Source organism: Takifugu flavidus, chromosome 3 (genome assembly GCF_003711565.1).
Source record: "Takifugu flavidus isolate HTHZ2018 chromosome 3, ASM371156v2, whole genome shotgun sequence".
Classification (NCBI taxonomy): Eukaryota; Metazoa; Chordata; class Actinopteri; order Tetraodontiformes; family Tetraodontidae; genus Takifugu; species Takifugu flavidus.
Window position 1 is genome coordinate 17,807,626 of NC_079522.1, and position 144,179 is coordinate 17,951,804.

At 40.3% G+C, this 144,179-nt stretch overlaps 1 protein-coding gene and 2 long non-coding RNA genes across 5 annotated transcripts; 2 read left to right on the forward strand and 1 right to left on the reverse strand.

The window, feature by feature from the left end:
* Nucleotides 1-53,751: 53,751 nt before the first annotated feature.
* On the reverse strand, nucleotides 53,752-116,796 carry nlgn4xa (neuroligin 4 X-linked a). Of its 3 annotated transcripts, XM_057026127.1 has the most exons (7): nucleotides 116,429-116,796; nucleotides 106,874-107,541; nucleotides 98,981-99,043; nucleotides 91,343-91,495; nucleotides 64,683-64,868; nucleotides 61,552-62,341; nucleotides 53,752-58,566 (listed from the first exon to the last, which is right to left on the reverse strand). In XM_057026127.1, the coding sequence occupies exons 2-7, from the start codon at nucleotides 107,322-107,324 to the stop codon at nucleotides 57,672-57,674; spliced, it is 2,538 nt and encodes an 845-aa protein (XP_056882107.1). In that variant the 5' UTR covers nucleotides 107,325-107,541; nucleotides 116,429-116,796; the 3' UTR covers nucleotides 53,752-57,671. The 3 variants fall into 3 exon arrangements, with proteins under 3 accessions (XP_056882107.1, XP_056882108.1, XP_056882109.1); XM_057026128.1 differs by lacking the exon at nucleotides 98,981-99,043 and having other exon boundaries at nucleotides 116,429-116,794; XM_057026129.1 differs by lacking the exons at nucleotides 98,981-99,043; nucleotides 106,874-107,541 and having other exon boundaries at nucleotides 116,429-116,794.
* LOC130522109 (uncharacterized) lies at nucleotides 54,556-64,261 on the forward strand. The gene is made up of 3 exons (XR_008949555.1): nucleotides 54,556-54,678; nucleotides 63,966-64,057; nucleotides 64,156-64,261. It is a non-coding gene; the product is annotated as an uncharacterized LOC130522109 (long non-coding RNA).
* An 18,736-nt stretch (nucleotides 116,797-135,532) lies between the features above and the next one.
* Nucleotides 135,533-141,574, forward strand: LOC130522108 (uncharacterized). The gene is made up of 3 exons (XR_008949554.1): nucleotides 135,533-135,829; nucleotides 135,944-136,123; nucleotides 140,410-141,574. It is a non-coding gene; the product is annotated as an uncharacterized LOC130522108 (long non-coding RNA).
* Nucleotides 141,575-144,179: the final 2,605 nt, after the last annotated feature.

The window sequence follows — 144,179 nt, forward strand, 5'->3', positions numbered from 1 at the left end:
TGAAGGATGTTTTTCCAGTGATAGGCAGTTCTATCCTGGACCAGATCAATGGTTCTTTAGTGTCAGGTTATGTACCCCGGTCCTACAAGGTGGCAGTGATTAGGCCGTTGCTTAAAAAACCATCACTGGATCCTGACGTATTAGCAAATTATAGGCGAATATCCAACCTTCCTTTTATCTCTAAAGTTTTAGAGAAGGTGGTGGTGACTCAGTTACTGTAGCACCTGCAGAGGAAGAGCCTGTTTGAGATGTTTCAGTCAGGCTTTAGAGCTCATCACAGTACAGTTGATCCAAAATGCTGCAGCCAGAGTTCTGACAGGTATTGACAAAAGAGATCACATAACTCCTGTAATGGCTTCGCTTCATTGGCTGCCCGTTAAATTTAGAATAATTTTTAAAACCCTTCTTTTGACCTACAAGGTCCTCAGAGGCCTAGCTCCATCCTACCTGGAGGAGCTATTGATACCTTATCAGCCCAATAGACCGCTCCGCTCTCAGAATGCTGGTCTACTTGTGGTTCCCAGAGTTTCTAGAAGTACAATGGGGGGCCGAGCATTTAGCTACCAGGCCCCCTGCTATGGAACCAGCTCCTCTCCTCTCCTCTCCTCTCCTCTCCTCTCCTCTCCTCTCCTCTCCTCTCCTCTCCTCTCCTCTTCCCCCTCCTTCTCCTCTCCTCTCCTCTCCTCTCCTCTCTCTCTCTACCCGGCCGGCCATCAGCAGGAGGGTCCCCCTACATGACCCTGGTCCTGCTCAAGGTTTCTTCCTGTTAAAGGGGAAATTTTCCTTGCGATTGTTGCTTGTCTGGGGTTATGCCCTGGGATTCTGGAAAGCACCTTGAAACAATTTTGATTGTATAAGACGCTATATAAATAAAGATTGATTTGATTTGATCAGGACCAGGCAGCAATCAGCAGACCTTGCTTTCGGTCCCTATGGAACTGGTTTAACACCTGCCGCTCTTTTCAAGCATTTAAGAAGAGGGTGTCACAGAGTGCACGAACCAGCCATGCAGGCACAGTTCTTTTTAAAGCACATCTTGGTAACAACAAGAATGCTCTTGGCAACAAAAATGGACCACTCATCTCACCAGATAAATAGCAGCTGTAAGGTTAGTCTTTAATAAAGCTGTTGGCCATTAGAAACAGATAAAAGTGCAAAATACTTGTCCCTTTTTGGGTATTTGGAGAAGGTTTTCCTATTGTATATCAAGGACCATTACCACTTAAGAACTTACATATTCCAAAAGACTCTTCTAATGAGTTTTTTTTATTATGATGCTGAATTTTTAGATATTTTTTCTTAACTGCACAATACGGCCAACAATGGATATAGCCATCGAATTGGATCTATTAGCATTATTGGTTTCAGTGGTATAATATACGTAACCTAATGCTGTGATGGTTTAATATTTTTAGTCTAGTACCACTCCCACACTCAAGGGAATTGCAAGCGACTGCAGAACAGAGACTTTTGAAATAAAAATCACATGTTGCGTATTTACTACAATATTGACAAGATGTGAACTGTTTTAAATATTGTTAATAAATTGTAAATAAAGACAATGAAACAATAAACTAGGTTTCAAGTCATTTTGTCTTTCATCTTTGATTTTCGCACAGCGCCCTAAAACCTTGTTTTGGGTGTTTTGTCTCACATGCCACAAATTATTTGTTCAGTTGCTTTGGATGATTAGATCAATGATCTTAAATTTTTGTTTGTTCCCTTGTGCCTTGACCCTTGTGACTTTTCCAAAGTACCCACAGAAAAGGTAATTGTGGAATTTTGGTGAATGATCTGTATAGTGTTCCCAAGTTCTGTATTTAGTATAACTGCAGCTAAGACACGCCTTCTTTAAAGAAAATAATGAGCCACAAATGTGAATATGCCTGGAGTCATAAATCCTTTAAATCTGATCAGCCTTCCAAAGGTCATTGCTAACCTCTGCAGAGAAGCGGCAAATACAACAGAAGGGACAGAGACGTCTTTGGCATTTCCGACGAGACACCCCTGTCAATAGAGGAGGTACGTAAAGTCCACAAAAGCTCTGCTCGGGATGAAGATGGGTACAGTTATGGTTGGACAGCTCCATCTATCAAGCAGTAAAGAGAAGCAGATATGCATTGGGTCATCCCTCTCCTTGTCACACTATAAGAGAAAGCAGACATGTGCATAAATCTTCACCGTTTGCCACAGAGGATTAGTGTGATGCTTCGCAAATATCTTACAGCAACAGATGCTTCTCTTGATATTTATGAAGCAATAATTACATCCTCCATCAAATGATTATGTACATTTAGTGTTTTCTTTTGTTGTTGCTCTTGTTGTCACAACTGAATGAATCTAGTCCCGTGCATTTCAAGTCAATGTAATTACCATTGCAAAACACAATAAAGTAGTAACAGAAACATATGAGATAATGAAATTGTTTAAGAGTAAGATCATGTTCTGTTTGGGTAAATGTGAAACCCTTTCAATCTGTTATAGTTTATTCTGAAAAAAAACAACTTTATATCTCTTCCTCGCCCCTCCTGGGCGGTGCCTCCTTCAGACTCGGGTCCTCTACCAGAGGCCTGGGAGTCTGAGGGTTCTGCGCAGGATCTTAGCTGTTACTAGGACTGTGCTCTTCTGGACAGAGATCTCTGATGTGGTTCCTGGTATCTGTTGGAGCCATCTACTCAGCTTGGGTGTTACTGCCCCTAGTGTCCCAATCACTACCGGGACCACTGTTGCCTTGATACCCCACATTCTCTCCATCTCCTCTTTCAGCCCTTGGTACTTCTCCAGCTTCTCACGTTCTTTCTTCCTGATGTTGCTATCACTCGGGATTAGTGATAGGTAAGCTCCTGCTGCATCAGAAGGACAAATATAGCGAATTTATAGATTCAGATCTATGAATTTAGGCAATGACATGCTCATTTTATATGATTTTCCTTTAAATAATTATGAAATCTTTGTTGCTACAGCCCCAACATATGGCAAGTACTTAGTATTATTTAAATATGAAATGGTTTGATTTAGAGATTTTAGTCAGTAAAAAATATGAATATATGTGCGTATAAACACAATCTCTTCAGGGATATAAAGCACCCTGTTTTCTGGGTCCAGCTGGCTCATGTTAACAACATTAAATAATGTCATTATTGTTAGAAAATATAATTTTTTAAAAAAAAGTGGCAGGGACAACTGATGGGATTTACTTTTAGTGCATACTGTAAACACAATATCTGACCTTTGAGTGCTCTGCCCCTGGCATGATGATTGACCTTGTTTCCATCCCTTATCTTAGACTATACAGTTCAGCATTTATCTCTCTAGACAGATTCCATTCATAGCTCCTCAAGTTGACAAAAAAGGGTTGGATCCTTTTTTTCTACTCTTAATAAGCCTTTCAAACGTACATGGTTTATTTTCATCAGTGGGGAAATTGTGAGGAAAAAGCCTTCATCCTAATAACAAAGCCTGAGGTGTGAATTTGTTAATTTGCAGTAATTAAGTCCGACAATTTTAACCATGTCCAGTACTTCACAAGCTAATTTTCAAACTGCAGACTGTTATAATCTTTTAAGGGCCATAAGCTTGTGTGCAGAGATTAAACTTGTACAAAGAGCTGTTAAGTACCCTGGGTGGACACATTTTCACGCTTACTTTTTCTTGTTTTTGTAGCAGAGGACTTGCTTGATTTCTAAATAATGTCTTTGAGCGTTGTTGGGACTGAATTATTCATGAAATGTTATTTAGGTGGCCGCAGACGCTGAGAGCACTTGAGCTGCATCTCTGCAATACAGGCTGCGCTGTATGTGAGACAACAGCAGAGGTCAAGGCGAGCGTCGCAGAAATGATTAATGTGCATAGATAGAAGGTGCAACGGGGAGTGAATGATAACGTGATAGAGAGGTGACGGCCCAAACATGCAATTTTGGTGATAGGCTGCGTGAAACAGAACAAAATCTGGCAAGAAATCCCAATGACACAGACTATCTTGCTGGTTTTTCATGTTAATACACTGAGGAAACTTTGATTCTTTTTGGTAGTCCAGGCAAAGTTGTACGCTGCTGGAAACATTTACCCTCCACATGTAAAAGGTATGCTTTAGAATCTAATGGAGAAATGAAAAAAAAACTCCAATATTTCCCACTGAATTACCTTGGCAGGTATCAAACGAAGTCCTTCACTTCAGCTGAATGATAATTGTACGCGTCTGTCAGCACCAATATACTGGGGGTCATGAGAAACACAGAGGGAGGATGCTTTCTTTTTTGATTTCACCAGCCTTTGCTCTTAAAGCTTGCAGTCCGAGAAGCCGACTCAAATGCTATCACACCTCTCACTGGTTAAGAGATAATGACTCCCAGTTGTGGTGCGAAGGCGGTCAGTGAACTCATATTCATCAAACATCAGCAGGAAATGAATTTTGATTGACTTTATTTGAAAAAATAAGTATATGAATTATATATACTGCAGTAGTGAGCAGTTGGAGATGTGTGAAAAATCTGCTTCTAAGATCTAGCCACATCTAGACTTTAAATGCAGCATGTGGCAAAGCAGACATAGGGTTCTGTGCCAATTCAAATATAGATTGTCTTCTCAACAACATCCCATAAAGATTTATGGTAATTTCATTCTTAAATGGTCACAAGTGGATCCCTAAGTAGCTGGAAATAAAACAGAAATGAGACTGAATGATGCAAGAGGAAATGCACAGTGAAGCCATGAGCCATTTAGAGCAATTTTAATCTCTGTTGCCATGAAACAGTATCATTTTTGGCATAATGGTTACAAACAGTACCAACCCACCCAGAAACCACCCTTTACCGTGGTAACCTACATCATTGACCCTCAAAACAAACAGTTGTTTGCTACTATATGAAATTATTCCCACTTTTTTTCACATAAACTGTGGCACCATCAAACAATTTTGTTTGTAAATGTAAAATGAAGCATAATCAACATAACTTCATTACATTCCTAAAACAAAGCGCTCTAAGCAAAATTCTCCCCGAGTATTAAATATCTGTGCTTATATTTGTGCCTGGATTCTTCTGAGTGTTACTGGACATTAGAGATGGCACCCACTCTGCATCTATCATATCTGTTGACAGGCTGCCAGGGAGGCATCTTGCAGTGGGGTGCAGTTGGTTAAGTATGGCTGTGGAGTAAACAAGAAGGCTCTAAATGCAGCATTGTCTTTGTAGAATAATACAGTAGGAAATCATTTTGAATCTTAAAAACATTTTAAAATATTGCACTAGAGCATCAAGTGGAAACTGATTATGTCCTATATGATACCGACTTTTTGCAAAGACTCTCCACTTCATTTATGTGGGAATCTACACTTTCAGTGAGTTAAAGTACCAGTCTGTTTCTCAGGTTCTCAGACAGTCCAACAGAACCAGTGTTTGGCCAACCATCACTGAACCCATGCTCTAAAGGAGGTGTGGCTTTCTTCTTGGACCCGCCTACTTCACATTAACCACTGTAGATTTAATATTGTCAAGCTTATTCATCCATCTGGTGCCACATTCTTTTAAGACCAGCTCAACTGGCTACATTTCTAATTTTGAAATGTGTTTTTTTTAAATGATTTTTGATAACAGACAGCGATTACCAATAATTCCCTGTGAAATGGAAGGGTAAGCCTCAAGAGGAATGCTCCCAGAGCCAAGAGGGTTTCATCTCAGAAATTTGCCGTTATTTCCAAACATTGCTTAAAGCAAACCCTGGGCTCCATCACAGGGACAGTATGCAATGTTCTGTAAAATATGCTCCAAGAAATTGAAACAGGAGGGTCACAAAGTAGACACAAGTTGGGAGTGCAGTAACTGCAGCTGTGTTAGATGAATATGTGTAACTAATTTTGAAAAGAAAAAAGAAAAAACCTTTATCCTCCATTTAAGCGTTAGTCATTTTCCGCATTACATACATTAGATACACATTAGTATGAGTAGGAAGATTGTGGCCTCTGGAAGATTATCTAACACTCCTTAAACTATGATAATATTAACAAGTTGTTTGCTGGTAAATGACAGAATCTAAATGATTTCTGATTTCACTATAAATCAAGATTATGAAGGTTAAAGAAAATAGACTAGAGCAAACTCTACATCACATTACGCAATAATATTAATAAGCAATTATCTAACTATAGTATTTATAAGGATAGGATAAGGATAAAGGATAAAAAACTTTATTGATCCCACATCGGGGAAATTACACGTTACAGCGGTAGCCCGTGGTGTACAATACAGAATAGTACTAAAAGAAAAAAGAAAAAGACTCTTATATTATGTACATACTATGTACATTATACAGTATATATAGAAATTAAAAATTATGTACAGAAGAAATGTCAGACAGTGTGAAGAAAAATGAAGGTGCAAATAAGATGTGCAAACAAGACATTCCAGAGGTAGGATGATTAGTTAGTGCAAATATGCCAACCCTGGGTTATTGGTGCTGCATTAAGTGTTGTGCATGTTGTACAATCTGACGGCAGTTGGGATGAATGACCTGCAGTAACGTTCCCTTTTACACCGTGGGTGTAACAGTCTGCTGCTGGAGGAGCTGCTTAAGGCCCCCACAGTCTCGTGTAGGGGGTGAGAGGGGGTGTCCATAATTGATGTCAGCTAGGCTAACATCCTCCTCTCACCCACCTCGTCAATGGAGTCCAGAGAACATATAGACATTATAGACAGAATCCATAGCCTTAGCCTCCAACTCCCACTTTGGAAGTTAGTTTATAACAGAAAGATTATAGGAGGCAAAAGGATTTTGCATTTTTTGTTTAGGATTTTTGCATTTATAATTCAAATACATTGAGCTGCTTTTGCTTCCACTACGGAACCTTAAACTGCAGAAATTGAGTATGAAATGGAGATAAAACAGATCCATATTTCACCTTTTTCTCATAGTAAAGAGCTGTGAAACCACCCTGAGCAGTCTTCCCTACATTGAACTAGACTACCCTTCTGTCAGGGACAACAAGGGTGTCCCACATTGCCCCTTGCTCTTCCAGCACATTATCATATGACTACAAATATTATTAATAATTCACAGGCAAGGGTTTGGCCAAATGTGCAACATTACAAGAATCAGAATATGATAGTTTCATTACCACCGCGTGTGCGTGTGGTGTCGAAAAAGCAGAATTTCCCGGGTGCTTGAGTCAAGGAGCAGCATTAATAATAGAAGCCGAAATACATTTTTATAAGCTGGTCAACTGCTGATGTATTATCTTAGACCTCACAGGTAAATGTTTTCGGTCACTATGGTGGGACAACAAATCCATTTTAACCACATCTGCTGATCCAGAGGCATAGATTATAGCAGCGACAAAAGTTTCTGCATGCAAAAAAAAAAAACAATATTAAAAAGTGAAGCAACTTGCTGAGATGCTTGTCGTAGCTCAGCTTTTGTTTTTGGGTCAAGTTTGAGAGATTGAATCTCTAGCCCACTCAGACTCCGTCCCCAAGGAGACCAAAGGCAATAATCAGTGTTGTGTGTACTTCACGTACAGCACAGACACAGGCCAGCGCCAACAAATTGCATCTCTGGTACCGGCGTCCACCTCAGTAATTAGAGCTGTCCCCTTTGCTCCAACCGCTAAAAAAGTTGGAGAAGGAGTTCCGAGTGCCTGAATGTCGCCTGCCCCCTGAGTCAAATGTAATTTATAACCTGTGTGAAATTCTGTGAATTCACAAAGCATATGGACATTTTAGCCTGAAGCGGTGGATGTTTCCTTCTTCTTTACCGTTTTCAGTGCCTCAGACATTCATGTTCTTTGACAAATGAGTTTTGTTTCAGATTTGAAGTTTGTGAATACTATCACAGGCTGAGCAGCTATGGTGGAAACCAGTGCCATTGCTCATGTAATACTAACGTTTATACTAAAGTTTTTTACACTGCGCTGGAGGAAACAGTATCTCTGACGCGGATGGATGACGCACAAATAAATTTCATGCAATTGAGGGGTTTCGTCATCTTACTGAACACAAACATCAAACTTAGCTTCAAATTCAAATTTATTACATCTGTCTGCAATAAGCTGGGTCTGTAGAGGGCTTTAGTCTGTTTTCCAACCTCTTCATTTTTGCTTTCTTATGTTACCCAAAGTTTCACCATTACAGCCTTACAGCCAGTCTCCTTCTCCTTCTCCCTCCTTCTCCTTCTCTCTCTTCTCTCCTCTCCCTCTCCTCTCTCTCTACCCCCCCTACCCCCTACATGAGCCTGGTCCTGCTCAAGGTTTCTTCCTTTTAAAGGGGAGTTTTTCCTTGCCACTGTTGCTTGTCTGGGGTCAGGCCCTGGGATTCTGGAAAGTGCCTTGAAACAATTTTGATTGTAAAAGACGCTATATAAATAAAGATTGATTTGATTTGACAGCATCCCTTGTGGAAAGATGCCAAATGTTGAATTTTTATTTTTTGCAATAGCTGTCACACAACGGCAATGTTATTTTCAACTAGAAGGCCATCATTTTTCTGTTTTAAATGATGACTTAATGACTGGCGTGCTCGAAGTGTGATCAGTAGGATTCAAAAGTAGCTAAAGAAGGCTTATTTTTATCTCCTGGTAGCATTCTTTGAGTGTGGACAAAGTGGACACAACCCGACTCAGTTGTCATAGACAGTCAGTCTGAGAATTAAAGACTAGTGATGACTTTTACTATTTCAGAGCGTTAAATGACCCCAGAAGCGTTAGCCTGCCAAACAGAAACACAAAAGAAATTAAAGACTGCTTTGTCCTTGTAATGCTGTTTTGGAGTTTGTTTGTTTTTTAAATGCCACTCATGCATGTACTTTTGAATTCACTTTCTTCCATATTTAGCCAACTTTGAGCTGAGCTGACAAAATGAAAAGGGACTCTCATTCCAGCCAGATAATAGAATGAGACCTTTTCTAAATGGCAGAAATGAATCTGCACCACACAGCTCCACATTAATGCTCACAGGCTTCTCTGAGTCGGTGACCAACTGTCCATACCTGTTACAGATGCAATTTATACACATCAGTCGCTGGCTACGGCCAGTCGATAAAAGCTAAGGATCACCTTGTGACATGTAAATGAGGGTCCTTTAGTGTCATCAGACAGGCAGCACTAAATGAGCTTCATGATTTTCCGTCAGTGCCTACCTGATGCTGACGGCCCCAACAGAAACCTAATGGCCACCATTGCTGAAAACTCATTACACCTCAGCCGAGACCAAAGGACTACTGATGCCATCTCCGCTGTGATCTTTATTTTTCACTGACTGGTTAAACATCCAGCAACATCGACACACCAGGAACACATACCTCGGGGCAAAATTTCCCACACATACATTCACAGGTGTTTCCAACCCAGGGATTTTGTTTTATAGCTACCTATATTATGAAGTATTATGAGTATTATTTAAAAGCAACGTACAAAATGATGCTATTTAAGGGCTTGTCCAACATCACCCATCATCTACTAAATTCTAAGAGAGAGGTGGGTGGTGTTGTGGAAATTTTGCTAATTGTGGAACTGACACACAGGATGACTTGTGTTGAAATGAAGTTTACAGATCAGGAGAAGTGAAACCAACACAGCAACAGTTCACGCATGCAGCGCCAGCATTAATTCTGATAAGACATTCTTACCGAGAGGTTTATAAAGCAAATGGAAGGTCACCGGCTAGCATCAATGATACATGGTGCCAGCCGGTCTGTCGTTCACTATCCCAAACAGAAGATGCTAACCTTGGAGTAAAGGTCAACTCTACAGTACAACTTACATCTTAAAGGGAAGTAGTAATTTTCCTTCAGAGATGGCATCATAAATGTTTCAGAGATTTTTTTTTTTTAAAAAGCCTTGCAGCAAAATGCTACATTACTAAAGAAATCAGAACTCACATATGGCTAAAGATGAAAAAAGAGAAAATGAAAATAATAATTAAAAAAAACACCAAAAACAACAGCAATCAACCAAATATAAAACACAAATCACCTCTGAAGACTGTTTCGATTACTTTTATCAACAAATAACAGGACAAAGAAGCAGCTCAGAGTGATTTTTTTTCTTGCAAAATTATATTTTTACAACTTCTCTGACAACATGACAGAAAAGATCTCTGGGCACAATAACAACACAGCAATGCTGTAATAAGTAATATACCTGCAAAAATTATATTTCGGAGCAACTGGGGACTAGAAGTGATTTAAAAACTGTTTCACTAAACACTGATCAATATTGATATATATTTATATATCAAGATTGATATATATTTATATATCAATATTGACACAAACTGGAAAAAAAGAAGTAAAATTGGAAGAAGCAACAACAATGTAAGCTATTATTTACAGAAGCTGAGAGTGACCACACATTTATATATATTACTGTCATTTTTTTCATTGTAGCAACTTGGTATTTTTTTATCCTTTTAAAAACAGAGTCAGTTTTCCTGTGATAACAGTTTTTTTCTTTTCAAAATACCAAAGTCCCTACACACGTTTAACTGATCAAATGGTAATAGACAAGTTATCTAAACCACATTGAACAGTTTTATTTTCAATAATTGTGCACCTGTTCATTATAAACCCTCCATTCACTACATCAGCTGTGGCTGTACCGTCGCCTTCATGCAGACATACTGTATATATAGATGCTGCTGCTGCACATTGGAGCCATTTGCCTACAGGATGGCCCTCTTGGCCATCAGTACTACTCGCTCTTTAGTGTATTATGTATGTAGAGGACAGAGGAGTCTACACAAAGCTATCATAAATCGCTCATTTGCCAAACTAGTTTTAGGGGGGTTGTACATCACAAAGAGACAGATAGACCGAAGACACACATAGAATAAAAGGAATGTTCCATTTTTTGGGGGGTGGCTCTCGTGAGGAAGCAGACATTGTTGCAGGGTGCTGGGCACAAAAGGACATTGTTCTCCTTAGCTGTCCACCTCCTGAACTCCCATCCAGGTGGCACAAACTTTCAATATCTTTTCACACACAAATTATCTTATATGCACAACTTAAACAGCCTCACACACAGAAGCAAAGTGCTATGCAACTGTACAGCCTCTTGGAACTCATGAATGTGGATGTAACTGATAAAACCAAGTCAAGAAATAAGAAATGAAAAAATCACACTGGAGTAAGATTCCATAACACATACAGATTGTGCGTATTTGCGCTCTAAATGAACTCAACAACAGAATTTAGAAACCAAGTTGATCCCAAACATTTAAATAAGTAACATCGAAAAGTGGTCAGGTCTTAAAAAACTTACAAAAAAACGTACTACCTCTAAACCATAATAAGCATAATAGTGATAGAATTACTCTAACATGTAAAATATCCCACAGTATGCCCCAAAACAAAACAAAACATAAATGCTGATTTAACTGATTACATACATAATAAGCCTATGCTAGGCTGAATTTATATAAGCTTTTAGCTACCAGTACACTGTCAAACTCAGTGTGTAGGAGTGATAAGAAGCATATGTCCACGATGATTCCAAAACTGGACAAAAGGTAGGTGCAACAGTACATCATGCCACTCCATGTACTGATCATGTACTGATCTCTATCTTTATATCTCTAACTCACATTACATCTAACCCTGTAACAAATCTTAGCATACTTTTGAGAACCTCCGTCCATCTCCATTCATGTCTCTTATGAGGCATTAAGTGGTATTAGGTAACTTAAGTTTTTTTTCTCCTCATACATGCTCAAAACATAGGGGCTCGCTTCTTTTAAGGAGGAACTAGCAATCATGGACATCTTTTCTGATGCACATTGTGGCTTTTGGATCAATTGTGTGCAACCTTTAAAGTGATGCCTTTTAAATTCCACTGTGTTTGAAGGTCTGTTAAATCCTAATGGTCTAAAAACCAGGTCAGTCAGTTTATTCCTGTCCTTGGTTGAAAGATCTTTTGTTAAGGCAGATCAGCTTCCTGTCTGGCTGACTTACACACAGAAGACTTTCAAAAAAACACCTGAAAAATCATCTGATTCCTGTCTCGCTGTAAGTGCCACTGCAAAAGCAGGGGAAAGCTGCCAGGAAAAATAGCCATGGTCTTGAAATCCTTTTGTCATGGCATGTGTGTTGGTGCCTTTTGTGTGTGTTTTGTGTTCCTGGTTCTCTCTCTAGGGAACGTGATGGATTCACCTGGGTACCTTTCGCTGGTGACCATCACACCTGCAGCTGGTTACCAATCAACACTCTTCAAAAGCTGCTGCCTCCAGATCACCAGCGTCTGATTGTTTTGTAGGCTTTATAGTCACCACGCACTCCTCATTTGGAGGAATGATTTTCACTACCGGAGTTAATTGAAATCTTGCGTTCACACCATCAGCTCTTGTTTGTCTGCTTACAGGTCCTGCCTGAATCGCACCCTAACATACTTTACTAGGAGCCAGGCATGTCCAAAGTCCGGCCCGGGGGCCAATCACGGCCCGCGGTAAGATTTCATACGGCCCGCAACTTCAGTCTTACAATGTATTATTTATGGCCCGCTGGCACTAACAGAATAAATAAATCACTAAAATGTAATTCCTCCTTTCTTGTAGATCTTGTAAAAGACAAGAGCAAAATTTACTTGTTTTAAACTTGAATGATAACAGACAACTTTGCATTACATTTATCAAACTCATGGAAACTTAAGGTATTCCATACAGTTCAGTGTTCAATGTTATCTGACTCTCCAGATATGAATTAAAGGCAGAATTGTGTTTTTAGAGTTGTTCACGTCTGCCTGAGTGGCTTATATTTGGTTACACTGCCATTTGAAAAATAAAGAGAATTGTGACAATGAAAATTGCTTTATAATAGTGTACATTTGCATGTAACTTTTCTGGTTAAAAAAACATCAGAAGGATCTACTGGCCCCCGGGCATCTTCACGTTATCAAATCTGGCCCTCTTTGCAAAAAGTTTGGACACCGCTGGATTAAGCCAATGGTTTTCCACTCTACCTTTTACCTTTTACCTTACGTCCTCCCCTTCAGCTGTTTGGTCCAGTTGATCTGTCCACTTTGAGACACTATATACGCCAGCTTCGTTTTCATCTATACAGGTGTATCGCAGGTGGTGTTTGAGAAGAGCTGAATCCTTGAACTGCTCTTTCATCCCATGAAGTTTTATGGTGATATGCACAATATTACATGACAGAACTGAAGAAGCCTTCTGGATAGAATGCGAAACGTCTTCAAAAGAGAAGAAAAACTGTCCAGTTGACACAGAAAACTACCTTGGATAACTATGACCTGAATGATTGAGAATCTCCACAGACAATATTACATGATTCTGTAGAACTATTTGTCACATCATCTATATATGCTGACTCTGAAGTAATGTTTGCCATGCTTGTTGGGAGAGGTGTGCTGTCGCCTATTGATGCCGTGCCTGGAATAATGAGTACTGAACATGTGATGTGACAATAACGTCCTCATCACCCTGCAGGCTAGGTCGATACATTAAAGTGTCTTCCATTGGATCCATAGGTTCTCATAAATAGGGGCTAAGGATTCCTCCGGATCTGTCTAGAAATGCCTGTTATCAGAAGTTTCAATACACTGCTCTTGCATTCAATTTAGTTGTACATCTGTTAACATTTGATTTTTCCCCTATCACATTCTTCATTATCCTCATCTGTGGGGGAAAAGACAAAATTTAACACCCACGTTATTAGTATGCTGTACAGTTGTCCAGTTGTAACCCTTCATCCAAAATAGCTTCAAGATAGTCTAATATGACTACCGTATTTCAGCGAACAAGGCACACTTAAAAGTCTTAAATTTTCTCCAAAATGGACGCGGCACCTTATAATGCGGTGCGCCTTATGTGTGCACCGAGTTTCCAAATCTGTAAATGCCTTTCAGCTTGCCGGCTTTCACAAAAGCCATTTCGGATTCATTTTGTTCAGTTCAGATACAGAAGATGAGGACTTTGATGGATTTGTGGATGAGGATTGATCAAAAAATTACATGATAAACACACACTAGCCATCATATTTTAAGCTAGCATACCGGTATGTTTTACCAAGCCCGCGCCATATAATATGGTGCACCTTATGGTTGTGAAAATGCGGTAAATGTTTCAAATGTTCCTATTTTATTTCACCTATATGGGAAGTAAATGTTTTTGCATACTGTAATAGGTCTGTTTTTTTCATCCTTTACTGGCATTATCAGTTTTAGCCCGCCTTCCTCTGGGTTTTCAAACTTTATTTTCATAGATCCACCTCAACTCAAATTTTTCAGCTCATTTGTTGTGCTTCACAAGACTCCTCTTCCATTGTGCTATATAGGTATCCTGGTTATTAGTGTCATCATTGTGAAGGAAAATTACTGCTTCTCTCTAAGTTGTACTGTAGAGTTGACCTTTACTCTCATTTTGTGTCCTGAAGGAGTTTCTGAGCTCTCAGCAACCATCTTTTGTTTCCTTTCTTCCGAGCGATGAAGCAATGCTGGAGAGACAAACGGGCTGGATGATTCTGTTGTGTCCAAGATTAGCATCTTCTGTTTGGGACAATGAACAACAGACTGGCTGGCACCATGTATGGTTAACGCTTGAACTTGATTTCAACACAAGTCATCCTGTGTATCAGTGCCACAATCGGCAGAATTTCCACAACAATCATCACTTACACAAATTCCCATCTTTCTTTTCATTTTTTTCAGCATTTAATTTTGTCTAGGTTCTTTTGTATCCATATCATCATATTCCAAACATAAACATCTAGATGCATCCTATCTTCATAAGTTCAGATGCAGCCAGCCAGAGTGTTGCCATTAAAAAATCGTACTTGAAATAACGTGATAGTTCCTCATTATAACGTGAAAACACCTTGAAATAATATGTTACCTTGTCGCTATGACATGATACTAAAAGAGGTTTTTTGTAACGTATGTGGCAGAAATACTCTTCCATATCTGAAACACGAGAAAGCCTCAAGAATGTTTCTTTGGTTTGTCTTTTATTTGTTATATTGAAACAATATAGCACTCACAGGAAATGCAAAAAATTGGTGTGGAACTATGAGAATTTAAAAAACACTTTTAACACAATTAGACAACTTAAAACATAACCACATTTATTTATGTTTGGAACAGAAACAAAATGCTTATATTTCATTGCAGAATGTGAAATATTACTTTTTTTTAAAAAACTGTTATGGCTATAATTTAACCCACACCGACAGGTTCATTATATGTGTTAATGCAATATATAACTATTATTGCTGCTTTCCCAATGAAACTGCAAAGTAATTCATCATTCAGATCGGAGCTACTTGATGCAGCAAAGGTGGATCATCATCCTTCCCACCTTCTCCTTCCCATTTTAGCCACATGCTATTGAAAACCTAAACCCACACCATAAACATCAAATAATCAGTAGTAATAATCTCATAAGACTGGGTATCTCTTAAAATCAAATACCATAAACATTACATATTGTGATTTTAAAACATTTCACTAGTCTTTCACAAAGTTCATAAAGAGAGAAGAGGACAATTCTGTGCAACAGTCTGTACAGATGTAATGGGTGACCCAGTTTGTGAAAAAGGGGAAAACCTCTGATTTGTAATGTATTGCCTGTATTAAATGTCATTTCAGATTTAATAACATTTCAGAAAACAAATTGGATTGGGGTCATCCAATACATGTGTTATTTAAAAAAACTAAACAAACAAAAAATCTATATCTGAACTTGGTGGTTGAAAGCGTCTCAAACGGTCCCTCATTGAACCAAACTGCTCCATCCCCAGAGGCCTAATCCCTAAAATAAACTCCACTTAAACAAACAGTCCTGAACAATAGCTCCTTCACAATTTGAAATTAAAAGGCGAAGTGGATTATGATAGTGTGTGGAAGAGGGAAAAACTGATCAAATAAGCCATCAGACACTGTGTCCGTTCAGATTACCTCCAGCCTAGGAAGCACATCTGCTCTTGATCCAATCAATTTGGTTTCTAATTAAGTTTGAAGGTGAGGATCTGGAAGACTACGGGCTAATAAATCCCCCATCACCTGACCAATATCAAGTGACTCCAACCTAAGACATAGCCAAACAAGGAACGAGGAAATGCTTTATAACATCTCTTTCTGTTAGCAGCCTTGCAGTTCTGTGTCAGCTTCATCGGGTTGCTTTGAGAAGATCATCGATAATACGTGGATGCAATGTTCTCCTGCAGGAACAAATTAAGGAACAGGCCCACCGAAGCCTAAATCAATGTTCCGTTCTTTGTGATTTTAAAGACACTCGGAGACATTTCCAAGGAGCACACCTCCCTGACTACTGCAGCACCTACTGATTCTCCTCTAAGTCACAGTTTGCTTTTATTTACAATCCTTTCCCAGCCATAAAATATTGATCGTTAAAGATGGAGTTTTGTCCTGCAAAGATCTGATCGTCCTTCCCTCTCTGTGTGAAATATTCATCTTTGGCTTAATAAATAGTGATGGCGTCTTTGTTAAGAAGCCTTTGCCAGATTTTGGCAGTGACCGCAGCCCGGCTGCATGAACATCTTTTACAAATTTAATCGGCAAGTACAAAACGCAACAAGCATTTTAATTGGTTCCATGGCTGAGAGGCTGACTGGGGCTGCGAGAGAGGTTAGCAGAATAGCCTGTTGTTGCCCGTGTATGTGTGTAAAATAAACAGTTAGATGAACATGATATCATGCTTGTGGTTGGAGATGAAAGGCCTTTGCTGGCTTTTAACCAGCAGGTCCTCACCTCTTCACTGATTCACTATTTGCTCCGACAGCTAGTTTACACACGGCAATCACAGCCTTTAGCTCTGTGTGGCAAAGGTCATGGCAGGAGCAAACAGCTGTAAAGGACCCACGGGGATATGGGTGTCTGTTCAGTTCCACATGTACCAGACTGGAACAACACTGTTTTGGGTGAATTATGAAATGGTCTCTCTGGGAATAGGGAAAGCATTAACAAAATACAGTTGGAATTTACATAAGCATCTAATCAAACCATCTCATTTTCACTGGGGCTGTCTGGAACAGACTGGCTCCATCATTCTGGCAGCGTCTGTTTAAACTAACATCCTGTCAGCTGTGAAGTGACTGCACAGTTCCGCTTGTATTTAATTGAGAAGTTTGTATAAATTACATGGTTGTTTCTGTTTATTTTCCAGTGTTTTTACCGTCTTTGAAAACCATAGTCGCCGTGAAATCCTTAATTTGCAAATTTGCTGGGATTCACTCGGCGACGTGTGCGGGTAGTTTCCATGAGGTTCTTTCCATTGAGATGTGCGAATGAGACAATTTCAATACGCAGACCCGACCAACTTGGAAAATATTTTGAATATCACTTTTGTCATCTGGCCTGTTCCACAGACTTAGCAAATACTTGGCCTTGCACAGCACTTTTCCCATTCGATGGCTTAAAACTGAAAATCTTCAAATCAGGGCTGTCGAAGTTAATGCATTATTTTAAAACAATTAATCTGATTTTTTTTCTTCTTTGATAAACTTTTCAGTGTTTAATCGAGGCTAGATCACACAGGCATCTGCCTAGGCCAATTACAAGGTTGCAGGAGGGCTAGTTTGGGGATTTTCCACACAAAAGCCTCAAGCGTTTATACTCCTGCACCTCAAGTGTTCCTGTCTTTACTTCTGGCAAACACTAAAACTTTGCCCAAAAAATCAGCTCAGTGTGTCTTACATGCATAAAATATGCATCGTTTTGTAGGTATAAGCCCTTAATACGTCACAAACGTCAGTTTTTGAAACTTTATATTAAATCATTTAATGTATAAATGAATGAGTTTTCAATTCAATTAAGTTTGTGTTCCATGGGCTGCCTGGTTAACCTTCTCATGTATGGAGATGATCTGGTTGTTTTATTCCCTACTTCTTCGGCTGCTGCAGTCAGGTCTTCAAGCCATCTACTAACATTAAGACGATCAGTATGAAATGTGCAATTTACATTTGCAAAAAGCACACTGTGTGTTTGCAGATGCATGTACTTTGTTCATTTTTAGCTATTACTTTTTGTACATTTGTTTACCAAGGACTAAAGACTCATACATATGTCCCATGGTCATATTGTTAAGCTCTGGTTTGGTTGCTACGTTGTACGTCAAAACATGACGTCTTCAGCATACCGCATGTAATGTGGATAGCATAACGGATACTGATATTTGCATTTCTGCTGACTGATTAGTAGATGTAGATCATAGCAGCTATCACAGTGTGTGTCAGAATTTTAGCTGAGGTGATCAAGAACAAGACATAGTGCATCCTTGTACCTATCTCACACTGTCATTTAAGCCTTCTGTTTTAGAGCTACGATTAAATATATCTCCACCATAGTCATAATGGAGAAAAAAAATTGCAATTTTTTAAAATGGAAAACCTATTTGCTTTTAAAATATAAAAATCGAAAGGTAAAAACCAAGGTACCTATATGTTTTCTTTTTTAAATCATTTTCTTGACCTTGACACCCTGTTAACTACAGTTTTTGAGGAGAACCTACTCACAGCTGCTTTTGCTCATTGGCTGCTGACTCAGCTTTCCTTAGTAAAGCATCAGTGGAGCCCTCGGTCCACTTTGCAGCTAAGCACATACCTGTGAGTCCATTTACCCAAATAAAATCATGCCGTTCTTCACAATTTGGTACATTTTACAATACGCGCTAACAACATACACACATGTGCAAACACACACCATGCTACGTTCAAGCTACGTTCTCTCTTTTCTCCAAAGGCACATGAGGGTTATTTAGGCAACATGACCAATAGATTTTCTTGGGGAAAAAACACACACATACCCATTAGCCATGATATCTTGTCAGATTTAGCTAAATTTGGTAAGTCTGCTGACACACACATACACACACGTATGTGTACAAACGCACATTTTTTATCCACCATTGGCTGTGAGTAGGGGCAAGTGGGACGTAGGGGAATCAGAGGGCAGGAGAAAAGAGGGGGTTATAACTCAACCAGTTACCAGACATCAGTCTTAGGTAGACATTTGAAATGCTTGGGAGGGCACAATTATTATTAGCGTACATTTACGTCTATATTTCTGATAATCCTATATTCTATTCATGCATCACATATTGTCCCTTTTCTCCAATTGAGTGAAGTGTTACCAAAAATATTTCATGCCAGCAAAAACAACAACAACCGATAACACTGATGTGAATATACAGGGTTCAGCACTATTTGTTCTGTGGCTAAACACAGAAGAGCTTGGTGTGTCACAGAGCCACGGCTGTTTTCAGTACGAGGACCTAGAAGAGTTTTGATCTTGACTTGCTTTTGTTAAGGTCGTGAGGTGTTAAAGTGAAATATAACCTCTGCACTAACTCCTGTCATTCCATACCCTACATGCATATTGCTTCTTATTTATAGCCCCTCTAAGAGTCACTCAAGTGTGAACAAGAAATATATTCCATTACAGGTGCCTCTTCTTTATTATGTGTCCTGATGTGTGCCTACACGCATCACTTATACTTGGAAAAAGCAGCTAATGGATATGTGACTCGACAGCCCGGCCATTGTGAATATGTTGGTCTGTGGTCACCCTCAGCTCCCTGAAGGGCACAATCAAAGCAACCCAGTCAGGCTTACTGGATATCATGGAGAGTAGACTGTTCTGGGATAATGACCCTGTGATTAGTCAGATAATAATCTGAATTGCGAAGCTTTCCGTTGGGAAAAAAATTAAAGGTCTGTGAGGCAATAAAAATATCATTAAAACGTGCTTCATAAATGTGCTTAAAATGAGAAGCTTTGGTACATTAACTAGGTCGCACAGATATCTTATTGACCTGATATTCATCTAAATATGAAGCAGATTAAAAAGTGATAATAAAAATAGCTTGTTAAAACAAAATCACAGATGTCTTCCCAGTTGAGAAGCAACACTAGACCGTCTGAAGGTGGCAAAACAGGAAGTTGGAAGCTGTGAGGAGCAAAGAACACGAGCTGCTAACACATCTTCAAAAGGAAAAAGAAGATAAACCGTCACAGCTTTCAGTGGAAAGAGCAGAAGGCCAATTTTGCATCAAACCTCTTTTCACATGTCAAGAAACTCAATTAAGTATGCATTGTATGTCATTTTATTATTATTATTGATTACAATTTTTATATTTGTTTCCATTGCATTTTTTAAAATTTCAGTCCTTGAGCAAAACAAAGCTAATGGACACTCAGCCACTGACTTTAGCTTCAGACTTCAGTATCTTGTTAAAGATGCGTAACTCAAATTACTGCTTTAGATTTACAAGCTTTACGACATCAGATGGCTGAGCATAAGGTTGGCCCACAGCAACAAATTACTGCTCAGTGCTGGTTGGACATGGATGCTGTTAGCTGTGTGCCTCAATTGATAAGGAAATATTTTACCTTTCTTATAGGGAAAAAAGCTTGGAAAATGCCCAGTTTAGTTCCTCCATAACTGTCAGATAAATATTCATGTTTATTTTTTTTTGGCAGGGGGGGTGTTCTACCAAGATACAGTTATTTCCTGGGGTATAACACCAATGTTTACTGACCAGCACAACTTTCTATAGTATAGGTATTACTTATACCTTTTATGATAACACATTAGAAATCCTATTTCTGACTGTTCCTGAATAACATGTATCCATCCAGCCATGAAGTGAAATGGAGTTCCTGCTAGGTTCTAGCAGTTCACCATCATGTTACTTTAACAAAATTGCAAACATTTAAACCAAGATCTTGATAGGTGGCGTTAGGACTCGTCATCACACCTTCAGGATTTTGTACTTTAGAGTTGTGATACACGTGTAGAATGACAGCGTTCTAGAAACTACACCGAAATGAGTTTGGAGCAGACACGTTCTGAAGCAATGAGCACCAATGAGCTTACAGCAGTAGCTTGGCGCTAGTTTAGATTGTTACCAGTGGAACCACATTCTTCAATAACTTTGTTGCTTTCTAATTAATTCTTGAGTAAACTTTTGCAGCTTGTTTACAACACAGTCAAATGATGATTATTAAGATAGACACTTAAGATAGGACAATAAATGCACAAAACGGGCATTTATTTCTCACTAGCCTGGTTACTCAAGCATCATTTCCCTTTATTCCACTCCCTTTCCTCCTTTATGTCTCAGCATCAAGACATCTCTTCAGGAATATCTCTATATTCTAGCAGGTTCCTGTAGTAGTTCCTGTTCAAGAACTATTTAGGGTTATATTAAAGGGTCTCATTTTGTTCTGAGTGAGTTTACTCCTCCACCAACAGTCTCAAAGGGGCTACGCTGCAGACACTATTACCTAGTGATAATGTGTTGGGGTGTGAGGTTGGGCAGCAGAGGACTGCGCCACTTGTCTTGTATTCCTCTGTAAAGGGATGAAATAAACCAATGCAACACAGAAAGTCACCTTCCGTTGCTGCCCTGAATGTGTTTACCACCAATGATGCACAGCTGATTAGCCCATTAAATCAGTAATGCCAACATTTATTTAGCATGGCGTCTGTGACAGTGTCATCTTGTTGCTTTTTATCAGTATTTTTTTAAATGAACTGGATGAGAATGCATCGCTTTATGTCATGCACATGCTCAGTCGCTTGATGTCCCTCAAACGCTCAATTTGCTGTTTATTGATCAAATCGTTTTTCTAACCGTCTCCTTCATCCCGCTTCAGTTTTACGGAGAGGCACCTGGAATTGCGTCATCTACTGGAATGAGCTATTCCAAGACCACTTACACTTTATGGCCCTTTGACTTTACACCCATTCCCATAAACAAACCTCATTACCTCAATAGAGGAAGAAATTGGGTGTTGCATTGGTTATGAGCATTTATCTGAAACTTGTTTTCTGAACTATTCCAAAGTAATGTCAAACTCTGTTGCTTTGATAGACATCACAATGATTTCTGCAGTAGATCTAGTAGTCTATACCTCACTCATTTAATGTGGAGATCTGTTACAAAGCCCATAATGGCACCATTTCCAATGATTTGATGAAACCCTACAAGTAGTTTTTAAGGAAAGTTAACATCTTATGTATATTCCCCTTTAAATAAAGGCTCACAATGCCCTGAGGTCCTTGTGACAATATTAAATTTCCAAGAACTGAAAGGACGATTACATAATTTCCATAAAGCACATGAGCACTCTTATAATAATCCATGAAATGAGCTGTCAGGAGTCAGAAAAGAGAGTATGGTGGAAGCACAGTCTGGAGAACAATTACTAAAAATATTTCTGTCTAGAAATATTTTCCCTACTTTTCTGGCAACATGGAAAGGCTCAAGCACAGTTGCGGTTCTTATTGGGCAGCATTTAGGACATAGAGTATAAAAACATGACTATAATTCTCCATATAACTCATAGATGAAAAAGGTAATTCCTTGCTTGACTGTGGATTAAAATCCAATGGGCACTTTACACAACACTTAACACACTTTTTTGAGGATACATGTGGCAGGTAAAAGGGTACATGTCAGAGTTCAGTGGCTAAGGAATCTGCATGATGTCAGTACACCTGAGGTTAAACTGGTATTGTACAGGTGCCACTTACCTATTCATGAGTTTTACAGCATAAAGAATCATTCAAGTGGGGCAGAAAAATGACCACTTCAACATGTATTAGTATGCTAATCGACACATAAAACATCAGCAACCATGTAATCATGTCATCTAGTTTCATATGGTTCACAAGTCATTTCTGAACTTTTTTCAATGTTCGTAAAAGAGAAGCACTATTGCGACATTCACCCTCAACTAAACAGTATAATTAATTGGAATCTGGGGAAAAGGAGGACAGGGATGGCGAGTCATTCTGAATAATGAGCAGGTGACAACGGAGGAGGTGCCCGCTCCTGACAGGTAGCACCGCTGACACTGTGACTGCAGTGGGACAGAGACCGGTGACGGATTTGGCAGTACTTTTTGAGACATGGTGTCTCTGATGGACATCATCCAGCAGAAAGGTCAGGAGAGATGGCAGAAAAGAAGAGATTGGATGGGGCACTTCGCCAGGCAGGGAGTGAAAAAAAGACATCATGATGAAGGAGCACAGGCTGCGATCTTTACCGCTTTTAATCCATCCCGTGATCGCACAAACTCATCAGCAAGTGCCAGTTATCAGATATGCTGACTGTGCGCTGTGGGTTAAACAGCTGCTGCAGATGTGCAGTTAATGGGCCATTTATCCAGGAGAAAAATGCATTTTCACCATTTTATTCACTTTAATAGCCTCCCGAAGTGTCACTTGAGTTTGATTTCCGGAAACATAATATGCCTTAGTGTCTGAGAAGAGGTAAATGTGATCCTAACAACTTTAAATTAGCTTCAGCTTTACATTTAAATGTCACAATATATTTAAGTTTGCACCAAAATTATGTGTGAATGCCACATGATTCAACCAAAAATATTAACATTTCTTTACTACACGTTCTTTATATGGGTGCTGCATAGCTTTAACTGATGATTGCAGATAAAAAAAATTGCAGTCTTAATCCTAGTCTCTCCTGTCTAAAATGCAGACATTATTTAACATTTCTTATTCTATATGTTATACTCACATATGCATATTATTGTAGTACATATTCAGGGTGTATGACTATACTATGCATGAATATACTCTATATATTCAAATCTGTAGGTTTTTGTGTGTGCACTTAATCATGACATTATTGCTGGCCAGATATCTGAGCTCCTGTGTGCTGTTAAAATCACTTTATCAAAACAAAACACAAACATTTATGCATTTTATATTTATTTAAATATATAATTTTTTGTTGGCCATCCCACAAGCAATCTATGCGGTAAAAGACTGCCCTGAAGGTGCTAAGAGTGTTCCAGGCAATGGGATCATTAAAACCCAGGAGTGCTTACGCCAGCGAAGCAGTCTATGGAGTGAAAAGGGCTCGTTCTGTGCGTGTTCAAGATGGCTCTGTTCAAATCAGTGATTGCAGCGAGTCAAGGGGCTGATTCAAGAGTCAAATCACAGAAAGTATGATCCAGTCCCAAATACATGTGTTTACACACAGATTACAATCAAACTGGTATCATCAGAAAAGAAAACTGGATGAGCTCCCACTCAGATATTCTCTGAGTGAGAGTGGGAATTTAAATAACGTATGCTAAAAAATACAGTGTGTTAAGATGACACAAAACCTAAAATAATCTCATCTTGGGGTTTTGCATTAATATAAATGATGTGGACACGATTTAATAGTTCAGAGGAATAGAAACCGTTCCATCAGGGATGGAAGGACGGACACTAGACTCCTGAGACTCTCTGTCCTTGATGACTCACACTCTGACTCATTCAGAATAATAAACTATGGTACTGCAGCTGCCACTTCTGTTGGTGTGGGCAGGGGCTCAGTCTTCTTAAACAGGAGGAAAGGCTATTTAACATTAAGTGCTTTTACATGGATGCAAAAAAAAAACAAATTCCTGCATTAGTTCAATTACATAAAATACATGTGGAAACCTTAGCTCCATTAAAATCGGCCCAGGTAACTCCCAATGTAACCGGCTACCACTCCCAGATAGCTCGGTTGTGAGTCGCTTTAAGTGTGGACGGTGAGCTGGCCCATGCATTCTGCACATGTGCTGTCTTTCGCTTAAAGTCCACAGACCTGGAAGCAGAAGCGTCCCACTGAGTCATTTGCTGCTGTATGTGGCAGCAACCAGTAAAAACCTAGCATGACAGAGTGATTTTGGAATGATACAGAGAAAGCCGCGATTCTGATTCAGAACATACAGTGTGTAAACTCCTCCATTGCTGCTGTTAACTTAGCTGTAGCTGCTAACTTGCTGGCTAACCTGTGTGATGTGTTGGATTGCAATACCTCTCGTGTGTCACTGCCGATCCGCGTGTTCTTTGAATGAAGACTTCAAGACGAAAAACGCCAATTTCGAAATGTATTTAGCAAATAGAACCAATTCAAGATACAAATATTACAGAGCCCCGGGCCAGTTCAAAACCCTACAATAACAAAGTCAATTGCCAGGGCATGAAGTCTGACAACCTAACTATCCCTTGACCCAGTCTTTTATAGAAACACAAATGTTAATTATTGATGCTAATTCAATCCAATCCAGTCCTTCTTTTTGGATGACCTCGTCTTCTTCTTCCCGTCCCATTGGATGCTGACACAGTCCTTGTTCTCCGTTGTTCCCCAAATGGCCAGTTCAAAGTTCACCTTCTTGCAGAGGAACTTATCAACACCAGTAAACTATGTTGTCACATTTTACGATGGGGGTTTAACACTTCCCGTCTGAATGTCTCCTGCTGATTACAACTATGTAAACAACAATCATGTCAAGGAAGGGTCAACTGACTTTCATTACACTCACTAAACATTCTACCATTCCTAACTTCTAAAGTGCTTCTAACAGAAAACAGAAACATGTGGCACAACTCATGATAATAAAATAAACACAATTCTCTTCAGATGTAAAAGTTAAACCAGTATTGCTCAAGAAAAACAAAGTAAAAGAAGGGAAAGCCAAAACTGGGGGGTGGGGTCTGACTTGACACCTCCCATAATCCAACTGCAAACTACTTTATATACAAAAGTCCGGTTTCAAACTTTATCCACACCATTTGAGCGAGAAATGTAGTCCGGTTTAGAGACACATGGCTTAAATACGGACATCAATTCTTTCTACATGTATACTCGGTACTGTCTTCCTTTTCTTATAAACCCTTAACATCTCCAAATACATTTTGCTGTAAGTCTCCAAACTAAAAGACTAAATTTGATTATTTTCAAACTCCAATTACAGAAAGGAGCTATATTTAAGTTTTCGGCCAAAACATGTGGTCAAAGTCTGGTATCCCCTCCCCCCAGAAATAAGGTCACCAGGTAGGGTGCTGGATCCAGCCAAATTGTCAACTACAAACTACCATGGCAAGTGACAAGTCATAAGTTTATCATTTGATCAATGGCTACGTTAAGTAGAATTATTTTGGCCAAACTTATTAGTTAGCTTCTAATTTTAGCCAGCAGTGCTGAATTGAACAGTAAAAGCATCACCTCATCACAGATGTTGCAATCTCTGTGCTTGTTCATTGATTAGTATATCAGACATATTTGTAAATCCAAACTATACTCTGTATACAGTCTAAACCAGACCAAGATTTCAAGAGCTGCAGGACAGGTATTCAACCGCTTGTGTTTGTTTGCTGGGAGATGAAATGAAGAGGGGCACTTGGGGAGCATGTGGCTTCCATGATCACCCATCAAGCTGTGAAAGACAATTAAGTTCCTGGCAGCTTGTTTCAGTTCCCTTTTCAGATGAAAATGTTGTATTCATAATATTTAAGTCTTCATCAAGGGTTGGTTGATGGAAATTTTGATAAAGCATTTGAATTTAGGAAAATATTTCCACTCTAATTTTCTCACTGGCTCACCGGTAATAGAAATTTTAATCAGTGCAGCAGGCTGTAGATGTATTTTCCAGAACCTTCTTCTGGAACAAGAAGGAGTAATGCAATGGTGTTACACGTATATGGCACTGGGAATGTTTCGTTCAGGCCTCTATTGTTAACTTGTTTATTCCTGAGGGGATGTTGGAGCCCATCCCAGCAGTCATCAATTGGAAGGCAGCTGTACACCTTGGCAAAGTCAGCAGTTTGGAGTGTAAGAGCGAACCAAAACGCTCTGAGAAAAAGAGATCAAAGGGGGGGGTCATGTCCGTAGAATGGCCCAAACTGCCCCATCAGCATTCATCACTACTCCATCATCAAGCCCAAGATGATTTTCATTTTGCGTTATTTAGGAAATTACATGGAAAGTCCAGGGCTTTTTGGAAGACTTCAGCATTTCTATTTCTATTCTAAACTTGCCCCTATGCACTGAAAATATTATGAAAACATTATTTTTATTTTTTCCTCGTATGGGTGTCCGTCTTCTTGGGAAATGGAGATGTGAATCTGCATCTCGTATCATTTTGTTTAATTGCTGTCACGTATTGACTAATTCTACCTTTTGGCCATTAACTATTGCAATTTCAATGACTTCCAACAAAACCAGTAAGAAGTTAACAGCCATTATGTTGTTGAAAGGATGCCAATGGAAGTTTTTACAGTACTAGCAAGTACCAGCATACACATCATCATCAACATCTTTACTTCTATTTATCTACTAATTGAAAATTGCTGATGAATGATTTTATATTGTATCCTTTAAAGCTGTAGTTTACTGGAACGGGATGAATGTGCAACCACTACCCTTTTTAGCTTCACGTGTTAGCTTTGGCAATTCTTCAGGTTTAATAACAAGTAGTTTAATAACAAGGACTGAGATGTGACAATCCCCTGGTTTGTACTGAGACTGTAAGGCTTTCAATATTCTGTTCTTACCGCAATTTCTTTCAACTGCCTTAAATGAATGGTCAATGACACCAATGCAGCTACAGTGGGAAGCATCAAATGTGACTGACCTAGAAAAAACAACAACTTTCACCCTTTTAAACATTTATGTTTTCAAGATTTGGCGTGGTTGAAACATCACAAAGGCATAGATATGTATTTACCTGTTTAACAGTCGTCACTGTTTAACCATCCATCCATCCATCCATCCATCCATCCATCCATCCTCTACCGCTTATCCGGGGTTGGGTCGCGGGGGCAGCAGCCTAAGGAGAGAAGCCCAGACTTCCCTCTCCCCAGCTACTTCTCCCAGCTCATCCGGAGGGATCCCCAGGCGTTCCCAGACCAGTCGAGAGACATAGTCTCTCCAACGTGTCCTGGGTCTTCCCGGGGGCCTCCTACCGGAGGGACATGCCCTGAACACCTTACCAGGGAGGCGTCCAGGGGGCATCCTAACTAGGTGCCCAAGCCACCTCATCTGGCTCCTCTCAATGCGGAGGAGCAGCGGCTCTACTCCGAGCTCCTCCCGGATGGCAGAGCTTCTCACCCTATCTCTAAGGGAGAGCCCAGCCACCCTACGGAGGAAGCTCATTTCGGCCGCTTGTACCCGTGATCTTGTTCTTTCGGTCATGACCCAAAGCTCATGACCATAGGTGAGGGTAGGAACGAAGACTGACCGGTAAATCTTCACCACTACGGACCAGTGCAGAGTCCGCATTACTGCCTTCAGTGTTTTCCATCATCTATGTCCAGCTGGAATGCCTTATCATCCTGGTGGAGGGTAGCCTTCTCTACAGAAGTGCCATTTAGTGTCTTTAAACCTCCCAAAAAAGTCATTTAGGTGGTTCAGAAAGTCCATGTCAGTTCCATCCATTGGCAGGGGGATTTGTCTTGTAATTAGAGATAACCTGTATGCCTTTCCACCTGTTTCTGGTGTTGGTGGAGTCGTGGAAAAAAACCTGGATCTTTTGCCTGTGAGCACTTTGCAATTCTAATAGCACGGTTCAAGTTGGCTCTCGATGCCCTCAGTGCCTCCTTGTCACCGGACTTGAAGGCTGAGTATCGTGCCTTTAGAATGTTGCATCACACCACACATCACGCCGCCTCCGCTTGCTCCACCGTCGGTCTATGCTGCTCGGGGAGTCTGCTGCTCCGTAGAGCGCTGGGTCTTGCCGGCATAGCGCTCTGAGGCTACGTAAACACTCCGAAGTAGTCATATTCACCCTGGTTACTGATTGTAATTCCAGCATGTGCTGGCGATCATATACTAACTTGCTGTGGATGTTGACTATTTTTGGCGTCGTTGATGAAGTATTTTGACTAAAGAGACTGTAACTGTTGTGAATTAGTGCAGTTGCAGCCAAACAGGGCACCACCTTGTTCTCCACCCTGTTCCTGCATCCTGTTCTCTCTTTCTCTAGGCCTCTAGCCTGGCAGTTCTGACATCATACACCATACCTATATGTCCAAAGCATCTAATTGTGGCCTCAATGGCTTTACCTCCCAAACACATAACATGTGCTATGACATACACTTTTCTGATCCTCCAGGATGCTGATCTGAAATACTTCACCTCCTTTACCTCCTCTCCTTGTAACATCACAGCTCTGCCTGCTCATTCACATGTGTGTCTTCTCCATCCAAGGCACAACTCCACCTCCCTCCTCTCACAACAGATCAAATGTCAGAGTTCATGGAGTCTTGTCTAACCTCATCCATCGGCCTGTCCATCACCATAGTGAACAACAAGAGGTTGTTGAGTTCCAGCTGCACCTTCATCTTCTCACCACTGTCTTACCGCTCTCATCAATGTCCTTTACCACACTAATATACTTCTCTGCCACTCTAAACTTCCCAACACAACAGCACAAACATCACAGATCACCTGACACATCAAACCAAAAATAAAAAGATGCATGCAGCAGGTATGTTTGCTCTGCTCTAATGTTTACTGTTGAGTGGAGCACATTAGTCACCTGTTGCCATCTAGCATTGTGACAGTGGATTTCAATGAAGCACATTTCAAAGAAGGAAACCAAACAACTTGTCATCTTGTCTGGTAAAGAGGTCTTGAAATTACAGTGATTAATTGAATAAATCAATCCTGGTCCAATGCCTTTTATGACAAGTCTGTGTTGAAAACACTGCTGTGTGTCGCTCCAAGCTACTTTGTTCTGTTTGCACATGCGGAATCAAAAATAGCTTATTAAACAACAGATGCCACAGAATGTTAATTGTGGCTGCAACACCTCTATGACAACAGTCAAACGAAGCAGTCATAGGTTTTCATTAGAATACCACCCAGATTATACCTCCTGATGTGCTCCAGCCTCCGCAATTGTATGTGCACATATTAAATCTAAATATATTTGCAGGCTATTAAATACCCAGATCTTTGCTAGGGTGGCAGGGGAGTATTAGTGGTGACTGTGAGTGGACTGGTTGCATTACTTAAACTGAAGGCTACTGTTGGGTAAATGCACTGCACACTCCCATGATACCCTCATGGGACTAACTCGCCACTGCATTATTTACACAGTCTGCCCCAGACACCACTCCAGTTGCCTTTAACCATTTTAAGCATCTGTTTTTTCCGGCGATGAGCCAGCAATATCAATGATTGATCGGCGAAGTGATTGATTATGATTCATGTCGTTGCCCGCTGCGTTACAGGCCCAGTGTCTCTGCAACTGCTGGCAGCTCATTTGTTAACATTAGGGCCAGTGCCGTGGTAAAGCTACTTTGCATTTTAAGCGGACGGCAGTTGGCAGTGTACATCAGCGACAGTGTTAGTGCTCTCGTTATGTCACCACGCTCAGTGAGCTTGGGTCGCTGAATTACTGTCACCACTGGAAGCATACGTTCTATTAATCCTGAATGTTGTTTGAATCATGTCAAATGTCACAAGCAGGAGTAACTTAACATTTCTGTTCTTGCCAGTCATGACAGGAACACATTTCAGACATTTTTTTTTTTTTTACAAGTTGCACCTAAATTATTTGGTTTGAATATTGATGGTATTGATTTTAAAATGGATGAATAGTGCTGAGGAAAGAAGTGAATGAAAATTGCATGTTTTGGCATTGGAATATTTTAAAGCTTTATTTCAAATGTGACTGGAGGTAAGTCTTCCATCCATTCATTTTCTCTTAGCTTTTTCCTAATCTTCGTTGCAAGGAGGCCCTTGGAGCCTTAAACAGAAGGTGCAGAGACAAGGCAGCAATAGACCCTGGAAAGGACACCAGTCTGTCACTCACTGGTTACTTGGACCTGGAAGCAAATTGAAGTCTCCAGTTAGTCTAGTGTTTATTGTTTTTGGACCGTCGGGCAATTTAAATCCTTGAGAAAACCTGCACAGCAAAAGGGTGATGGACCAATTGAACATGAAATGAGGCAACAGTGCCAGCTGTTCTACCACCTCACCACCATAGGTAAGGACTATTGACAGAGAAAGACGTACTCCAGATGCACCTTCTAGAATTCTTTATATACAAGATATGATGTTTCTGAACCATGTAAGGGGCAACAGTGCTGAACAGTGCATGTGGATCTTGGGAGCAATCAGTCCAATATCACAACATGTTAATTTGTCTGATAAACATAACAGCTAACCCAAGTGCAGAACATCTATAAATCAGCTAAGGTCTTGACATTTTTTTTAATTGGAATGTGATAACAAATGCATTCATCACTCTGCAGTCCAGTGTAATATGATGCAATTTGGTGAAATCTAAAACACAAAAGAATAATGGCATCCAAACCAGTGTGATTAATTATGCCCAGCTAAATTAAATTTCACTGTTTCAAAATGAATTTGCTGCCCAGCACAATTTTCTAAAGATCAGTGAAGCTTGGTGAAAAAACTGCTATTTGCAGGGAGAAAAGAGATGTACTCAGAAGTCAATGGTGACTTAATATTAAAAATAAAATGGGAAACTAACCTTTGACAAAATATTGTGGACTCGAGTGCAATTACTTTGACCAGCACCAGTCAAAACAAATAAATAAGGGCTACTAAGCACAGATGCAAACTGGTCAGTACATTTGACAACACATGGATGTACAGTGTGACATATATTTACTGTGTATTAACTCTGGATCTATAAAAACAATCTGCTTCCTGGAAGTGTCGGGAGCAGAACCACTGGTGTATAAGAATGATTTATTGTTTTGCTTAATTCCATGTCTTTTTACACATTATCATTATTATTAATAATAGTAGTAGTAGTAGTAGTAGTAGTAGTAGTAGTAGTATTAAGACAATAAGACAACAGAAATAAATTAAAATTCCAGTATTTACTGCTGACAATCCAGGTGCCCTAACACCCATTTGAATCCATACAATCCGCAATGACCATATTATGATTGCAGCATTGATTCTGAATATCCTGGTAATCAGGAGGATATGTATATCTAGATCTATGTCTAGATCTAGCTCTAGAGGAATGGATAGATTCAATCGTTTGGGGCAACTTATTAGAATCATATATGGTCTCTGGTTCAGAAATTGTAAAATCAGCACTTGTATCAGATTAGCTTGGGGTAACAGCATGCTTTTAATTTGAAGATCTTTCTTCTATTCAGTAAAGTGGACTATTTTAATGACTTAATCTTGCAAATTGACACAAATCTGACACCAAAGTACTTCATCTGAAACAGTACTTCTGTGAAGATAAATGTGTGTCCACTCATGCATGGTATTAAATATTCATTATCAATAATTAGCCATAAATACCGTATTTTCCGGACTATAAGCCGCTAGTGTTTTCCTACACTTTAAACACTCCAGTTTATTCTACGGTGCGGCTTATTTATGTATTTTTTCTATCGGCCGCTAGGGGCGCTCAAGCAGAAAAGTTACTGCCGCATCACAGGCACTGTTTGAAAAGAAAAGCAAAGGTAGTGTAGCGTGTTGGGGAGGGTCAGTGTGGGAATTTCCCAGCATGCTTTGTGGCAGTGTGTCTGTGGGTTTAGGTTGGTGTTAACCCTGCTTTTGTTCGTTGTAAATGTTATCTTTTGCAACTTTCAATGTTAGTGTTCTATTTATTAAGTTCTAGTTGTTGATGTATTTAATTACTGTTTTAATTACTGTTTGCACCTGCACACCATAAGCCAGGTTATGTGTGTGATTGAAGACTTCCCTTCGTTGCCGTGTCTTGGTTTAGTGTTTAATTGTATGCCTTGATCTGAAGTTGAACTGCAGACTAAGCTTGCGGAAACTTGAGTTTAACTACTTTCGTGTTTCACTGCGGTATATAGACTGATGTGGCTTGTATAAGTACCAAATGGAAAATATGATGTGATTATACTGTATATACACTGCTGTTGTCTAAATGAAAGACGTTGATCCCTGGAGGAGGAAACACTTCAGTTTAAGTTGAGCTACTATATGGCAAATAAAATGCTGCAGTTAATACAATAAAACAGAATTGTTCTTGAGATTGTAATTAATATTTTAAATATATTACCCAGTAATTTGCAGGTTACTGCAGTAATTTGCATGTTACTCATTTTTAAGCAGACTGCCGTCTGTTCTGTGGCAGACAGAGGGACAACAGAGTGGTTTTAAATAAAGACGGGTCCATTTAAATGAAGGAAAATCTATTTGTTCATACGACAGAGCAATGAATCTACTGACCAATGGGCACTGTAACTTGCCCTGAGGGAGGCTGCTGCTGCATGCATAGCGAGTAATAGCACTGGGGTTTGAAAGGGAATTAGATCTGACACTCTCTTCTAATTCGTGCTGTGACCAAAAAATATACCTCTGGATGATTAAAGTAGTAACCACAACCTTTTTGCGCTTTGATAATGCCCCTGAGAACAGAGATAAAAATGCCTCTAATGCACTTAAGCCACAGATTTAGGCAAGGAAGTTAAATTTAGGGCCCTAGACGTGTGATCAGGTGGGGCACTTACACTGAGCAGTGGGCAACAAAGGCTTTAATGTAGTAGTTATGCACCGAGATAGAAAGGACCTTTTTCAAGGATTTAAAAGAGAAAATATTCTGGAATCTTCCCTACATGATAAAGGTTGGGCTTAGCATACAAATTTTACTTTGCCAGATCTACGACAGGAAACTTCTCATGGATTTTCAGCCCATTTTCACCCACCAACAATGACTCCTTTAGTCCTTCTTGCAATATCTAAAGTAAATTTGTCATTAATTAAGTGTTAATTTGCCTGGAAGCTGGTTCTTGCTGGGATACTTGCTCACGGTGTCCGCTCAGCTTCGGTAAACACCAGGAACTCGGGTGGGAGGTATGTAGTTTGTGGGCAGATTAGCAGTTGGGGAGGCTTCAGAGCAGCGCTTTCCTCTGTCTCCCTTCATGGCTGTCTGCCCCTTAATGTTCAGCAATTTTGAACACTCAGGGCATTGGGGTGTGGTTGTGAAGCTATCAATCTATCTATCTATCTATCTATCTATCTATCTATCTATCTATCTATCTATCTATCTATCTATCTATCTATCTATTAGCAATGTATTCAAATATTGTCTGAATTCTTTTAAATGTGTTTTAGTATGGGCTTTAGGTATTCAAATAACAAAAAGTGAGGCAGAAGAAATAGATATAATTTTACTGCAAATAGTTGATGGAAACACACATATTGAGTTGTCTAGTGGAAAAGAAAATCTAGGGCCAAGGATGTCTCCAACCCTGGAGCAGGGAAATTGTTTATGGCCAACAAATGAAACCATTTGCTGGCCCATTGTGCTAGTGGGAACGGGGGGCGGGGGGAGGGGGCAGCTGTATTAAAGGCATTTGTCTTGCCCGCATCAGTGGCCTAGTCTTAGACTTTGTGGTCAACCAAGGCAAGACTACCTTCAGAGCTACAGGAGGAAGGAGCTTTGAAGAACAAGCTGTCTATTTCCCCAAAAAAAACCACCTCAACACCCTTATAACAAAAGGGACTGGAGCCCTCATGAATAACAGGGTTCCAAAGGAATTTAAGGTTATATGGGATAAGCCCATCAAAAAGAAGGGAAAAGGGGCATCAGAAACAAAGCCCACCTGAACTTGCTGCCATAAAGTGACATGTCCAGAAACTTAGGACATGCAGAAGATGGCCCAAGAAAGACAACAGATTAGTCCAGGTGCTGAGGCGACTGGCAATTGCTGAGCACAACACCAACATAGGTGGTGTGAACCCGGTTGACCACATGAGTTTTTACAGGACGCATTCTTGCACTCAGAAATGGGCTGTGCATGCAGTTTCCCACTTTTTGACCTGTCAATCACCAGCTCATAGTTTCAGTATAAGAGTGACTGCCAGGGAAACACTGAAGTTCTGCTGCTTCTTGGTGAAGAGTTGATTACTCGGGCCCGAATACAAATCATAAGTGACAACGAAGATGGCTACCCCACAGTCAAATGCAGCCCTGACACACTATGGCGCCATCCAGCTTCCAGAGATGGTGGACGAAACACATGCATCAAGGTTTGTAGATCCGGCTGCAAGAGCAAAACCTATATGATGTGCCCAAAGTGCAAGTTATCCCTTTGTGGTTCCCAAAAGGTGATTGTTTTTTGTGGGTTCAGGCCAAATAAGCCTGATAGACAGAAATGGGGACGTGAACTCATTGCTATGTTGATATTTTGGTATGTTCTTTAAGGCTAACCTTTTTCCCAAAAATGTTTTCAGTATATTAATTAAATTAGAATGATTTGGGAATTTAAAAAAATGTGACTGGAGAAACTTTCTTTTCATGCTAGCCAGAAGAATATACTTTATACTCTATGTACAGTTTTAATTCAATCTAATTTCCTTTCCTCTAACCTTGACCTCTGCAGACCTGCTGCACACATACCCATTTGTATTGATTTTAACTGGACTTATGTTCCCTGTTATTTTAGTCACCCAGGCATCGCTGCATTTTTCTGCCTGTTGATTGGCTATGGCGCCTATGGGTGCTAAAAGAGTGAAGCAGGTATGCTCTGTCCACAGAGCCACAAGATCAGTGTTCACTGTGGGAAACATGAACTAATGGCTCATACAAACATACAAGACTATGACACATTCTCTGAATGTGTCAACTATGTCTTTAAAAGAGAAATGACTTTCATATGGTAAAATCCAATACATATGCACTATACATTGTATACATCAGAATATAACCTTCCACTGACATAAATCTGAATTCTGTAAATTCCTATGAATTCTGACCATTTTTCAACTAATCCTGAAAAAATCTCTGATGTGTTTTAAATAGGTGCATTTGTCAATGTGGATTCTAATAAGTATTATTTTAAATGTAAATTTAAAAAAGAAGTCTAAACCTCTCTTCTGAGCTACTGACAGTAAATGAAAAAATATTTGAGGATGTGAATTTGCCATCGTGTGCTATCATACAATCAGATTAGGTCCATGTTTATAGCTACGCTAATCCCTGAAACTAGTTTGACCTCAAAAGTCAAGTACCAATTTAGCCCAAACAAATGCATTGTCGAATCCTTTCAAAAGTTAGTATTACCCAAAATGAATGTGGCTTAAAGAAAAGCTTAAAAGAGGCCATCTGTATATCCAAATAAATTGGGTACAACTCCTACTTACAAAATGATTGCCACATACTTGGGTCAATAGCATGTTACTGCATATTGCAATAGAATAAACTAGTTCCACATCCACGCTCTCTTAATTATGCAAGATCCCCAATTGCAGCTCCATGTTGCATAACAAAATGTTTAATTGATGCACCCCCACCACCACCACACACACACAAACTTTTCTGTATCTGCAGAGTTTTTAATAATCTCAGAGGGCACAAAGCACACCATCTCAAAATATTTCACCTTTTGGGTAAAGAGATTTACAAATGAATACCTACCTCCCCATTTTCTTTGTTGAGCATGTGTTTCTTCTCCAGCTCAACCCAACAAGGTGGCTGATTGATGATAAGTGGATGAGAGGGAGCGAGTCAGGGCGAGTCGGTCAGGGAGGATGCTGGAGTCAGAGGTAGTTTATCTGTGCCACTTGTTTGCAGCTGTCAGAAAGGAACATGTCTCTCCCACTGGACTCCAGGCCAACTGTAGCACTGCAAGAACAACATCTCTTCGAAGGAGCCTCTTTGCTCCTTTTTTTGGGTTGTTGCTTAATGTTTCTGTTCCAACTCTCCTCAGCTTCCCTCTAATCAACCGAAATATCGCACAATCAAATGACCTCACGTATGACAGCATTTGTGGCGATATAGCAAAATTAAAAGTAGCTTAAAATTAAATTGGTATTATTACCACAATCTTCAGTGCAACAGTTCACTTCTTATGGGTCAAGAATTCTCAGAAAATATATTATTACGGGAACCTGATACTTGACATTATCTTGGCAAAATTAATAATAAAATGGCGTGCTTAATGTCACAATCCTGGGAGGGAGACAGAACACCCAAATTTAGAGTTGAATGTGATTTATTCACAAAAATAACAAAACACTTAACACTTAACAAAAAAATTAACAGCGGAGCAACTCTCAAAATGTGGAACAAAAAGTATTTAAACTACAGAAATTGAACATGTGAAGCATGAGAAAAAGTGCTTAATGGTAGTGGAGAGAGAGCATTTAAAATGGAAAGATGACACATTGGGAGTGACTGAAAGGAGAGCCATTGTTTTACACGGGGGGGGGGGGGGGGGGGTTCAGGGGGTTTACACAAAGAGGTTCAAGAGTGGGTGAAATGAAGGGGCCAATCAGGGTAATCATCACAGCCAAATATGGACGAGTCAAAAAAATCACTAAACGACAAAGTACAGAAATTTAAATGTGAAAATTCAATCAAATTGGAATAAATGGAAGGCAAATGGTGGATTTATTTGTTGGTAAAGGAGGGGAGAAGGGCAACAAGGCGAGAAGCAGAAAGAGAGTGGAGCAGCAGACACATAAACTACTGTATACACCCGAAGATATTGGACACATTTAATTGCTGAAAACACACAGTTCTCAAAAGGCAAAAAAAGGCTGTGAGACTTCCCAAATACAGTAAATGGAGTAAATGTAAATGGATTGGCTTCTGACTGGGCACAAGAGCAATGAATGTAGACCAATTCCATCATAAATTTAGTCAGACTGCTGTTTAGGCTGAGAGATGAGATGTTCTCTATCTTTTGCTGTTCACGCTTGGGTCTCTTAAGGGTGGGAATCTGAGTCAGGCCATGTGGGCTTGTGGTGTGAACCTCAGTTCTGAGTAGCCTTCTCTTCATCAAATTCTATCAGGTCTACAAAAACCCAAATTGAGTTGAAATTTGAAGTTGAAATCTCCCTGTGTCTTTCTATTCAGTGTGTCCACTATAATGTAGTCATTAACTGGTTTATTAACGCATTTCCACCCCTTCAAGTTCTTTGAAATGATTCTGCTTTTGATTTATATTCAACAGATTATTATCTTAGTCCCATTGTCCTTGTTCAGTGGAATGATAAAACATAATCAAGAATAGTTACAGAGCTTTGATATTTAATGATGCTGTGAATGTAGATTCGGGAGAAAATCTCCATAGAGCAGAGAAAGGATTTTCCTTCAAAATACATACTATTTTTAAAAATCAGCCCTTTGATTTATTCTTCTTAATCTTCACATTTCTTTACACCTGCAGGTATACAGCACACATTGAATGTCTTCCCCAGCACTGACATCTTTCTGTGTCACTACATCCCCTCATTAGACCTGAAAATGCAATAGATGTGCTTCCTGCTCATTTGCCACTCCTTCCAGTAAGGGAGAGGCCTTAAAAGCTTCTCATCAGATTTCCCTGAATGTTACAGCAGAGATGCACTTCTGAGCATTTGATTAAATTAAGATAGTTATCTGGACCCGCCAGGTCTGTTGCATTCAACGTATGATGTAGCAGCAGTATGGGGCTATTTTCCAAAGTTGTTTTCTGGAAATTATGGTTCTATGGTCTAATAGTCTGGCCTTCAGTGACTGTAACAATGAGGATAGATATTAGCTCACTAATATTATGTGTGACACAAACACATAAGAGGGTGAGCAATACCTTGTTATGGTGAGATACGAATGGGCTAGCATGACTGTTTAACTATTTTAAAAGGTCTTTATTATGTTACAGAAGGCAATAAAAGGTCCCAAGACCACACCCCCTTTATAGAATATATGCTGACATTATTTCATCACAGAGCTAATGGGTTCAAAGACATTTCTGAGTTGCTGGGCATCCCTCACATTCAATTTCTGAGTTGTTACCAGAGATACTGAGAGGTTGTTGTCTTTGACACTCATTCACCACCTCTGTAATGGTATGATATTTTTAGCTTTTCTGAAGCTTTTTTTTTTTTTTGGGACATTGTTGTAATTAGTAAGTTTTCTGTGCTCTTAAGAACTCAGGAATTCTGCAGCAGTGGCATTCACTTCCTCCTCCTACACACAGAATAATGCTTTTTTGAAAAAATCATTTAGAGTTTGTGAGGTAATGGGGAAAAAGTACATAAAGTCAGCTTGGAAATGTAATTGTCACAAAGTAACACATCAGCGACTTTCTGTGGAGCAGAGCAGGAATGTTTTATAAATATATGAATTTATGCCTCAGGAGAGATAAGAAGACCTGATCCTTGAATTGCCTGTAATAGCATTTCAAAGACCAAATTTGAGTTTGATTTATGCAGCACATTCTTAAAAAATATTGCTCAAAACAGAGCACAGCAGAAAAGGTCAAGATGTCTAAAGTGATCTTGTATTAAAAGCTAATGTATAAGGACTTTCCGTGGTCTGAGCAGTTCTTTGATGTTAACAGACTAATTACGGCAGATACGAAGAACGGCTAGAAAAAAACATGAATACCTCTTGGTAAAACTGTATCTGGGAACATCCTGAACCACCTGATTGGCCAAATGGGAGCTTGGATGTGTAAAAGTTCTGATAAATAAATAAACAGACCCTCCATGAAATCATAAACTATTAATATACTGCTCTATCAATGCAACTGGGAATATATGTCAATCAATCCCATCTTATTCTGCTTTGCAATTCTGTCCATATATCACTTGTTTGTGCAGTGTTATTTTAAAAAGCAGCATAAACAACTGTATCTTTTACTGCAATCTTCATCAGACAGTTATTGCTATATCTTGTGAATAAAGAAATTCTAACCCATTTTAAAGCAAAAAAAAAAACCCTTTGGAAATGATTCCAATAAACACTGAAAGACTGTGAAACAAGGCCAACAATTAGCAGCCCAGCAGCCGCAGTTTAGGCTAACTGTGAAATAACCATCATATAATGTGTTACAGTGGTCCAAATAAGATGTAATCAAGGCTTGAGTTATGGTTTCATACTACTGTCTGGGGCATAGATGGCTTCACAGACATGAGGCTCAGTTGGAAGAAGCCTCTTTTGGCAATAGGTTTGATCTGCCTGTCACATTTAAAACTGCCGTGAAAAAATCTGCTCAGATTCTCGGTGAAGGGTCAAACCGACAATCCCGGAGCTCAGGCCGCCAACACAATCATCAACACCTTTGCGGTGGCTAAATGCAACAACTTCAGTTGTCATTGAAAATTCAAAATTGAAAATGTTTCTAAAATAGTCACAAATTACACACATACTGCCACGACCTTCCTCGCAACACGTTTCAGAAGTCAAGAGTTTAGTCTGGGTTGAAGCACAGCAGCCGATCTGCTTAGAAAAACAGCAGTTATAGCAAAATCTGTTTTCATTTAAATGATTGTTATTGCACACTGTCCCTTGATAAATTAAATAAATGGAGATGAAAACAAGTAACAACGCCAAGCAACAACATGAAGGAGCAATGCTGGGATGGTGTCTGGACATTTGGATAATTGGACAGGTGAGTTAATGGTGAGGGAAGGACACACTGGGACGGAGAGCTCAGGAACAGATGGGAAAACAGAGGACGGAACTAAGCAAAACAAGAAACAATTATAATTAAACTAAAAATCAATGCGTGAAACAGGCTAACAGTGTCACAGCTGCGGGCAATCATGCCCGTGAGTCGCTTCCCCCCGCGCACCTGTTGTGCATCAGGACACTAATGAGCACTCTTCTTAATCCCCGGAGGCACACCTGCTCCCTGCCAGATCGATATTTGTGTTCCGATGACTTTCCAGCGTATTCCTGTTTGCCTGCCTGCCCGGTTCCGACCTTGCCTGTTCCTGACCGTTCTGCTCCCCGGTAAACTCTGTCTGCCTTCTGCCCGATCTCGACCTTGCCTGTCCCCGACTACTCTATTCTGCTCGCTCCCCGGTGAATCCTGTCTGTTGTCTGTTTCTGACAATAAAGCGGTGTTCAGCCAAACTCCTGTGTCGCATTTGGGTTCTCATCTGGTCCGTGACAAACAGTCTATCAAAAATGTCTGAATCATCTGCTGGTCTGGAGGGAAATGTAGTGCTGTTTACCGTGTGATCTAAATGGAAATCATGAAACATTACAGGACGCCTACGAGGCTTCACCTGGATTGCTGCTGTCAGTGTTGGACGTCAAAGGAAATATTGTAAAAATTAAGAAAAATAACACCAGCAGCATTGTGGTAAGACTTTTAATGTCTCTACAGGGGCAATTTGCTGCCCTGAATTCTTTTTGAGATATGTCACTTTGCACTGTTCACACTCTCAATAATGCCAGGAACACAATTATCACTTAATGCTTTGAGTAACAAATACCTTCAATTTGATCTTTATACAATTCCAAAAATTAAAACCCCAGGACTTAATGGCTAATGCCTTTTACCTCTTATTACATTTAATATTGTCAAGGGATTAGAAATGTTACTTTCCTGAAAAAAAGAGTTTGAAAGTCACAATAAAAAATGCAAAGTGATAAATCGATTGGAAATTTATGGCTCTATAGTGTTGCAATTATTAGTGATGTGCCCTTTGAAGCGAATGACTAAAGAGCCGATTTGGGTTTTTTTCTCCATCTTTCCTCCTTTATTCTGCACAGCGATGGTCAAGATGTTTGTCAATGAGGTATTTGCTTTTTCTCAATGTCAATCTCAGCTAAAAACCTGCACAGGTAACAGGATGCTCTTTCGGTCTTTTTTCTTTTATACATTTTTATTTATGTTTTGCTATTTGAGTCTATAAAATGTCTGTGTTTTTTCAACATAAATACTGTAATATACACAATGGGAGATTTGACCTGTTTGTCTATTTGAGATTCTTTGAGAGGTCTTTGTTTTTGTGTCTGTGTATGTTAGAATATATATTTTTGTAACCTTTTGGCCAATGTATAAATAAAGCCATATGAATGATGAGTATTTGATATAATGCATTTTTTTAAAATCAGTCATTCATTCTTCCTCATAATTCCACATTTTTGATAGTTAGTTAATCCAAGCAACAGAAAATCTAAAAAGCGCCTCAGGAGCAAGAGGAATCAGCTCTTCTTGGCGAGGCAAGCCACCAAGGAGAGGAGAGAAGGGGAGAGAGGAGAGGAGAGAAGGGGAGAGAGGAGAGGAGAGAGGAAGGAGAGGAGGGAAGGAGAGGAGATTAGAGGAGAGGGGAGAGGAGAGGAGGGGAAAGGTAGAAGATAGAATAGACACGGATCATTCAAATACCTTAATTAAAATGAGCTCATGAAAAAAGACCACATTTATCATTGAAGCTTCACATTAAATTTGTGTAGGAACTATTCATGGCTGGGGTCTCAATCTGGCACTGTTGCCATCCTAAAAGAAAAAGTGTTAAAAGTTTATTTTGTAAGCCCTATCAACCCAATAACTATCACAACCTCAAAAAGTTTGATGAGGATGTTTCTTTTTCTGGATTTTTGCAGATATCAACAATACTAATAAATAAGTCTCATCATATGCAGTATTCCCATCAGGAGTTACGACACAGAGAGAGCTGAAAAATGAACCAGTAAGAAAAATATTGCTCATGTCACTCTCATTGTGTCTTTACAACCTAAAGTGTTCTTTTTCCTGCAGGAGTCTTATCAGTATAGGAGATATGAGAGAGATGTGGTTGTTCAGTTAAAGAAAGCAGCAGTTTTAATTCACCTAAAGAGTCCTGCACAATATGGTGCAGATAGAAAGTCTGTAAACACAGAAAATAATATTGATCAATATGGAAATTAGAGGCATTGAACATAATGAATGGTATGATGCTGCTTGCCTGTAGTACCTCCTGCATAGACTACAGCCCTATAACTCCATTTGTTTGACTTGAAAATTGTATAATCCTCCCATTTTGTCCATTAGTTTTAGACCAACATGACCAAACATTTTTTTAAAGGCTGCTAATGTTTCTAAAATGAATAAATGATATATTTCACATCAGTAACATGTACTGGAATTGCTTTTCCTTCTTTGGCCATTGATTTATTTATTCCTTTCCCTTAACCGCTAATTATTTCTCACAGTACACAGAGTTGAAGTCTCTCTCTCTCTCTCTCTCACACACACACACACACACACCTTTTTGTGTGTGAGCTTATATATAAATTACATTGCCATGCAGGTGCTGAAGCCACAGCAAGTCTGTGGATCTAATCAGTGCATAATAAAGGGGAGGAGTGGCATCCTGGAAGGAGCTGCTCTGAAGCAAAATCTGAAACGGATTACCTGATTCCCAGCTCTCCACTATCGTTGTGGCAGAGTTTAGTTTCGTTTCGTTTTCTGCAACTTATCCAGATCCGGGTCGCGGGGGCAGCAGCTTCAGGAGGGATGCCCAGACAGCCCTCTCCCCGGCCACTTCCATCAGCTCTTCTGGGAGAACCCCCAGCCGCTCCCAAGCCAGGCGAGAGATATAATCTCTCCACCTAGTCCCGGTGGGACATGTCTGGAACACCTCTAAAGGGAGGCGTCCGGAAGGCATCCTAGCCAGATGCCCGAGCCACCCCAACTGACTCCTCTCGATGTGGAGGAGCAGCGGTTCTACTCCGAGCCCCTCCCGGATGTCCAAGCTTCTCACCCGATCTCTAAGGCTGAGCCCGGCCACCCTGTGGAGGAAACTCATTTCAGCCACTTGTATCCGCGATCTCGTACTTTCAGTCATCACCCAGCGTTGATGGCCATAGGTGAGGACTGGGACGTAGATCGACAGGTAAATCGAGAGCTTTGCCTTCCGGCTCAGCTCCTTCTTCACCACGATGGATCAGCTAAGCGCCCGCATCACTGCTGACACCGCTCCAATCCGCCTGTCGATCTCCCCTTCCATCCTACCCTCACTCGTGAACAAGATCCCGAGATACTCCTCCACCTGGGGCAGGACCTTCTCCCCAACCCGGAGAAGGCACTCTACCTTTTTCCGAGCAAGGACCATGGCCTCGGATTTGGAGGTGCTGATCCGCGTCCCTGCCGCTTCACACTCGGTCGCGAACCGTCCCAGCATTTGTTGGAGGTCCCTGTTCGATGGCGCCAGAAGAACTACGTCATCCGCAAAAAGCAGCGACGAGATCTTCCGCCTACCGAACTCGACACCCTCCACTCCCCGGCTGCACCTAGAAATTCTGTCCATAAAAGTTATGAACAGAACCAGTGACGGAGTCCAACCCTCACTGGGAACGAGTCCGACTTACAACCGGCTATCCGGACCAAACTCCTGCTCCTTTGGTACAGGGACTGGACGGCCCTTATCAAGGGACCTTCCACCCCATACTCCCGGAGCACCCCCCACAGGGTGCTCCTGGGGACCCGGTCATAAGCCTTTTCCAAGTCCACAAAACACATGTGGACTGGTTGGGCAAACTCCCAACTCCCCTCAAGCAACCCAGCAAGGGTAAAGAGGTGATCCGTGGTGCCACGACCGGGGCGAAACCCGCATTGTTCCTCCTGGATCAGAGGTCAGAACTATCAGTCTAATCCTCGTTTCCAGCACCCTGGCATAGACTTTCCCAGGGAGGCTGAGGAGTGTGATCCCCCTATAGTTGGAACACACCCACTCTTAAAAATAGGGACCACCACCCCGGTCTGTTGTGGCAGAGTAAAAATGACTATTATGGCCAGACATATTTGTATCTCCTGTACTAGAGTAACATGGTTGAATATGCGTGATTGCGATTGATGTGATTGATCAACTCTGCAAATCAGACTGGTAAACTGTATATGTGCTCTATGTTCTAAAGAGCAATTTAAAGTTCCTTCCTTTTCACTTAATTTCCTCAATCTAAGAATCTTTTTCTTTTCTTTTCCAAACCAGTCTGTGTTTCATGCAAGACGTGCCTGCTACCATGTTAACAGATTTTTAGTGTGAAGGTCTTCATGCACACTTTAGTTGTTGCTGCTTCGTTTGTTTTCATCTCAGATGTAAATCTTTAAAACTTTCAGAAATTAAACAGAACATAATACAATAGCAGGGTGTGTTTCATATTTAATTCAAAAGATTAAATGTGTATTGAGGACTAATTTTGAATTTTACCCACCCTCTCTGCAGAGGCCTTCCTGTAGTATGTGGCACTGAGCACACTGAAGCATGTGCTTATTAAAAACAATAAAGAATAGTATTTAGAGGGTATTAAAATATTTAGTGTATTGCATTAAGGATAAATGCAGTAGTACTTAAAATATCCAATGTACACCCACAAATATATGACTTCAGTAACAGTAGTCATTTACATTTCAGTGTAAACCATCTGTAATAAGTCCTGGGTGCAGCATTAATCCAAGTACAACTCTCTGTTAAATGTAAATGGCTGGCTGAGCGGGAAGTTTTATTTCCTTTCATTTAGAAACAGTGCCCAGTTGTAAGGAAAACTGCAGCTTCCCGAAGCGCTGCCGCGTGGATTAAATAAATTATTAAAAATTCTCAGACAAGACCAGAGGCACTGGCACAGAGGGATATAATAGCTGCATAGCTAATATAAATGTTTTCTGTGGAATCATCAGTGGAGACTGAGATGCCTGTGTGAATACATTCACTTAATAACAATCTCTGCTCGCACAGGGGATGGTGATAATTACACTTAATACCACAGATGCAGCATGACAGGGTTTTTTCCGTCCCCTACAAAACAACTGCCCCTCTGTATGTTTTCTGCTTTCAACACATACATTCTCCTCCATTTGCCATCAGGCATCTCTGATGATAGATAAGACACAGAAGGGAAAGGCAATGCACAAACCACGTAAGGAAATGAAAGAATATGGATCTGCTCCATTTTCATGTCCATCACCGTGATTTTTAACCCACTTTATTTTGATTAGCAATGACAACAAGTTCATTACGGTTGAGCTCTAAACCCAGCAGCATCCGCTGAAGGTCACGCAGAAATGGAATAACAATGTGGATGTTTTCAAAAACCTTAATGACGTATGATGAAACTTGTATTCGGCATAGGACATTGTAGGATGGCTTCAACACATTCAAGATAGCACATTTTCCTACTCCATGGGTGGAAAATGAGGAAATGTTAGGAGGAGACCCTAGCTCCTCAACACACAGCCTCAGTAGCTGGGCATTGATTTCAAACAGATCAGCTAAGATCAACCTTATTCCAGTTCAATCAATCAATCAGTCAGTCAGTCAGTCAGTCAGTCAGTCAGTCAGTCAGTCAGTCAGTCAGTCAGTCAGTCAGTCAGTCAGTCAGTCAGTCAGTCAGTCAGTCAGTCAGTCAGTCAGTCAGTCAGTCAGTCAGTCAGTCAGTCAGTCAGTCAGTCAGTCAGTCAGTCAGTCAGTCAGTCAGTCAGTCAGTCAGTCAGTCAGTCAGTCAGTCAGTCAGTCAGTCAGTCAGTCAGTCAGTCAGTCAGTCAGTCAGTCAGTCTGTCTGTCTGTCTCTCTGCCTGCCTGTCTGTCAATCTTTATTTATATAGCGTCTTTTACAATCAAAATTGTTTCAAGGCACTTTCGAGAATCCCAGGGCCTGACCCCAGACAAGCAACAGTGGCAAGGAAAAACTCCCCTTTAACAGGAAGAAACCTTGAGCAGGACCAGGCTCATGGAGGGGGACCCTTGTGCTGATGGCTGGCTGGGTAGAGAGAGGAGAGGAGAGAGAGGAGAGGAGAGGAAACCATGACCCACTGGGGTGACAGAGGCCTGTCAGGTGATCATGTTTCTAGTCCCCGGCAGCCTTGGCCTATAGCAGCAGGTGTAGAAAATATCTTGTAAATTTAAAAGCAATCCATTTAATCCTTTTTAAAGTTCTCTAATTGTATTGAACTGCACCCTTTAAGTTTCACTGTAAGGTCCATGTATTTAACATAACACCCTGTGACTGGTGTTCATAATGGGATATATAATGAGTATCAAATTACCCTTCTTGTTACCTCGAAACTGCTTCAGGCCTTAAACTTAACATCAAAATATCAAAATGCCAAATTTAACAAATTTAAGTTGAGGTTTTCAGGCATACTTTGATTCTTACATGGGATAGATTTTGATGATGTTATCTCAGCACAGTCTCCTCCCTATGGCTCTGTGTTTAATTTTAGCTCAGCCTTTTTTTTAATGAGGTGATGCTTGTCTCCACTTTCTCTGGGCAGCCTTACCCATCCTCTCACACCCCAAAAGAGTGCTCAGCGAGGTTATTGGAGGCACTAATTCCCTTTAGCTGAGAGTGTTTCTGGCAGCTTGTGCAGGGTGTATCCCTGCCTCTTGCCTGGTCACTGGTGATATAGTCTACAGCAACGCCTTAACCCTGATTAGGAATGAAGTGATGGTTAACAGAAAATGGATTTGGATGGATGGATGATGGATGGATGTAGACTACAGAGAGGAAACTCATATCTAAAGTGAATATTTGTGCAAATGTGGCTTGACGGAAATAATTGTTTCAAGTTATTACACTGTGAATCTTTGTATTTTGTGGGGGCTTTTATTCTTAATCCCATGACACTCACCCTCCCTCACATTTCTGCCAAAGCAGTGCTGACAGGTCTGCATTTATGTCTTTCAGGAAGGGAATGAGGGATCTTACAGTATTAATGCAACCTGTGGGGAAGTAAGGCCATGATTAAATTTGTTTTGTCTGCAACAGACCTTTTACATTTGGCGAGTAACCCAATTTTAGCTGTGTCTGCTGGGGCCAGTGAAAACATTGTTCCCTTTGCTGTTTCCAGCCAGCCAACCGCCATAAATCATCTGTGGTGTTCTGTCTAGCCAAACAGAGCAAAATATCATCCAGTATTGATATCCAGTATACATACATACATACACACATACATATATATATATTTATATATATATGCTGAGAGTTATCATTACCACTTGCGTTTTAACGATAGCTCTTTTTAAGACATTTAAAATATTACTCACCAGGTAAATCTATTTAGCAGCATTATAGAACTCCTTTTCAGAACGTATTGTGTGACCTTACCACTTTCAATAAATGTAAAACATCCATCTCAGAATAAAGTAGTCATTCTGCCGGTCAAAGGTCTGAAATTTAAAGCCAGTTATTACAGCAATTATCCCTCACACCACTTTAAAGTCAGCAACCTGTCTCTTAAATTTCTTTTCTCCTGGTGCATTTAAGTCATATTCTCCCACATGCTGGCACTCTTCAGAAATATGGCATTTCTGTCCACAGTTGTACTTCTTTGGTACTCTTATCCAATGTATTTGTCTCTATAAGCGATTTTACACCTACACTTAAGTATGCCTTTTGAGCTGAACAATGAGGATTGTGTAGTGCTTTTACACATCTGTCAGTTGGAAAAGGGTTAGGAATTTGTGACATGGATTAGCAGACAACATGGCGGTACATCTGCTCGGTAGTTGCATGGTTACATTCTGCAGTGTAATTACGCTGCATCTGTCCACCATGAAAAACGGGCCTTCTCGTTCATTCTCTATCCGCCTGCTCTGTTGGGCGTGCTGACTGTTGATGTAAACAGCCTAATTGAATGGTATCATTTTGATAAGACAATGAGAAAGCAAAGAAAAATGGGGCTATTGATGCAGGCCAGCTGCCCCTGCACAGACGCAACCTCAGTAAACCACCAGAGTCTTCTGAGAAAGTCCATTACACACTCAACAAGCCCAGCTGGAATAGTTCAACAAACAGGTTTTTTATATCATAATCAATATAAACACATTAACTGAAAATAATATAATTTTATTTGTAAAACAGGTTTCAAAAACAGTGACCAGTCCTGAATCTGTTTGCCTACTTTTTTGCTTACCGACCGACCGATCGATCGATCGATCAATCTTTATTTATATAGCATCTGTTACAATCAAAATTTTCTCTAGGCGCTCAACAGAATCCCAGGGCCTGACCCCCAACAAGCAACAATGACAAGGAAAAACTCCTCTTTAACAGGAAGAAACCTTGAGAAGGACCAGGCTAATGTAGGGGGACCCTCCTGCTGATGCGCCTTGAAACAATTTTGATTGTATAAGACGCTATATTAATAAAGATTGACTGATTGATTGATTGATGGGGGGCTGAGTAGAGAGGGAGAAAAAGGGGGAGGACAGGTAGAGGAGAGACTAGTTAGAGATCAGGGAAATACATTATATTATAACAAGCTGTTAGCATAAGAGTTGAGTGGGTCAGTGGGTTCAGAGGTCAGCAGGTCAGCACACAGCTATGAAGACGACGATACCTGTAGATGGATACAGAGAGAGGGGGAGGAGGGGCAGAGAAACAGAACATATTAGCCTAATAATTAGTTGACCCTCGGAATATGATAATTAGTCTATCTAGATTCTAGAATAATAAGTACAACTACAAAATTACTGTACTATAAGCTTTTTCAAACCGGAAGGTTTTAAATCTGATCTTGAAAGTAGAGATGGAGTCAGCCTCCCATAGCTGGACAGGGAACTGGTTCCACAGCAGGGGGACCTGGTAACTAAATGCCCGGTCCCTTATTCTGCCTTTAGAGACTCTGGGGACCACAAGTAAACCAGCATTCTGAGAGCGGAGCGGTCTATTGGGCTGGTAAGGTGTCACTAGCGCCTCCAGGTAGGATGGAGCTAGGCCTCTAAGGACCTTGTAGGTCAGAAGAAAAATTTTAAGAATTATTCTAAATTTAATGGGCAGCCAATGAAGAGACGCCAGTACAGGAGTTATGTGATCTCTTTTGTCAATACCTGTCAGAACTCTGGCTGCAGCATTTTGGATCAGCTGGAGGCTTCTTAAAGAGTTGTTTGGACACCCTGATAATAGAATAATAATAGAAAAGAATTACAATAGTCCAGCCTGGAAGTAACAAAAGCTGTCATTTACAACGTCTACATTGATATTAAAGTCTCCAATGATAATGACTTTGTCTGTTCTGAGGACCAAGTCAGATAAGAAATCAGAGAACTCGGAACTCTGAATGTGGCCCAGCAGGGGGCCGATAAACAACTATAAACAAAAGTGGCTTTTCTGCCTTCCAGTTCAGATGGGTGATGCCAAGAGTCAGGCTTTCAAATCCATAAATCAATCAATTTTTATTTATATAGCGTCTTTTACAATCAAAATTGTTTCTAGGTGCTTTACAGATCATGTAAAGGGGGACCCTCCTGCTGATGGCCGGCTGGGTAGAGAGAGAGGAGAAGGGGGGAGGACATGTAGAGGAGAGAATAGGTAGGAGAGGAGAGGAGAGATAGAGGTAGAGGAGAGAGTAGGCAAATGAACTGGAACCATGTTTTGGTCTAAGATTAATTTATAACTTGGAGTGTTAGAGTGTTAGATTGCTGCCACTCTCCCTGCTCGACCAGTAACACGAGGAATATGATAATTAAGATGGGTAGGAGGAGTAGATTCATTTAAGCTAACATACTCCTCCTCCTGAAGCCAGGTCTCAGTAAGACAAAATAAATCAATGTGATGATCCGCTATCAGTTCGTGCACTAACAGGGATTTACACAAAAGAGATCTAATATTTAACAGTCCACACTTAATTGTGATATTAGTTTCTCCAACTTGTGCTTTAGTATTAATTTTAATAAGATTATGGTGATTGACCGCTCCCCTGCTCTGTGCTTGGTGAACTTTTAACCATGGTACAGAGACTACCTCTATAGTGTTAAATATGTTATTGTTGGTGGATGAGGGTTCTATGGAAGCAGCAGAGAGGTGTGTAAGACGACAACTCTGCATCCTGGTCTGGAACCTGATTTGTCAGGTCACTTTGGGTCTAATAAAATTAGCCAAATTCCTAGAAATGAGAGAGATACCGTCTCTCCTAATCAGACCAGGTTTTCTGCGGAACAGTGTCTCAAGAGCTAAGTCTCACCTCCAGAGCCATAAATAAACTAGACTTTATGCACCTATTACTTTCACTAAAGGAGTCAGAAGAGTAACTAATCCTTCCGCACCCTGAACACACAGGGTGGAACACCGGGTGAAATGCTAATGCTAATGATGAGTAGAATCAGCGGATCGAAATGACCTAATGACATTATTTTTCCCTGGTTGTTGGCAAGTGTCAAGAATTGCCCGAGCATTTGATTTCAAATGAAGTGTATCCAGCACACGCAGTGTCACAATACATTAGCCAACAGAAGTTCCTATGAATTTGTGAAACTGTGAATTTGAATTGTGGTGATGTGCCATATCCTTGAGCACATGGCACATCTGCAGAAAAGATCTCTCCTGATACTGCAGCCTACCGCCAGAGGTCGACTGATTTGCTTTGACTTCTCTCGGAGGCTCTTCCTGCCATGTTATTCAGCCTAAAGCTCCAAGTGGCGTTGAATAAAAAGATGACAGCAATCAGGTCTGGGCTATTTTTACTTCAGTTTTGTCCAGTGGGAAAAAGGGATTGATGTGATGTCCATCTCTAACTCTGTCAGCAGTTTTGGACACTGTTTCTCTTTATGCTGCCCAGATCGCTGTTTCAATGCTGCCATTTAAACAAAGCCACAGTTTTGACCAAAGTTATTCTGGGTATAGAGCTATTATTTTGTGACCCACCTAGATGAGACGCATCAAGCATGTGAAAGAAATGGGGAAACTGAAGAAAAACTTTATTCAAGGAGAAACTAAAATAATATTATCATTCATTTCCAGGCTATTACCACTATCTGCTTTTTATGCATATATGAGATTTTCCTTCATTATTTCACATCCTTTCATTAAAATGCAAACCTCCTCCGGAGGACACCGACATCAAGTGCTTTTGCTCTGTTGAGCTGTTTTAATCCATCTGTGTGTTCAAGCTGTAAACTCCCACACACCAACACACAAAATTTAATTCCTGCCCACTCCCATTCAGTGTACTACGTTGTCACCGTGGGGATCGATATGCCTCAGTAATGGCTGCCTGGAGAGCGCAGCACTTGAATGACAGTTCTGGGACCAGGGTGGAGTGATGGAGCACCATTGCCAGCTTAATTAACTTCCAGTCTAGTCTCCAGTATTCACATTCAGCTACGCCCCCTTGACACCCTACCCGTTACCATCACTTTCCATGCATCACTCTCTAAAACTCCCCCATTACCGTTAGCGTAAACAACGTGCCAATTAAATGGATGCTTGCACAGTTGCAAGGCTTTGTTTGCACATGGGTCTCAAGCTAAATATTCATCTATGTGTGTGAGTCTTATTCGCTGGGTCATACATTATGGATCAAATAGTTTTGCTAATGAAAGAAAGTTAAAAAAGGATTTTATACATCTGGCTGTACGCATGAGGTTTGTAAATGTCACAGGAGATGGTATGGACACATCCAATGTGCCTCAGTAAGTGCAGATTACCATTAAAGATTCCAATTTTCACCCTGTCGGTTCAGTTTTAAGTCAAAAGCTAATTTGCTTGGCTTGTTGCAAAGGAGATCAATAGTTTGAATAGTGAGAGACGAGGCGAGGTGCTGGTGATAGAGGGTGATTTCAGGGCGGTTTAACTGAATGCAGCACCCTCGGAGCCTGGATCCATCTGTCAGAGGAGGCTTCATAACCCACGGCAGCAGCAGCAGCCTTCTTTGCTATTCAGCTCACGGGCATGTCTTATTTTCTCTTACCAAGCACAACCGCAATCCAATGATGGCTGAAGCAGTCAGAGATTTTAGCTTAGCTGGCAGAGCTCACTTTGCATTTCGGCTTTGCTTAAGTTTATATTCTTTGATTGTGGGTATTGATGGAGTTTGATTTCAGACACAAACGGCTTCATTATTCAACCACGGTCAATTGGAAGTGCAAAATATCATCATGCCATAACGTATAAATTGATAATGTATTGATTTTGCACATGCCAGTCAAGGTTTGAAGTGATGTTGAACGTCGTTAACTTTCTTCTAACTTTCCTAACTTTGACAAGTGGATTAAATACACAATACAAATGCACAAGATATGTGTGCATACACACACGGTATGCTGATGTGCACACTGTTTCAGTTTCAGCCTTTTTTTTTTATAACTGGTGCACCACTGAAAGGTATAGACCATGGCAGATCTTATCCGCGAAATTTGGTAAAGTTGGGGTTTTCCCCTCAAATCAATTGACAATGACTATCTGCCGATACTGAGTCCTGATCCGATACTTTGGCTATGCATTACAAAAAGAAAATAATACATCTGAGTTGTCCCCTAAAAGTTTTTATTATTATTATTGAAACAATGAAAAGATCTATGCATCACTGTTAAGTCGATGTACTAGTACATAAAACGATGTGAAACTTTGTACATAGGCCTTAACTGCTGAAAATGTCAATACTTTCAGATTGGTTGCTGAAATAGCAAACATTTTAACCGTGCCACAGTCCAATGAGCATGTGAGTGCCGTTGATTGCTAGATCAGATTGCTAGATTGCCACAAAATAAACTATATATATATTAAAAATTCAAAATGTATTTAGCAAATAGAATCAATTCAAGATACAAATATTACAGAGCTCCAGCCAGTTCAAAACCCTACAATAACAGAGTCAATTGTCAGGGCATGAAGTCTGACAACCTAACTATCCCTTGACCCAGTCTTTTATAGAAACCCATAGGCAAATTATTGATGCTAATTCAGTCGAATGTTGTCTTCTGATTGGATGACCTCCTCTTCTCCTTCCAGTTCCATTGGATGCTGGCACAGTCCTTGTTCGCCGTTGTTTTTAACTGTTTCCCAGAGAGCCAGGTCAAAGTTCACATTCTTCTTGCAGACAAACTCATCAACACCACTAAACTATGCTGTCTAGTTTAACGATGGGTCGTTTAACACTTTCAGCCTGACCGTCTCCACTGATTACAATTATCTAAACAACAGTCATGTCAAGGAAGGTTCAACTTTTTATCTTTATTACACTTGCTAATGATTATATTATCTCTGTATCTCTAACATCTAAACTAATTCTAACATAAAAGAGAGACATATACAAAAAAGTATATGTAAAAAAAAGACAGAGCTTCATCTTCAAAAGAGGCATATATTGCTTTTCATATGTATTTTCCAGACTGAGTGACCCAATCACTGCCACTCACATTGACTGAATGTATGCCCTCTCATGAGCCATCTCTGCTACACAGTAGCAACTCTACAGGTATGGCATGGTTGGTTTGGTTGTCTATCACACCATAGAAAGTCTCGCAGTTGCAGTTGGCATGTAAACGCAACTTTGTGTTCAGCTCTAATAAATGTTTGGTTTGAACTGGCGCTTTTATTGCCAGTACAGAAAAGACAAAAGTCATGATACAATAAATTCTTTATTACAGTCGGTGGTAAAATCCAGACACTTTACAATGTCCAAAAATGAAAATTTAGCAAGACCGAAAATACGAAGAACTTAAGTATGCACACAGCATGAAACAGCAACCTGCAAATATTTGAAGCAATTCTAACAGTTTATTTTGTTAAATGTTAGCAACATTTGATAAAATAAAGGCTGAATTTCTTTATTCAACAAATAATGCAATTTCAAAATAGAAGCAGGGCACCACTGGTGGCTAACTAGCCAACTCATTATTCCCATAACAGGAAAGAAGAATGATACTTTCTAAATATAATTCTATGTTAAGAGTGATCTCACAATGAATTAACTAAACACCCTAAAAAACCTGCTGTCTAGTTTCCAAAGATTCCGTGGCCTTGTCAAGCCATCTCTCCCTCATGTTTCTTGATTAAACCACTTCCAGTCCTATGTCCATCCCACTTTGTTGCTCGATTGTCCATCTTTGGTGTTTTTAGCTTTGTTGATATCACATTTATGTCTGCCGGTTCCTCTGGTCGGCCGTTGGAGACTTTCCGATAAACTTTCATCAGGTCTCACTATGTAGCTCCTTCTTCTCTCGTCTGCCACACTGCTCAAAACATTTTGTACCTTTTTAAATATGGTATTGCCTTATTTGTAGCCGCAAATTATCATTATGTGAAATTAAGAAATGCCCAATGTTGCTTTTGTGGTTTTTTAAAAAAAATGGTGGGTATGAGGTGGGTTTTCTTAAAGGCGTTCCTCTCATGACTCATCTGTGATGTGACTCCGCAGGCTGATCACAGCATTAACAGACTGGCATCAACATAATAGTACCTACTTGCCATCCTTAGGATCCCAGCCGAGTAGCCTGGTATCCCTAGTGGAAAAGCCTCTAAACTGTACCGCATCATGTTGCACTAGGTAAGTACCAGTAAAAATGTGGCAATAGAAATTTGTTAAGGGTCTATTGGACTGTTGAAATCAAGTGGAAGACGTTTCACCTCTCCTGCTGTCCATGAAAAGACGGGCGAATTCTCATTGTCGGTCTCATATTCAGCTGTATTTAGAACTTCTGTCCAACGCCATTTGTCTGCAGGCTGGATGATGATGTTTTTGCATCTCTGGGGCGATGTTAGTGCCTTCCCCTCCTGGGCCTCAGATAAACATGACCTGAATGAATGAGAACCTACATGGAAATATTACCGTGTATATATATATATATATATAATATATATATATATACACACACACGGTACTAGAAGCCTCATCGCCTACTCGTTGAGATTGAATGTGCACCACAAAGCCTCAATGACGCTAATAAAATGTATATTTCTATGCATCCACTCAGCTGTTTCTACAACTGTGGAGTGTTTACAGCATGGACGTATGGACAACATAACTTTAAATCGTTTCCATCCAATTAAGATCCTTTGAAAATTAAGTGATTGGCCCTAATTTCCAATCATGTGATCAGATTAGGGAGATTCCTACTTAAAACAAGACCTACATTTAAAAAAAGAAAAGAGTTTAACTGGTTTTAATTTGACTTCTTGAGCATATTTTTTATGTACCAAAGCAACATCTGAGGCTGATGTTACCTGCATTCATCATGGAAAGTCATGCTGAACAACTCCCATTTTTTAAAGGCAAATATTGTGTTCTATCATTTATTGACTCAACTCAAATATAGGCGCAAGTGTAATTTCACCAGTGAAATTGATGTTTTAATCCAATACACTGGTATTCTGCTTCTGCTTTACTCTATTCATCAGGGACTAGAGCCCATCCGGGCATCGGACATGATTCAGTCCCCAGCCCGTCAAAAGATGCACAAAATCAATCGTACATCAAAAATAAATTTGGTGCATGTTTATGGTCTGGACTGTTCTTCCTTTTTATTGTCGGTTGATGAAAATCCACATTCTGCCTTTTAAAGGTGTGATGTGGGGAGAGCACGCCAGAATGGTATGAAACAATTGTGCTTAGTATGAAGGAACTCCAATCTGGTTTGCTTAATGTGAAAAATCCTATTTTGGTACATATTATGGTCAGTTATAATTATAATGTATTGTCATCGCCGTGTTTACCGCCACTGATGTGTGTACAACTTGAGTTTAGAGCACTTCCGATTGTTTAACATTAGCAAATTTAACATTTTGGCAGAGTGAGCACCATTTGGTGATTTAAAAATGTTAACTTGTTTCCCAATTATTATGTCTAATCTGGACCAATGGAACATGGATTGATTAGGAAATGATAATATCAAGAGCTATCTATTGTGTGGAGATACAGTATATGCATATTACAATATAAAATAAGATTTAATGTGTTGACAGAAGGGATTTTTTAGGAATTACTTCAAGTCTTCAGGCAATCATCCACATTAACCACACACATCCTGCTCTGCATAAAAAATAAGAATTGTTAAACATGTAGACTTGACTGAATAGATGAATAAATAGTCTTAGAGATTGTAGCATTTACACACAGCAAACAACCATCCAATCTTTTTTCTTTTTTTTCTTTTTTTTTTTTTACAAAATATTGTGACTTTTTATTAAAAATGTTGCAGAAAAAGTTTATACAGGTGTCCAGCCAGGTATATCTCTATTGTCACTTAAGGCAAAACCGCAAACAAATATAAGACCAACTAAGTATTTTTAAAAGTCTACATTGAAACCCTTCTTTTCTTGACTGGTCTGGGGGGGTGGCAAGAATATATCTTTTTTCTTGTTTAAATATAATTTACAAATAGAATAAAATCTTATGAACAGATTTCCATTTTTTTAATAGGATGCAAAACAAAAAAAGATATTTAATGGTTACTTTCATTGGGATTTTATAATAATTAATATATTAATATTTACACTCATTCACTTGTTTTGTAACCCAAAATATCACAAGCCTGGCACAATACTTTACATATTGCTAGCATATGATGATTTGAAATATCTAACATATAGTTCTTTACAAACATATCCAACTAATATTGTTTTGCAAAGGAATGACCGCCTCTTTTGACTTGTCTAAATAATACATTGCTGGTCACGCTGTGAGCTCAGGCAGTGCTGAGACTGCAAGACAGAAAAAGCCCACAAAGGAAAACTACTCAAAGCATGACAGAATGACAGAAATGAAGGGGTTTTAGTCTTTCTCAGAACTGGACACATGTCTGGAGATGGAAAATAAAGCTCTTCCTGCACATGCATTGAGTTAAAAGAAAGCAACGCACAAGATGTGTACAGTGGGTGAGGATGGCGGCACAATGCCACTCTGGAGGATGGGATTGTGTTCGCATTTTGGTCATATTGACAAGAACGTAAATAAAATGAAGTTTTAATCAGAGAAAATGAAGGAGATTTGGATATATATACACCTAAACAGAAAGCACAAGCTGAAAAAGATCTTTTTCTGCAGGTTTTTAAAATTCTCACACATAACTATAGTTTTTCTTTTTTTTTCTTTTTCTTTTAAATGCTTTTGTAAAAAGTTCTCATAAATACATTTCAGGCTTCGGTGTAGAATTCTGTGCCCAAGTCCAAAGGATGAATGATCGCAATAATGTTCCAGATGTTTAATTGTTGCTTTTCAACACCTGTCCACTTTCTCCTCTATTGTCTCTGTATATGGGGCATATTTGGCAGAGCGACCTCTGCAAAGGCTTCCTTATCATGTTTTCGTTGTAAGAATATTAACAATAATCCCCTGGTTGTCTTGTCTTTTGGTAAAACTCCTTGAGATGAAGCTTAGCTCCAAATTGAGTTATTACTATAGTAACATTCACATAGAATATTATTTCTTTTTAGACTGTATATTTTTTCAGAAGGCAGGATAGCAAAATAACATCTTCTGAGTTCTTTATTCTTCTCTTGGCTAATCCAGAAAGGATCCAAATCCATTCAGGCGTAGCGGAGCTATACCCGTGTGGTGGAGTGGCCGTGGGGTAAGTTGCTACTGTTCTGGCTGCCACCGAAAGTGTTGAAATTGTGCAGGGGCTGCATGCCAGCCAGTGTGTTGGGGATCATGGTTATGGTGCTGGGCGTCATCAGGGGGATGTCGTCAGGCGACCGGCGCAGGGTAAGGGTGTAGTCGGGAGGGCATGTGAGGCGCATCGTGTCGTGGGTCTGCAATGGCTCGCACTCGTGGTGGTGCTCGTGATCCAGCTGCTGCTGCTTCATCTGCAGGGACATCAGCTCCTCGCTCTGCAGGTGGGCCACATCATTGGCGGGGGAGGACGCGTTGGTCGGGGCGGAGTTACGCTGTGGAGTAGGAACACGCCTGTTGGTCTCATGCCGTCGCTTGTCTTTCTTGTAGTAGAGTGCGGCAAAAGCAAGGATGTTGAGAAAGAGCAGGGATGCTCCCACTGCAATGGTGACGCTGAGCTCTGTGGAGTAGTCCCGTTTGGTTTCAATAACAACAGTCGACTCGTCTGTCAGCTCTCCAGTCTTACGCTGGTCGCTGCTCTGCTTGGTGTTGGCAGGTGGAACCCCAGGGTGGCGGGTAGTGGACGGCCAGTTGTTTTTACCAGGGAAACGCTTGGTATACGGATATGGGGTGGTGTCTTGTGGAGGTATCTTAGTGGTGGTGGAGACGTATTGGAAAAATTCATTTATGTTATGCAGATGTGGAACAAGCTCCAACCAAAATGCCACCTTGGTAGCGCGGTAGTGGTCCCGGACTCGAGGTTTGAGGCCGATGTGAAGGTACAGCTGGTCTTTAGGGTTGTACTTAGTCCAGGCTACCTCCTCAAATCTGTTGGGTTTTGTGTGGATAAACTTAGTATCCTGTGGAACTGGCTGATTTGGATCTCTGAAAGAAAAAAATACATAAGTATGAATCAACTGTATGGAAGTAGACCTATGCTCCACCAACCCCGGAACACCTGTGACCTTGATGACTTTGGTCAGACAGTCTTTCAAAGGTGTAAAAGCCAATTAGTGTAAATGTCGATCATCTGTTTTGTCTGTCTTTGTGGTTTAATTTGAGCACTCAAGAACCATCGATTACATCTATCCAGGTTTAAACAGCTGTTTTTGGCTGATGTGAAGTCTTTTATCTTTCTTTAAAACAGCATAATATGACAGATGACTTATGACAGAACCAAAAGCCTACATTTTGTGTTTTATTCCCCTCAGGACTGTTTCTCAATGACTCATATTTTGAATACAATCACTCACAAACTGTCTTTAATACACAAATAATTTCACAAAACTGTCAGGACATCTTTAAACATCGGCAGGTCATTCTAAAAAAAAGAATTTCTGGGTTAAATCACTAAGAGTGTGCTGAATTTCCCACAAAATAATTTTGGCCAACGATAAGCTCCGTATTTTTGGAACGAAAGATTGAACTTCTGTGCTTTTGGTCTTAATCAGCTCAAATGACAATATCCAGAATTTGCCAGACTTGTGCGGGCATAGTCGTCAACTGTTACCGCCTAAAACTATAATCATTCACGTGCCAGGATTTGAGGTGGGTGGAAAAAGAGAGAATAATACCACAAGAAGGACTTAGTTGGGAATGTGCCGTGTACCTAAACACACCAATAAAGGCAGTGTCATTTTCCACTGCAATATGTGTTCATGAATGCTGATAAGTTCACCAATAATGTTTTGCTTGACAGTTTTGACAGGAATAACAGATCCTAATTTGCAGTGATGAGATTTGTTGGTAAGGAAGAGTACAATGTAGTGTGTCTGTTAAATGCATGTTAATGAAGAGGTTTGATTGACATCAAATGAAAATCTCTAAAGGAATCAAAGTTTTAATTCTACCTATGGCTTTGGATTCTTTGTCATCATGTGTGTTTAAATAGGATTCTAGGATGTCGGTGTCTATTTCTCAGGCTGGAAGGATGACAAGTCGTTATTCTTTGATGTAGTTTAGAAATTGTCAGCTATACATCAGTGAGACAGCCAACAAAAAATATAACATGGTTGCATGCCACAAGGGTTGCTATGGCACATACAAACATTTTAAATTGTGGCATTACTTTGTTTCTTTCTTTTTACAGACTCAATGAGCAATATTGCAAGATCTGCATAGCAACTGGTGGCTGGATATGGAACCATATTGAGGGCACTGCTGGCGTGTGGTCGGCCTGTTATTTTAGCATATGTTGCAACAATATGTCATGACACTTAATCAAAAGCAGTGCCTGAAGCCACGTTGCCTGCTCATTCTATAGAATATTGTGCCTGCATGTGTTTTGTACTTGGCCCACAGTCACATTTGATCGAGGTTACAGTTAAACATGTGTGTTTTTATATATTTGAATACATTTACAGTATTTTCTCTGTCCCACTAAATTCAGTAAAGGCAGCATTTGTCTGCCAGTGACACCAGTTTGTTTTGTCTATGTACAATAAACATTCTTGGTCCCATTATAGTTAGTAGAGTCACAATCTTTATTCCACCATAAGTATTTCATTTACCTTTATTGTATCACTTTAACCTGTTCAGTTTGCTTCCCTCCCACTAGCACCAGTCCATTTGGCTGTACAAGCAGCTTTTGTTGTTGTTGATGAATGAATGAACGAGAAATATGGATAGGAGCTCATTAACCCTTTTACCCTTTTATGGACATTATTTGTTTTTGTCTAGACTGACAGTCATTATGATATTAAGATTATATATATAATGTCAATATAAGTCGACAAAATGCCCTGTGGTGGAATAACTGCAGGCTGCAGACCCATACAGTGCACATAAATATTCAAACCCACACCCGGTGGCATTGTGTGTATATCGGAACTGCCAAACTTCTTTGTTCTGACTCCAAAAACTAGTTACCAATTGTCAGTGTGCTGTGATTCACGATGGGGGACTTTGTAAAGACTTGTTGACAAATGGCCACGCAGTCTGCAATGTATTTTCTTTCAGTTAGGCTCTTTAGTGGAAAAACAAAAGGAGACAAAGAATTCCCAGATAAGTATAAGGCAACTAGTCCCCTACTGATCATGCATCAGCTAGAAGGGGGTCAAACAGGAATTGGGAAGGATGTGAGATTGGTCAGAACCTTATTTGTTTAATCAAAGTTAATATTCTAAATAACTGGTCGGCAAACCCCCGTACATAGTGAATCTAAATGTGTAAAGGGCCAAATAAAGGAAAAATAAACAACCTAAATCATCAGATCCAACTCTATCCTAGCACCATGTGACCATTATATACTGTATATGGTTTTGATTAAACCACATTTGGTTTGTTGAACTTGTTAATAAAGAACATTTTCAGCTGATTCCAGCCATTTTTCAAATGTAACAAAAAAATATATACTTTGGATTTAGTGAAACAGCTTTATCATTTACATCATTCATCATGAGACTGTACTCTAACAAGCTTTAACAAGCTCTAACAAGTTTATTTTGTTTAACTTGCTTAATTCTGTCCTCCACATTAATCTTTAATATGTGTATAGCCTACACTTTGGTTGGGGACTGTTCTTCAATTGCCTGCTCTTATGTGTCTTTAAATGCAATATCTGTTCATGTTCAAGTCAGGTCATGTCCACCGGAGTCCACCTAGGGACACAGGGGTGCAAAATGGATGGATAGATGGATAGAAAGAAATTATGCTGGTCCTGATCAGTGTTTCTTCAGTTGCCTCTCCTGTAAAAGTTTGCCTGCCACCCTGTTAGTGCCACTAGGTGATACATTAAAGTTTCTCCTCTGTTGGTTTGGCTAAGTCAATTGTACATAGAAGTCAAACTGAATGACTAGGGGTTATAATGGCAACGCTATTTAAGACAAACTTAAATTGAGGTGAGGACAGAGAAAGGAAGAACAGACTCACCCTGTCTTTGCAAAGTTAGTCCAGTAGGTCATTACAACGGCACTCAGCATCACGTCATTCTTGGAGAAGTTGCAGTTGAACAGATCTGTAGGGCCAATCATGGGGATTCCGAACACATACGGCACTTCGTCTCCATGCGCTGAATCAGCCCAGCTGGGCTTCATGTCGCTCTGACAATGGTGGTAGAAGGCATAGAAATAGGTTGGTGAGCCATACTGGGCATGGAGGTCAGCTGTGGCCACTGCTGGTGCCACCCACTGGTGGTCAGTGAGCAAAGCAACCAGGGTCTTGCGCCGTGTCTCTGGGTTCTCTTTGTCCGCCCAGTCCGTGTACATGAATTTGATGGTCTCTCGAAGTGTGTCTTTACCCTCAGGGTAGCCATACAGATGGTCCACAAAGTCTGACACGGCAAAGTCAAAATCATTGGCAGACACCCCATCCTCGCTGTCTACGATGCCATCTACAAACTTAAAGCCCTCTCCCTGGTTGACTCCTAGCATGATGTCATAGTTGAGGAACTCCCCTTGTTCCATGAGGATCTGGGGGTCATCCGGGATGACGTCACCATCGATCACGGGCCCAAACGCGATATGGTATTTGGCAGGTGTGATATACTGTTCTATGAGCTCTTTGTAGTTCTTGTTCTGGAGGCACTCCACTAGGTCGATGGTGTCAAGCATGTTGCAGCCCACCTTCTCAGCAAGGACTCGTGTGTACTTGGCAGGCTGGTAGTTGACTGCCCAGCTGGATAATGCAGTGCCACTTTGTATGATAGCTTTCTGAAACAGATCTGAAAAAGAAGATTTAATTAATGGCACAAACATAGGCAAGGCTTTTTCAACAAGCGTCACATTATAATGAATTTACAAGGTGAAGAAAAAAAGTTTAATATTCATCTTCCGGCATGCATTCATTGAGACCCACGGCCCCAAACAAATTTGTTGGTACATTTAAAGCTAATAACTCAGTACAACTTTGCACTATGAAAAAATATATAATTTTCTCAAGCATATAACTGCAAATAGTTGGCTGTTTTAAAGGTTGACCTTCTGTCATAAATCCATTTGTAAATTTTTTTTATTTTTTTTTTAAATAGTATTTTATGCTTGTCACTGCTGATACCAGCCAAAGTAGCCCAAGACATCTACGATCTGTTGGGTTACTGTAGCTTGAGTTTATTATTATAATTGTATTTTTGAAATAAAACTAGAGGATGTAAAGTGATCCTGAAGCAACAAGAATTACTTTTATTTAATTATTATATCCGCTTTCATTTGATTCACATATAATTGAGAAAATGCAACTAAAAGCGGAGCACAGTTATGTTCAAGATAAAGCCAATTTTGTAAAAAACCCAAAATAAAATCAAGCAAAATAAAATTATGATTCTGAATGAGCATGTAACATTCAGCGTCCCTAATCAACGTCACAAAATATAAAAGATGTTTCCTTGTTTATATAGCAACACCTTAGGCTGTTTCCGCATCTTGGAATTCACGGACTGCCAGTCAGAAAGTAGGACAGAAAATATTGGGATCAGTTGTCTTTCTTTTCCCTTTTAGCGAGTGCTATTTCTACACATGCAAACACAGAGGCAGTGACTCAACTGGGCTGATTTGAAAAGTATGTTTGTGCACATGGTGCACATTTCCCCACAAGGCTTGGCTAGCAGAGAATGAGGTTTATCATCTGCTGTAGTCAGATGTGTATCAGCTTAAATCCTAACCCCCACACCCAGACACACAGAATGCCAGGGAGTGTTTTTATGAGCTTGGTATGTTTGTTGATTAACTGATATTAGATTTGCCATACAATAACACAAAGGATGTATTATATTATATATTATATTAAAAATCATACAGTGGCTGCTGACTTTTCTTCAATGTAAAATGTGCACAACAAAACATGCTTTTTATCTAAATTCCTCAAGTGCAATATGAAAAAGAGAGAATAAAAGACAGAACAACAAAACCTGTGTAAACACAAAGCCTGTGTCAGTCTGATTGTCTGTGCTAATCAGAATGGACCCGCAACAAAAGGTTGAATGTCTGTTTAGATTATTTTAAAAATAATGCTGAAATTTGTCACACAACAAACAAAAAATACACAGCAGCTTTTGTAATTTTCTTTTAACAATAGAAATACATATATTAAATTTTATTAAAATATTGATTTAAGTACGGTATCTAAACTGAGACCTTATGTGAGATCAGAAAACAGTCCAATAATCCCGTTGATTTACAAAGATAAATACTACAAATGAGAAATAATCACAGATAATCAAATATCCAAAAGGTATATATTTTTCCTGATGCATTTTAGATATTGATTAGTAGATATATTGTCATACTAATCAATATCTGTGTGTTTTTGTACCACTTGTTTGTGTTATGTGTTCCTGGTTTTCTCTCTAGGGGGCGTGGTGGATTCCCCTTGGTACCGTTCGCTGGAGACGTCACACCTGCAGCTGGATATCAATCAACACTTCAAAATCCGCTGCCTCCAGGTCACCAGCGTCTGATCGTTTCATCTGCTTTGTGGTACATGGGATCTTTTCGTGATTTGTGCTGTCAAATAACTATGTTTTCTCACGTCCCTTCCTAGGTCACCACTCGCCCCTCACTCGGAGGAACAATCAGCGCTTCTTGCACCTCACTTTTTCACCACTGTGCACAGTTATCTTGGCTAATTAAAGTCTTGTTTAAACGCGTTCAGCTGTTGTTTCTCTGCTTACAGGTCCTGCCTGAGCTGCATTCGTAACACGTATGTTGTACAATGTTAGAACAACAAGAAAGGAATGAAGGTTTTTTAATCTAGTTAAATAAATATCTACAGAGTTAACCACCATCTCATCTATACTAACTCTTCTATTGGGCAGCTACACAAACAGTTCTCTTTGACTAATCAGATCTTCATTTTCAGATTATCATTTTTATCTCCTTTTAGTATAATTTCCGTAAACTAGTAATTTGCTGAACTCGTGTGGTACTTTAAATGTTCTGACTTACTAAAGCTGGCTATGATAGTTGACAAGGTGATTCACACAACGCACATTTTAAGTAGAACAGAAGGTGAGAAGAATGCTCCTCTCCTGTGCGTGAGCAAGTATGACTGTGAGCGAATGCACGTACCTTCTGAGTAATGAGAGAGAGTGAGCAGACTGACGCACGATGCTCCGGCGCCAGAGCCAAAGATGGTCACTCGTTTTGGATCTCCTTTAAAGGCCTGGATGTTTTCTTTGATCCACCTGAGAGCCTGAATTTGATCCAGCAGGCCATAGTTGCCCTTGGCTGCCTGATCTCCAGTGCTTAGAAACCCTGGATTGATGAAAACAAACATGACAAGCACATTATCTCGGTTTTACTCCCGAAATCTTTTGGCCATTGATTGAAAATGCAGAGTATAAATGTTGTGATTTATTTTATTTTTTTTGCCTTCAATCCCAGAAGTGTATTCAGTCTTAGTTAAATTTGTGGCTGTGTGTATATGTACATATATAGACCCATATTATTTTAATATATCATAGCAGCACATGATATCAAATGTAGCAAAGTCATCCACTCCACACAGATTTTCTGGTGACAATGACCGACAATCCCTTGAGGCAGATGAGCAGTCACATTCATTGAGCTGTCATTTGATTGCACAGATGACCCCTCGTTTACAGAATGATGAAGTTATAGATGACGGATTAAAAGAAATCAGTGTATTGATGAATGCATGCTGAATACTTATAATGCCAAGGAACACGTTTTAAAAAATGAATGAGCATGAACATTAATGATCCTCTCGAGGTGGATTGGAGGGAACTCCGATATTATCAATGGGAAAAGTCCTCTAGAGTAAAAGCCAGTTTATTTTCCATTTGCAGAGAATGGACCAGATTGGAAAGGGGTTTGCAGAGCTCAAGAATAAAACAGTAAGGTGAATAAATAGAGACAGTAAATTAAAAAATAATTTGTCCCATCGATAGGCCATCAATCACCTGGGAAAAGTAAAGAAAGATAAAAACACATGTACGGACGCCAACTCTGGTACCTTGAGGCGTCGACCATGTGACCAAGAGCAGGGGAATGATTTAACGTGAGTATAATTAAATGTGTGATTTAAAGTTATGCACAGCACTAGGAAAGATATTGTTTAGATGCCTGGAGGAAAAGCACTTGTTCGAACGATGCCATCTGCCTGACGAGAGAGGAAAAGAGCAGTGGCAGGGTGACGGCTGGGGTCGTTTACACGAGGCACAAGCACGAGACAGAAGCCTGGAGCTGCAAATGACTTGAAGATGTGGCAGGTCAGTACCAGTGTCTTGTGAGCAAGATGGACAATTCTGTTCAGAGATTTCCTGTCTCGCACATTCAGCTTCCCAAAAGACACTGTAAGTGAGGAGGTAAGAGCACTTCCAAGAATGAATGATGAATGAAGGTTTTTTTTTTTATTATTTAAAAATGTTTTGGTTTGCACGCGAAAAAAAGCTATTGGAGAGATTTTAAAAAAAAATGATGCTGGCAATAACATCCCAGTTAAAGTTGTTGTTATTCATTGTTTGAGTGTATTAGTCCAGTGATAGTGGTGACATCAGCTTATTTCACAATAGAATTGCTTTGGAAATAGGCAGCGAAGTCATACGTGCAAAGACAAAACAACAAAGGACTCAGGATGCAGCCTTGCGGTCATCCAGTGCTTAAAACAACCTCATCAGACAGCAAGGTCACCAATTCTGACCCTCTGAGGTATTGAGGTTAAAAAACTAAAACTCCACTTACACACAGTATCACACAGACCAGGACATTGGTGTCATATTAAAGAGCTCTCTTTAGTATGTGATCTACAAGAAAAAATGACAATTTTATCCCACTAAAAATGAGGATACTTTGTACTCTTCTGCCCATTAGAGACCCATCAGAGAGCTGCTTATTGTGTTTTGCTCAATGGAAATACACCCTAGAGGGCATTACAGAGCATTTTGCTTATGTGCATTACATGAAAGCATCATTCTGTATTGGCTCTTATAAAGATGCACTGAAACCACTTTTTGTTTGCACACTGGAAATGCCACTGTGCACCTAAAAGCCTTTTCAAAACATTGTAATCATTTGTCATTTTTATCGAAAGAAATAAACCCTCTCATGGCACTACATATTTTGATGTAAGCATCCTGGATGTTACTACTGCCCTGCAAATAATATTAAAACATGATTATGACGACATAGCCAGCATTATCCAGTGAAATAATTATTGATCTTGTGACTATTAATTGTCTCTATTTTGCCTGGAAAATCCAGTGAATACCTGCCACATTAAGGTAATAACTGATCAGTACATGAGCCATTTCAATACCAAAAAGTTGCAAAAAGGTCTTTGCATTGAATTTCCCTCTTGGTTCAGAAATTGTCCAGTAGAAATTCCATCCATCCGCACCAACCAGCGTGGCGGGGGGCTTCACACCCAAAACCTATATATGAATTAGCAAATGTGCCTAAACCCATTAAGTGGTTCTCTAAATTTGGCCACTATGGGAAAACGAGGAGACTCCTTGCCAGCTCTCTGAGCCCCGTGGCCGTGCCTGGCAAAGGCGGTCGGTCCTCGCGAGGCTAACCGAGACAGAGGCGGCGTAAATGACAAATGGGATGAGGACCGCTGGGTAAGAAAGAGAGGGAGAAAAGAGAAGAAGTAGCCTGTGGCTCTGTGATAGAGTGCAGATCAGGTTTGTCATGGTGAGGTGGAGGGGATGATAAAGTAGAATGGAGGGCAGGGGTTTTCAGGGAGGATTACAAGGCCTTTGGCAGCCTCATGTCCCCTGTAGGTTGACCACAGGCCCTCCACATCACCTGCTTCCCCAGTCTGTCTCATTTCTTTTCATGTTGCTGTTATTGTTAGTGTCATCCCAGGCCCAAAGTCTTCCGGGGAGTAAGATTATTCAAATGTTCAGTTCAATGCAAATATGCACCAAAATATTTACTTAGTTCTACATCTTTAAGTGATTTTAACTTCAGAGGAGCAGGTTAAAAAATATTAGTTCTGTTTGGAACATATGGCAAGGGCTGACTTGGCGAAATAAGGGTTTTGAGAATTACAAGAAGGCTAAAGACCATATTCCGAGAGTAGATTAGTGCCTATACTGGAAACCACTAGCCATTCACTTCCACTGACAAGTTAAATGATTTTTCTTCAACCAACAGCATTTTAAATGCAGTAATTTTAGAAAAGAGGGCAGTTGAATCAGCCTGGAAATAAGCACACAGAATTAAAAGGTACATTACAAAGAAGGTGTCAGTGTTAATGTGAGAAATTGGAAATGTATATTAGAGAAAAAAATCCACGAAACGTTCAAGCAGAAATTTCCAGGTGAATGTAGTTACAATTCTCGAGTTTGTGTCACCTCCTTGAGGTGTTCGGCTCATCTATTATTAGCATGCGTCTGTCGCATTAACGTCACTATCTGACTGCTGTCCACCTTCTCCCCAAACGATGTCACATCCTCTCTTCTTTAATTAGTGGCTTTGTCTTTACAAGATTGAAAGTTTAATGTGCAGCTGTGCCAGAGAACAGCTGCTCTAAAGTCAAGTTTGCCACTGAATGTCACTTTTCACCAGATGTCACAGCATATTGGTGCCACAAACAGGAAGAGAGCTGCAACGCCGTGCAACATGTTCTCATCTGCCTGCTGGTAATTTGCAGTGCGTAGCATGCATTTGCAACATGTTATTTGTCTTTACCAATGCTTTATCTACTTCCTTTTGTTCTTGTATCCAGCTTTTATTGCTACGTTTGTGTTTGCGTTTATATTTTTCACATCACAATGTGTCCTTAGTGTGATGGAAGTCCATTAACTTTGTTTGAGAGCAACACAAATGTACAGATGATGTGGATCGTATATTAATTTGCTATTTATGTTCCATTTTTGATTTCTTTGTCTGGATCAAAACAGATGTCAGCAGAACATAGTGAGTGATCTTTCACTAAGGACTCCCACTGATAGTATTAATCAGCTATCAGAAAGCACAATGGTCCTAGCCAAAGGGCTGCATCGAGCAATGAGGTCTGAATGTATCATTCATTCATTCATTCATTCATTCATTCATTCATTCATTCATTCATTCAAAGTAGTGGTGAGTAATTTGTAATTTTAAAAGTCAAGCATGGTTCTAAAATGTAAGTCATCTTAATTTAAAGTGCAATGTTTTTAGTTCCTGGCTTCATTTTGTGCTAAAGTATTTGTGTTGTTACAGCCAGTTTGGAAAATACCAATAATATGATAAAAATGAAAGAATGAAATTGGCTGGGGATATAAAAAAAATAAGGTCATACTTACAATCATGGGCAAATGAATTATAAATAGAGCAACATGTAGTTAAAAAGAACAATGATTTAAGCTGTATATTATCGATTCAATGTGTCCATGATTGCTGATCCATACAGCAGCACACATTCTTTATCACCCTCTCCTGAGTGGAGTCGCTGGGCACAACGACAACATGAGAGTAATGCTATTAATTCGGATAATCGTCCTGGACCCTCCCAGATTAAACGTTAATTATCTGAGGGAATGATGGGAAGGGAATAATGAGGGACACGTTGAGGAAAGTCAGCTCAGCCAGTCAGGGGCCACATTTGGACGTGACTTCCCTGGGTCATATAAGGCCATTGTGAAGATAAAAATATCATGGCCTTTCCTTCCTGTTGAGGCAAAATGGAAACGACTAAACCACCTTAGCACAGGTTTCACTGGAGGGCTCGCTGGTCCCATTACACATGCTGATTATTGATGTCTTCATTTGGAAAATATGGACCATTCTCTCACCTCTAGAACCTCTACGGGTCTTTTCTTTTAAAAAAAATAAAAAACTTCAATGTTTTCCTTACGATTGCAGAAGAACCTGTCCTACGACCCCAAGGAAATTTTAAATTTCCCCCAGGTAAGTAGAATTATACTATTATAACTACTATGGTATATTGCAAAATTTGATGCCCGTGAAGGTCCATACCAGGAGGATAAATGTTGTTGTCAAAATCCATTTAAACAAAATAAAAGTGCTTCATTAGCTATAAGTTCCAGTTCAATCACAGATGCTTTGGTGTGAATTTATCAGGGAGTGAATTAAAAGTGTAACTGGACCATTTACACTTTTTACATTTCTTCTCATAAATTACTGATGTGGCTGAAGGTTGGGAAATCTCTGAACTTTTGGCAAAATATAATATAATCAACAGCAGGTGGCACACTTTAAGGGTTTCCTTCAGATAAATGTCACATATCCTCAGCTGTTCCATTTTATGTATATGTATTTAGAATATCCACAAAAACTAAAGTCTGTATGGAAGAAAATTCCTTAGCCTAGGTTTGGGGATTCTCATGTCTATTTCTCTCTTTAATCCAATGAGTTGATTTCTCCGGACCCGAGTACCTCATTTGCAAAAAATTAGCTATGCCTTATTTCCCATCGATTTGCGCCCACTGTAATTTTTGCTCTAATTACATAAACAGACTCTAATTAAGACAACTGAATACATTCACGTGGGTTTTGGATCCCTCTTCACCCTGTTAATGCAAATGATTAACACCAAATGACTTCGCTGTCAAGTCTAAAAATAACTCATTATGCTAGTTCTACTGGCGCACCAAAGATTGCCTGTATTCATGTCTACAGTAGCACCCCTGAGAATACGGTACAAAGATTCGCTATTTCTTTGTATTAAAAACAGCCTCAAAACACCAACAATGCACAGACTTTGTGTTATACAGAGGCCATAACTGTACAGTGTAAAGCAAAGGAATTTTAATGACAATGAACGTTGGGCTTCAATAAGTGTGGCATGTGTAAAAAAGTTCAATAAGAGTTATAATACATTGTTGAATAAGGCCACCAGAGATCACAATAAAAAGAAAAATACAATTAGAAAGATCTTAGGCTTCCCATTGACGGTCTCAAACGCCCCTTCGCAGCTTACAGATGTAGCCTACATTAATTAAATTCCTTTTTATAAAAACATTTTTTGAAGCAGGTAAATATTGTTGTCTGATTTCTCTTTGTGTTGACTTTATGATGAGAAAACCATTGATGATATAAAAACAGCCACCCAATAATGGCGAACGGTTCCTCTCAGCGTTGTTTACTGCGACACTGAGAGACTCGAGTTTCAGAGAATCAGAAAAAGGAGCGCCGAGTTCATTAGCTGATCCAGTCAGTTTGGGCACGGACACAACAACTATAACGTTGTTTTGCATGTATTCTGGGACTGTCTGCAGCTTGGTGATCACCGGAAAGAACACACAGATGAGCTCCAACATGATATTTTCTTCAGTTGGGCTCAAAGACAAATCAAAGAAATATTACCTATTTTTAAAAAAAGTAAAACTGATCGATAAAAAATATAATTTTTACACCTGCCAAAAATAGTTTCTATGTCTTGTCTTGTCATATCTGTTTTGCACCATATGTCTGAAAATATATGATTTCAGAATGGATACATCAGATAAACATGGTCATACCTGATCTTGACTCTTAGAGGACGTTTTCACCTTGTTGTAAATCCTTAATATTTTCATAAATGGAGCTGAAATTGAAGTTATTTATGCTATATAGTGCTATGCTATATAATCTATCCTTGGGTAAATGTTGTGAAGCCTCAGTATTTAACCAAGTAGAGGAACCTGCGATCATCTGTTTTTTGGTTTAAGTTGGAGTTTTTTGGTGTTGGTGAACATGGTTGATTAAATTGCTACTGTTTCTCTGTTTCTTTCACTGCTCACCTACTCACGGTGATCCCACCCACTCACCTTATGCTCTCAGTCTCACACGCTGCACACCCCTCCGTTCACAGAGGGACGCCACCACTCACATAAAACTGGTGTGAATATACAGCACATTAGTAAGAGCAATTATTGGTCCATTATAATTGTCTCAGGTTTGCTTATTGGATCAATATTGGTGTTGAAATATGATCCATACTGATATGATTGCTAATATAACGAGTTATGATTCTACTTTGTGTGTTTACACGAAAACATAAAGAAAACCATGAACTTCAATAACCAAAAATGATATAATATTAAACTGTACATCACAGTAGATACATGTGATTGTTATTACTACAATTTGTTGTAGAAATCATATTTCCAAACTGCAGCTGACAAATTTCCGCTATGATATAGATACTGTCATATAATGATATGAATGATATAGAACTGGAAATTCATTCAGAACATCCCAGTGTGCTACAAATCAAAGGAAAGCAAACATACTGTACTTCTTAGGATATGCAAAGTGGCAGCCATTGACAGAAACTAGGAAAAGGGATTGGGAATGTGCCAGAGAGACATCCTGCTACAGCAAGGCTCTCTCGAGTGTGGAAAAGCTCAATTTGTTACACATCCATTCAGCCTGGGCACTGCCCGACTGATCCACCAGCGTATGTTCATTAAAGTCTATGTTGCTAATTACATTCTATTCAACATCGATGGGGAGAATTTTGCACAGTTGACAAAGTAGGACAGTTCAAGCAGTCAGTGACTCTGCCGGCATTCCTGTTGTAAAAAGATACTTTTACAGTCGGTTAATAAAGGAAGTTTACTTGCCTTGAAGTGGTAAAACAGTGGCAGCAGCGTCAGAGTGGTCCTTAACCACAATTATAAGTTTAATAGCTAAGAATTTTAAAAAGAAATAAAATAGATTGATGTTACAAGTAGTGTGAGCATTTCCTCCAAAAGCTTCTAAAATGACCTCTTAAGTCAAATTTGTTGCAAATTAATATAATGCAATGAAGACCTCGAGCCTTTAAAAAGTGAAAACCCCTTTAAATGTGCATATGAGTATGTAGAGATGAACTTTCCTGGGTGCATCTTGCTTTTACCCAATGACAGCTGACAGATGCTCCACAATCCAGGTTAAACACTGGCTGTTTGAAAGGCTTTGATTATTTTGATCAATAACAGTTCGAATTAGATTCATTACTGTCAGGCAGCAGACGAGAACCCAAGAGCGACACCAGAGTTCGGTTGAACACAGCTTTATTATCAGGAACCGAAGGCAGACAGGATATTCCAGGGAACAGGCAAAACAGAGTCGCCAGAAACAGGCAGGGTCGAAACCAGGAAAACGGGCAGGCAGGAAAACACTGGAGAGTCATGTGGAACACAGAGGACGATCTGGCAGGGAGGCAGCGTAGGGCAGGGAACTATAAGGGCTCTTGATTACTGATTTGCCCCAGGGGCGCGGAGTGAGCGAGGACACACGGGCGGAATTGCCCACAGCTGTGACACATTACATCCAAATCCATGTTAATTTCAAGGATTATGCTTTGAAATGTGCCCTTGCCGTCCCTTGTGCATTGCAATGGCGGCTGGAGGGTGTCCGTAACTTATCGTAGCTAAAAAGCATGAATCTAAAAACCAATATCAACATAAAGAACGTGTCATATCAATCAAAGTGTCTAACTTCCAGTTTCTTTCTTCTTTGTGCAATGATGTCCCGAAGGAAACAGCGCTGCATCTCTTTTTCATCCTACTGTCCACCTGAAGGGACACACTTGCTGACAGATCTGAATTGTCCTGCTAAGAAAAAAAATGTCGAAATCAGCCATCCATTCCTAAATATTCCACATTTTCTTTGCCTTTGTCCCTCACCCACTCCAACCCATCTCCCTCTGAGTGGGGTTGGCAGGCTCCTCTTTAGATTTCCAAATTGCTCCCAAAACCTAGTCAGCCATGGTAGAGCCGCACCCGACAGAGGACGGTAAGAGGGCACAAAGACAGGAATAAGTTTCGGAATTGAAGCATGCAGATGCTTCGTCCCAGGAAAAAAAAGGGCATTTTAAAGAGAACAAGGTGGTAAATTAACAAGCTGACCTTCATGACACTCAGACAAGGACGAGAAGACCATTTCTAACAATTTAATGAATACTGTGAGGTGATTTTTCATTTGTATGTAGAGCTTCTGTGGTCGGGATGTAAATGATTTCATGGACTACCTCCTCTCAACATTCCGCCCTTCTGATCATCTACTTAGTACCTTTAAAAAAATAGAAAGTCTAAAACAAAAAACTCAAAGGCCTGATTTAATTATCACTCTGCTTTAGCTATTTTTAGCTTACGGGATTGATCAAGAGGGTTAGGGTTCAAATCCAGCTCAGGCCCTTAATGACCTTCTTGCCCTCCAGATGCCCTGCAAAGCTTTACTGCAGATGTTTGTTTGTTACTAACATTAGATATAAACTCTGTAAAATAGGCCAAATATGCAGCTTATCCAAACATACATTTTGCTAAATTCAACACATCCTCTCAAGATCCTGCGCATAAACACTGAACGACATGGCCTCCTTGATGATTCGTGACATAAATATAAACAATACAGTCAATTTCCTGGCAAATGGTACAAAAGCCAATTTTTCTAAAAAACAAATCCATTTCCTGTGGATTGTTGGCACTATTACATGCCGAATGTGAAGAGAAATACAGATCCTTTACTCATGCTTTGAGGGTAAGGGATTAATAATATCCCCTCTAGGATTGTACGTGGAGTGTGCTTTGCAGAGATATTGATGGGTGTATAAGATTGTTGCCATTCTTAAAGGTTGTGTGCGTTCTGGTTTCCTTTAGGTTTTTTATTTTTTTATTTGGATATATATATTTATACCAAGTATAAACCAAGTAAATATTCAAAGAATAGTGTCTTTTTGTTTAACATTCGTCTCAGTTTGGCTTCCATCATGTTCTACACAATCTCACCAACATCCATCTGTACTGTAAATGACAAATTAAAGTCTGGAGTATTGACAGAAAGATTTCAGGTAACATTATAACCTCACATCCATACAGATTTATGCTATCTCTGAATGTGTCAGTTGAAAAAAGTGGCATGCGGCAATAGAGAGGAGGTGGAAATTTGAGTGTGCAGGCAGCGGTGAGGCTTAACAAGCTTTCAGCTCTGACCCCAGCTGTGCTTGGCCCCCTCCTCAGCATACATATTGCAGGGCTGTGTGATGTGTGACAGAGCTGTCACAGGTATCAAGCCTGCATGGCACAAATCCACCGACTGTGAAGAGGAACGAGTGGTGGACAGGCGGAAAGGGAGGCAAATAAAGAAGGGGAGGGGAAGGAAGGGAAATGAGATGGGTCTTTATTGGAGTGACAGCACATCCAGGTGGGGGACAACAGTGTGACAGTGATGGCGCAGGCAGAGCACCATCGCCTCCCCACAGCCGGAGCTGTTCTCCGCTGTTTTGCAGCGTTTGGCGAGCGTTAGCATACTTGCGCAGGACTAAAGGACACCATTTCACATCTGCACACACGGTAGCACGGCACGTGCACATTCACAGCGCAACCCCACAACAGCACTGGACACACATCACCGCTCAGCTAGATCTGGGTCACAAGGCATTAAATCCCCCTGTTCATCAGCTGCCCTTATGAACACGCACACGCCAACGCGTGCGTGCACATTGAAATGCTGTCACTTCAGCACGTACCATCTGTCCTCCAAAAGCTGGACTGTGAAATCCATCAGGGTCTTACAGGTCATTGTGCTGCCAGACACACATGAACTATCCAGCTAACAACTCTCAGGGATAAGATGCAGTTACATGGCATTCTTCAAATGGCGCACAAACATTCTGAATCATTAAAAAAGCTAATGTGGGTGGTGTGTTTTTATACTTCAATCGCTTACTCCTGCTAGCAGCATCACACATATTGTTATGCTGCTGTAGTATTAACAAATGAACCATATATGACTTGTTTAAATTCATTACTATTTGCTTTCATTTCAATACCCAACTGGAATCAAAGGCCATTGCTAGCTTATGGATAGCTATATAATACTCCTCCCTCACATACATTGGAAGCTGGTACCTTCCATGTCTACCAACTCTTATCACCATCAGGTCACTTACACACAGTTAGCAGCAAAAAGTTGATCAAAATTGATAAAATTGCTTTGATATGCATTCACGTGTCTCCACGTATTGCGCCACGTAGCTTTTTTAGTCAGCTTGTTTGGTTCCTAGAGCCTGACAGAAACACTACTATACTAAATGTTAGCATATATCATATGTTGGGGGGGGGGGGGGGGGGGGGGGGTTACAGAGAATGCATTTGGTTATTTAGAATATGTATTATTTTTATAGAAATACCCTCGGAACAGCCAACGAAGGGTTGACCACCACATCAACCACAGTGCCAGGCCCTCATTCATCTTCTCTGCAGCAGAAACTCTTGTTCATGCATTTCTCACATCCAGACTGGACTATTGCAAATGGTTTACCATCCACACTCCTCAATAACCCTCAATACATCCATAACTCTGCCTACATCCTCCACAACCTGCACTGACCGATTCCCCATCACACATCGCATACAGTTCAAAATCCCCGTCCTTACACACAGAGCACTCAATAACCAGGCCCCCTCCTACCTCACAGACCTGCTCCACTAGCACACCCCCTCCCTGAAGAACACATCCTCTCACCACCTAGACAGACCAATCAATGAACCTGGGGGTGTCAGGGGGGGCGTCCCCATCTGTACAGCATCTGCACACGAAAACCCAAATATTTCTGAAGGAATTTCAGGGGAGGGAAAAAAAGAAGCTCCACCGCTAGCATCCATTGTGGGACAGAAGCACTCCATTCGTTCGTTCTTCCCCACTTGAGAAAGATCGATGAGCAGAGATGAAAAACTGACCTTCACCATAAAACACAGAGAACTGACATGTGTTTAGTTGACAGTTACTTGTTTTATTGAACCCCACAGCTGTTTTATTTCTTCCTCTTTGCTGAAACTCCTAAATCTAATTGAAGCGGTTCAGTTGGGAGCAAAAGGCAGAGTGGGGCGAAGAGACTGCACGTCATAAACAATCAATACCTGTGATTACATATCAATTTTACTCCCAAGGACACCGAGAGAAGCAGTCTTGATGTCTGTTTTCCTGAATGACCTTTTTTTCCCTTGTCCTACACTCAGATCAAGTAGGCAGAAGTGGAAGACAGCAGATCAATAGCGAGCTTACATGCAGACAAAGCAAATCACTTATCTCAATCATAATGGGATAAATTGTTGGTCATTTTAAAGAAAATCTTTTTTATTCTATTCCATCCTATGGTGTACAGGACACACTTTTTTCCTTGACTCCTTTTTTCTATAAATCCCACTAATCAGCACGTGGTGGCTAGAGCTCAGAGCAGGTTGGCTACTAATCGTACAGTTCACACTTTGATTCCTGACATCCTGCATTTTGTCCTTGAGCCAAATATTCATCTTTGATGGGGCCAGATCAAAGTAACACCATTTGAAACCCCAAAATTTCAAAGTGCACTCCAAATGAATAGGAATGGGAACGGAAATGAGGGCAAAAGAAAGCATCTGAGCAAACAGAGCTGGAAAGCACTCGGAACAGCTCCTCCGTGTGTCCTCTTCAACCCTCCTGGTGTGATATTTTAAACACTTGGCTGTGAAAGAGTCTGTTATATCACTTTGACAGTGATATAACACAAATTTCAGTCTGTATTTGCAGCAGCCAGGTAGATTTTTCTTTTCACTTTGTTTGCAAGTCTCTTCGGGTAAAATGAAATAAATCAAACTTGACATTTTAAACTTTAATGAATAAAAAACATTTTATGAAAAAAGTAATTCAACGTGTTGGGGGGAGGAGGGCACTTCTCTTGAAAATAATTAAATGGTGTTCTCCTCAAAATTTGATTTATTTACTATTATTTTGGTCTCGTTAATATACGGTTTGAGGTCCCAAAATAACTGGCAAAAGGTTCATGTCCAACTTTACGACATCAATGTCCAAGTATTATTTTCCCTCCGGCATCTGATGCTGGCATTGAAATAGAGGCATTTAAATGGTTCCAAACCGAAAGTGCCTACTGGGTGCATGTGTGGATATTGTCAGACAGAACTACTAACGCCTCCTCAGGAATCTATTAATTATTGATATATTTTAATGTATTAAACCTGTCCGCACTCTACACACACTGTAACCACCTTAGAGTAGCTCTCGTGATAGAAACATGAGTCTGACATGTTTGAAAACTATTAAGAACTTGAGCACAAGCAAGGAAACATAACATGTAAACTTTATTAAGATGAAATGTGTAGTTTGGGAAGCAGTGCACACGTATCTCACCTAGAAGCTAGTCTTGTGAGTTCCGGATGAAAACAATGGCTTTTCAATTACCTTTTATAATTGTTAGTAATTATGTTAAAACTCCTTATTACAGCTTCTTCCCAACTGAGAAGAAAATGGAAGGTGTCTTTGTCTAAATATAGCTGGCCAACATGACAAGCTGAAGTGGCGGGAGCCATCTTGCATCTCTGCAGCAGGTCCACCACAGTGCATGGTTGTCAAGGGTTACGAAACAACTCTAATCCTCTGTTGTAGTTGACTGTGAATTTAGTGTACAATGTAATGCACAGAAGCATAGATGCACAGGGTTTGGAATTCAAACGAAGGTGAGTTAAGGGGCTCAGACGTTTGCTAAGCTAGTGTTTAACCGAACATTCTTACTGTCAGACAATCAGCTCATACATGCAGGACATGTGTGTTGACACATTTAGGTCATGGTATAGGTAGAGCAGTATTACAGGCAGGGACATGCAGTTTATGAGCATAAGGATGGATGCATTTATTAGGCTTTAGATAGGTTAATTAGGAAGAGAAGCTGCAGACACCACCTTATGCCTCCAGAACATCAAAGCGGCATTGGCCCACTTGGTGATCGGCCATCTCGCTCTTCAAATGTCTCTGCCCTCGAGTTGTTGAAGCGACGTTGCTCTGTAATCAGCTTTGCATCTGCTGAAAGGTCCAGCCCCACAGATATCATGCAAATGAGCCCAGTCTTTGGTGAAGTGGGGCTTTTTGATTAGGCCTGATTCATCCTGGAGGTCCACCGTTATGTAAGCTCGGATCATCCGGGCCTGGGCCAAGGCGGAGCCGCCTCTCCAGCGGCCTCACAGAAAATGAAATGCTTTCCTTCACATCACTTGTAGCAACCAATTGTTTGTGTGGACTCCCGCACAGACGAACCAGGAAGTAATCTCTTCCTGAGTTTATGAGATACCTGGGGATGTGCACCTGGGTAACTGTGCATATTGCTCCTCTTCACACAACACCGGTTTTTTTGTTAGTCTTTGAAGCATAAGTATGAAAGACTGTTCACCTGAAGCAATCAGTATGAGATTCTCAAAACAATCCCAAAAGATTTGAGATAAATTGACACACTGCTGATATGTATGATACATACATATCAAAAAGAAAGATGGTAGCTTGAGATGAATTCACGCCATAAAATTTGAATGAATTGCTCAAGGTTGGTCACGCGCAATCATAGGCTTGTGTCACAATGATGCGTCAGCTACCGCTTGTGGAACCATTTCTGTCATAATTATTTATGGAGACCTGGGCTGGATTATGTATGAACAACAGGGAGGGTTATGCGTAGTATATCAAACACTGGGGCAACAATCATTCATCAAACTGTCTCAAGCCATCAAGAATATGATGGATTTAACATGAAACGTGCTGGTACAGAGAGAAGCTAGGACTCATAATGGATGGTTCTCACAAAAAATAGGTTTAACCATAAAGTCCTGACAGTCCTGAGACCTACGGAAGCACGTAGGCACTTTTGTACTTAAACTGATGCTTTGAAAATGTGTGAATCTGGCTTACGCTGTTACTACAGACTAACCACAGTAGGTCTAGTAGACTAACCACATAGGACTTTAATTAACCTGTGGTTTCCATTTTTTTAGTGATTGACGTCCTCAACAGGGCAAAGAGCAACTTTAAAGCTTTTAAGAGCAAAATGAACCATTACTGCCTGTAGCTGATGTGGGAAAAAACAGCACAGCAGCAGCCATTATAGGAAGTATAGATAGAAAATAGTCCGAGTTTCCTCATGTTTTTTTCCATTACTCACTTTGATATGAGATTTTCAATAATTTCCCTTTTTCATTTACAGGGAAGTAAAGTGTTTTAGTTTTTATCTGTCATTTTAAAAGGTGCACCTGCTTTTGATGCACCAGCTGTCCGTGAGAGCTGAATGAAGATAGATTTAGCCTTTGTGCAGAAATTCCGCTCTTTTGCCACGGCAGACACTGAAGGCGATTCCACACTTGACAACGACAGCTGTATATTCAGACCTTTTCATTCATTAGAATCCCACCTGTCAAGGTAATCACCTCTTTTTAATGCCATTCACTTTATGTCAGCTTACGTCTTTTCACCTCAGTTCTCTCTCAGATGTCAGGTCACTTAGTTTGGACAAATATTGGCAGAAAACAGCATTTCTAAATATCCCCTTTCGTCGATGAATCACAACAACAGTCCCCGGGCAAAAAAAACAAACCCTGACCCATTTACTGACATCACAAATATGGTTTTATACTGTGTAAAGAGCAAGTCATTAACGCGGGAGGTCAAAAGGTGCACCACCAATGGAAAACAGGTTATGGACTTTTCAACTTAAATGTTCTTGGCCAGTCTTGAATGGACATTGACAACTGGAAACTTTTCCTCGAGGCTCTGTTTGTAAAAATTGGAGCACAGTTTATGTTTTCTGATCCCCTAAATTCCTACATATATTGACTTGACTTCCGAGCATTTCACCGGTTCACGCTGACATTCATGCATCTAAGCTGCAGCTTTGGGAGCTATTTTTGGTTATATTGTCTGGCTCGGGGACACTTTCAGGTGTAATATGCAGCGGTCTGCATCTAATCAATGATCTTTGTATGGAACAAGAACAATGTGACCTGTTAGGAATTGCTTGTATCCGTGTTTCTTAGTTTACTGTTACCCTGCTCTCTTAGTTTACTGTTACCCTGGTCCCTGCTCATCAGTCTCTGGCGGGGGGGGGGGCTGATCTACATCTGGCTGTTGCTTCCACCTTCATATCTGCACAAAGTCAATCTTCTCACTTCCTCAGCCTAAGACAAGCTCACTCCTCAACTCCTCATCAGTTCGTTGTTAAACATGTTGGCTTCTGAAAAACAGTATTTTGGATTATTTGCCTCTGCTCTGCATTCGGGGATCACACAACTGACCTTTTTCCGTCTTTTTAGTCCTATGCAGCATTGCCCAGCCTCGATTTCTAAGCCTCAGCCATCTTCAGCTTTGTGTCACTGCTCTATTTTTTTCCTCATTACTAACCCCCGTGTCTGCGTTGTTGGTCCAGCTTTCTATCGTATGTGCAACGCTCCCATCTGAGATACAGCCAGGCACTATGAAGGCTCTGACAGAGGTGAGGCAGGTCAGCCAGAATAAGTGGAACCAATTCTCACAATTTATGATTTGGAGAGTAATGCCCTTGAAGAGAAGCCTGACAGTGCAGAAGTCCAACCATTTTGACAGACTTGGACAATTGCATTTTTGTCTTCTTCAAAAATCACACGTACTGGATTAAATCAAGCAGTATGCTGGAATGTGGGGTCAAAGATAACAGCCCATATGTCAAGTGGGATTCAGACTTTAATAGATTTCCATGTTATAAATAAGGTAAACGTGTAGAATATAAAATATATTTGGAACTTAAGGATTATCTTTTTAGAATGACGTAAAAAAAATGTTAAGGAAACAGTTAAATATGGCAATAACGTAGGGAAATTCAAGCCCAGAATTGGAAAGAGGAGTAAAAACTGCTCATAGAAAACTGAATCATGCTAGAAATTCCTATAAAGCACTTTGTGCAATGGCATGTACTGTTGCACAACCTTAAAAAGAGGCCGTAATTTTCACATGTACATTTACAGTACATAATGTGTATTGTTTAAAAAAAAACAAAAAAAAAACAGATGTCCAAATACAATATTCTCTATTTGAATCCTAATTAAAGTGTGCCATTGGGTTGCAGGAAGTGACTCAAAATCCGAAAAGGTGCAGAGAGAAATGGACCATGCTGATGTTGGCGAGTGCTTGTGCAACTGCAAAGCCAATAAAACGGCAGCTTGCAGATCAACAGATCAACCCACTAGCACGCTGTCATCTGAGATTACAGACTAATGTAGCTATTGTTGAAGTCAATTTGCCCCACTTAGTTACCTCTGATTCAGCTGTGTTGTAAATGCATGTTTTCTTAGTGTTTATTACTATAATATAGCATCAATTTAGGTAATTAGTGTTCCATTTCCACATTCTGCATATGTACTATGATGTTTTTCAGTTTAGATAATTCAGAATAATAAAATCAAGGTTGTAAATCACTCTCCCCTCTGACTGAAATGGAAAATCTAATTTGTCATGTTTTAAACATTCCTTTTGTTATTAGTTTTCCCCACTATTATTCCTTTTAACCATGGCTGAAGAAATAAATAAATTAAAGGTCTCTTTTGGAGTATCTCAAAGCTTTCTAATCTGTTGCATTCAGTAGGAAAACAAAATATCTTTCCCTCCTGTATCCTTTGATAATACAAACTCTGGCTACCATTATTTCATACACCAGAGGTTTTGTGAGTGCATTCAACCTTTCAAAGAGCAGTAACAACGTGGCCCTGTACAAGGGAGGACTGATTTCTAGACAACAAAACTACAACTACATTCTGAAAATAAGAGTTTTGAACAAGTGGAAATGATATAAGTAAAGCACACAGAAAAATAGGTCTGTGCTTTCAAGACACTCCAGCTTTATTCTGCAATATAAAAAGATGTTGTTGGCAAACAACTCCATAACACAGCTGGTGGTGTGCTAAGTGATAATGAGTGAAAAAAATGCATTGAACAAACAGATAAAAAGATATCTGCAATAGACCAATGATTCTACCAATTATTGTTCAAATTACCAATGGATCTAATATGACTTTTTTTTAAAATTATTTTTGTAATTAAAACAAGTGTAACATGAAAAATACAACAACTACAACACATTCCTTATTTAGCTGTACTTCGTTTAGTTATACCTTAAAGATCATTTTAGTTCCTGTTGCTGGATTTTTTAAAATCTTTTTTAAACATGTACGTTTATCTAATATGTTCTTTTTCATATGTTATTATGTAGTGGCTGGTGGTTTGATGTAGCAACTACAAAATAATAACATTTTAGAAAGAACACACTATTGTGACTCAACTTTGATGTGCATCCTAATTCAAGTTCCTTTTAATCAAGAGATTAGTTGTAAAATTCACATTTCTGAAACATAAACCTAAATGATCCTTGACGAGTAAAAGGTGCTGTCCGATGCTAGCACACACAGCTGATTACTGTGGACTGCACAGCAGTGGCACTACGTCACACACAGATCACCATCTATCATGTTAATCACTGTTTTGCCAAAAGGGCAGACTGCTCTCACCCGCCCTGCCCTGCGCCAGCCAAAGAGAAAGGCCTGCGTTTCACAGCAGCTGCAATGCTCTGCTTATTTTTGAGTTAAGTCACAAAACATCACCTCATCTTCTGAGTCACGGTGCATATCTGCCGCGCTATCTTGTGCGCTGTCATCACCCCACAGCTGGGGGCAGCGTTGGGGTTTTTGGAGTTGTAATGACCTCCTTCCAGCTACAGCTGTCCTTGCACAGATGAAGGACTCATAGGAGGAAGAGCAGGCTTAGAAACAACCCTCTGGCTACTAGATAAGCTAACTAAGAGACCAGAATAAATTTGAATCGTGCTGAGGGGATTGAAGACATACAAGGAGGGATAGAACACATGTTAAGGTTGGTGTCCAGCAAAGATGGCTGCTGGGGAAAAGGTGTCAACGGAAACGAAAATAATCCCTAATCTTAATCAGCATAATTTAAAACTAAATCGCATGACCTTGGCCCCAATTGGCCAACCAGCAACAAAAATGACCAAATAACTGCAAAAAATGAAATGCAATGTAAAGCACATGGACCGACAAGCTGATTAATCACCTACTATTTAATTTGTTCACCAAAAAAAAAACAACCTCATCCAATTGATATTTACAGTTCATACATTGGATTAGTGTCATTATTTACAAGCGGAATTTCAACGTGTCAGTGACAGCTGAAGTGACAGCAAGAAAAATGAGGCCTTTGAATATTGAATTTCACATTCAGGGCCAGATTATGTTTCTATCTGTAGCCCCTTCCAACCCTTCCCCCCAACCAGTACCACCCACCCCGCCAAACCTGACTTCACCCTGGCATTCCAGCAGATGCGCAGCAGCTGCTGTGTTCGGCGTTAAGTGTAAAAGTCCAGTGCACAGCACCTACCCAGCAGCGAGCAGCTGGAGACTGGCTAGTGAACACGGTGAAGCATCCAAACACCAGAGGTAGTAACAGTAACATGAGGAAGAATTATAGTGCATTAACAAGAAGGAACTCTACAACTTTTATTTCAATTGTGCCCCTGTGGGCTTATTTCTTTCTTAATAGGTACTTGCAGCCGCATAATGCTGGATTTTGTCCATCTATCTTTTTCATTTCTTATTTAATGCAGTGGAGTCCATTCCAGCCATGACTGAGTGAGCTGCAGACAGACAGACAGCTTTGTGTACGGATTGGGAAGAAGCATTTTTCTTCTCCAAACAGTCCCCCTTGTGTGGTCTCCTTTTATTTCTAAACTCTGTTCACAGAAGTTCTCCAGATCAGTATGTGAGACTTAGGGGCCATTGGATCTGACGGTCCACAGTGTTGAAAGCATCTGGAGCTGGAAAATGAAGTCAGTGGAACTTCAGCGCTTTAACACAGCATACAGAAATCAGCTTCTGCATCTCCGATGAACTCCAGCATCATCATAACCTGAACAGTAATCTAAATGTATATCGCAATTTGGAACAATGTGGATTTGTACAAAGATAATAAACACAAACTCAAACTAGTTCCAGTCTGCATTGGCATAGAAAATGGTCATACACCTTTGTAAAATTTACATTACATTTACATTGTAAATGGATGGATGACTGGCTGGCTGGATGAGGGAGGGAGATAGGATGAAGCATCAGCTGATCTCTTCAGGGCATATTATGTAGTTGCCTGACATCTGCTCACAATGGATGGTGGGTGGGGGGATGATGATCAGGAGACGGGAGGGGGATTGGGGGAGGACAGCAAATGGAGTGCCTGACAGATCGCCGGGCAGCCTAATGAAGTTCACCATTACTTTGGCTCTTGTGATAACTTCCTGAGGCCAGATGGCACTATATGTTATCCAAGAGGCCTCACCCTGGCAGGCAGCTGTAGCTTCCACACAGCCAGAATTAAAAATGCCATGATGACCTGATGATACGGGCTGCAACCTGTGAAGGCCACCCTGTTGATGTTGACGGGCTACACTGCTAACACTGCAGAATAACTCTGTGATACGGAACAGATGCTCTGAGAAGTCCCTCACAAAGGCGTTTCACTGTGTTTTCCTTGATTGAATGTGTGCATTGTTGTGTTGCCATTGTCCAAGTATCATTTTTCCCTTTCATTTTGGATGTCTTGAAGGCATCATACATATGCTGTGCTGTGAACAAATCAAATCAAATCAATCTTTATTTATATAGCGTCTTATAAAATCAAAATTGTTTCAAGGCACTTTCCAGAATCCCAGGGCCTGACCCCAGACAAGCAACAGTGGCAAGGAAAAACTCCCCTTTAACAGGAAGAAACCTTGAGAAGGACCAGGCTCATGGAGGGGGACCCTCCTGCTGATGGCCGGCTGGGTAGGGAGAGGAGAGGAGGAGGAGAGGAGAGGAGGAGAGGAGAGGAGAGGAGAGGAGGAGGAGAGGAGAGGAGAGGAGAGGAGAGGAGAGGAGAGGAGAGGAGAGGAGAGGAGAGGAGAGGAGAGGAAGGAGAGGAGAGGAGAGGAGAGGAGAGGAGAGGAGAGGAGAGGAGAGGAGAGGAGAGGAGAGGAGAGGAGAGGAGAGGCATAGAGCACAGAGCACAGAAACACACACAAAAATACACTATACAGCGGGTCAGCGGGGTGGGAGGTCGTCATGCAGCTCCAAAGGCGGCGATACCTGTAAATGAATAGAGCGGGGGGGGGGGGGGGGGGGGGGGGCAGAAAAACTACACAAGAATCTAGGTATCACTTGTCTAGGTATCACTAGCTCCTCCAGGTAGGATGGAGCGAGGCCTCTGAGGACCTTGTAGGTCAAAAGAAGGGTTTTAAAAATTGAGCAAACTGGTATCTATCAGATAAATATGATCTAAACCAGTCTAGTGCTGTCCCTTTAATCCCAATCACATGTTCCAGTCTCTGTAACAGGATGCTGTGATCAACTGTATCAAAAGCAGCACTGAGGTCCAGCAGAACCAGCATAGAGAGCAGTCCATGATCTCAAGCTATGAGAAGATCATTAGTAACTTTAAGAAGTGCTGTTTCTGTGCTGTGATGAGCTCTAAAGCCTGACTGAAACATCTCAAACAGGGTGTTTCTCTGCAGGTGCTCCAGTAACTGAGTCACCACCACCTTCTCAAGAACAGATGTGCAGGTCACATAGGTTAGGGCTAGGTTCAAACTTAATATAGAAAGCCCATCAGGCTGGATTTGAAACCAGAACTTGCTAGCTATGGGGAGACTGTGTGGGTGAAAACATAGCTGTAATCGTGACATGATGAATATCATATTTTCGTGAAAAAATTAAATTAAATCTCAGAATGAGCATAGTGACCCAGAGTTGACTATTAGCTCCCTTTTTAGCCAACACTGAATCAATGCTGAAAAGCTTTTATCAACCCTATTATTGAAATCAATTTTCTATGTTCTGCCTGCTGCCAGGCCAAATCAAAGGCCCCTGCCCCCCATTCCCCACAGACAAAACCAGCTAGTTAAATTTATGGTTATACAGAAAATAATATCTAGTAAATGAAAGATGGAAAGACAGCCGATAAAGTAGTGTGGGCCTTGGAGCAAAGCCTTAAGTTCACACAAGGGGGAAAGAACAGCTAAAAACTTCACATCAGTCCTTTGGTTTTATTTACTCGGGCATAGCACCAGATGGGCATCAGGGTCTGTTTGTCTCGATACAGTTAACCCTTTTATAAGCTGCCGACTTGTCCCGGGTGTAAGTGAGGGCAGCTGAGGGTTCAGGCTCCAGCCATGATCCCGATTAAGGAAATGTGGCAGAATATTTTGGACAGTAGAAATAGATTCCCTCAGGTCCCTAAATGTCTGGATCCAGCAAGATTATATATGCAAACCTTGTAATGCAATTCCTATGTTTAATTTGAGGTGTTTTTTATCTGTTTTTCTTTTATGGCATATGGTCAGGGTTTAAAGGGTTTAATAATAGACCTTGAGAATAGATTGCTGTCCTATAAAAAGACTGGGGCCACAAGCATTGCAGGGAATATCCTACTCCCACTGCCTGTTTTGATTGGCTCTCCTTAACTGACCTTCCAAACTTCTAAAAATTCACTGCATGAAATGTGTTGAGGCAAATGTCATCAAACCATTTTCTGCTGCAAAACACATTCAGAGCGCAGCTGAAATGTCAAGACAACGGTCCAGAACAATCACAGAGGCAGAGACGGTACCAATCGCTGTCACAGAATCAGGCATATTTGGCCACAAGAAGGTCACAATCGATCGTTGTATTTTCGCAGCAGCAACGACTCCACATTTGTTTGTTTGTTTGTTTGAAGAAAGAGAACACTGACTGATTATAATTATAGGAGCACCTTTATGGTGCGCTAATATTGTTTCTGCACCAAGGTCGGATCCAAACTGCCAAAATAGGGTTAATTAGTGGCATAAATGTATGATGGCTGGCCACATGAAACACCGACACTTTTAAAAGGTCATAAAAATCCCTGGTTTATAAGTTACGCAGAGGACACATGCTTCTCTGCCCATTTGAGCATCTGGAGGTTTGGCAATTTGCTCGAGGGAACCTTGGCAGTGCTCTGAAAATGTCCATCTCTGCTGCTGACCAGTCCATTTTCCAATTTTTGCTCTGGGAGGGCTTTTCTGCTGCCGGTCCCAAAATCTGGAATAACCTCCCACTCAATATCAGACTATCAGCCCCTTCATTGTCCCACTTTCATTCCTTGGTGTTTCACATGGCATCATACTCTGTTTTTGTTTTAGTGCTTCTTTGGTCAGAACATTATTATTGTTTTATTGTTCTTCTGTTCTGTAATTCTATGTTCAGAACTTTACTTTCCAGCTGTGGCTGTTTTAAAGTGCTTTATATACTGTATAAAGTTAATGATGATGATGATGGTGATTAACCCTATGAACCCTGACACATCAAAAAATTGCCAGAAAATTCTAATTTTTTGGAAATGAGATGTTTATTGACAAAATTTTAACAAAATCCCAATTTTTTTTGGATTTTGTTTATGATTTTTTTTGTATCAAATATGATACATTAGGCAATTTCGGCAACTTTTAGCTCACGACTATGTTAACTTTAGACACAAAAACAAAGTTTGCCCATAACATTTTGACAATATAGAACATGAACAACAACATTTTTCTCTTTGGTTTTTTTGCATAGCACTTTTTAGCACAAGAGGCACACTGCAGCCTCTTTTACGGGGTGGTGTTGGAGTTGTTTCTGGAGAGGACAGTGGTCTGCCACACTTGATTTTGGTTTAGAAAAAAGAGACGTCTCAGAATCTCGCGTATCAAATATGATACAAACGGCTTTAATGGGTTAAGATGAGGATGACTGTCCCAATACAGACATCGCACACCACACGCAACACTATCTTTACACAAGTAGCCCTTTTAAGCTCACGCTCGTGCCAGACACTCACATATTAGCACATTCCCCTGCCAGGAGGTCGCGGTTGTCAAATCACATGTATTCTAACACCCTGACATCTGGTGATGCTTATGGAGCGGCTGCTAGGTTTGGCTCTCTTAATGTGTCCATTTTGTCCTTGCACTGATGAGTATATTCCAAATTAACGCTTTTTCTAAACCTAACCAGTCGGATAAATAAAACTAATGCTAACCAAAGCAGAATTATCACCTGACAAGACAAAATGTCAACCTTCAGTTGTAGATATATGATAGAAAAACCAACATGATAGAAAAACCAAACACCAGCACAAGCAATTAAATGAAGACACATTTTGCTTGTTTATAGTTTGTATCAGGTCTTCATTCAGAAATGTAATAAATAAATGCTGCCAGTGTCTGGCAGACAATGGTATATTTATATTCCTAACAGTCCTGGACATTTTCAATAGGTGTGCCTCATTAAGCATCCCTAATTTTTTTGTGTCTGTCATCAACTGAAACCGGCAACTGGTTTCCTGCAGCTGGCAACACGGCTGTACATTGATTAGCACCATTGCGTGCCTTTTGTGTTTGTGTGGGCTGCCTGCAGATACTCGCTCTTCCTCCTACGATCCCGAGTCATGTGACCTTGGTGCGCTTGTGCATGATTGTTTGTGTCTTATGTGATGAACGCAGTGAAAGCTGGAATAGGCAGCTGATGAATGGATGATTGCTTTAATCTTTGCACCTAAGTGGTGTGTTATTTTAGTTTGGCCAAGCTGCTCTGGAGTGGAATCATTTTAGTCAGAATAAGCCTTGTTCTCACCCAGCTCGGCAGTTGAACCGATTCCATCTGATGCCTGCTGCTCCTCCACTGAATCAGCCATTTTAGTGTTGTCACTCATCTTTTCTCGCTCACTATTTTTGTGGCCCTATCTGTATCATCATCTGCATTCCCTCTCCCTGTTGCTCTCTTTGCCTGTTTTTGTTCTCTCCTCCGCAGTGCACACTATTCCAGAACACCTTTTCCCCTCTGGCTCGCAGGCAACTAAATATAGCGACTGGTGCAGACAGCTCGGCTTCATAACAAATGGTAAGAGAAGCCGAGCAGCAGATGAGCACGAGCGCAGGGGTGAACTCTGGCTTTTCAGACAATTAAACTCAAAGAAGAAGAAGAAATCAAATTTACATCTAATACAAAGAACTAAGGATACTTTTCTACTTTACTAAAATTTCCACTTCTTCCAAATCAAGGTCAGTTGCATTCTGGACTCTATCTCTGCAGTCACCAGGGACCAGGCACTAATGTGGAGAGGCCACCAAGACTTCACAGGACATACTCAAATGAACTTAGTTTACTGCACCACTGTGGCTAAACAGGCATTTTTTTTGGTTGCTTATCATGATGTAAAAGGAACCAAGAAAACACCTGTTTAGGCATGGAAAGAACTTCCATAGAGAAGAAAAATTCAAATCTTTGAGCATTTAGGGGGCATACTGGCATATGCTCTAAAGTCCTCTGAGCACCTGTCATGCATTTTCCATTTTTTTAAATCTGCAACCATAACTAGGAAGACAAACTCTCTGACAAGGACCTACTGCATCAACCAAAATGATTCCCACCTAACCAGAGTCAGGAACCCTGGAACCTTAGATTAAAAGTATGACACTCTACCTTAGCTATATGGGCTCGATTTTTAACATTTTAAAGTTCTCCAGACATAACAGAGCCATCATCCGCTCAAAAAATATCTGGTGCAGAACATCAATCGAGTTTAAATGTTGATGAGATGTTTTTTTGAAATTTCCCAAGAGTAAATGACGAGCAATGACTCCCGCTCCAAAACCCTACATGTTTCCCCATACACTTGTGAATTTTGGTGCCCAAACAAAATGTAATTTTTGCTACAAATTCAGTTATAATGGCATATGCTGTGGCTTGACAGCAGCATAAATTCCAAAGTATAATGTGATAAAATGAAAGGTTATAAAAAGGTTATAAAAAAGCTTTTAAGGTAGAAATTTAAGGATCGACTTTGGATGGTTGAGAAATGTCCTTATCGGTATTTCACAAGTTCCTTAACAAGTCAGCTACAAGTGCTTCTAATATTTCAATCTTTAAAAAAAAAGTATTTCAAAGTACATTTCTTCCCTTTCTGTTAACATATTTAATAGCTTCCACCAAATTGTGGTTGATGGTCACAGTCTGCTGCTTCCAGAGCTGCTGCTACATTGTCTACTTTGGAAAAGAAAACGATAACATTGAAAAATGCTGATTACATCAAGACTTATCATGTTCTTTAGGAGCTTCATTAATTAGAAACACAGCAGCAGTATATTTAATGCAACTCTGCTGAATCGTTGCCTGTGTACACCGAGTGTGTCAAATTAAAATACTCATGTTTCTCAACTGTAACTCTTATTATTAATTTGTCACCGGGGAATGAACTTGCATTCACCGCAGGCGTAGCAGGCTGCGAGACAGGTTTGCTTTCAAACTAATTCAGAGGTTTTAGCATAGTTTGCATCCTCTATCCTAACATCAAACATCCCTGCTCCAGCAGTTGAAATGTTCGTTGAGTCGACGCAACTTTTTGTCTTCAGACTGACTCCAGTGTCCCAAAATGCTGACGCTATTGTCCCACCCACTGTGAAATTTCACATCACATTGTATTTTTGATACTCACAGCGGCTCTATTTACACATCATGTGCACTGTTGAGGTGACTTGATGTGTGATGGCACAGAATGATTAAAGTAATTGGAAAGAATACACATGTAACAGACTTCATTTACATGTACAAAGTGTTTCGAATGAAGACAAGAAAGCAGAATCTTCCACCTACGCTGCCATTAGCAACAGATTAGGATTGGGAAAGCGTAGCACTATTATGTTTGATCTTACAGCCCTATGGATGTCAGTAGAATCTTGGATATCTTGGAAAATTCATTCCAACATCAAGGGTTTAAAAAAGACACCCACTGACAACCTCAATGAAAGTAAAATATAATACCATCATAAAAGTCAGCTCACAGTAGCTCTCATCCACGCGGAGAGCAGCCAGTTGCTGAAACGACGGGACCCAATTAGCCGTTAAATCAATCGCAAAATCAATAATTCACTGCAGACCTAATTAGCCGCCTCCAGACTAATGAATTGGTGGACTCACCCAGAACTCCGAGCCGGTAGTTGATGGTGATGACGATGACGTTCCCATAGCTGGCCAGGATGCTGCCGTCAATCATGTTGCCTGTTCCTTCCATGTAGGATCCTCCGTGGATGTAAACCATGACTGGCTTTAGCCCGTTTTCATCGTGGATGTCTGCAAAGAATATGTGATGGCAGATTTTTGAAAATAATTCAGTTTAGCTTAATAATTTGTGCCACTGCTGAAACACATGCTAATAGTTTCAAATATGACTGCACCAAAGCAACAACACAAGCACATCATCCTAAGCACAAACCCAAACAGAATAAGATCTGATTTACCCATAAAATCCATTTATTTGGCCTGTGTAGATTCCCCACCCCTAAATACTATTGAGTATGGTCTTACAGCTGGGCTACTAAGTAGACATAAGCTGGGTCAACATGTAAAGGGGCCTTTCTCCTCTTACTCTAGATAACATGACCTCTTAACCTCTCATTGATTAGAAGTTCCCATACTTGCATTGTTGGAACTTAGAGAGACTCACAGTGTCTTAATATAACACTATTCCAGCCACCAGAATTGAATATACACAAGAGTTAGGTTTCCAAACTCTTCACATCTCCAGGGACTCCGGTAGCTTTTATGAAGATGGTTGAACCATCAGACGCTTTGCCACTCATCAGTCTGACAGAATTTATTTAAAAAGACAAAGTGAGTCATAAAAACAACAATATCCGTTTTTGTGCAGCAACTGTATTTTGGGTTGTTTCTTTACACTAGTTATGTATCACAGCTAAGAAGGCAAGATGCCAGGACTTGTTGAGCATGATGGAGCTGCATCTGTCTCCTCCAACTGTCCTTTGTGTAATATTCAGTAAACACTTCTATTAGAACAGATGAATACATTTATCTTCTCATGGACAATGATAGAATGACAACGGAAGTCTCCACGCAAGTGTGTTTTCGCAATAAATTGGCTCTTGCTACATTAAAATCAGCAGGGGAAATAAATGGATGCATCGTTGTCGTCACATGACCCAGCATTTCAAATCTCCTGCACTATACTGTAAGCATAATTTGAAAGGAGCCATTATGGCAGGCCCTGCAAGCCAGGCTGTCTGGATGTCTCTCAAATGTCACCCAGGATGAGAGCATCTGCTGGGGAAAATATCATACTGAGAGCAAAGACGACCCATCAGTGGGCTGTGGGCAAGAGATATTTAAAGTTAATGGCCTCGCTTCGGGTTTTTCATGTAGGCCTATTCTAATGAGAGAGCTAGACCTATGTATTTGATACAGACTGGCATAGGGAAAAAGGCTATCACCAGATTTTGTATAATTTATCAGCGTGAGGCTTCTCCTATTTTCTAGATTCCATTTTCACATCAGGTCGACTCACTTTCGGTTCGGTGTTTTAGTTAAGCTGGGTGACATCGCAACATTGTAAGACACCATTGTGATGCTACACAATCCTAAATTACATAGGACGTAATGCTATGTGCAACACTTGACAGCATATCAAATCAAATCAATCTTTATTTATATAGCGTCTTTTACAATCAAAATTGTTTCAAGGCGCTTTCCAGAATCCCAGGGCCTGACCCCAGACAAGCAACAGTGGCAAGGAAAAACTCCCCTTTAACAGGAAGACCTAAAAGGTCTAAAACACCATTTTAATGGATGCGAGTTCTATGCAACTGTGTTATGACCAGACATGGTACTGCATGTCCTTTACATGGAGAAGCATACAGGGAGGGTAAAGTGCCCTTCCAGGCAGCACAGGAAGTGTGTGTCAGTCTCCACCTACACATAAGAAAAGAGCAGAGCAGAGAATAGAGTATGGAATGCAAATGGCAGTGACAAGTTATTAATCTCTTAGAGGGAGGACTCAGTGTTGCTAATGTGTCTACAATCACCTTCCGGACTCTAATCTGAGGCCAAGAAAGCCCAAATCTGGATGAGATCCTGGATCACCCCAGTCCGATTCACAGCAACAAAAGCACGCATGTGACTAGTGACGTAGTCAGGATAGTGCGTCACAGTATCTGCCCGTCATCCACTTTCACATTAAGAGATGTGCAGTGGAACCGCGTGGGTGGTGGGTGACAATAACAGAAGAGTGGTGCTATTAAGTTGTCATAGTGCACAACTGATGCATGCATGGCTTCTTGAAGCAGGCTTCAGACAAATCTGTTGGCCTGACTCTCCTTTACACAAACAAGCAGATTGACTGAATGTTTGAGTTGTATTTACACTTAAAATAAATTTAGTTTCAGATATGGACACTTTTTAATGTTAATATGTATTTTTATTTGCATTAAGTTATATTATTTCCATTATACACATGTTTGTCTGTATGTTTGTGTGTTCTCATACTCGCAACATTTTGAGTACCAAAATATGCACTCTACCAGTAAAGTGAGGACATATTTGGGAAGTGCATGGTTTGGGTTGAGGATGGAATTGGGTTTAGATTATCAATCAATCAATCTTTATTTATATAGCGTCTTATACAATCAAAATTGTTTCAAGGCGCTTTCCAGAATCCCAGGGCCTGACCCCAGACAAGCAACAGTGGCAAGGAAAAACTCCCCTTTAACAGGAATTAGGGGGCTAGTTGGGATGGTCTGGGTTAGGGTACAGGGATGGGGGAATGTATTATTTCTATAAAAGTCCTCAAAAAGATAGTAGTGCAAGGTGTGTGTTTGCGTGACTTTGACCCCATTTAACACAGGGGGGGCACACACATTCATGTTTATAGCTTTAAAATCAAAGCTTGACCTAAGTTTAATCAAAAGAATGTTGGTTCTGTGACAGGACATCATTTGCATCTTACTACACTGAACGCACCATTACTGGCGGGGATCCAGTCTAGCTGCAGCAGACAGATGGCCGTGGCAGTCTAAGAGGTATGTTTTCTGGCTGGGGAAAGATCGGGTGGCCTCTGGGTGCCGTCAGCACCGAGTGCACTTAAAACTGAGAATTCAAAGTGCTCTGAGTGCCCCTCCCCCACCTCTCTCTCTCCCTCTCTCTTTTTCTATCTGTGCTCTCTCTACCCTGAAGAGCTTCCTGGGTGACTGTGCAGTGAATTTGTCCCAGACATTCATCACTGCCACCTGGCCTGGGAGGATAATGTATTCCTCTACCGGCTGTGCAGTCTTGCACACATTACTCATCTTTATAAGGGTGAAAGGGGTGGGTGGTGTTTCATGGGGAGGATGGAAGAGTGGGAGGGTGGTCTGGCTCTAGGGGGGGGAAATATTTGAATTTTCCATTGCTTTCAGCAATTCCTGCAGGTTCAATACAGATGGCATTTAATGGATGCCCCCTCACTATCTCAACCAATGCTGCCCTACTGCTCATCAAGAGTAGCACGCTACTTCCTTTGCAAAACCCCCATGGAGTGAGTCAAATTATTGATAGGGTTCTTTCAGTATGAACTGCGCTTAGTATCACATCATGCTTAACCCGCCATCGCACGAACAACTCACTCACTTTATAAAAAATGGAGAATATAGTAAAACGTACTGATGAACTGTGTTCGGGGTGCATTTGCAGTCATCTTATTAAAGAATTTTAGAAAACGTACTCATACTCAGTGACAGACTTAGATTCAAACGTTGCAGACTGACGGTTCTGTTGTGTTGAAGGGCACTTTTGACTGAACACCCACCTATACTGACTTCTTTTTTGTTAAATGTACTGTAATTCCAGCCTTGTTTGCTGTATTTACTTTCTTTGTTTGCACAAGTGATGCTTTCATTATTGTAAATGTTCTTGTTATTAGGTGAAAGGTTCATTATCAGTTTATAAGTGTATTATTTGTATCTTTATGATATTAAATTTGACTGAACTTCTACTTTCCAAGTGCTTACACATGAACTCTTGATAATTTATTTGATTTTTGTAGTGATCATATATGTTCTGATATGTTTTATTCTGTATTTTGCAGGTCAGCCCAACCACATATTTACTCAAGATATTATAAAAATATATTTATTTTTTTAAGGGTAAATACATATTTAAGAATGAGTGTTTGTTTTCCATTGCCATTTATTAGTATGTAATAAAAAAATAAATAAAAACATTTCAACAATGCAACTTATTTGTGTCTAACTAGAAACAACACAATAATTACAAAAGTGATTAACTTGTGTTTGAGTGGTATTCAAAGGGTGAGCCTATTACCAGTCAGGAGCAAACTTCCTAAAGAAGTGTTGTGGGGGTTTAACAGAGAGATTGTCTGCAGAGCTGCAAGCTTTCTCTGCAGCACATGTGGGTGGAACCACAGGGAATCCAAGGGAGTAATTCATTGCCACTGCGGACGTTCAAACATTGCGAGTGCATCGATCGTGTGTACTCTCCTGACAACAGCAGGCAGGCCAAGGTTTGGGCACGAACACTCTTTATTCGGACTTTTATAAATCTTCATAGAGCAACAAAAGCTGACGCTGCTAGTTTTTCTACATAGGTTGTATGTGGGATAGGGTTTAGGACTCATATTAAAAGTTTGGGTACAATATTACAGATGAAAAGTTAATAAAGTTGCCTTTATAAACTGATGTGATGTATCCAAACATGATGTTATCATACAGTAGATGCTCATCATTATTTCAAGGACAAAGATTCTTATTACATATTGGGACTATTGTTCTTACCCTTTATGTAACAAAAAGAACTGCAATGTAAACTGAGAAGAGGCTGAGCTATTTTAGGATTTTTCTTTTCCAACCAAAAAAAGTCACCAACGGCATTTAATGAAAGTGGGGTTCCCACAAAATGATCATTTTTTTCAATCTAAAGCAATTCTTTTATCTTCATGTTAGAGGCCTCCACAAATATTGGCAAAAATTGGGACAAAAACAGCCCAATTATTGTTACGTGTGTAACCAATAACCAATAGGTAAGAGCCTCCTATTGGATAATTACTGCATGGGCGATCATCTTTCAGCTGGCAATAAGTTATTTAACTCCAACTTATGTCATGGGTTTTTTAAACAACCATGTTGAAAGACACATCCTGGAGTCATGGAAAAGCTGTTGCTATGTTAAGGCTATGTTATGTCATTTGGTCTGATGAGTCCAGATTTACCCTGTTCCAGAGTGATGGGGCAATAGGGCAAGAACAACGACAGATGAAGTGATGCACCCATCATGCATATTGCCTACTGCACCAGCCTGGGGGGCAGTGCTCTGATCTGGGGTGGCTGCAGTTGCTCTGGTCCAAGTTCAGCAACATTAAAGATCGAGGTCAGTTGAACGCATGAATATACTGAATGATCAGGTTATTCCATCAATAGATTTTTTCTTCCCTGATGTCACGGATAATTTCCAAGATGATAATACCAGGATGCATCAGGGTCAAACTGTGAAAGAGTGGTTCAGCCTGAGAGATGCTTTTCACACATGGATTGGCCCCCACAGAGTCCAGACCTTATAACCTCATTGAGAATCTTGGAGATGTTTTTGAGAAAGCTTCATTCAGTGGTCTGACTCTCCCATCATCTCTACCAGATCATGGTGAGAGAGTAATGCAACACTGGACGGAAATAAATCTTATGACATTGCAGAAGCTTATTGAAACAATGCCACAGCGAGTGTGTGACGTAATCAAAGCTAAAGGCGATCCAACAAAATATTAGAGTGCGTGACCTATTGTTTGATGGTGTTTGGGTTTTGTTTAGCCAGGCAGTGTATTTCAGATATTGCTCCTCTTCTCTAATCTTGAACTCGTGCCATGAAAAAGCTCTACTATGGAAGTTAATCCATGGCTATTCAATCTGATGATTTTGTTTCCGCCAGCAGGGTTGGCATCTAGGAAATTTCTCGGTGCAATAATCTGAAAGTAATGCATAGCATTTTTATCTCATAAAAAAAAAATCATTTTCTTTAGTTTTAATGTTTTGCAAGCTTTATCATTGGTGATTTGGGTCAATTTTCAAAGTAAAACACAAACTATTTTTCATAGTAAACATATACTACACATAGACATACTATACATAGACTATATAATCACTGTCAAAGACAACTGAATAACCAGATGCTCTATTTGTCATATGGTTAATACCTAGATATCTGCAAGAGAACTCTAAACCCATGTGTATGACTGAGCAAACCTGCTTCATACTTGCCATGTTCCAAAGTTGAGACATTTTTAGTTAGGTTTAGGGTTACTTTCTCCAGTTTTCTCACAAAACCGACAAAATTTTTGTTTCTATATTGTTTCCGTCAGCTTGTTGACAAGCACTGACTGGTCGTGCTCCAAATAGCATGAAATGGCAACTGGGTTTACCAAATAACACATAGCAACAGTAAATGAAAAAAACAAAACAAAACAAAAACAGGGTACAACATGAGGATACCGTTATTATTTCTCTAAAAATCAACAGTGAAGCCTCTCTGAACTGAGCTTCTGAACTTTCTTATCCTCATCCTGCCTGGTTGAGACAGATTTTTAGAGCTAATCACATGGTTTTGCTTGGAAACCCTCCATTCAGTACCTTTCAGATATGTGCTTTGGGCCATTTACCTGATGTTTGCATCACATGTTCATATGAGGCTGATAGTTGAACACCATCCTTCTTCTGCAGCCCAAAAGAATGGCGAAAATTCCCTTCTCTGATTTGACAATTATGAACAAATAGGGCAATAATAGGCCATACTTGTCCCAGCAGCACTTAGAAGGTAGTCTTTTTGACACAAAATAGTGCTGGCTCAAACACAAAGGCAATAGTCCAAAATTTTAAATTATTCGTGAAAAAAAGGCAGCACATTAAAATTACTTTAATTAAGACACATCAGAGTAGTGATAAATAAGGGCAGGATTAAGACAGAGCAACTGAGAAAATAAAATGTTGCAAGGATGTATTAATATAAAATCTATTTAATGTAACCTTAATTACCCATTTTTGGTCCATCTTGAACAGATTTGAGGCAGACGGGACCCACACACATCAGTTCTTTTATATTGGATACAGATTTTATTTTATTATTGTTTTTTCTTTACAAGTTGTCTCAAAACATGCTGAAGAGTTCTCAGTGCAGATCATGTCAAAAACCAACTTCTATAGAGTGACAGCCATTAAACCATCCGATGATACTGTACGTCACAGCTTTCACTGGACAGCTGCCCACAAGAAAACAAATGGCACCCTTAAAAATCTCCCATTTCTTTTTCGCAGTCATCTGTCAGCCCCCACTGATCTCCCAACAGGAGTTTTAAAGATGGCATCAGTAAGATTTCTATCATGCAGGGATGGGAAAAAATGTGGCAGTTGTTCCCAGTGCCACTGATGAACAAATTTCCCTTGTCAAAACAACACGGGTTAGTGTTCATGCTTCACCGAGCAAAAGGAGGGGAAAAAAAGCAAATGAAGAAGAAGAAGAGGGTTGTGATTGTTTTACAATTGTAATTCACCAGAGGAGCAAACGGCATGCAGAGCTGAAATTGGATTTGAAAAAAAGTTTTAGGGGGATCTCCTTCCTGTTTAGACACCGCCGCCTGACAAAACTGTGTGTGACTCCAAAAGAAAAAAGGTTTATGAGGATAAAAAAAACAGAGGGGCAGGTCAAATAAAACTGGCTGAAGAGCTTTATAGTCATGCAAAAATCTCAGGCTTTTTATCTTATAGACCAAAAAATGTTTTTAAAAAATACCTTCGTCACTGTCACCATCACTATTGTTGAAATCGGCGCCTTGTGCCTTGTTTGTGTGGCCTCCTGGTGTTGAGGAAAAAAGTAGAATAAGGGGAGAAATTTAAACAGTGTATTTTGATTAAAGGTCTGGCGTGAGAAGGAGGAACAGTTACATCAGGTGGGTACTGGATGGCAAACGCTCCAACAGTAGCCATGCTACCCTGCAGCTAGTGAACCAGCCACACAACAAATAATGGTTATGAAGATTTCTTACAACCTGTCTTCAAACTCTCCCTTTTCAAACTGAGGGCAAACCAAAAAAAGTTTTTTTTCATGCTGCACATTGTGGCTTTGTAGGCCTTCCCAAACCCACAGCCCCCGCACCCCCCACAGTTTTGCTTTGGCACCAGGAAAGATGTAGCAACACGCTAGCATCTGTATCGATGATCCACATCAGTATCAATATCCTTCTGCTATAAACGTTACAAAACACAGCGATTAGTATGATATATGAGAAACTCTAAAAGCATGTCATTGTATATTATAGTCAATTTCTTACAAGAGATCAATCAAAATGCTGAAGCAATTAAGCTTTAAATGTTTAGACTGACTAATGAGTCATTTCTGTTTTTATATGTAGTTACATACTGTTGCTTCTGCATATTTGTCTTCCTAAACTTGCCACAGTAGACAGATGTTGGTTCATTTTGTTACACCCACAGTCCCATTTCTGATTACAGATGCTGGTGATGCTTCTTCCTCAGTGTAAATACCACAATTGTGTGATTCCAAAAGAAAGTGAAAAGTGGGTAGGATTATTTTGGTACTCCTCCAACTTTTCACAATGGAAACACAGATCAATAAATACCACAGTGAAGTTTTTCAAATGCTGTTTCTACACTGTAATTGCAGTTTGGAAGACATTCCAACAGTTTGGACCATACCTCCATGACCTGGCAACACTCAGACCTGCAGGCTGAACCAGTATATCATTCCTTTGATGTGCCACAAGCTTCGCCAATTTTTTTTCAGTGTGCCCAATTGTCTCCAGTTCAGTTTATCTTTATTTATAGTGTCTGTTATGATCTCTAGGCACTTTACAAAAACCCAGTCTGATCCGCAAATAAGCAGAGGTGGCAAGAAAGAAACTTCCATTTAAAAGGGAGACCCCATGAGTATTACCAGACTCATCTGTGGGACCATCCTGCTGGGTAAAGGAAGACTATGCAGAAGCTGCTTCACAGAAACTGTGTGGGTCAGTGGGGCCAGGCAGCAGGGCAGGGTGCAACTACGGGGTCCACTGTGACCATCTGTGTGAAACCATCTGTTTGGCCTGGCTCACACCAGTCAAGGTCCACAAGGCTTTCTTTGCATTTATCTGTTATACAGTCTTTAAAAAAGATTATCATTTAATTATATGTGCACACCCTGAGATGAAGCTTTTTACTTATTTTACCAATTCTAAACAATGTTTAGACCATGTTGCTACATATTCTATTAAATCCTACATTCATCAAACGGTATTATTGACTGTTTTCATCATGTATCAGCAGTCGCTGTTGAGCAAATGCTGGAGAACAGGTCTGAGCAGGTGGTGCTGCCAGAATGGCAGATTGGAGAGAGAGCAAGCTCCACAAGCACTAACTAGAGCCATGTCCGAGTAGCCCAAACACACACACACACAATCGACTCTTACACTTGTGTCGCATCCTGGGTTGTGTACAGATCAGCATCTGATATGAGGATGGTCTGATGGTGCCTTTAGTAATTACAATAGGAATAAGTAGAAGAAGAGCTCCATCTAATATCTATCTTCATTTGGGTCTTCAATCTTCAGATCAATAGGGAGGTCAAAACGTTAACACTCTTCGCTTACAGTACACAAAGCTTTAATTTGTGCTGTGAGTAGTAAAAGGGGGACACTGGGGAGCCATTAGCACACATTTAACCAGTGACACATCCCCTTAAATAAAAGCTATTGAGAGAGACAGAGGTGGAGTCACTGTCATAGATCATTTACTGCCCAACCAGTCAAATGCGGGACTGATAATTGCAGAATTTCAGGATTTATTAATTTTCATTTACCTCACTGGAAAAGAGACATAAAATCAGATTGAATTCATTAATAAGTTTTAATTTAAAAACCTGTGACGAGAATCTTTTAGAAAGAAACTCCATCCAAAAATCTCAGCACTGTTTAAGCCGACAGAGAGCTGGATGACGTAATGAAACTATTAAAAAAGGATCAAGCTTTGGTGAAAAGTATAGCTGATATCATTTAAATCTTTGATTCCTTCAACCTCTCCACAAAGCTTTGGTCTGGAGGACAAAGATTCAAGTAAAACATGCCAGAAATGGAAAGGAGGATGAAGATAAGACTCCTTCAGAACCCATAATTCAAATCTGTTGCTGCATTTCTTTAGGGGTGATGACCGATATCCCCTTTAAGCTGAGGGATCCCTTCTGTGCTGACTGCTCAACTGGCCATGTCCCCTGTCTATGTTTGCATGCAAATCAGCTGGTAGATATTAGAATACTTGTTCCTCACCAATCTGGGGCCGAGCACTTAGCACCTGCTTGTGAGATGGAAATCCAAGACATGTTATTCTAATTCAAACTACACTGACCTCTATTTTTGTATATTTATTATATGACCTCAATGAAATTGAATACTTGTTGATATACCAGCATGTGAAAAAAATCCCTGAAGTAGCTCTGTTAATGTCTCCCAATCCCCCCATAAATGGAAGGGCTTTCTCTCTGCAGTGAAGGTCGAGGGCTTATTCAAACTGTCATTGCACAAATGCATGAATCTGATAAGAGGACCGTGGCAGCCAGAATCCAACCAACTGGACTAACACCGCACACTGTGACCCTTTAAAGCGTCACAGTGTTTAAAGTACTTTTATTTGGGGAGCGGCACTAGCGTTGGAGTGTTGTGATCGTGAGTCCATCAAGAGAAGGAGAAGGCACTGGAAGGGGAAAAGCGTGTGAATTTCTTTCTGTGCTGATCCATATCAACGTCTGACACCTTCATAACATCAAAGACAAAAGCCAAGTGATGCATTTCCGAAGATTACAGACATCAAATGACTCGTCTCTTTTATGGCACAGCCATCGCCTCCCCACTACGACATGTCGCATTCTTTTTTACTCTGTCAAACATGTGTAGGAGAAGCAGAGAAGAGAGCCGTTCTGAGGCAAAGTCAGCTCTGAAAAGTCACCGAAAAGAGTATTAAAAGATTGAAGCACTTTCTAAAAGCTGCTCTATTTAAACGGATGCCATTTTGTAAGAAAAGGCATTGTGTGCTCTCCCATTTTTAGAAGAATCAGAAACCATTATAGCATGTTTTAAATTTCCTCTGATTCATCTCGTTCTTTTTGGGAGGCTTGTTAATGTCTGCACAAAGATCAACTGTCTGTAGCCCTGTGTCACACTAACAACCTCAATCCGATAATTTTATGCTTGTGAGAGCACAATAAATACCTGGAGGGAAACATAAAACAACATACAAGTCTACAGATACCAGGAAGTGATGATTGGTCTCAAAGAGTGTGGGTGGCTGTTGGAAAAGAAAACCGATTTGTTTGAAAACCGCATATAAACGTGCCTTACAGAATAAATCATAACCAATGAGTGACTTCAGCAAACAATAACATTTGTAATTAGGTTTTTGTGTCCTCAGCTACAGCTTTTCACATTTTCACAGAGACAAATTCTGGTATTCAGAGCTGGTGGTAGAAGCCAACATTCACAAAGCAGCGACTTCTGTACATGACTACTGATGATTTGCACAAAAACAAATCTCTCTGCTAGCCGAAGTATAAAGTTGGCCCTGAACTTTAAATGACTTCTAAGCTTGTCTTTCGCGATTTAATGCAGTGGAACTGTGTGATGACACAAAACTGAAGAAATCTTACCCTAAATAGGCATTGGTGGCAGAAATGAGAGTCTAAAAATGATCTTCCAGCAGACAATGAGTGATAATCTGATTACTTAACAGTACGATGTGGGACAGTATTACCTCTTTAACATCAAACACTGTTTTGTTGAAGGGGATGCAAATGGCTTTGAGCTGAATGTGCACTCTCTAGGCGCAGTTATAACAGTCAGAACAGACCTCGCTGAAGGAAGAAACTCCTCTCTAAATCTCTGCCAGACAATCTTCCATTTGTAAACCAGAATTTTCTATTTCAATAATACCCAACATGCCCCTGTTCCAGCACTGAAAGGGATGTTGTTTTTACCTTTTACTTTAATCTGAACCACTGAAGAGGAGTAAGTACCATAAAATATTGCATTTGTATAAATATTGCAATTACTATTGCAAAAATTATCTCTATCAGATTGATGATCACTGGTAGTTATTTTTCATTACTAATTTGCATGTTTGCAGAAATGAGGGGAAATGAGAAAGAAAAGCTGAGGTTGTGGTTGAATATACCGGTAATGTAGATTTCCACTGCAAGACAGCACTGAATAGAGAGCTGACTCAGCATCTCCCAAAATTACATAACCAGTAGATGCATCTGGTGCTAAGATGCAAGTAAATAAAACTAAACTGCAGTGGCAGAGGAAATATAGTCTTAGGCCTGCAGCTATTCTTTCTTTCTCTCTGTTTGCCTTGGTATGCCTCATTTTATCTCTGTCCCTTCATGTGCAAAGAGTAGCTATTTAAATTTAAGCTCTCGCTTGCTCAAAAAGCTGAATAATGTCTTTTTTCGGGTTGGGAGCTTGGAATAAAACGCGGCTGCTGCTCCAACATTAAGCTGTTGTTTGATTCTGTGGAAGGGCAAGGGAAGGTAACAAGCCGCTTTAATGCCAGAATGGGTTTTACATTTGAGTTGAGCAGTAAAACAAAACCGCTACATGAAATACCTGCAGTTAAAAGAAAGAAAAATGCACCGAGGCAGCCGCTGTCACCCGGATTAATTTATAATCATAATTATGACTAATTTATAGCTGGATGCCACCTCTCCAGTTAGTCTGCAGGTACAGCAGAGGCAGATAAAACCCATTTTATTGCCTTAATATTCATTTCATACACACTCCTAAATAGACTCTTATTCTCAGCCTTCACATTTCATCCTCTTTTCCTCCCAAATGAAAAGAGCTCTCGGGCATTTCATCTTGAGACAGCCTGCACCTTGTCTGCTCAGCTAATATAGTCAGCAGGAAATCTGAAAGGCTTCTGACAATGCAGCGATCAGAGCATGCTTGGTGCAGGCTGGGGTGGATTTCCTCTTTTGACTTCAACTTGGATGACAAAGAACAGGCATCGCTTAATCTGTCAGCCAACTTGAGATACAGTTAAAACTATAAATCCCTTCCTGATCCTCGCCTGGCAGGATATTTTGACATTACATTCAGATTTCCGAAAAGGCCAGCTCATGGGATATAAAGATGATGGGCAGCAAGAGGAGCTCGACCAGGGATAAACACGTCACTTCCCGCTGAGCTCATGCTGTTAGGTCTTTTTTTTTTCAATTCATTTATCCCTGTGTTTCTCTGTTTACATCCTTTGTACACAGAAACTTTATTTTCCAGTGGCATAAGTCACCTAATCTTTTGTGTTCTGCCTTCATTGCTGTGCTTTGGCCTGTTTTACACTGTGATGTGCTTTCAGAAAGATTTCGTCTAATCTCCAAACGCTTCTCACACTTTAAAAAGAAAAATCAATCAAAAAGAGTTTAGAAACAAAGGCTATCTATACTAGTGTACTGGATCACATTTCAGAAAAAGCTGATCTGGTGAAAACCTTTCAGAAAGCTATGGCTAAAAAGTTAATACCAAAGTAATCATGATGAGCAGTTACTAGCATATTTGGAAATGCTTGGAAAAATTTCAATCCCTAACTTATATGTCTCAGTTAATGCCTAATTATTTACTCCTCATTGATTTTGAAAGAATGTTTTATTTTTGTTGAGTTCTGCTTCCTATATCTTATCACGTCTAGATAATATCACGGTGTATAAATACAGCTGTAAAATGAATATAAACTAGTTGGACAAAATTGATAGTTGAAGTTTCTTTTCTTATTAATAAACTATAACATGGAGCTAACTGTTAAATGTCCTAGGCTTCAATTGCACATGTATGCATTTAATAATCTTCATAACATCATATTGTATAACATGGAACTGAAGATTTCTAGTCAGGTTTCCAAAACTAACAAAAACGGACAAAAAAAATGCCCCCAAATTGCATTTAAATGTGCTTGTATTGGAATTAACAGTGTAATGATTTTCCTCTTGTTCAGCTGTGGTTGTTTATCATGTATTGGCAAATGTGGATTTTAGCTGCTTTCAATATAACATAGATGGAAGGTGTAAAATTCAAAAGTAGGAGGATTTGGAAAAAAGATAATAATTTTAACATTCAGAATCAAATTAACCTTAAAAACCCTCAAAGTGATAAGATTAAGTTGTTCAAGCGTTAACGTGTTGACTGCAAAGGCTTAAAATCAATCATTATAGTGGTTTTCTGTGGTATTTTGTTTTTAATTTCAGTTCAATTTAACATAAAAGGATGGGATTTACGACCAGTATGTTTTTTGGTTGCTTTTTTTGTTTGTTTGTTTTATCCAAAAAGACAACTGAGACACAATCAACCCACAATGCGCTTCAGACCTGTGTAAATCCAAATACTACCTTATACTACCAGTCCTAAACTACCTAGTACGAGTGCAACGGCCAACTAACTGCAGAGCTGTGGAGGGGAAAGAAGGTGAGAAGAGATAGAGGAAACAAGTGTTGTTGTTTCTGACTGTGTGACAGGAGCTAAAAGTATATTATTAAAAATGCTAGTATCTAAATCACAAAATGAAATGTATTTTTATTAACGTTTCTGTAAATGTACTGTTTACTCCCTTTTGAATGAACACAACCTTTGTAGGAGGCAGACTCATTTGGAGAGGGAAAGAAAAATCCTGCATGTTTTAATCATGTGCTCGAGAGCTCAGACTAAATTTAGCACAAAACTGTCAAGGACCTCAAGCAGACACATGTGGTAATGTGCTTCCATATCTTTGCTGAGACTGTCAGCAGCGCTGCTTCTAAAAAGAGCCAGCCTGCTCTCCTCTGACCTCCAGACACTCCGTGTGCCTGTAGGTGGCCATTGTTGTTGCTGCTGCTATTGGACCTCTTTGACTAAAGTGCTCCTTTTGGGCCAAGTGTCACACGTACTTGAAACCATAAGTGCTCACTTTGTCACAAACATGGGGAAAACATTGTGAATGAGATTCACTCTGAGATATAGTGTGAGACTAGGACCTTGCTGCCTCCTTCTGGTTTTTAGCGTTCCATCGGACAATGGCGGCAAAAGGCCACAAGGACTAAAAGAGCTCTGGCTTTCTTCCCTTTTCAGCAAACCTTTGTTAGGGACTGAACAATGAATACTTATAAAACAAAGATGCAGAATTAAACACATTATTTGAGTTCACCTGAGCATACTCAAAATGAAAATGGCAGTTACATTTGAAAAACAATAAGGTTGGAGCCTGGGAGATCAAGATTCACACTGCAACATCATTTACCAAGCTGAAACTGAAGAATATTTGCTGTATTTGGCTTTGGACATCTTGTCACCGATGTATGTAGATACCTTGAATCTCTTTAAATAGCCTGTTTTGTCCAAAGCCTGGTGTAAATGGTGACATTTTAAGTTTATTTAAACCAAAAAATTCAAATTATGGCATTTAATAATCAGAGAGTTAAATTGACTGTAGCCGTGCTGTACTCTCCAGTCATTTGTGCCTTCAATGTCAGTGTTTTTACTCCAAAGGAAAGTATAAATGTAATGAAAAGGCAATTTCTGGGCTGATGGAATGATTGAATCATTAAAGAAAACCCATAATGTCAGGTTATATAGACAGAAAAAAGAAAGGAGATGTAAAAGACAGTCAAGTGGCTTACCGTCCTCTGTTGGGACATAGATGTTTAGGTAAAGGCAGTCCTCGCTCTGCTCCTGCACGTACGTTACCACTGTATCCAAGTTGGCAGTGAACCACACAGGGAGCATGTCGTTCAGCAAAAAGCGATCCTCCAAGAACTGAGGACACACCGCAGGAAACTGAGTAGCATTCCTGATGCCCGGCCAGGACATCGGTGGCTCCGGTGGCTGGAACCTCCGTTCTCCAGTTGGGGCCAGTGCGTATGGAATCCCCAAATATTGCTCCACCGGGCCCAAGATCTCATTGGGCAACGTAACCTTCACTCCTCGTATTTTCCCATAATTAGTGGTGATGACAGGGTGTTGCTGGGCCTGAACAGCAGCCGCACAAAGGGACACCGCTCCAATCCAGAACAGGAATTTGGCCTTCGCCATGGAGCCGCACATCCATAACGGGCCTCCAAAAGCCAGCATCCTCCTCCTGTGCTGAACCTGCGTCTGGTTACAGTCCAGCCTTTTGCCTCCCTTGAGATCCTCTACGTTCCTCTTCAGGCTGTGAGCTGACAGAAAGAGCCTTGATCAGAAAAAGGTATCTTCCCAGAGCTCCCCATTCTGAGAGCCTGAACAGACACAGGCAGCTTTTGGAGAAGCGCTGTCCGAAAATGTCTGATGGGATACTGGGTCAGGTAACCTGAAAAAGCACAGAAAGGGGATCTGTTACAGTCTTGATGCATAACTTATAAGGGACTGGCCTATTTACATCAAGTCCATCCAGGAGCTATTTCTTCACTCTCACTTTATTTCACCGCCTGAGATCAAAGAACATTTTTGGATTACTTTTTTTGTATTTTTAATCTTGAGTGCTTTGGTGGAGCGGAAGCTCACGCCTCACAGCTTCAGTCTAAAAATGTTGATTAATTACCCTCTTACTCAAGTAATGCAATTCAAATTCATAATTAAAAGCTCACGCTGGCCAGCACTGACCCCTTTCTGAAATCAAATATAAATGACAACGCCACATGAATAAATCAGGGCAATTCCGTTAATCTGGTCAAAGAACATGCCAATCTTTCCAAGCCGAATATCCATGTGTAACAAGTGACATTCAAGGTATAAAAGGAGCAACATAAATAACTTACCAAGTAAACAGTTAAGTAGAAAATTATAGATTTTGTATGTAGACTAATATTGTTTTATTATCCTCATAAATTATTAAGTATCTGGATGGGATGAATCCTATCCCAGCGGTCTTCAGGTGAGAGGCAGGCAACACCCTAGACAAGTCACCACCTCTTTGCAGGGCTAAGATATAGACCCAAACAACCCTTCACCCTCAAGGTCAATTCCGAGGAGCCAATTCACCTATTCTTTGTGTTTGCTTTGCTACCATGTACAGTGTGACCCTAGACCACTTTCCCTACTGCAGCTGGTTTTCCATGTGTTTGACCAAGCTTGCTTTATTTCTGGAAAATGGTGACTTTCCCAGAGAGACAAGCAGTTCAGCAACAAGCGAGCTATAGGTTGAGCCATTTCTTTTGGCACAATGTGAGCCTAAATCATTAAGAATGTGTATGTGCTGATGCATAATAGCAATGTTATGGTCCAAAACATTTACATACAGTTTAAATGGGTCTTTATGCATCATCATTGTCAAAGTATTTTTCATATGCATTAAGAAAGAGGACATATTTAATGAGTGGACGCGTACGTACAGTCATCATATCTGAAATGTGGAACCAACATGACATATGAAGCAGTGTTGGATTAGTTGGCCAACTAGTTGGAGGCCTTTAAATTAAGATGACATTTTCTGGACATTTTCATGAGAGATGCGAAAATACTGAGAGGATGGATCCTCACAGCATAGATTAAATACATTACTCCACTGGTGGCTACAGCTCTTCAACATCTGTGCTCAGGTGGAATGTTCATGAAGACCAGGTAACATCATAGCTCTCTAACGCAGACAGCAGCCACTCAGAGTTCAATTGATTGACCTTTGGCATGTTTTTTTACCAAGCTCCAGGTTACATCTACCGGAAGTGCCGTTGGGTATAAACTCCTTCACTGAGATCATATCTATATGGTGTGTCAGATGATAGAAATCATGGAAAAAGCACGGCACACAGCTTTTTCAACACCTGCTTATGAAAGGATGCTGAGCCAAGATCATTGTATCGAACTAACTGAGGTCTTGCAGCCTCCTTCTGTCACCAACAGGTTCAACGTTGAGAAATGAGGTCAGGCATCGTAGAACCAGAATCACATCTCCACAGCTGCTGGTTCTGAGAAGAACACTGACAGCTTCACTTCAATACCTCTACAGCCATTAGCATGAATCCAGACAAGCTTGAGAGTAGTTTTCAGACTCCATCAACTTGGAACACAAGGAAACATAGAGAGAGTTCTGGCTGCAGACTACCAGCTTGGGGCCATTTCCAGTGCAGGTTCCACTTTCAGAACATCTCCAATGACAGGTCTGTGTGTCCTCTAAAGGCTTCCAATATTTTCACAATTTGACTGTCGTTGCTATTGGCTTTGGCGATTCCATAAATTTATCGACCGCCGTCTGGAACTTTTCTCATTTGTTTATCAATGTGTTTGACGACCTACCGCTGTCACAGTTAGTGAGTGACTGTTGATTAATTAAATCAGCGACGAAGCCGCTTCCTCCTCTACATGATTTTATTTTAAATTGCTTCCATGCACTCATACTTCATTTTTGTGGGGTTTGAGACTGGGTTGGAGACCATTTCCACAAATAGTGGTAACCTTAGCTCAGGGATGCCCAAGCCTGGCCTAAGGTTTGTAATCAAGGATATTCTGTCCTTGGGCAGAAAAAATGGGTCCCAAGTAAAAGCAGTTGTGTACTGCAGGGCAAATAAACATTTAATCATGAATGCTCATTATGTATTTTAGCCTGTTTATCATTTTGAAAGTAGGCTAATGTAGCTAATATTGACACTTACAGCCTGTGTTGCCTTCATAATAAGGCTTATATAAGGCTTTTAATGTTTTTTGCGGCTCCATGCAGATTTGTTTTTTTGGTCAAATATGGCTCTTTCAACATTTTGGGTTGCCGACCCCTGATCTAGACCTACAAGGCCCACAAAGGTTTTCTGCTCTCCTCAGGTTTTCCAAAGAAATCTAAGATCCACTTTAAGTGCACCATTGCAGTTGTCTTCATTTGCTTGTTTGCTCTCTCATGTTTTAACTGCTTTAGCTCTTTCCCAACAGACTGAGTTACCACTGCCCCTTTGCTTGTTTGTTGTGACTTTTCGTGGTTTCACACAGCAATAATAAGAAAAGGTTACGACACAGGACGACTTTGAATCTCCAGATGTTTCAGTCCGACACAATCAAATGCAGACCTTCTAGGGTTGGTTGAAAAAAGAAAGGAAGGAACATCATACAACCCACAGTGCTTTGCAACCAAACACCAATATCACATCCATGTTATCAAAGTTTAACCACAGCTAAAGAAATATGTGTTTATTAATTCATCTCTCCCCGCCACATATAACTTTCTACAACAGTTACCCTGGAGCCAGGGTTACACTTCCACGTGCAAATTATCCAAACCAATTGCCAATCACATTTCCCTGCAAGGTATCACACAGACAGTTTATTCTTCAAATGGGAATACCATTGCAGAACAGCAGATGCAACTTCATCCAAAATGTGATGATGACTTTATTCTACAAATACCATGATGGAAAAGAAGCGCCTCTGCAGCTTGCAGCAAGGGAGTCACTACCACATTCTAACTCCATTTGTTAAAACTTATTTCCTTTTCCATTTATCATGTGTCGATAATCTTTATTTTTGCTACTGTTGTGCTTTGCAGAACAAAATTTAAAAGGTGACGACAACAGACAAATATTGATGAGTAACATTTAAAGTTAGAAGTCACACAGTTGTCATAACGAGTTCTAATTTGGTCCGCTTACTTGACAGTTTGTTAGGTTGGTAGACTAATTTCTGCGCTACCTCCTGGATTAGAGCGGATTGCAGCTGCACCAAAGACCTTGTCCAATTAGTAGTTTGCGAAGGGTGCGGAAAAAACTTGCAGTCATAAAAATCACCACTAACTATTCTATTATACTCATCCTAAATCAAGAAATGTGTTAAATCTTGACACATTACACAGGTAAAAATCAAATTCACATTAGGTCACATGCCTCAAAATGCCTGTAATAAAATGCATACATTAAATTTGACACACCTCAAGCTGAATGCAAAGCAAAATTGGTGGTTTCCCTTGGTGGTAGTGCACGGCAGAACATTATTTCCAGTCTTAATAGTTATGGCAGGTAATGTGTGTGAATATCAATGAGAATGCATTCTGCCATTTGCATTTCAATCATGATAGAAATGATCCTGTCAGTGTGTGACACCCCTTTATTTGGCACCATAAAATGTCAGAGACACTTTGAGTCATCACAGGTGATAATTAGCTACACAAACATATATGTCATGATGTATTTGTGCACTTTGAAGCCTGTGTCTGGATTGAAAGGTTTAATTCAAGCCTTTGTATTCCCCACAGCCTCATATGATCAAATTTAAATACAGACTGTATTATGATACTGGGATGATATAACATGATGACGCAGATTCACATTTTGGTTGAATTAAATGTAATCTAGGTTTTATAATGCAAATGTAATTATGTGCATTACTGCACATATCAGCCTGGCATAATAACAATAAACTGCCATATTTTCTTTTGTGTAGCCAAAGTTTGAATCATAATCTGAATCTTGATGGGTTCCAATTTAAAATACTGTGCAATTTTTTACAGTGCATCATTTTCAGAAGTACAGAGTATAATTAAACCAAAATGGAAGCCCAAGCAAAAGTACACTGTTTAAGATGTATGGGGTGCCTGTCTAGAAAGCAACAAAATACAAAAGGCAGACAGCCGTGAACTCTATAGGGATGGAAGTAATCAAGTTTGAGGACTTAATAAGGAAAAAAGCAAATCATTGTGTAATCATAGAGGTTATATAATACATTATGACAGCAGTTGAATGCACTAGTATGCTGACAAAGGGCTTCCAAACCTCTTTCTCCCACACACTTTCCTGATACTGGAATTCCACCATTCAGTAAGATTCCCATGTGTCAAAGATGGGATTGAAAATAGGTGGAATAGTATTAAATTGCTCTCAGAGACCACTTCTCCTCTAAGCAACTAGGTCTGTCTGTTACCATGTGAACAACCAAGAGCAAAATGTCTTTCAGGAAAAGCAATAAACAACATTAATTTTGAGAATTCAACTTTTTTTTTATGAAGGCAACAATTGTCACTGTGTTACCAAGGATGAACATTCTTATATAGAATAACCCGTTCTTCTCTTTACATGAATGAAGTTTTAAATCAAATCAAATCAACCTTTATTTAAATAGCGTCTTTTACAATCAAAATTGTTTCAAGGCGCTTTCCAGAATCCCAGGGCCTAACCCCAGACAAGCAACAGCGGCAAGGAAAAACTCCCCTTTAACAGGAAGAAACCTTGAGCAGGACCGGGCTCATGTAGGGGGACCCTCCTGCTGATGGGGGGGTGGGTAAAGAGAGAGGAGAGGAGAGGAGAGGAGAGGAGAGGAGGAGAGGAGAGGAGAGGAGAGGAGAGGAGAGGAGAGGCATAAAGCATAGAAATTCATACAAAAATACATTATATTGAATATTGAATAGGCTGCCGGTTGAGTGTGTCAGCGGGGTTGGAGGTCATTATGCAGCTCTGAAGGTGACGATACCTGTAAATGAATACGGGGGGGGAGGCAGAAAAACTACACAAGAAATAGCATCACTAGTCTACTTGATGGAGCGGAGCGGAGCGGAGAGGAGAGGGGAGGGGAGGGGAGGGGAGGAAACCATGACCCAGTGGGGCGACAGAGGCCTTTTACCATTGTTTTTCACTTCCATCTTCTACTGCAGTTCAAAAATATCCATTATCCAAACATGTTAATTTTATACAACATATCTGGGCCTGGCGCTTACTTGAGTTCCTGCTTCCCAGTTTTCACTAAAGCTTTAAACTAATTCTAATGGCAAAGTTTTAAGGTCAAAGTGTAAAATATTAAGCTGCAAGTTCTGGAATCTGAAAATGATTTTTTATTTTTTACTTTACTCACTTTAATAACAGGAAGATAAAGCAGCCGGCTATAGAGCTGATTAAAAATTTGAAATTTAAGGTCTTGGTTGACATGCAACAAAACTACAGTATATCAAAAAATATAGATCAACATCCCAAAAATGACACAAACGGAAGTGTCGCCATATCCAACTCTTACTGCTGCTACATGGGGTCCAATTTTTGCAAAACTGAAATCAAATCAGCATCATGAGTGGAAATGTCATTGGTCTTGGAGAAACGCAGGTAAAGGTAAAGATCATTCAGTTGAGTTCTGTTTAATTCATTATGTATTCATTCTGTAACTACATACTACATGCATATTTATACCATAACACAATTTTAAGAAAATTTAAAAAATTCCCATATCTGTACATTTCCACTCACTTTATTTAAATCATCAGGACCAAAATACTTGCAAGGACAGAAGAGCTACAAGAAACTTTTAGTATTATATTATAAATTTTGGATTGCTGTTATCCCATGATAAAAGTGAACAGGCTTTAGGTTATTCTGGGTAAGCATTGACTTTGTTTTCAATTTAGACTCAAAGACAGGCTTAGATTGGAAATACTTTATAAATGGATTTCTTATCATTAAACAAACCAAAGATGAACCATTTTACAGCCAACATCATGTGCTCACATGGGCCTTGACCACAGATTAGTCTGTGTGTGTGTGTGTGTGTGTGTGTGCGTGCGTGCATGCGTGCATGCGTGCGTGCGTGTCAAATCAAATCAAATCAATCTTTATTTATATAGCGTCTTATACAATCAAAATTGTTTCAAGGTGCTTTCCAGAATCCCAGGGCCTGACCCCAGACAAGCAACAGTGGCAAGGAAAAACTCCCCTTTAACAGGAAGAAACCTTGAGCAGGACCAGGCTCATGTAGGGGGACCCTCCTGCTGATGGCCGGCTGGGTAGAGAGAGAGGAGAGGAGAGAGGAGAGGAGAAGAGAGGAGAGGAGAGGAGAGGAGAGGAGAGGAGAGGAGAGGAGAGGAGAGGAGAGGAGAGGAGAGGACGGGAGAGGAGAAGGCGTGTGTGTGTGTGTGTTTCTAGTTGTTATTTACTTTGACCAGCTCTCGCCCACTAACACTCCTTAAAGAATCTGCCACTGAAATCTTGTAAATACCATTCTAAATTGTGAACTTTAAAAAGATCACCTGACCAGCTGGGTATAAATATGAGCTTCCAAATTATTATTGCTTTCTTAGAATGTTCCCTCAGCCCGTTCCCATCAAACCTTTGAAAAAACTAGATTAATACAGCGTTGTCTGTGGTGTTGCTAATAAAACTTCCCATTCTCTCCTTCCAAACTTCCATGTATGGTCCTGTTGAGTGTTCTTTATGTTACTAAATATTTTCAGAACTTTTAGATTTATCGATTAAAACAAATAACAAACAACGCAAACCTGTTTTGTCATCATCAGGTATCAGCCCAGTCATCATATTTCCATTCAAGGTTCATCACTCTACCATTCCCCTGCAATTTAGTCCAAATATTCCAAACAGACTTTTTGGTTGAGTTGATATGAAAATTCATATTTTACAGCAATAACTGCCACATATAAACATCTGCAAAATTTTCAATCTAGGACCCCTTTCCGATATCAGCACCACAAAGATTCTGCTTCTGGTGCTGGCCTCAATTTTATGTTGTTGGGATTTATTTAATCATGAGCCACTTCTTTCCATTTTTAGATAATATGTGTAGAAACATTGCAATTAATTGATTTTGTTCCTCCTTCTTCGCAGCATTCCCAAAAGGCAGCAGAATCCTGGAGGGGACTAATTATCTATCAAATTCTCTGAAGGGGGGCTAAAGCCTATCCCAAGTGGCAGAGTAGCGGTCCGCTATAAATAAACAGCTAAATCATCAGAAAGCAGACATTTGAGAATGTCAGAGTTACCAGGAAGAACTGTTGTGCACCGTTGGGCAGGGAGTCCGGAAAAATGCAGAAAAATCGCACAAACCCAAACACAACATGCACCTTGTACCTGCTGTGCGGCGACAATGGAACACTGCAACACCGTGCGACAATGATGTAATAATGAGCGCGTGTAAAGGTCAATAAACAACAGGACGTCAAACTGAGAGCTGATCTGTCTTTTGCACCTCCTGGAGCTCCACTTACACTGAATGTATCAGAAACAAAACTACACGGCTCCCGCCGTTGTACCTGTTGGTGCAACATGCTTGTTTGCATAAGGAAAACTATGGCTAAGCAGTGACAAAAGGAAAAAAAAATATTTCCTGTATTTGCCTGGCATACTCCCAGGATGTTTTTTTAAAAAACATGTAGGACTGGATTATAGTGTGCAAAAGGAAAATTTTGATTTTAAATGGCATTAGCACATTTTTCATCCACATTTAAACTGCACATCACAGAGGAGGGGTGATTGAAAGGGGATAACCTGGAATATGCACCAGAGCGTTTATTTTTGGGTGCAAACACGCAGGTTCATCAAGGCTGGACGGTTCCAGTATGAGAAAAAGATGGCTCCTTAAGGATGAGCCAGAGGATTTTTTCTTTTCCTTTGTTTCGGGACTGATTTCTGCCCGCACATTTAACAGTTTTTCTAAGGATGTTGACCGACACTTTCCACTTTAACACACGCTGTACTCCCATGGGAGCCAGACTTGCTCAATAGGCCACTCGGAAAATAATAATTTAATCTAGAAGCAGACGTGACATCCCACTCACTCACACACACACACACACACACACACAAGGTCATCCCGTGTTACACTAGCGGCCCTAAGCATGAAGCAGCATGCCATCAAATGAACAAGCAAAAAAGGCATTGGCCACACACGGACACACACATCTTCCGTTTTCAAAAAAATACCCAGATAACAACACCACCACCTTGTGGCTGCTTGGGAAGATGTGCGCACAGAGAAGAAGAAGAAGAAGGGGAGGAGAGGATGATGCTTCTGCAACTCGTTGAGGGGTTAAAAAAAACCCAACTAGAACTAAAAGTGTGAAAATGATGTAAAAGCTCTTCGATCTTCAAACAGTGTATTCTCATCCCGCAAACCTTAGAGTAACCGTTAACTTTCAACTTGAGCTTTAAATAAATAAAGTAAAACACAATAGATCACCTGTCTGCGCGCAATCATTACGCGCAACGCAGCATTCCGAACTGCGCGATTTCTCACATTCGCCGCTGATTGTTGCAACACGAATTTCTCAACATGTACGGGCGCGGAAAGAGCCGCGGTTGCGTTCCTCTGTTCTCATTGTCACCGAGGGCTGTTCTGTCGAAAATTGCCAGTGATCCAGTTGACTTTAACAGTAAGCGGAACGCGTCCGTGCGGTCCGGCCATGCGTATGAGCAGGAGGTCAGCGCCAGAACATGCGCTGCTACTGACGTCTGTCTCTGAATTCCGTTTATTTTCTTTAGAGGAGGAAAGCTGTAAACCCCAGCATCACTTACCTCTGCCTCTGTGGAGTCCTCACTCTTTTTCGTGATGTGAAGTCCCGAGTTCTGATACGCGCCACATGTAGAAAAAAAGGGGGAAGCAATAAAGTCCACGTCCAGCCGCTGCAAATCCAAAGTCAGAAGCGCAGTCCCGACACAAGCCAGCCCAACTGTAAGTGTCGGAGCCAGTGTGTGCGTGCGTGTGTGGATGTGTGTGCGGTGGGAGAAAACAGAGATGCGGCTTTATCAGCACATGAGATGTTTCAGTGAGTCATTGCAGAGGCTCTGGAAACGGTGCTGAATCTAATTGCTCTCATACAGCGAGTGTTTTCCGAGGACAAGATTAGTGATAGAGAAACCTCTCTCCCCCCTCTCTCTCTCTCCCCCTCTCTCTCTCTCTCTCTCTCTCTCTCTCTGTCTAGCTTGCTATTGGACTGAAATTTACTAAGCCTGCAGCCAATAGATTACCGCATTCTCTCCATCACCGTTAACCAGACGTTAGGTTGTGGGGGCCCGAACATAGAGCTCGGAATCCTGAGCCAGTGGCAGCTGGTTTGGTTTTATTGTCAGAAATGGATCCCTACTACCTGGAAAAAGTTATTCTTTAAAAAAGCATTCACATAGTTCACTTACAAACAAGTCTGGCCTCCGCATGCTGCACCATTGCCAACTTTACAGCTCCAACCCCCCTAAGGCCTTCACAGTTCTCCCACAAAATCAGATATCCAGAACTCATGATGATGTCTTTATTACTGGGGGGAAAAACATCTTTCCTGTTTTCCAAGCACAGGCATCAATGATCTATTCAATTCACTATAAGTCTTTTAAAAACCTCAGATTTTGCCAGCTGATGGACTGATGATCTGTTCTACCTTTCAGCAGGTGACGCCTGGCTTGGCCTCCATCATACCTCAAACCGTGACTTAAACTGTTTGCAGAATTTAGAGGCATCTGTTACAATCAAGATCATCTCTAGGTGCTTTACAGAAACCCAGACTGTGACCCTGAACAAGAAACAGTGGCAGTCCCTTTTAACAGGAAGAAACTTTGAGCAGGACCAGGCTTCTATGCTGGGCCCCCACTGGGTCAATGGGGGCCAGAGGTCAGTATTAGCTGCAGGTAGTTACAGAGAGAGAGAAGCACAACTCTATATGATAAAGGGTGTTAATTCCATCAAAATCAAAGGAAATAAATGGTTACATGGTGAATTAGTGACCTGGTTGTGTTTTGATCCATGCAGGGCAGTGCTAATAGTGGAAGAACTGAACCAGTTCTGTACGGTCTGTGCTGACATGTTACAGTGTTTTCATTAAAGAACAACCCTTTAAATGTCTCTTTACTGCAACAACAAACACCAGCTCCATCACTGGGACAAGACAAAAGGGAATTGCTTTGTTCCCTGTTTTAGATGTTCAAAACCTCACAAGTACGTCATTATTTATTTCCTATATACAGCATTTGAAGCAGCTAAATCTCTAAAGTATAGTTTTGTCCTCAGCTGGGCAAAATGTATAAATCAATAACAACTAAGCATAGATCGTGTTGTTTATTTAAACAAGTTATTAAGCTTTTGAAAGTTTTGAAAGTACCCAGATTTTAGAGACATTCAAAGACTTTTTTCCTTCTCCCACAAGAAACACCATGACATAACTTGACACAAATATGTGAAGTAATAAATATTAAAAGTGACATTTTAAAACACCTTTTCCCTACATGTAAATGGATTCTAATCTCTCTGGATGCTGCACAGGTGGCAGACACATTCCAACAAGGATGACAAGCTTCTTATACCTGAAACACACTCAGCATTTGAGAACAATTTACCCATTTAATTCATTCCAGTATTCTGACTATTATGGCTGTGACTTTGCAAAGGAGTTCCATAGTACAAGTTTCCTCATTACTCAAACAGTAATCGTCAGGCACATCCCTAAGGCTAGATGGGCAGCCAAGTGAATCTCCCCGGTGATTGTGGCTTAGCCGAAAGTAGGATTAGAAGTGCTCATGGCCCGAACATAGCTTATTCGTTAGGCAGTGAAATCGACAATAGAGTTTAATTTAAGAACTTGTGAACCCAGTACTTTAGCTGCAATGGCTCTTTTCACCCAATCATCTAAAAAAAAATCATCTGCATTTGCTTGAGTATATTTTATTTCATTTTGTCAATCTTCTGCACACGCAGCCCCATGCCACAGGTGTAAAATAAACAGCTCCAGGCCATCAGCTGTCTACTTTTACTCCGCTGTGTTGAACTGTTCCCCAACAATTTTTTGACTATTTTCCCTGAAAGGCACATGAAGTAAAAATATCGGTGTCCTGTCTGATGCTTTCAGACATTTGGAGAATCTGCAGCCTTTGGGCTCTGTTTTTTGGAAGCTTTGTCCAACATTCACACAAGCATTTCAATTAGAGGAGGTTCGGGGTGAAAATTCACTTCATTAGGAGCTTTTTTTATTCATTTAAAGAAAATCCCAAGTTAAATGTCTTTATAATTTTTTCTCTCTGCTATTACTTTTTTAGAGTAAGTTTCATTTACCATAGAAAAATCTGCACTGTAATTATACAAAATTTGTTTCATTAAAAAGGTTCAGGTTCATCTATCACTGTATTTTACGATCAAATTTAATCTCAACTAAAAACTGATGACAATTCCTTGCAATGGTTTTAAATTTAGATAACAACAACAACAACAACAAAAACATAATAATAATAATAATAATAATAATAATAATAATAATAATAATAATAATAATAATAAATGGCTGGGAAAGGATCCCAACATGCCTAAATGTCAGTAGAGTTCCTAGTCATATCAAGGTAAACACCAGTCAATACGCTCTAAATCATGATTCTGGGCTAGTGTTAGGGTTGTTTTGTGACTAGGACCTGCGGCACCAGCTGAAATGATGTAGCCTGAGAATGAAGACGAGAGGGGTTCTGGGCAGAGCAGGAGGCAGGCCTCTCTTTGATATCGCCTCCATTTATTCCCTCTTGCATCATCCCAACCCTCAGCAGTTGGGGGTATCCTTCACGTCTCTGAAGTGCATATCAGCTTCTGTCAGCATCATTTCCCTGACTTTCATGAGACTTACGGGCGGACGTCACTGCTGTCTGGGCTAAGCCAAATCACATATTCGGCAGAATAACGCATCAGCAACCTGTATACTATGGAACACTGGGTATGATGCATGTGACCTTTCTCAGCCTGCATTAATGTGGATGCTGGATGAAAGAATAGTCAGTTACAATTTCCTTACACCAAAGAACACTGAGTGGGGATTTCTGTTGGAGTTGAAGTTTGTCAAATATGTTTAAAATATTGGAAATATATATTCTGTTTAAGCATATCATAAATGTGTAATATACCTTGTGAGTTTATGTCACCTAAGGTGCTTTTAAGGTTTAATTAGAAGCCACAAAACCATAATTAAGAACGGTAGTATGACATCACGTATCTTCAAGGTGGAACAGAGTCAGATGACCAGGAGGTGGACCATCCAATTTCCGGAGCGGAAGTTGCCGAGGCAGTGAAACAGCTGCCCGGCAGCAGAGCTCCGGGAGTGGATGAGTGGATTGACACGCCTCTGCAACATTGCATGGACATTGGGGGCAGTGCCCTTGGACTGGCAGACCGGGGTGGTGGTCCCTATTTTCAAGAGGGGGGACCAGAGGGAGCGTTCCAACTATAGAGGGATCACACTCCTCAACCTCCCTGGGAAAGTCTATGCCAGGGTGCTGGAAAAGAGGATTAGACTGATAGTTGAACCTCTGATCGAGGAGGAACAATGCGGGTTTCGCCCTGGTCATGGAACCATGGATCAACTCTTTACCCTTGCCGGAGTGCTTGAGGGGAGTTGGGAGTTTGCCCAACCAGTCCACATGTGTTTTGTGGACTTGGAAAAGGCTTATGACCGGGTCCCCAGGAGCACCCTGTGGGGAGTATGGGGTGGAAGGTCCCTTGATAAGGGCCGTCCAGTCCCTGTACCAAAGAAGCAGGAGTTTGGTCCGGATAGCCGGTTGTAAGTCGGACTCGTTCCCAGTGAGGGTTGGACTCCGCCAGGGGTGCCTTTTGTCACCGGTTCTGTTCATAACTTTTATGGACAGAATTTCTAGGTGCAGCCGGGGAGTGGAGGGTGTCGAGTTCGGTGGGCGGAAGATTTCGTCGCTGCTTTTTGCGGATGACGTAGTTCTTCTGGTGCCATCGAACAGGGACCTCCAACAATGCTGGGACGGTTCGCGACCAAGTGTGAAGCAGCAGGGATGTGGATCAGCACCTCCAAGTCAGAGTCCATGGTCCTCGCTTGTAAAAAAAGGTAGAGTGCCTTCTCCGGGTTGGGGAGGAGGTCCTGCCCCAGGTGGAGGAGTTCAAGTATCTTGGGATCTTGTTCACAAGTGAGGGTAGGATGGAACGGGAGATCGACAGGCGGATCGGAGCGGCAGTGATGCGGGCGCTTAACCGATCCATCGTGGTGAAGAGAGAGCTGAGCCGAAAGGCAAGGCTCTCGATTTACCGGTTGATCTACATCCCAGTCCTCACCTATGGCCATCAACGCTGGGTGATGACTGAAAGAATGAGATCGCGGATACAAGCGGCTGAAATGAGTTTCCTCCACAGGGTGGCCGGGCTCAGCCTTAGAGATAGGGTGAGAAGCTTGGACATCCGGGAGGGGCTCGGAGTAGAACCGCTGCTCCTCCACATCGAGAGGAGTCAGTTGGGGTGGCTCGGGCATCTGGCTAGGATGCCTTCCGGATGCCTCCCTTTAGAGGTGTTCCGGACATGTCCCACCAGGAGGTGGCCTCGTGGCCGGCCCAGGACTAGGTGGAGAGATTACATCTCTCGCCTGGCTTGGGAGCGGCTGGGGGTTCCCCCGGAAGACCTGATGGAAGTGGCCAGGGAGAGGGCTGTCTGGGTATCCCTCCTGAAGCTGCTGCCCCCGCGACCCGGATCCGGATAAGCGGGAGAAAACGAAACGAAACGAAACGAAGTATGACATCAGCCCAGTCATTGGGGTAGATTAGATCACATTATCACTCTAGATAGTATCTCCTTAACATCTAGTCGGAATGTGGGGAATCTTGGAGTAACTTTTGACCAAGATCTCTTCTTTAACTTGCTCATCAAAACAATCTCTAGAAGAGCTGATTTTCACTTGAGAAACATTTCAAAGATTAGGAAATTGTTGACACAACATGATGCTGTCCTTCAGGCTGGACTACTGTAATTCTTTATTATCAGGGTGTCCAAACAACTCTTTAAGAAGCCTCCAGCTGATCCAAAATGCCAGCCAGAGTTTTGACAGGTATTGACAAAGGAGATCACATAACTCCTGTACTGGCGTCTCTTCATTGGCTGCCCGTTAAATTTAGAATAATTTTTAAAATTCTTCTTCTGACCTACAAGGTCCTCAGAGGCCTAGCTCATCATCCCAATAGACCGCTCCACTCTCAGAATGCTGGTCTACTTGTGGTCCCCAGAGTCTCTAGCGGTAGAATGAGGGGCCGAGCATTTAGCAACCAGGCCCCCCTGCTGTGAAACCAGCTCCCTGTCCAGGTATGGGAGGTTGACTCCATCTCTACTTTTAAGATTAGACTTAAAACCTACGTCTTTGAAAAAGCTTATTGTAACCAATTCTGTAGTTCTACGTATTATTCTAGACAAATTAATTATCATATTTTGAGGGTCAACTAATTATTAGGCTAATATCTTTTCTTTCTCTGCCCCTACTCCCACCTCTCTATGTATCCATCTACAGGTATTGCTGACTTCATAGTTGTATGCTGACCTACTGACCTCTGACCCCGCTGACCCAGTCAAATCTTATACTAAGAGCTTCTATCCTCTACCTGTCCTCCCTCTTCTCCTCTCTCTCTCTAATCAGCCCCCCATCAGCAGGTCCTGCTCAAGGTTTCTTCCTGTTAAAGGGGAGTTTTTCCTTGCCACTGTTGCTTGTTGGGGGTCAGACCCTGGGATTCTGGAAAGCGCCTAGAAACAAAGAGTGCATGTGACTATTATAAAACTAAAGAGAAATTCACAGTAAGTGCAAGACAGTCTTTTGTGAGGCCCAAATTTACTCCTTTCTTGTGAGAAAATGCTGGAACTAAAGTGCAGCAAAAAGCTTTTCCTCGGTTGCAGCTCCTTCATATGTTGTTAACATATTTATAGATCTTTTTCCATTCTTGCCTTAAATTGTTTTTGACTGATGCACCCAATAATCGGTATAGACAGAAATGTCCAATAAAGAAAGGCAGTTAAAATAAAGAAAGTTAAAAAAAATTCCATCGTCAAGAATCTTGAATTCTCTCCCTTTGGAAATGGCTTCAATGTACGCAGACAGTAGCTATGTTTAGAATATTCCCAAATTTCATGGACAATCCCTCCCACCCCCTCCATAACACTGTGGACAAACTGAGAAGCAGCTTCAACAGCAGACTCCTGCAGCCTCGCTGCTCGAAGGAACGGTACAGGAAGTCATTCCTGCCGTCTGCCATCAAACTGTATAACTCGTCCTAACCCAGCCAATAACAATAACTGTGTAATGTTTATGTTGTAATTTTATTTCTATTTTATTCTATATTTATGTACAACGGTATATGCTTATAATATATGCTGTATATATGCTTATAACGTTCTAATCTTATCTGTATTTATTTATTCTGTTTCTATATTTTGTATAGGTTGCTACTACAATTCAATTTCCTCACGGGGATGAATAAAGTACATCTTAATCTTAATCTTAAATAAAGGACTGATCAGACTAAAAATGTGTAGTGTTAACAGGTAAAATGGAAGATTCTAATCTGATTTGTTTCAATTGGAAATAAATTATCTTCCAATCAAGAGGGGTAGTTTATGTCAATGCATAGGCCTATTCCCAACCGCTTTCGTGAACACTTATTCCGATTGTGGCTTTCTGTTTGGGCAAAACTACCCTGACTGTGCATGTGTGTCCTACTACATCAATGCTGTTGCCAACTTGTGGACTATGTTGCTAAATATGGCAAATTTACAGAATCTCTTTGCAGCCATTTTTGGTCAAAGGGTGATTTTTCTTTTTATGTTATTGCTGAAAATTGTGGTTGTTTGGAGAATCGTGGAGTTCTGCAGTTACTGTCCTCAATGTGCTGCCCTGAGTCCCTCCCCCATCACAGAGCACTCTCAGGCAGTCAGTCTCACAGGCAGAGCTGCAGTCAGAGCAGAGAGGCCCACCACTCTGCCTCCACACACGCAAAGGAATTTTCCCTTCACATTTAAATTATAGTTTATGTTTTGTGTAAATGGATATTTTCCCTGTCAGACAGAAATGAGCCCATTTGATAATGCTGTGCAATATGAGCAAAACAACAGCTCCTAAAACCTGGCACAGGTTTATTCTGAGTGCAGGAGAAAATCAGCAATAAATACTGAGGGAAGATTTTGAGCCACTTCTACGTTTGTTGGAATGTTGACAGCACAGGCAGAGGTACAACTCTTTTTCTGCACTTGTTTTAGGGAAAATAAACCATTGCACATGTAAAAACAATGCTTTTCTAAATCAAGCTTGGTCTATGGTGCACGTCATGATTGGATTATTTGATTTTGTGCCCATGTAAACAACGGACAAAACAACAACGGATTCGGCCTATTTCAAAACCTCAACTCGAGGTTGTCCAACTCTAAGCTGTGAAACTCAGTTGCGGGTTTCAAAACAGAGGTAATGACTTAGTTCAATCAACTATGAGTCATGTTACCCTGAGGAAAGCTTCATATTGTGAGATGTGCTAAATTGACTCTGTGAAACCAAAAAGCCTGAGTTTGCTAATTTAGGGTTTTGACTAAACCTGTTTAGTGGAACAGGCTCCTGATTAAGACTTTTTTTTTTTTTTAATTGTGCTCACTAAACAAAATATTTCATATAAAAATTACATTTTATATTAAAATGTCAATTTCAAGCTACACCTTACAGAGGTATTAACCAATAAGGGTGCTTTCAGAGCAGTTTTTAGGGGTTGGAATATGGCACTTTAGAGTCCACAATCAGCGTACGCAGCTACACCAGACTTCAGTGGTGTGACATCAAAATAAAGCCCAGCGTAAATCAAGCAGGACCGAGCCTGTATGGATGGCTGGACAGTGTGGCCCCGTGCTCCCCTGCAGAATGCAGAGACTGTCAGACCTGCAGACTTACAGAGAGCAAGGGCAAGAAGTGTTGGTGCCTGATACTTCACAGAGGACAAGCTCGCCTCTGATGATTCCAACAAAAAGAGGCAGCAACCACATGGCGAGAGAAAGAAATGGGGTGGTGGCAGGGGCAAGAGATATGAAACAGGCAAGGAGGCCTCTCTTCCTCAGTGTTTTAGGCACAGACAATACCTGTTGCCTTCAGGTAGAAAACAGATATATAAAGGCAGTAAAGGGACCATTCAGGCATGACGACGGGATTCTTCTGTAGCAGTCAGCACCGGTGTTACATGAAGATGAGTATGGGGGGTTCAATGAATACTGACATAAAGTGGTTCCAATTTAAGGCAATAGAACATGGAGAAAAAAGCTTCATTGACTGTTAGTTCCCCTTAATAGTGCATTCCATAACATTTTAGGGTCTCTTTACTGGGTGTTTAATCCCAGTCAGCTTTCTGCAGTTTATTGCAGCTGAGATTCAAGGCATGCTCCCTGCACAATCTAGAGAGGATAAATCTAACTCTAGATAGCAAGCTCATTGAAGAAACAAACACTTGACCCCTCAAATTTAGTTTTACCGTGTATCAAATGATAGTGATCTGCAAAAACAGTCTGTTGTAATGGTAACCCACAAGAATCTAAGGAGACCTTGTGACACCATCTGTCCTAAATGTTGAGAAATATTTATCTGGAAAGTTGGGGGTTAATTTTTACCAAGAAATATCTTTTCTACAAGCAGATCTTGAGTAGAATAATAAAGATTATGTTTATTTCTTGACCTTTCCTGGACATCCAAGTCTGGCTGTCAGGTCTAAAAATATTGCTTTTACAAAATGTTCACGCAAAAAACTAAACTCTCAACGGAATGTGTTCTCACTGCGCAGTGCAGCTCTGCTCCCTTTGTGAGGTCTGTAGGATTGATGGTGATGACTGTCAGAGCTATGTAAGTACATGACATCAAAGCAGCGTGACACAGTATGGAGGTGTAGCTCACTAATAAAATCAGTTGCAAAGAATATCATGACAGGAGGAAAGTCTGATGTGCCCATAAATCATTTATCGCACTCAAATACGTATGGAAGTGAATTCTGTCTGTGTCCAATCTTCGCTGAGTGCCACAAACCTTTGTGATCAAACCAGAAAACAGAGCATTGTTGCTAAAAGATGATGTCTGCCAAACAATTGTCCAGCTGTTTCGTGTGTTTAGCTCCAGTTAACTGATGCCCCAAACTGCTACCCTACAGTACAGACTTCTTATTTGTTAGTTTTGTCTAATGGATGCTGTAATGCTGTAAACTACATCAACCAACCACCTTGAGCACCTTAACTGGCATTATCACGAAGCCTTTACATTGACATAGGTTGGAACTAAAACCGTCCCCAGTTGCTGTGGGTCTAAAGAGTTAACACTTCATTTACAACAGATAATGGCATAAATTATATAAAAAGTTTTTTTTTTTTTTTTTTACACATAGTCCATAAGAATCCATGTAAACAATACTGTAATATAGTAAGACTGTAACACTTCGACTGCGCTAAAGACACTTGGGGTCTACGTGGCGGGTTGTGATCACTGAATTGGAACCTTTCTTAGGTGGCGATTAATTCAGCAGAACACAAGAACTGAGAAGTATGCACAATGAGAAAAGTCCTGGGATTTTCAGGTGAACCTGGCAGTACAAAAAACCCTGTTGGATTGTGGGTAGCATGGGGCTGACTCGCTGACCTCTGCCCTCCAGAACCAATTCTAAACATCCTGGTGTGGAGGACACACATGTGACAGGGCCATGGAGGTTTAGGAGTGTGCACAGCAGTGTTCCTTTGTGGACTGTTGGGATACAACAGTCGTATTGATATATCAGGACTGGCACCTACACCAAAAAAATGTACATTTAAAAGGTATCTTGTCAACCCAGTGTCCAATGAATGTTGATTGATGTCGCCAGATTAATAAACCTGTTGTAGCATGGCATTGCAGTTTTTCTGTAAACTTGGGGTCTCCAATCAATATGATATGTCATATTAACTCTAGGTGAGAGTGTGTGAGTAAGTGTGCGTGTGTTCTTGTACTTGTTACATACTGAGTACCGAAATATGCAATCTATTTGCAAAGTGAAGGACATTTTTGGGAAGGAAGGAGATTTAGGCTGGTCCTCACAACTAAGGGTTAAGGCATGGTTTTAAGATTGAGTAAAGAATTAAGCTTATTTTCGCATTAGGGCGTGTGTGTGTGTGTGTGTGTGTGTGTGTGTGTGTGTGTGTGTGTGTGTGTGATGGACCTGTATTCCTGCCTCTCAGGCTTCAGCACCCCCATGACACTGATTACAAATAGGCAGTGGCAGATAATGGATGATAGGTTTTAGTGCACAAAGGCTTGTAGAAGTGGGCTTCATGAATTCATTGTAGTCTGAGATTTATTACCACAACATTTCACAGTAGCTGAAGTTCACCATGATCAAAGTTTTTGTTGGATCCGGAGTCCAAAATTTATCAAAGTCTGCCCAAAGTTGAGCAAAGTGTCCTTCTTTCAATTTTGTTAATACAATATACACACACACACACACACACACATCAGCCACACCAGGTTGTATTTGAAGTGAAGCTTGACATTGTGAAATTGATCGTAGTCAACAATAAGCATTGAATTTTGCTATTTTTAAATGTATAATCCATCCCCGCTTTGAAACACAAAGACTCTCTCTTTTCTGTCAAACAGCCAATTTGGAGGTAATACGTTTTGGTAAAAAGTAAGACAGGCAAGATGAAAATCGGTTCTGATGCTAACTTTCGCTTTCATCATAACTTGAGAAAGGTCAGTGTTGACGCCGCTTTTCTGCAAATGTATTATTCCTCTTTCATCGAGTCTCTTTGTCGGCTTCGAATCTCCTGTGGTTGAACACAAAAGCGGACGGGTGTATCTGGATAAATCTGAAGGAAAATGGCTGGCCTCAGGCTCGATCAAAAAGAACCCTCCTCTCCCCCGGGCACCAACTACTTCCAAGCAACAGGAGAATCTCTGAAATCTAGTGTAAAACAAACCAAATAAAATTCTCATTTGTCCCGTGTTTCGTTTCAATCCTAAATAATTCAGTCTGAGGTTTAGTGTATTTTCTTGTACTTGTGAAGGCATGTGTGTGCATTTTGTGTTCTGCTGTCTGTAAAAGAAATTGCCCAATGGGAATAACAGAATGACCTTGACTTTGACCATTTTGAAGTGTGCTATATGACTCCTATAGTACATATATACATGCTATAGTACATATATACAAGGAAAATACAGTCAAAAGTTTTAACATCTGTGATTTTACTTTGTTCTACATTTGATCCGGGGTGACAAATAAAACCAGCTGGTTTCAGTGAACCGGGGTTGTGGGCATCTGCATTTCTAGGTCAGAAATGCTTTGCCTCTTTGTGGATTTTCTCCATGTTCTGTATCAAAACCAATCTAAATAATAAAAAGTTCTAATAAAAGTACTATTCTGAAGTTGGAGACCTGATTTTGCTGCAAATGCAATCAAGTGGATTTCTGACTGCAAAAGCAACATTAAAAAAACACTTTTAATAGCTGATTTAAGCTATTGTGACCTAAAAACTTTTTTGAGCTAAACTGTTTGAAATCCGTGATTCCACCAGCAGAATAAACCGCCGTCACAGGCAGAACGCTGGTTTGGTGGGGGAAAAAACCCACTCTGTGACCTTGACCTGCAGGTCCTGTTTCCCAGCAGTCACTGCCCACAGTTTCTTTAAAAAAAAGCCCATTAATGCCTGATGGGCCATGCTGGCACTGTCGCCATCACCTTCTTTTTCACAGGTTGCACATAATAGCATAAAATCCAAAGCTGCGCCCATCGGTTTGTGTAATCGCACATTTCCGTCTGTGAGTCAGCAGTGTGGGGAAACAATGTGTGCCAAATGTTCATTAAACCCACATTAATGCTTTGACTGTTTGACAAAAAAATGTGAGGGTGGGAGGTCACGGTTCCACAGCTGCCATTTTGGATTAAGATGGATTATTCATTTGGCAGAAATGAAAATGCGACTTGACTTCTGATTGGCAACAGTCTTCCGTGTCCTGAAATTGGTGAGAAAGGTAATAAGTTAGCGCAACTGTAACAATAAAGCTCAGATGTGCTTGTTTAAATGTTTATTTTACTTCTTTCCCCCAATGATAATAACTGTGGGCGTGCTACTGCTATATATAAGTCACATTAGAAGATAATTCTTTAAAAAATGTGCTCAGATGTTTTACATAGGCTATGAAATGAGGGAATTGCTAACACATGTAGTTTTGCTATCTCCCACATGGTTTCTAGCATTTGGACTATTATTATTATTATTATTATTATTATTATTATTATTATTATTATTATTATATTATTATTATTATCAAAACAATGGTAAGAAAAATGTACAAATCCATTAATTAATCAAACTGGACAGGTGACAGATTGACAGATTGAGCAATTTAGAATAAGGGCATGGTTGGTACTATTGAATCCAATGACCCTTCTGATCCTTTTAAAGAAAATATTTCATTTTTCTGTAGTTTAAACACGTATTGCACTGCATCCTACTCTAGATAGCTGAATTTCAGATGTAGCACCAGGTTACTTAGAATTCATGCTGAATGTTCAAAAGGAAAAAGTTCTATACTAACAAAGTCCAATGGATGTATGGTTCAGATCTAAAAGGATGCAATTATTGAATGAGGGAAAAAAATCTGTCCCTAACACTTCATGCTCACTTCAATCTTTTCAATAGTGACCACACCTGTATGTGGGTCATTTCATTTCCACTATTTCCATATTAAATTAGCATTGAAGGGGCCTTATTTTGATTTTTACTCATATATAACCAAACAACTGCTGAGAAGTAGTCAAAGTGTCTAAGAAATTTTACATATTCATAGTAGAAATGTTTTTCAAGATGAAAATTAAAACCTAAAGGTAGGTTATTTAGCCAAGCAACAAAGAGGAATTACATGATAATTTTGTATCATGTGCCTCTTGAGTTGGACCCACATGGTATGACCGCAGAGTGTTGCAACTCTCTTGGTGCATAAAGGCTTCATTGGGTGTCTGTGTCCAATAAACTAAGACTTCCCTTCAGCACATAATTTTGGTTTAGTTTTAAAAGTGGTGTTATTCAGGACAAAATCCACACGGTTCCTTTTAACTTCAGCCACTCTCCAGCTATGCTTTCCCTTCAGAGCTGCTCCACCAAATATATATCAAACCATAAAACACAATTACCTAGAACATGCCAGGATACAATTTCTCTTAAAATCACATGGTTCTAATCTTAAAAATCTAATTTATAAAGCATTTTTTCATGTATTTTTATCATCACTAAAATTGACAAAGTACAGATTCATAATGCACCCAGATTGCGTAACAATCAAGTATATACAATGCCATTAAAAAGTCCAGAGGGTCCAAAATTACAATGAAGTGTCCATTATTACATGGACAAAGCCCAAATATTTGCTTTATGTTTCTGAAAGTTGTGTCATTTCATGTGATCTATGTTTGGTTTTGCGTGCACAGATGTGACCAGGGGAGGTCAAATATGCAAATGACGCCTCAAAGCTTGGTTAATATCAGAAAACTGACTCAACAATCATTTTCACCTTACCTTCCATTTGTGCAGTGCCCAAGCAGAAAGATATCCACGGTGATCCCCACAGTGCCAGCAGCCTCAGAGGCTGCACACTTCTGTCGCACTCATTTTCCACAGGAGGAGCATAAATCCGAGTGAATTTATTTGTGATACAGATTGCCCTGGAAACCAGCCGCCGAGCACACGGGCCATGCAATCGTCGTTTTCCAGTTGCTGTTTTTCGGTCTCTTGCAACTAAAAAAGGGCAGTGTGTGAAAGTAAATTAAGAAAGAAGGGGAGTGGCTATGGGGGAGGGGATCAGATGGTTGATCAGCAGCAGCCGACTAAGTACAAGACACACCATGAGTGGTACACCGCTGCCCTGGACCACTTCTCCACGCTGAAAGGCCATTTATGGACCTCACGACAGAGAGGACATGCATGAAAAAGGCTGCGCCCTTGGGGTTATTGTGTGGATGGGAGGCATGAGTGCAGAACATTTACCGACATAGTCTCTTATGGAAGGGATTCCTGGGAGTAGAAGCCTGACTGGACATGTGTGATAGATACCAGCAGTGCATCTGTCCACCTAACCAAAGGTTCTGGATCTGTGTCAGAGCAGTATGTGGGCAACTACAGTTATGAACATTGCAAGGTTTTTATTTTTTTAGACGAAATCTAGCTGTCTTCCTAACTTTTGTCTCTTGATGTTGATTATGACATGTGCTGCTGCTCTTTATCTCAGGCCAACCAAGTAAAGGAGACGTTGCTTTAAAAAGGTAATTAGTTGGTAAAATTAAATATTTTGAAAGAAGATTATGGAAAGGTTAAGGGAACTATTTGAAAGAACTAATGTACACTGGGATTTGGGAAGTGATTGTCTGCTCGGTGTTCAATGGAAACATTATTTTCTAGATCCAAGAAGTTGGAAATAATCGCAGGACCTTTATTTACCAATGATGGTTGTGAGTTTGACCTTTGAACAACAAAAGAATAACTGGTTTTAAGGTTGTAGCTTTATATTCTGGTTACAATAAATATAATTATTGTAATATGCCTGTTTGTTTAGAGTGTGAGTGGAGGAAATCCCCTGTGCAAAACCTCTGCTCATCCTGTTCATATTGCATTGTGTTTACTTACGGTTTATCTAAGATTTGATCATTTTCAATACATTTGTGGCATTGGGCTTCATCCTTTGTGGAGGGCTTCCTTTATGCGCCTGACAACAAATGTTTTCTTACGTGCATTTCATTTTTTCCTGTACTGGAGCACAAATTTCCAGTTATCTCTTCCAGTTAGCTTTTGTAACTGTTAGCATCATGTGTCGACTATGTCTATGTGTAATCATTAATCAATCAGTATCAATTTAACCAGGTAAAATGCTTGTTGAGCTTTAGAACCTCAGCCAATGGAGGTGGAGATGGCAGGAAGATGCTTGGACACATCACAGGGAGCAGCAGCATTTGACTACAGTCCTCTCGTGCCCCACCTAAAATAGCCAATACAGGGATTTTATTTGTTTCTCCGCAAATTAGAATTGCATTTTTTTTATAATGGAAATTGTATCTAATTTGTTAATTTTCAGGTAATGGTTCTCCAGAGAATTTTGTGTTCTATTATTTAACGTTTTGGAATAAAGTTTTGCAGCAAATACCTGAACCTAAATTCACTTCATTATATTTTCAGTTTTTACCTTACTAACTCAACGTCATGGTTTCATCAAAAAAAAGGGACTCAGTAAGCTTTCTTTTCATGGGGCCCAATTTGGCCTTGTCTGAGAGCACCCCCAATATCAGAGGAGGGTTCTACACATGTTTAAACATAAATGTGGGCAGAAGTCCAGTCAGTGAAGATCAGTCAGTGAGAGTCTATAAACATATGAAGATGGCCAATGTGTGACAGCATATTAAAAAGAAACCCAATTTCAGTTATAGTTTAGAAACAAGTTTGGCAAGGTGCAATTTAAAGAGCTGGTTCTCATCAAGCAGAATGTCTAAGTAGTTATAAGATGCAACCATTTTGTTTTTCATCAACCGAAACAGGGTGTTTCACACATTTACTCATTCTTGTTCTCAAATTGTTAATGTGATCGCATTTTTGTCACCGAATTTTTGGTTTAAACATATCTTGTCTGGTCTTCCAACCTTGTCACTGTTACGAGCCAGACTGTCTATTGCTGACAAGATTTAAATATTAAAAATAGCACAGAAAGCCTCATTTTCTGATGACAACCTGTACACTCCAGCTGTGGCTCTGTCATTAGCCACCCAGGGATGGTTCATCGGACGTATTCTTGGAACGGCCTGATGAGTTTTTGGGTGCAATCAATACACCCATCACCCACCATCTGTATTGTCTCCTTTTCTTCATTCCTCAAGTCTGGAACTGCACGTTTCGTACTAATCACAAGATGGGTCGTCGTCGTGATGGATTTGCTCAATAACCCTCGAGAGGAAGAGGTAAATACAGCTTTTTTTCATCAGGCAGCAGGAGAATCTCAATCTTAAAAGCTACTTAGTCCTTAGATTTGTCTTGTGGTGTCAAAATTCCATTTTTAAAAATTAGAGATGATAAGTGGAAATGAATTGAAATCTGTAAGAATAAAAATGGGGAATGGCCATGAAGTGAAAGAGTGCATTCAAAGTCCTGTATGATCCAATGTTACCGTCATGTTTCATATTGATTGTGCCTGCTACTGTGTATTTACAGAAGTGCAATATTATGTTGTGATGAAGGTTCAGGAAGCATCCCCAGACAATATTTAAGGCCTTCTCATTAAAGTGACAGGAACGTTCAGTGCTGTTCCCAAGAAGAATCTAACTCTTTATGCAAAACAAAGAATTTAATTATTTAAGAGTCCCAACAAATATAAAGTGTTTCTCTGATGTAAAGTTTTCCTTACGTTCAGGTTCTCTTCAGGGTGATGCAGGTGTTATTTTAATTAACAAAAGTAAATATACAAACCTTGTGTATTTTCCTATCGTCCACACTGTGGTCGTTAGAAAAAAAATCTTCATACAACACTGATCTTTTTGCATAAATTGCATAAATTTTCCTTCAGGAAATAGTTTTGAGTTCCACTCCTGCTCAAACCTTAATGACATTATATGATTCGTATGTAAGACCAATGTTTGGAATGGATGTTTATGGATTTATGTTATGGATTCATGTGCTTGATATGGGTTGTCACAGCTGCCTCTTTACACAAATTATATAAGCACATTAATGGAATTAAGGCCAGTGTAATCTAAATATTTCAGTCCTTGACTACACTTATTGCTGATCCCATAGTTGTCTGCTGACCTGCTGAACTTTGACCCCATTGGCCCATTCAGTTTTTGTTCTGCATCTTCAATATAATGTGTATTTGCCTGCATGTTCTATGTGTCTGTTTCTCCCTTCTTTGTGTCCTCCTCAATCTGTCTTGTCTTCCCTTCTCTTCTTTTACCCACTCACCCAGAGCCTGGTTCTGCTCAAGAAAGATTCCTTTAGGTTACCGAAAAAGAAAGCTTTTCCTTGCCACTGTTGCACGTTTGGGGTCACGCGCTGGGTTTCTGTAAAGACACTATATAAATAAATTCGAATTTAATTAAATAGATTTTTGAAAGTATTATTACCTATAGAACCAAGCAGCTTAGTCTGGTTTTCTTTTAATTGAAGAAAACCAGAAAAACCCCAGGTTTTATTTTCAGCACTGAAGCTACTTAGCCCTTAACTCATTTAATACTATAAACTTTTCCCAAAACAATTAAGAAAGGATTTTGTTTTACCACTGATTGACCAGATCAAATGTTTAGCAACAGATTATGTGCCCCAGTCTCAGGAGATTACAGTATTTAAACCAACCAAGGTGGTGACTCAGTTACTGGAGCACCTGCAGAGGAACAGTCTGTTTGAGATGTTTCAGTCAGGCTTTAGAGCTCATCACAGCACAGAAACAGCACTTCTTAAAGTTACTAATGATCTTCTCATAGCTTCAGATCATGGACTGGTCTCTATGCTGGTTCTGCTGGATCTCAGTGCTGCTTTTGATACAGTTGATCACAGCATCCTGTTACAGAGACTGGAACATGTGATTGGGATTAAAGGGACAGCACTAGACTGGTTTAGATTATATTTATCTGATAGATACCAGTTTGCTCATGTCCATGGTGTTCCCTCCTCATACAGTAGGGTTAGCCATGGAGTTCCTCAAGGTTCTGTACTTGGACCAATCCTCTTCACCTTGTCCATGCTTCCCTTAGGGAACATCATTTGGCAGCATGGGATAAATTTTCATTGTTATGCTGATGACACTCAGTTTTATTTATCCATGAAACCAGAGGAGACAGAGAAGTTAGTGAAGCTCCAGACCTGTCTTAAAGACATAAAGTCCTGGATGTCTTCGAATTTCCTCCTCCTTAACTCAGGAAAAACTGAGGTCATGGTGTTTGGTCCTGAGCCTCTCAGGGATAGATTAGATCACATGATCACTCTAGATAGTATCTCATTAACATCTAGTCTCTCTGTGAGGAATCTAGGAGTAACTTTTGATCAAAATCTCTCCTTCAACTCACACATTAAATTAGTCTCTATAATGCCCTTTTTCATTTGAGAAACATTGCAAAGATCAAGAAATTAGTGACATGACATGATGCTGAAATGTAAATCCATGCATTTGCTGTAATTCATTATTATCAGGATGTCCAAAATCTAACCATTCCTTGAGAAGCCTCCAGGTGATCCAAAATGCTGCAGCTAGAGTTCTGACAGGTATTGACAAAAGAGATCACATGACTCCTGTCGATCTAGAAATTTTAAAATTTTTATAACCTACAAGGTCTGCAGAGGCCTAGCTCCATCCTACACGGAGGAGCTAATCATACCTTTTAATCCCATTAGACCGCTCCGTTCTCAGAATGCTGGTTTACTTGTGGTCCCCAGCTCCCTGTCGGTACCTGGACCGGGAGCCGCTTCCACCTATGGGAGGCTGACTCCCTCTCTACTTTTAAAATTAGACTTCAAACCTTCCTCTTTGAGAAAGCTTATAGTCTGTGATTCTGTTATTACAGTTATTTTTCTAGACAGACTAATTATCATATTAAGAAGAGGGTCATGTATTTCTTTGGCTACCATCTTAGTTATGCTGCTATAGGCACAGGCAGCTGGGGTACAGAAAGATGAACCTCTCCTCTCCTCTCCTCTCCTCTCCTCTCCTCTCCTCTCCTCTCCTCTCCTCTCCTCTCCCTCCTGTTTTGTTTGTAGCATATCTATAAATAGAGATTAAAGATTAAATATCACACTCGTCTAACCCAAACTAACCCATAGTCAACCCACAACAATCTGCAATGAAACAGCACTGTACGGATTTGTAAGGATCTGCTTTAAACTCCAGCTATGACAGCATAATTCAAAATGTTTACAAAAATGGCATTCAAGTTTTCAATTGCATAAAACTACGAAGAACTGTCTCATGCTACTTGGTGTCTCATTTTTCAGTGAACATAAATAGGCATTTAATGAAGCTGCCAACTGTGGTTCTTCATCTGTTGCAGGCTGTGGAACTGTTGCATCCACCAGCAGCCCTGATTAGAGCATCCACTGGGAACAGGAATTCTCAGCGGATGTTCATCCAACCATTGCAGAAGTCGTGTTGAAACGACATTTCATGAGCTCTTCTTGTAAGGAAATGTGATCTGAAATCAAAAATGAGTATGCAAAGCATTCAAAAATGCACTTAATCATTGTCAGTTTAGCAGTGTAATCATGCATGTCTACTTCCTTGACCTCATTAGGGGTCGTTTTAAAGCAATCCCAACCGAAACATTTGCCAGGGGACCATGTTTGTTGGCGTGTAATGGACGATGATATGATGGAATGAAGGTCACAGAAGGAAAGAGATAGGAAGACCAAGCCCACCAGGGAGGCTGTGAGCGTGTTGCTGCCTCTTCAAATGAGAGCGGGAATGATGAGAGGTAATATTTTTCTATCCACACAGCCATTTTCATCAGATAACAAATGTTTAGTTAGAACCCTGATTGGTTTGTCTAATTAATGCTTCAATCAGGACCAGTCTTACAAGTCTGGCCATGGTGAGAAGGGAAGGACCATGTTGGCTTGTTCATGTGGGTTTTAACCCAAAAGGATCATTTTTAGTCTCCATGTCATCATTAGGTAAACAACTGTGCTTAAGTCACAATGGATATAGAAAACTACAAATGTTGGCCACAAAGGATCAGTTTTGACTTGTGGGTCAGGCTGAACATAGATTACATATAGCTCTGCTTCTGGGCACTTGTAACCAGATAATATTGATGTTTTTCATATGATTTTCTGTATATTCCGTAGAAAACAAACCACGTCAATGGTCGTATTTGAGTGATCTCTTATTCATGAGAGTGAAGTAGAGGGTTAAATTAGGTATTGAACCAGCCTCAGGCTAATATCAACAAGGCAGATATCAGATCTTAAAAATTATATGATCTCTTTTGAACCAATCCTTAAGCAGAAACATGTTTCTGATAGAATTTCGTTGTTAAGGAGGACTCGGCTTCACACCAGTTTCATAACTGGAACCTGATTTTTTTATCTTTTTGATAACGTACACTTGAGCTGCCTTTCAGGAGCAACTGACAACACAGTATTTGTTTCTTTCAGACATGTTGAGCTATTTTTTTAACCAAGCGTCACGAGGGAGCAAACTCGAGCCTTTATTCATCTCTAAATATGGACAATACAGATTGTTGTAAACATGTATTTCTTTTGTGTTGAGTAATAATAACAGGCATTATTGCCTTCAAACTAATAATACAAATACTGGAGTGTTCATATTCAGCAGTAGTAGCATAGGCGTGACTTAAGTGGGTGAATTCATATATGTGTATGATGGGATGGAGCCTGAGACCCAAGAACTTTGTTGCCAGTGATTGCTGCTATAATTATTGTGCTCATGACAGCAAAATCTTGATTCTTGATGACAAGACTCTGTTGGAGTGAGTCAAGGATGCAGCCAGTGTACGGTAGCACTGTAATCACTCATGTAATCACGATGTTTTATGTAAAAGTCGTGGTATGGTGAACAGATGTGAAGCTGAGAGAACAGTCCTCAGGGAGGCTCTCTGAAAATGAGGGTCCCTTCAATCACTCAGCTGTGATTATTAAGCTGAAATGCTGAAACACCAGCTAATTATTCAGTCACGAAAAGACCATTTATATCCTTTAATATCATTTCATTTATCGAGCTGTTGAGCTCACGCTGTATCTCCTGCCATGTCAAACACCAACAGCCTCCTCTCCTCTCCTCTCCTCTCCTCTCCTCTCCTCTCCTCTCCTCTCCTCTCCTCTCCTCTCCTCTCCTCTCCTCTCCTCCTCCCCCTCCCCTCCCCTCTCCTCCCCTCCCCTCTCCTCTCCTCTCTCTCTTCCCGCCCTCCCTCCCCTCTCCTCTCCTCTCCTCTCCTCTCCTCTCCTCTCCTCTCCTCTCCTCTCCTCTCCTCTCCTCTCTCTCTACCTACTTGAGTTTGTTTGTCCAACGTCAGACAGACAAACGGACAGAAAGACAGAGACACATCAGCTGTCTCATAACCTCTTTGTCAGAGGTAATTACTGTCATACTACCAATGAGTATAAATGCAGCGACACATGCATCATCAACTGAGGGATCTACTGACATCATAATCATGAACCAGTGAACCCCCCACCCCCCCACCCCATTCGCTGCTTGTCCCCTCACTTACTGGCAAGCTGGGAAATCAATTATGCACTGCACAATTAGCCCGGAACAGACAGGAATCCCAAAACTGATCTAAGACTGGTCATAGAGGTGCAGTGAGGATGATGAAGAGGATCCCTGCTGGGAGCCACAGAACATCTATCAACAGGACACGAGAGATAACAATGGTGCAATTTAGAGGCTAAAAACATTGCGAACCATTGTCCTGCTGTCAGCAGACAGTGAGTTCATTTAACTACGAGCAAACCTAATCACAGCTGTGCTGCAGCACATGTATCCATGTATCCACGCAAGGTTCCTCAATCATAACCAATGAGCACATCCAAAAATTCAAACGCAATGAAACCCGAAATCTGCACCAAGAAAAAAATGTGAATGATTATACAACATAAAAGTTATGATTCTGTGGCGTAGATAGTAAAATGTAAATGCTATGACATATGGGGATTTGGGAAGCCTCCTTGAAGCAATTTTGAAGAACTTTTATGGTTTTTATTTGTACATCAGCCAGAAGTTGCCACTGCTCTCCTTGTTAAAAAAAATGTGTTTGTATATGTAAATATATGTTATATTTTGCTATTTGCATTTTTGTTTAAAGACTTGCGTGATTGGCAAACTCCTCCAAAATGCTGTGTACTCTTGGAGGTCCAAAGCTGTTTTGGTGGACAAGGAACCTTCACCCACCTCTACATCCACGCTGTGCAGAATAATGAACGTTTCCTTTCATGAAGCAAAGCTTAGCCGCTCTCATCCAGCACAAAAGCTTCTCTGAGGACATTAAGTCCATTTTTCTGCAACAACCTGGGAGGGCGACCTGGTGGATCAACTTTTTTTTTCAGCATCAGTGAAAGCACCCAGGAAGCAAAAGGATTTTAGATATCTGCTGGGTATGAGGACAATAAAAATGAAGCAACAGGTTCAATCGGAGGGCCTCGTGTCTCGATAATATGGGATTATCTACTTCAAGCCCTCTCTGGATATACTTTCACTGTTTGATTCTCTATCATTATTTCTATATTATTAAATGCGAGCAAACTGCATCAAGGTATCTACAGCTCACTACTTAAATGACAACTCGAAATTCACTTATCTGGCGCTTGTTTTGCAGAAAGGGGCCGGAAAACTTGTCAAACAACTCTTAGCAAATCACATGCCGCATGTCACAGCATATTTGCAAATCCCCCATTAGCTCATGACTGCAATGAAAATTAATATAAAGCAAATGAGAAGATGATTCAGAGCCTTTTCAGGGGCCTGAGTGAATGTCTAATGAGGACAAGCTTCGCTCTGACAAGCCGCTGCTGCTCACTGGACGGATGCTGGCAGACAATGACGTGCTTCCATCAAACATATTGAACCTCCCGTCCTCGCTGGCAATGCCGGAATTTTCTATGGGAAATTATTCTAACCTTTATGCTGCTTCAGTTTGCAGCCAAACTTGTAAACAAACTTGTGCAAAATTAAACATATTAAGAATTGAATTACTATTGATCTCCTGCCTGTCTGAGTCTTCTGACTAAATTAATTTGGCCAGTCGTTACATGACCAGCACAAGTTTTCACGAATTTCAGGCCAGACAGCAGCTAGTCTGGTTTTTGTAGACAGGCTTTTGTTTGTGTCATCATATGTCAAGTTCAGTTATAAGAGTGTGCAACAAGGTTACCGATGAGGATTCTTGTCAAAAAGGAATGATTCTAAGCTTTGAGGTTCTGCAGTATTCTTTTCTCTATATGCATCAAGACGCAAAAGTGTTAACTGTGTGTGTGAAGGACACAACTCTCAACTGTGGATTTATTGAGAGGCAAACCTTTGGGCACAGTAGCAGGTTTAGGCTCACTTTTCTACAAATGCTGTCATGTCCTTAGAGTTTACCTTCAATCGAGTTAATCTGCTGTGACTTCATGTATGACACATACTACTGTATTAATAATTTGCATGAGTAAATATAGGGGAAAAGATTCTGGTTTTAGTCCGCACAAATCCACCCACATGTTAGTTTCGACGCTGAACCGAGCAAGGATTTATATTTCTAAATGTGTTCTAAATGTGTTCATGTATTTACCAGTCCCTAAAGTTTACCATTGCTCCAAAATTTCTGACCCCAATTTATCCTCAACCCAATTTTCGCCTTGATATTCCTAAAAAAATGTCATCACTTTGCTAGTGGAATGTATATTCTGGTCTGCACCATGTACAAAAACACAGACAGACCAGCTCATCTTCAGCTGCAGGCAGATTTTAATGTCTTCATCGCAGACGGACATTGACAATCAGGTTTGAAAGTGGCGTCATCTGACAGGTGAAAAACAACCTCTGGAGCAGATGGAAACGATCAGAGGAGGAAAATCGCTGCGCTTGGGCTGCTTCAGTTACCATTGTGCCAAAACACAGGAGTTATTTTAGTTAGAAGAAAGTAATTAATATTTCTGGGAGGTTTTTCTATTTTATTATTATCAATTTAATATGTTGCCTGTGATAATGAAATGACACATTCTGCTTTTGTCCTGGTATATTTCTCTTTTCTATCAACAGTGAATATGCTTCTATTATGGATGAGCTTGTTTGGTTCTCACAACTTATCTGAGATCATGAATCATGGACAAGTGGCACCTTGTTAACGGTCACATTTTCACTTCTCGGGTGTGCTGAAAACAGGGTTTGTATCTAAAAACAATCGTCTTGGAGTTCAAATATCTTTCCTTTAGAATGGCTCTTTATCAACAAAACTAAGTTTTGACCCAATAAAACTGATAAATAACAAATTAATCCATTTCATTGTTGATGCAAAACATTATGTATAACATGTCCTAAAATTGATCGTCAAAAAAATTCCATATTAGTATATAAATACATAGATACTGTGACTGTAGACTTCTAAATTGTGAAGGATGTTGTGCGATTAAGAAGAATTGAAATGCTATTCTATAAGTAATACATGTTAAATACAAATTCCATGGATGTAAACATTGTGTAATAATGTCATGTGCTGTAAAATAAAGAAGCTAATGTTGAAGGCATGCAGGCGTAACTGATGTAGCAAAAGCAAGAAAATCTTTAGACTTTGACACACATAAAGAACCTTGATCATTCTTTAAAAATTAAGTGTTTTGTTTGTGTATGTATTTCTGAGGATAACAGTTTACATGCAATCTGCAGATTCTAAACATAAAGGATCATGAATAAATGACCGCCATTTTTAATATGTAAAGATTAGATGACACATGATGGTGGTAGTGCTTTGTGTTCTCAAAATGAATCTCGTGATGTTCAAAAAGCTTGAGCTCGATATTCTTCTTCTTTTCCCAGTTGAACCTCTAGACCTCCACGGGCCTTAGGATGACCTAGAGATTGGCTCCTCTCTGTTCCTACTGCATAAACCATATAAACCTATCACTGGTGAAGAACCACTCAAGCCTCAATCTCTGAAGCAGACGATTGAAGCTCCAAAAGAGGTCTTGCAGCCATATCTGAACGTTCTCATATATGTAGCCAGATCACATAAATTACAGCTTCATGAGTTCCAGCCGTTTCCATCTTCTTGTACTTGTGATAAAATGAACAACATTGTACTATTCCCAAAAAGCAAGAAATGTGGTCCTGTAGTGTATTTTCAGAATATAACTCCTAAATGTGGAGAAAAATTGAAGATCTGCTGGGGCCCATTCCATTGGTCACTAGGCAAAGTTCATAAATACACCCTCACTCTCAGATTCATGCTAATGTGGCTAATGTGGAAAGAGTCGTACTCTTGGCATTGACACTTTCAGTTTTTGATATTTTTGACCATGAACTCAAGTTTCTTTAAAAAGAGTGGATGAAAAGATCGCAGTTCTTTGACTGATTCACATATTGTAGTTCATATTTAGTATTTTGGACTACAAATGGCCGGTAAAATAGTTGATAAACAATATAAAAGCTCCATCATCATCAGATTTGTGTAATTTGTAAAAAAAAAAAAAAGGAAAAAAAAGAAGAGGAAGAAAATAAAAGAAAAGGGGGGTGAATTGTGGGAAATTTAGCACTTTTTACTTAAGACTACAAATAAACATGAAGAGATACATACATACATACATGTGTATGTGCCAACTTTGAAAGTGATATTTTTCTTTTTGTGCCTATAAACAAACAGAAATATTCCAATGGGACTTCCTGTGTGGCATTTATTCTTTGGCCTATGTGGGTTTACTTTGGCTACTCCTGTTTCTACAATTCAAAATCATAAATTAGACTGAAATGTTGCTCAGTGTGTGGGTGGGTGTGTCTGTGTGTGGGTGGGTGTGTTTGTGTGTGTATGAATGTTGTGTCAGCAAATGTATGGATTGATGTTTTGCACTTTTTTTTCTGCTATACATATAATTGATTGAAGTTGCACTGGCTTATACCACATTTTACTCTTAATTAAGGGGTTCAAAATCTGCTGCTACTGTATCTTTATTCATTGCAACTTGTAGCAATTACTGGACCCAATCCAACAAGTGTGCATGCCGTGTTTAGTTTGCTTTAGATTAAATAAGAAGTCATTTAATCATTGAATCTCTGAAAACACTTTAGAAGCCATTTGGTTAGCAAACATTTCAGAATCTTTTGTTATCTTGATATAAGTCTAAAATATCCCCCCACTTTACTGTCACATATAAACACTACACTGCATTATTGGATTATACAAGCCTGAAAAGGCACTGGGATTGGACAGAAATACTTCTGTAATCAATGAACTGGAATGAGAGGAAAATTTGTTTGAAAATCTGATAAGATTTAAATATTTTTAAAAAGAAAGGCTAAATTAAAACAAGCATGCTAGCATGGTTGTTTTCCCAGCAAATCCACATTGTGAGTGACATTGTGTCAGAACAGTCAAAGATAAGAACTTTCACCTTCTGTTCACTGGATTTCTGCAACGTCTGCAGACCTAAAAATGTCTCTGCCAGAGGAAAAAATCAACAATGTACCAAATGCTAGTTTTAAAATTTAATCCACTTCTCAATTAAATATAAGCAGAAGCACTGACAGAAATTCACTGTGAATGAATGGACAATCTGAGCAGAGATGGGCCGGAAACAGCAGAGCTTTCCTTTGTCACGCATTTATGTGATGTTTTTACGGGGATGTTGACTTAAATTGTGATTGTGAGCGTTGGTTTATAGAAGACTTCTGCTCTTACTCTCAATACTCTGTTTCATCATTTAAAGCAGAGCTGAAACAATATGCCACAATAGCTTTTTTGAATGTCTTTGAACTGTCATTAGATAAATGTGGTGTCATTCCAGTTTCACTTTTCTAATTCCCGGATGGCATCTGTGCACATTCCAGTGCAGAAGGCAGCAGTATGTGTCTTTTGTCCCCATATACATGAATGAAAGTTAAATCAATTTATTATTGAAATCATGTTGCCTCCACTGCAGTAGCAGGTGACTGGGCCATGTCCAGGCTGAGCTCTTACTCCACAGACCGCAGTAATAAAACATTATAGAAAGATCTCTCCCCCTCCTCCCCCTCTCTCTGAGTGCAACTACAGGTTTTGCCGACCTCATAGCTTTGCACTGACCTGCTGACCATTACTTTCTGAATAAAGAACCGAATTGAACGCAAAAAAATCTGTATGTTTATAATTTTATTCCAGGTAAATGATGGGAGGCTTTTCCACATTCAGAAGTAAATTTAGTAGAGTTAAAAAAAAAAAAAAGGTGGTGAAAGATGAAAAATGCGAGAGTCAATAACTTAAGGCCAGGAAAAAAGATATGTTCCCCTTTAGAGGGCCTTTTCAACCCCCCTTCATGTTTCAGTGTTCCTTATTTTCTTCACATTTTGTTTGCCTGTGTGCACTTCTCCGCATTCAACATTTCCTGCGGAAAGAATATGTGGGTAATGTGCACAAATGAGCTGCAGGCTGTACACCCTGACAGTCCATCAAGCTAAGTGGAAAGATGCACCGCATGGAAATGACGCTCGGAGCCTGGATGCATACGGCGCTAATCGCTGAAGCAGAAATAAGCAGGAGACATCAAGTGTGTGAGAAATCCTTCTCCTCACGCATGGTGTAAGGTGCTTGTGCATTTTACTTCTATTTATGTCGTTCAAAGCAGGCCTGTAACACAGTTCAATCCTCTGGATGTTATCAAAATGTATCAGGCCTTCGCTGGCTGGAGGACACTGCACCATACCTCCGGTGCATGTAGAAGAGATTTTAGCTCCTTTCTCATTACTCTGCTGTGACTCAGCATTTGCCATGTATAGTAAAAGCCATTAGGAGACATGCAGCAATGATTATGAAATCAATATCAATCCACTGCAGCGTCGAGGGT

Bases quoted from the DNA above. Each gene is read 5' to 3' on its own strand.
- nlgn4xa (XM_057026127.1), bottom strand. From the start codon at position 107,324: ATGCTGGCTTTTGGAGGCCCGTTATGGATGTGCGGCTCCATGGCGAAG. The intron at 91,496-98,980 runs GTATTTTTTAAA...TATTCTTTGCAG, and splicing joins TGATGGTGACAGTGACGAAG to ACATCCACGATGAAAACGGG. The intron at 58,567-61,551 runs GTGAGTCTGTTC...TTTTTCTTTCAG, and splicing joins ACTAACTTTGCAAAGACAGG to AGATCCAAATCAGCCAGTTC.